The sequence below is a fragment of the Molothrus aeneus genome, chromosome 2 (genome assembly GCF_037042795.1).
Source record: "Molothrus aeneus isolate 106 chromosome 2, BPBGC_Maene_1.0, whole genome shotgun sequence".
Taxonomy (NCBI): Eukaryota; Metazoa; Chordata; class Aves; order Passeriformes; family Icteridae; genus Molothrus; species Molothrus aeneus.
This window is the reverse complement of record NC_089647.1, coordinates 112,813,552-112,923,255: the sequence shown is the minus strand read 5'-3', so window position 1 is coordinate 112,923,255 and position 109,704 is coordinate 112,813,552. Positions and strand designations below refer to the sequence as shown.

The 109,704-nt window shown below is 43.6% G+C and overlaps 3 protein-coding genes across 7 annotated transcripts; 2 read left to right on the top strand and 1 right to left on the bottom strand.

Annotated features, from left to right (window-relative positions):
* Window positions 1–4,467: 4,467 nt before the first annotated feature.
* Window positions 4,468–15,856, top strand: FAM3B (FAM3 metabolism regulating signaling molecule B). Of its 3 annotated transcripts, none has more exons than XM_066571691.1 (8): window positions 4,468–4,539; window positions 9,023–9,160; window positions 9,907–10,030; window positions 10,733–10,791; window positions 12,246–12,296; window positions 12,989–13,076; window positions 13,805–13,937; window positions 15,636–15,856. In XM_066571691.1, exons 1-8 carry the CDS (start codon window positions 4,521–4,523, stop codon window positions 15,723–15,725), a joined length of 702 nt encoding a protein of 233 aa, XP_066427788.1. In that variant the 5' UTR covers window positions 4,468–4,520; the 3' UTR covers window positions 15,726–15,856. The 3 variants fall into 3 exon arrangements, with proteins under 3 accessions (XP_066427788.1, XP_066427787.1, XP_066427786.1); XM_066571690.1 differs by lacking the exon at window positions 4,468–4,539 and adding an exon at window positions 4,596–5,269; XM_066571689.1 differs by lacking the exon at window positions 4,468–4,539 and adding an exon at window positions 4,596–5,278.
* Window positions 15,857–32,884: 17,028 nt separating this feature from the next.
* LOC136553776 (interferon-induced GTP-binding protein Mx-like) lies at window positions 32,885–53,940 on the top strand. 3 transcript variants are annotated; one of them, XM_066545550.1, is made up of 14 exons: window positions 32,885–32,900; window positions 38,058–38,374; window positions 39,875–40,067; window positions 40,928–41,065; window positions 42,917–43,071; window positions 44,230–44,368; window positions 44,857–45,055; window positions 45,784–45,862; window positions 46,818–46,940; window positions 47,676–47,817; window positions 49,323–49,481; window positions 49,998–50,074; window positions 51,354–51,590; window positions 53,425–53,940. In XM_066545550.1, the coding sequence occupies exons 2-14, from the start codon at window positions 38,153–38,155 to the stop codon at window positions 53,656–53,658; spliced, it is 2,097 nt and encodes a 698-aa protein (XP_066401647.1). In that variant the 5' UTR covers window positions 32,885–32,900; window positions 38,058–38,152; the 3' UTR covers window positions 53,659–53,940. The 3 variants fall into 3 exon arrangements, with proteins under 3 accessions (XP_066401647.1, XP_066401645.1, XP_066401644.1); XM_066545548.1 differs by lacking the exon at window positions 32,885–32,900 and adding an exon at window positions 35,284–35,378; XM_066545547.1 differs by lacking the exon at window positions 32,885–32,900 and adding an exon at window positions 35,343–35,378 and having other exon boundaries at window positions 38,024–38,374.
* A 2,808-nt stretch (window positions 53,941–56,748) lies between these two features.
* Window positions 56,749–79,189, bottom strand: TMPRSS2 (transmembrane serine protease 2). The gene is made up of 15 exons (XM_066571688.1): window positions 79,153–79,189; window positions 72,576–72,732; window positions 71,335–71,405; window positions 70,316–70,514; window positions 69,330–69,413; window positions 67,647–67,766; window positions 66,216–66,345; window positions 65,637–65,744; window positions 64,786–64,829; window positions 63,537–63,711; window positions 61,100–61,275; window positions 60,046–60,141; window positions 59,308–59,450; window positions 58,344–58,496; window positions 56,749–58,163 (listed from the first exon to the last, which is right to left on the bottom strand). The coding sequence occupies exons 3-15, from the start codon at window positions 71,347–71,349 to the stop codon at window positions 58,152–58,154; spliced, it is 1,455 nt and encodes a 484-aa protein (XP_066427785.1). The 5' UTR covers window positions 71,350–71,405; window positions 72,576–72,732; window positions 79,153–79,189; the 3' UTR covers window positions 56,749–58,151.
* Window positions 79,190–109,704: the final 30,515 nt, after the last annotated feature.

Below are 109,704 nucleotides of genomic sequence, written 5' to 3'. Positions count from 1 at the left end.
CAAAGTTCTCATCTCTTCCCTCGTCCTGGGACCCCTGTGAACACCACCACACCCTTGCTCATCTTTGCCCATGAAAACTGGCCTGGTTAGACAAAACAGCCTTTAAGTTTGTGTGTGAAACACAAAAGCACGAATTTGTTGCAAGGATACAGCTTTCTTTTGATAATGACATTGGAGTGTACACAAATACATGGAGGTTGGCAATGTAAGTGCTCTGTGTAATTTCCAGTACAATGTGTAATTCTGATGGCCACCTAAACAGTAAACATTTACTATTCTCCCCTTTCTCTACCAAAACAAACTCTTTAAAAATAAATGGCTTGTGGTTTCTTTGGTTTTATTTTGCCTTGTAGAGGCTGACAAGTACCACTTTCCTACACCTTGACTCATCATCTGTTTGGATGGGGAATTCAATAGCTCTCCCCAAGAAATACAGGTTATTGTAAAGAATACAGGGATCTGTGCTACCACTGCCTACACAAATATTAGAGTATTGATTTTTACAGCTGTTTGCTAGATGAGACTGCTTTCTATGAATAAACAAGGTATTATGTTTCTTCAAATGCTTTTCATGAACCCAGAATTGTTCTGAAGTACTATGAGTAAGAATACTATTTACTTTTCCCTCAAGTGCTTTTTAATTGTAAATTTAACCTTACTTTCAGCTTTCTGTATTCTTATTGAATGAGATTATTTTTATTGTTGGACAACTTGAACATTCTCTAGGCCTGTGGTTTATACTGACTTTTAACTGCTGATTTATTTTTGACTGCTGGTGTATCCATCTTCTATCTGGATCAAGTGCAATTAAATATATTCTCCATATGTTTCTCTGGATTAACAAAGCAGAAGAAAAACACACAAATTAGCACCACCTTTGTTGTTCAGCAGGCCAGAAATACTCCAGACTCACAAACTTCACAGGTTTTCCAGCTTATCAGCTGAAAGTAATCAATGCTTGCTTTTTGCCCTTTGTTAAATGAGCCAAGATCCATTTTTGCATATCTTGAGGAAGGTGACTTTAATCCTCTATATCCACAAAAGAAGTATCTAAAAGTTCTCATCTTGTTTTAAGTATATGGTCCTGGGTTTCATAAAGACAGTGAAGGTATTAAAAAAAAAAAAAAAAAAAAAAAAAAGGAGACTAAAAAAACTAAAAAACTCAAAGAAACAAACAAAAACCAGAAAAAAACCAAAAATCAACAGTAATTTTATTACAATAGACATTTACACCTCTATTTCTCTATGTTCTCCTTCATGTCACCACCACACAGAATGCTGAGTTATGGCACAGGCACATGGTGAATTATGGGTGAGTTAAATTATGGCACAGGCACATGGTGAATTATGGATGAGTTAAATAACTGCTTTTCCACACTGCTTCCCCTGTTGTCTTTGTGCATGTTCTTGTCTGCCCTGAGTCTTTGGTAAAATTAGACACTAGTTGCACATTTTTTGTAGGAGGTCTATTTTCTTAGTTATTCTGAGCTCTACAAGCAAAGATTTAGTCCAGTGTTCTCTCCCTGCCTTGCTAACTCTGCTTTCCTTTTAAATCATTAAATTCTTTGAACTTGTCCTGGCAGGATTGAAAATCCACTGCTGGCCATTTGTGGGCAAGCAGAAAACACAAATGAAATTCTTACAAGGGCTGGAATGACACTTCTGCTCATTTGCTAGTCAAGTGAGGTGGATGCAGAAAATCTCTCTGTTGGTGCCATGGTTCAAAGGGCAAGCAGGAACTTGCTGGTGTAGTTTTAACTGGGTTAGACCATAAACTTTCACTGCTGACTGGGTTTTGTGGTGATAAGACAAGAGTAAGACCTTGTAGATGCAATCAAATGCTCCATTCAGTGTAATTTGTTTCCTGAGTAGATTTCCCATCCTGCTTATCACCAAAGGGCCTTACAGCCTCACACGAATTGAGAGTGCAGATTAATATTTTGTAAGTTTTTCTCTAAACTTTCAAATTACAAAATGAATGTCTGCAGGATGAAATCAGAAATGATTCTTCAGAAGGATTTTGCACCCCACATCTTTGATTAATCACTAAAGAAAGAAGTGTAGCTTGGTTTTTTGCGGATACAAAAGAGATACCTGAAGTTAAATATTTTAGAGTTTCCTCTTCCTTAGGCACCTAAAATCCCCTCAGTCACTGGATCCCTGGGATTTGGCAGGCCAGCAAACCAGGATTTTGAGAAAATGCCTGGGTGTAGTTCCATGTAGTTTAGGCAGCAATGAAGAGGAACCCTTTTTTGTGGGTAAAAGCAGGCAAAATTTCATTTTTTCCTATAGACACTGATGGCCAGTGAAGTGGGTTTTTCACTGTATTGAGGTGGTGACAAAGTTCCTAAGGGCTTAAATTTTTTCCCCATGGAATCTGTGACCCACCACTACTCATAAAATAAATTTATTTCAAAATTAAATTATTCCAACTCCTAGTTAATATTCCTCGGTTTAATAAAAATATATTAATTTTTAATTTGGTTACCATACAGTGTTTTGGGGTTAGAGCTGGATTATTGTTACTTTGAGGGCTAGAAGTGCAGTCTTCAACAGTTTCAATCATTTATTAACGAGGCATCATTTTCTGAGTTGCCAGCTTGCAGGTTAACACTTCCTGGAGAAGTAACTGCATATTTTAAAAAGTATGTCAGCCTAATATTGTCCTTAACTTCCTCTTGCCATCTCATAACTCTTTTTACTTTCTGTCCAATGCTTCTCATTGCTTAAGTTTATATGTCCCATGTTTCCTCTAATTATTCACACACCCAGGTTTTGTGGGATGTTGCTTTTTCATTTGCAAGCTCCAGTACATTTGAAAATAACCTGCAGCAATTACTCCCTTAGGTTTTACCTGCAATTTCCAGGGTATTATAATATACCACTCGCAGACAAGGACAAGAAACACCTCTCCTCCAGGGACTGCCAACATTTACAGCTTTCAGCAGTGCCCTGGGAGAAATGCAAAAGCCTCACTCTGGCTGCAGTTCTTCCATGAGCCCTCCTGCAGGATTTTATTCATTTGTTTGCTGAGCTAAACATAATTCCTGTGCATCATTAGAGGCAGAGGGAACAAAAGAGCTTAGTGGAAATTAAATCTGAGAGATTTTAAGGGCAACTGCAGAATCACAGAGTAGTTTGAGTGGTTTTCTGTGGAAACCCAGTGCTCAGGGGAGCACTGACTTTGACCCTCATATTCATGGAGAAAGTTTCCCAGACTTCAAGATAAACCAGAATCCACAAAAGTGTGAAATAGATTATAGAGAGCAGTGTAGGTGCATCACTTGGTGAGAAATTGAGGTTTTGGGATTTTTAGTGTGTCGTGGATGGAAGCAAGATGGAGGGCACAGGGTGTGGTCCTGGGTTTCTTCCTTCTTCTCCATGGGTTTGGGTGGCATTTTGTAATTGGGCAGAAAAGTCCCCATTGCAGCTCTTTGGGATCAGTTATTGGGTTAAAAGGGAAAATAATCCAGGTGTCAGCTCTTCATTGGAGAGTTTAGTCTTAAAAGTCCTTGTACCAAGAGATTGTTGCCATTTTGTGCCTTCTGATGAAAAGCTGCAGAACTCACAGCAGTGAGACTCTTTTACTGATAAGAAATAATGAACACCTCAGTGTGAACATGAAACACCATCTCAAGTGCCTTCAATCCAGACCCAGAGAAACCCACAACTGGTACCCCCACAGTTCTCTAAATGAAAATTAGTGACCCAGCTACCCCAGCAGGAAGGAAACCCCCAGGTGATGGTGCACAACACCTGGCACAGAAGAAAAGATGAGCCAAGGGTGGGCTGGAGCTTGTGTCATCCCAGAGCTGTGACAAGGGGGGGAAAAAGGAGGAGGGGTCTCCAATGCAAAAGCCCTGGGTTGGGTTCAACAGACTCAAAAAAAATTACTGGTTCACCTAGAGAATGGATCCAAACTCAAAGAGAGTAGGTTTAGGTTGGATATTAGGAAGAAATTCTTCCCTGTGAGGGTGGTGGGGCGCTGCCCCATCCCTGGAAGTGTCCAAAGCCTGAGTAACCTGATACAGGGGGATGTTCCCTGGCCATGGAAGTGGGGTTGGGAGCAGATGATCTGCAAGGACCCACAGCACAGAAGGGGAAGGAGGAGAGGAGAGGAGAGGAGAGGAGAGGAGAGGAGAGGAGAGGAGAGGAGAGGAGAGGAGAGGAGAGGAGAGGAGAGGAGAGGAGAGGAGAGGAGAGGAGAGGAGAGGAGAGGAGAGGAGAGGAGAGGAGAGGAGAGGAGAAAAGAAAAGAAAAGAAAAGAAAAGAAAAGAAAAGAAAAGAAAAGAAAAGAAGGAAATGAGTGGCATAGGTGCTCTCCTGTCCCGCGGGCCAGCTGGGTGTTCTCTCTCTGCGGAGAATAATTTAAAGTTGTTTAACGGGGCGGTGCGGCGCTTACAGGCAGCCGCTCCCCTTCCCGCTGTCTTCCCGGTGCTGGCAGGGGGAGGCTGCGAGAGGGACGACGAGGAGGAGGAGGAGGAGGAGGAAGAGGAAGAGGAAGAGGAAGAGGAGGAATAATGAAGCTGACCCGGCACTGTGAGTATGATGCACCCCGACGCCGCTCCGGGCGGGATGAAAGCCCCATAGCCAAGGGGAGGGGGCAAGAGCGCTGATGCCAGCTCAAAACCCAGCTCTTAGTCTGGAAAAAGTCATGCTCGAGTCTTAAATATATCCTCTTTTTTTTTTCGTTTTTTTTTCCTCTGTTCGAGCCCAGCTGCGTGCAGATGGGTGTGTATTAGCGAGGTGTGGCTGCGTGGGGGTTTGGAATCAGCTAAATACAGAATAACCCAGAATACTGGGCTTACATTTAGTGATTTAGTCGTTGCCAAGAGGCACCTGAGGGTCAAGGGAAATTGAGAGTTGCTGAAAGGTGGAAATGCTGACAGAGGACCTGCGGGAAGGGCGGGAAGCTCTCTCCAGGGAGAGGATATATTGGGATAGGGAGATATTAGGAGAGGAGATATTAGGATTTTTTGGGGAAGGGTTTTTCACCCAGAGGGTGGTTGGGCACTGAACAGCTCCCCATGGAAGAGAGGAGCACTGAAGGGTTTGAACAAGGCTGTCAGGCACAGGGTGGGATAGTTGGGATGTCCTGTACTGAGCCAGGAGTTGGACTGGATGATCCTTGTGGGTTTCTTTAAGCTCGGGATATTCTGTGATTCTGTCATCTTTTCCTTATGCTCTGCTGTTTTACATGTCCTGCCACACCTCCATCCTGACTGTCCTTCCTCCTGGCTTCTCTCTGCCACCTCCTCTGCCTGGCACCGTGAGTATTGTGAGTGTCCCTGCCTCATGACAGTGACAAGATGCAACTCTCAGGGAGCTCCTCCATGGCAGAAATGGAGTGAGGAAGGCACAGCAACACCTCTGCAGCTCAGTGTCCCCATGTTGCTCCTCGGTGCTCAGCAACCACTGCCTCCAATATCAACAAAAGTACAATCTGACTGTCCTGCATGTAGGCTGCACTTTGTGTTTTATTGTGCTTTAGGGTGCTCTTGATTATCTTAACTTTGTCTGAGCTTATGGCTTTGCTGTTAACTCTGTAGAAGTTTGCACAGTGGAGAAACCCAAAAATGAATGTATGTGTGCAGGATAAATAACCTCAGTAAACCTAAGAGAGCCAGCTGGACCCAGCAGTTTGGGTCAGTGAGGTCTCTTGGTGCCTTCTGAGTCCCAGAAAGCAAAACCAAAAGTTGGTTGGCAGTGAAAATATTCTGTGAGTTTTGAGAACCAGGTACAAACTATGCAGGAGAGTTGGGAAATGTAATCCTCGAGCCTTAAAAAGCATATTTCAAAAAATGCTTAAGAAGCTTGTGTTCTAAATAAAATACAGAATATATTCTAGGTTCACAGAACTATTCAGGTTGGGAAAAACCTCCAAGATCATCAAGTCCAGCCTTTGATCACCACTCTGTGAAATAGAGAGTAACACTGAGTGCCACATCCAGTTGTTTCTTTCACTCCTCCAGGGCTGGGCACTGCAAAGCTCCCTGGGCAGCCCCTGCCAAGGCCTGAGCTCCCTTTCCATGGGCAAATTGCTGCTGCTGTCCAAGCTGAGCCTGCCCTGGCCCAGCCTGAGGCCGTTCCCTCTGCTCCTGTCCCTGTTCCCTGGGAGCAGAGCCCGACCCCCCCGGCTGTGCCCTCCTGGCAGGGACTTGTGCAGAGCCACAAGGGCCCCTGAGCCTCCTTTGCTCCAGCCCCAGCCCCTGCCCAGCTCCCTCAGCCCCTCCTGGGGCTCCAGCCCCTTCCCCAGTTCCATTCTGGCACACTCCAGCCCCTCAATGCCTTTATTGTAGTGAGGAGCCCACAACTGGACACAGGACTCGAGGTGTGGCCTCACCAGTGCCCAATACAGGCAGGTCCTGCTCCTGTGGCCACCCTATTCCTGATCCAAGCCTCAGCCCATCGATCCAGCCTGTCCAGATCCCTCTGCAGAGCCTTCCTGCCCTCCAGCAGATCCACACTCCCACCCAACCTCGTGTTGTCTGCAAACTGAGTGTGCAGTTGATCCCTCGATCCCCTCACCCAGATCATCAATGAAGACATTGAACCTGAGCAGCCCCAGAATTGATCCTGGGGGACTCCACTCATGACTGGGTGTGGCACCATCCCCCAACACCCCCTGAGCAGACAATTCTTAACCCAGGCAAGATGCACCTGTCCAGGCCTGGGCTGCAGCTTTTCCAGGAGATGTGTGGGAGATGGGGTCAAAGGCTTTGCTGAAGTCCAGGCACACAACATCCACAGCCTTCCCCACATCCCCCAGGGGGATCAGAAAAGGAGATCAGGTTGGTCAGGCAGGACCTGCCTTCCCTAAACCCTTGCTGGTCCCTTGGTTATCATGTTTGTACCATGTGATCACACTCAGGATAATCTGCTCCATGATTTTCCCAGCCACCAGGGAACAACATCAGGCATGACAGCAGTCAGACTTTGTACTTCCTCTTCTATTTAGATAAAATGCTGCACTGTTGAGACTGTTTTGCAACAGAGTTGCTCCATAATAATGATGAAAAATAGTGCAAATACATTGTAAAGGTAAACATGCCAAGCTAACTGTGGAATGAGCAAAATAAAACCTGACTGGTGCTCTCACACATCTTTGCAATGCACCACGCCCCAACCTGTCCTCAAAAATAGTCACTGAAATCTCTCAATAAAATTGTCATTTTCACTTCATTCTTCCAGGGTTTTGTCTTTGAAACTTGTGACTTGGCCGCCTTTATGAATTAAATATATTTTGTGTATAAATCTGGTAAATATTTTTAATATTGAAAAAGAACTAAGGTTGGTGTCATTCTACTTGGTTCCAGCAGCTTCCTGGTTTGTGTGTGTGGACTTTGTCAGTGTTTATGTTCACATCACTGCACAAATGAAGTGTCAGAGTAATTTCAGTATTATTTTAGTGTGGGTTTGCACCACTGCTGGTGGTGGAGTGAGAGATTTCTCATGAGTAATACGTAGGGAAATTTATAATAGCTGAAGATCCATTACATTACTTTCTCAAACTTAATCCTTTGATGAAAACACAGCAAGTTTTCACAATATTTTCCCTGCAGTCACACAAATGTTTCTGCAATGTTTCATTGGGCTTTTTATTTTTAAAGCTGGGAGAATGCAGGAATAACCACGTGGAAAAATACAAAGAGTAGCTAGAGAGGAAAAAATCAGTCTTTATGGTGGATTATCAACAGAACCTATGTGAATAAATTCTGCTCTTATGGAAAATAAAAATCAAAGTTCCTTCTGGCATGAATAACCAGAGTAACAGAATTTTTTAGAATTTGGATGCAGACCAATTGGGCAGAATTCACAGGAGTGGCAGAACTTGCAAAACAGGACTTGAGGAGGACAAGTGAAAAATCTGGCCTTATTCTAGAGAAAGGGTAGGGCAGAAATCTTAATGTTTATAAAAGGCAGTTCAAAGAAGGAAAGGAGAGAATGATCTTATGAGTGTAAACAGTTATAAGGAAGGTTCAGACTGGATAATACAAGATATTTTCTAGAGAGCTGGAAAAGTAAACATACTGCATAGTTTTGGAAATTGGTCCTGTTGAACTCAGTTTTCAGGACTACAAAATGAATAATTTTCGCTTTTTCCACTTTAACAAACCCTTGTTTTCAAGGATGGTTCTTTGCAGATCCGGAAGTGACTCATACCTCTAAAACAACCTATTCCACTACTGCAGTGTGACATTTCCTAATTCAGCATCATAAATTAGTGGTGTGTTTCATCAGGAAAGCCATCAGCACTTCTGGTGTTGAGGAAAAGCAGATATTCAATAGGAGGATGAAGCCTTTCACAACAAGGGTGCTAAAACACTGGCACAGGTTATCCAGGGTGGTTGTGGCTGCCTCATCCCTGGAAATACCCAAGGGCAGGCTGGACAGGGCTCTGAGCAGCCTGATGCAGCTGAAGATTTCCCTGCTCATTGAAAGAAGGGCAAATTAGATTAATCAATTAGATTGAGGGTCCCTTCCAACGCAGATTATTCTGTGATTCTGTGAATGCAGTGAGAGCTCATTGTGTGAAAGGGATTGTTTGGGCTATGCTGTTTTTACCCAGCCTGTTAAAAACGTGGGTGCAGGGAATTCCCTGCTTGGTCAGTATTTAAAACCATTCCTGGAGTGTTTGCATGTCTCAAAAAATCAATAGTAACTGCAAAACACCTCTGTAGTAGTAGCACTTACTTTTCAGAGTCGAAATCCTACTAGGATTGAGTTAAACTTTACTTCTTTGAGGTATTATGGATGTGGATTGAAGAGAGTGATTGGGGGAATTTTCTGCTTGAAGATCAAGTTTTAGAAACAAAAGGGGTTGTCCTTGGAGACAGGAATGCACCAAATAATCTATTGCCACATCTCTGAAGGCTCTGGTTAGCACAGTGAATCAAACAAAAACCAGCCAGTTTGGGTAGCAGTGCCAGAAAAAAATAACAAGATTTTTTGTGTTGCTATGAAAACATTTTTATGGTTTTTGTTGGGTGGGTTTTTATCCTTTTTATTTTCCCCTTCACAGTTGTTCTGAGATTATTTGGATTCCTGTTGACATCCTCGGCCGCTTGGTATTTGGGATACTTTGTTGCTGCTCATGTACCCCAAAATACAGTATCTATTGCTGCACTTCAAGAGATTGGAAAGAAACCAGTGTTGAGGGGTATGTAGTATTTATTTCCTTTTTTTTTCTTTCTTATACTGTATCTGATATTGTATATTTATGTGCTAAATAACAAATGGCTTGTTAGCTAAGAAATCATTTGGTATGTGCTATTATAAGAATGAAGTTGACTGTAAAGTTAATTAAAGCAAAGCTAAACCTTTTCTTAGATGCTGTTTCTGAAGAAACATAATGTCAGCCTATTCTTGCAAATGTACAAAGGTAATTAGTTGAACCCTGATGTAAGAACAACTAATTTATTTGTGGCCAAAAGAGTGTAAAGCTCCAGCTTTATTTCTACTGCATGTAATTTATATTTATGATAAACAGCTGAACCACTAACTAAACTGTGTGAGTAAATTCTCATTATTTTTTAGCTCTACTCTGACCAGGTGGTTTACTGTGTATATTTTTGTCATTCTATGACTAAGTTATTATGTGAAAAAAGGGCTTAAAATAAGAATGATAACTATTCACTTCAAACTGTTGGTAGGAAACCTTCCTCCTGGTAGCCCTTGTTTCCTGTTATGTGGAATAGCAGATAATAATTACCTTATTTTCAATTATACCTATTTGGAAATCAGTGATAACCTCCAGCCCAAATCAACCTGTGATGAAGTTGCCACGATCCCAGGATTCTGTGTTCAGATGTTTGAGTTCAGCACGTTGACTTTAGAGGGTTCTTCCCATGTAGAAATTGTTCATGCAGCATCCAATAAAACATTTTTTCATCTTTGCTGTTGCAGCCCCAGCCCCCAGAAGGCAGAAGTGTGACCTCTGGGCCCCCTGCCCTCCTGGGAACTTCGCCTATCGCATCCTCAGTGGTGGTGGCAAACAGAGGAGGCCTAAAATTTGTTTTGAGGATGAGGAGTGAGTACCATTCTAACTTTACACCTAAGCCAGTGCTTTGTACTGTGAGCAAAGGTGTTTGGGTTTGGCTCAGTAGCAGCAACTGAGCTCCTACCAGGGGCTCCATTCTGGTGGAAAACTTCAGAATTTATCTGACAGTATTTAACTCTTCTTCTTCTGTCTTTTTTTTTTTTTAACCTAATCTCCAGTGATTTTCTTTGCTCTTCTACATAAGCTGCAGACAATTGTTAGTTTTCAGCAGAATTTTTAATTTTCATGGTGCAGGATAGAAGATTTACAGAATGCTGACTGCTCAGCACCTTCTGAAAGTCAGATTCTTTCACAGCTCTTCAAACTGGACAGGTGAAATAACTTCATAACCTTCAAAACCAGTGACCTTTGCTGCAGACATAATCCACAGAGACTACAGTCACAAAAACGCCTCATCTTGTTTGTTTTGGGTTTTTTTCCTCCTTTATCTTCCTGGCTGCAAATGTATGAGATATTTTCTTGATCTGGCACATTTTGAAAGAGTCATTGTTTAAGGAAACTGACTGATACACTGTGCAAGGTTTTCAAGCTCTTGTTTACAATAGAGTTTTGAATTTAATAACTGAAGAAAGCATAAGTATCAGAAAATTACTTAGCACTGGTAAACATAACTTTGCAGCAGAGTTGCTGGACAGGTGTCTTTTACTGATATTGTATTTATTTCAATTCCAGGTTTATAAATGAAGAGAATTACAAAGCTGGAAGTGGCATAATCATTGCCACTGTGAATTGTAAGTAAGAGAAAAAAATGTTAGAGAGACACATACTTTTGTACTGCAATAAATTACCAGTGTTCTTGGGGGGGATTGGATGTTTTGTTTTGTGGGGTTTTTTACCAGCTAGTATGGAAGGGAAAGGAAAATATTGCAAACCTGATTGACATTAATGTAAGAAAAACAAATCTGTGTGATAAAAACAGTCTTCTGGGTAAACAAAAGAGACATGTTCATAATCAATAGAGGAAAATAGAATAGAAAATGTGCACATAGATGTGGTGTATTTTATTAGACAAAAGATTTGTAGCACAGCAAGAATATCTGTGATCTCCAGCAGCAGGACTCAGCTTTCAGCTTCAGTCCTTGATAAATTATATCTGCTGCTCACTGATAAGGAGGAGGCAGGAACTGAGAGCTGCAGTTCTGCCTCAAGGTGTAGCCATGGTTCAAATTCCTTTTCCAGACTTGTTCAGGATACAGAAAGACAAACTTTAATTAATATTAAACTGCATTTGCTTACAGTAAAAGCCAATGGGAGCAGCAGGTGTGCTTTATTCTAAGTTTGGAGGCACCTAGATCCTAAATTTTGATTTAGTTGAATGGGAAGGGTGATGAAGTGCAACGTATTCAATAATGGGTCCAGGAAAAAATGAATGCCTAAATCTTGTGGAAGAGGGGATAAAAAGGGAGTCCACAGGCACAGTCAAGCTGGCTTTGATCACAAAACACTTATATTTGAATTTTTTTGTCTCACTATTGCTAAGCAAGGTCTTGACTTTGTCTAAACTTGTATGATTTTGCTGAGGATTAAATTAACCACTGACAAGAATCTGTTCCAAATTTTTCCCCAGTTACTGCCTTTTTTTCCAACAATCATAAAATCTTTCCTGGGTATAAAATACAAAAATGAGTTTAAAATGAAAGTAAGAGGAGAAATACTCATCTTGAATGCACAAGCAAGATGGTAGCAAATAGAAGCAGGTAAATCTGTTCATTATCCTGCACCAGTCTGTAGCAAAGCATATTTTTTTAAATGTCCACTATTTAGATCAGGCAAGATAATGACTGTTCTTAATAAGTGCATTATGGATGAAAGTTAAACATGTCAAACACTGCACAGAATAGAATTAAGTTCATTCAAATAGTCTTAACCTATTTTCCTATCTATGGCTGTGACTTACTGTAGAATATTTAGATATAAAAACATGGAAGCACACACCAGAAAATTATTTTTTTTAAATAAGAAATAAAATTTTTAGTCACATTTGATGATTCGGAGACTACATGAAACAAAATATTCTCCCCAAATCTTAAACTTGTTATTTCATATTTCTTCCAATTAAAGAACTGAAAAAAAGAAGCCAAATAACACTCAAAATTAGGGATGCCTAGATTTAGCTGAAAATTCTAGGTTTGCCTATTGAATAAAATAATATTTGCTCATATTGAGATTTTTTTTTTAATTACAGATAAAACAGGAAAACTCATGCTGATAAATTTTTTTGAAATGTGGGCAAGAGGTAAGGAAAAGAGTCTAACAAAGCTTTTGTTAGTGTTTCTGCCTTAAGAAAAGACAGATTCATGTAATTATCCTCCTCTTTCCTGTTTGACTTTGTATTCTCAACAGGGATCAGCTAGAAACAAACAGCTGCTGTGTTCATAAAATATGTTCTGGCCAGATATGATGACAAATTTTGCCTGAAAAGCTGAATTTCTTCTGTTGGTTGAGATAGTTAATGATCTTTTTTGTTAAATTATCTTGTTCTTTTCCCTTTTGTTTTTTTGTTTTGTCTCTTTCTTTGGTCTCCATTATTTCAGTCTGGTAGGAATAGCACTTAACCAGATATGATATCCAGATACTTCACTCAGCAAAATTCTTTTTCCTGCCATATCTTGTTCTATTTTAGTTATAAAATCATCATAGGAAATTTGCTTATCTGTCTCTTAACATCCTTCCACATAGCTGGAAAGATTATCTACTTTAAGAATAGCTTTTAACACATTTTCTATACTTCAAATGGCAAATTTCCTTACCTATTAGTGAGGAGAACCAGAATGCTCTGAGGCACTGGAAGGTGATTCCCTGACTCCTTAAAAATGCTGCTGACCATGGGTGCATGAGTAGGAATGTGATGTGTGTGCCAGGAATAACCAGCTGTGTTATTCTGGTTATTCTGTTATTCTAATCATGTGTGTTATTATGACTCCACAGACCACTCAAGGGAGATGATGGATTTCATCAGGAAAGCACCAGAAGGGACCCTCCTTCTGATGGCCACTCAGGATGATGGCAGCACAAGGTAGGAGGTTATGGAGCCTGAGGGGCAGAGAGGTGAAAAGCTGGAAAATTCATGTTGGGAATTGGTGTAAAGGAATGGTAAATTCCACTCTACACTCGGAGTTGTTCTCTCACTTCTTGTCTAAAAGTTTTAATTCCATGTCTTTTCCATGACTGCACACATCTGTGTGCTGGTGCTCCCTAGGATGGGTAGATATTATGTTGTTTAAAAGCACCCCAAAGAGCACTGCTGTTGCCTCTGGGTCACAACCTTCTTTACTCTGAAATGTCATTTATCCACACCTGCAATTATGATGTCTCTAGTTTTCATTCCTTCTGCTATCATAATCTGACTTTTCAGGTGCTTTTGAATCTTTGGGAGATTTTAGCTGAGTTCATGATATGGTAATTATCCAGGAAAATATTTAATCCATGTTTGATACCCTTGTCCGTATTTAGGAAGGACTGAAGCACCAGACAGTATTTGATATACATTTTCCTTTCTGCTATGCTGTTACAAACAGGTTGTATTAACATCAGTCACTTACTGAGAAGGAAAAAAAATTATAAATTCAATTCTCTCGATGAATTCAATGTCATGCTGCTACCACAGCTCTCAGGACTATTTAAATCTCATTTTTGCTTCTGCAGGCTTAATGCTGGATGTAAAGCCTGAATCAGCCATGATCTTCTTCATCATTTTTCACATCCTGAATTTTTAACACTCATTTTTTCACTACGTTTTCCTAGGTTGAAAGATGACGCCAAAAAATTAGTAGAAGAACTGGGAAGTAAAGAAATAAAGAATATTAAGTTCAGATCAAGCTGGGTTTTTATAGCAGCCAAAGGCTTCACGCTGCCAGATAATATCCAAAAAGAAAAGGTCAGATTTGTTTCATTTTCACTTTATATTTGTCTGTATATCCAAACCAAAACTTTGGGAATAACAGGTTGCAGGAGGACTAAAGATACTGTTTTTCACAGAGATTTCTGTTTGCATCTGTGCCCTTGCTGTGTTGAGTTTCTGTAAGCCCAGTGGTGCTCATCATGTGACTGAGGCAGACAGAAATGAGAAAATCCAACACAGAGTTCAGGTCCTTTGATGATACTGTGTCACTGTCATATTTCCTGACAAATCCCTTCGCCAAGATTTCTTCTCCCGGGAAGCTGAGAAGCCCCCAAGAAAAATGAAAATAATATTATCTCATTTGCTTCTCCTGTGTTTTGCTGCTTTGGAATGTGGTTGGAGATTGTTTATCCAACATGTGAATTGTTGTTACTTAATGACCAATCACTGTCCAGCTGTGTCAGGACTCTGGAGAGAGTCACAGGTTTTTCATTAGTACCTTGTTAAGCCTTCTGTCTGTATCCTTTCTCTATTCTTTAGTATGGTTTTAGTATAGCATTCTTTAATATAATATAAGTACCTAAAATAATAAATTAGCCTTCTAAGAACAGGAAGTCAACTTCTCAATTCCTCCTTCATCCTGGGGACCCTGAAAATACCACAATGCTGATTCCCTCCACAGCCATGTCAAAGTTCTACAGTGGGGCTCTTTTCCCAGAATATCACTGGATCACAGAATGGTCAGGCTGGAAGGGACCACAGGGGACAGCTGGTGCCACCTCCCTGCTCCAGCAGGGCCATCCCACAGCACAGGGCACAGGGCTGGGTCCAGATGGCTCTGGAATGTCCCCAGGAGGAGCCCCCAGAGCCCCTCTGGGCTCTGCTCAGGGCTGGGCACTGCCCAGGGCAGAAGTTGTGCCTCCTGTGCAGGGGAATTGCTGGGCTCAGGCCCTGCCCGTGGCTCTGGGGCCATTGCTGGGCCTGGAGCAGAGCCTGGGCCTGCTCTGACCTCTGCACACAGGGACAGACACAGGGACAGACACAGGGACAGCCAGGGACAGACACAGGGACAGACACAGGGCCAGACCCAGGGCCAGGCAGGGCCAGGCAGGGCTGAGGCCCCTCTCTCTCCCTGGGGCTCCTCTCCAGGCTGAGCAGCCCCAGCTCCCTCAGCCTTTCCTGGGCACGGAGCTGCTCCAGGCCCTTGCTCAGCTCCAGGAGCTCCTGGCCCTGCTGTGCTGAGGAGCCAGAGCTGGACACAGCAGCCAGAGGTGCCCCCAGGGCTGGGCACAGGGGCAGCATCAGCCCTGACCTGCTGGCAATGCCCATCCCAATGCACCCCAGGACACCATTGGCTTCTTTGGTCTCTGCTGGGCAGGGACAGCTCATTGTCCCCAGGTCCTTCTCCACAGAGCTTTTTCCCAGCAGGTTAGGGTCATCCCTAACTTGTGCTGGTGCAGAACATTTTTGCAATATTCTTCACATTTCAGAGCTTCTGCTGGACAAAGATAATCAGTTTACTGTATATCATGATAGCCATCTGTGAAATAAATAAAGCACTCTGTGTAAGAGAGAAACTGGCAGAAACTTCACCCATTATGTTAAGCAAGATGTGCAACATTCTCCTCAGCTTCCCAATCCTCCGTCATTATCCCCTCCTCTTGTATAAGGTTTGACAAACTGGTATATAAATAGAAAAAACTAGATACTGATTTTTTTTTTTAATTGTTACAGATAAACCACTCTGACCAGACAAAGAACAGATACAAAGGCTGGCCAGCTGAAATCCAAATAGAGGGCTGTATCCCAAGAAACCTGATCTGAAGAAATGCATACCTCATTAATAAAGACAATTCTATATTTTTATACCTATTACTGTAATGAATTGCCTCCAGAACTCAATAAGCATATGAACATCAATTGTACAACAAGTCAAATGCACAGTTTTTAAACTATCTTTGCTCTCTGTGGTTTTATTCTAATCTGAAAACAAACAGGGGTTTTGATAAGAAGTGAAAATAAAATAGTCTGGTTTGGAAATGCAATGTTCAGGAACTCAGTCATAAAATGCCAGGATTTTTGAAAGTGAGTATAGATTGTCATTAATATTTCTAGGGCTTTGGTTTTACTTGTTTCTTTTTCTTATATCTTTTCCTTTGGTTCCCTTTAAATACTAATACACAAACAGGACTTAGTCTAAATTGTAATCTAAAACCATTTGCAATAACAGCAAAGTACTTTGATGTCAGTTTATTAATAACATTTCTTCTGTTCAGAGAAAGTAAGGCAAGAGCAGGCACATTTGTTGAGCTGCTTTTAATGATGTTAGCAACACAGAACAGCAATGCTAACATGTAAAGATCCAGTTACTCGAATTATTTTGCCAAATTCAAGCCGCAAATCTACATAGTTTGATTTAATTTTTTTTCTTCCTTTAAGTTCAACTTACATTAAAAAATGTAGGAACTTCATGCGAACCTAAGGGTTGTTCATGTAAAATATAGAATCAAGCACATGATTGAAAGGAAGCTGTAGAAATGTTTATTCAATTTCCCTTTTTTTAAAGCGTAGCATGTGTCTGGACTGGTCTTAAGTGGTGTTTGTCCCCCTGTGGTTCAGACATCTCCCATATGGCTGATTCCATAATTTAAGTTGCTTCCTGCAGCATTCCACTGTTATTCTAATTATTCCCCAACCATATGGAATTAACCCAAAAGGGCCAAGCCAATTACATGGAGAATAACTCATCACTATTCTTTTTATATCATTCCATGATGTGTCTGATGATTGTCCTCATCTACTCCCTCCTGCCTAAACTGAACCCACCTGTTTTAATATTTCCTTACTTTTTTTTTTTTTATATTAAAACATTAGTTCTGTGGTTCCTGCTTGAAGCCCCTTTTGAAACTTCAAATGAAGCTTGAAAGCTTCAAATCTCCAACCGTGGCTGCTACTTGTAGCCACTGCTGTGCTCTCAGCAGCTTTCTGGTGGTGTGTCTCTCATCAATCCCTAAAGTTTCCTGCTACTGGTTTGCAAACTGCTCCATAGCCCAGGGACACTGCCAAAAAAACCATTTAAATTAGTCTGACTCAATTTGACTCTGGCAGACTCAGTGGTTGCTCCTTAGCACCTTGCTGCTGATGAGGTGGGTGCAAACTGAGCACTTCAATAGCTGTTTCAATGTTTTTCCACATTAAGTCATTCTTCTTAATTATAAGAATAATTTTTCGGGTGGTGCTTGTGTTTCTGGCAGGACATTTATTCCTTTGCATCATAATCACCCTTTGCTACATGCCTGAATTATAAAAATAACATAATTACAGTGCTAATGGCTGGCAGTCCTCAAGAGTGCCGAGCTCTGAGACAGCCCTCGAGCTCTGTGCAATCTGACAGCCACTGCCTCCTGCTCCAGGCCACAATTAATCTCACATCAATTACAATTAAATTTTACTTTCATTTCTGTTTAGCAGTTGCCATGAGGTACAACATTCTCAGCTTTACATTTGCTCTGCTCTTCACAATCTGTACAAGTGTTCCATTCTTTGCAATAGTAAAAGCTGCACCTCTTTCATTTGAATCAAAGATCAAATCACTCTGAGAACCTTTCACAGCATGAATTCCTGCAAAATGGTCTTTAACCCGTGGTGTTTCCACTTTTACAGAGATGAAGCTGAGTCACCCGGGCTCAACTGAAGTGTGTTGATAATCTGCAGTGCTCAATAGCCATATCAGCTTTGTTTTCATTTGTTCATGACATGGTATTTAAATATGGCAAGAGGACTTCCAAGTACTTTGACAACCCTCTGACCTGAAGAAATCATACAAAAGTGATCACTTGCCACTTTTTCGATCACTATTCAGATTAGCAGCAATCTTGCAGAGTTGGTTTGAAAGTGGGATTTTGACTTTGCACCCACAATTGAACCCTTTTAAAGGAACTGCCTGCTAGGAGAAAGTGAAAAGTTTTTTCATGGAATCCTAATTCTGAAAAATTAATCTGGGGGGAAAACAACAACTGCGGTGGTGGAGGTCGATGTTCTCCACGCCAGGTGGTGTTGCCAACCAGAAGGAGCAGGTAAGAAGTGATTTCCTGCATTCTCCTGAGCTGGGAAATTCTGGGAAATACTCCTGGGTGCTTATTACACACATGGGGTCACCACCATGCAGTAAGGTAAAAGCCTGCACAGCAATCCATCTTTTTCTAACCCCAGTAGGCAAATCCCATGGGAAGCCATGAGCTTTAGGCTGTGGCATTGCTCAGGGCGTGGGTTTGTGGATTTAGAAGTGGGATGGCACAGCAGGTGGTAGCAGTGGTTTCCCACATCCTCTGCATCTCTAGAAACACCCAACCTTCTGGTGTTTACCTGTTCTGGGCAGACGCTGGAAGCCACAGGCATGGCTGGATGTCACCTTGGGTGGACACCAGCAGCTTTGCCCCTATTGTGCCAGACCTTCCTTTCCTACACTTTGCCAGGGGCAGGCTCCCCTTTCAAATATCCCCAGAAGAGCACTCCACACACAGAGGTCCCTCGTACGAGGGAAAGGTTCAGAGCTCCCCTGCCCGGCTGCGGGCTGGGCGGGGCAGGGGAAGCCACGCGGCCAGTTGAGGTGAGCCGGGGCCCTGGACAGAAGGGAGGGGAAGGCCCCTGCAGGATGGAAGGGTGGAGGAGCACTGAGAGGCATTGGGCAGCCCCCCCCACCCAGGAGAGACAGAGAGAGAGCCTGTGCTTGTGCTTGGCCAGCCGAGAAGGAGAAGGGGGGGCGGCGAGAAGGTGCCTGGCTGGACAGACAGAGCCTCAGATTTTTAACCCTTTTCTTGGATGATGGAAACCTTACAAATGCTAATCCTCCTGGAGCTGAATGAGAAGAGAGATCTAGATAAGAGGAAATGGGCCACGAGAGAAATAGAGAAGAACTCAGGTGGAAGAGATGATGGAGTAGCTTATGCTGGACTCTTTGTGTGTAGCCATGGACAGAGCCATGTTTCCTTGTGATACAGGGACTACATTCTAGGGGGAGGCAATGCCTCAGGACCAAGAGGGTTCAGTGTGGGTACCCCTCAGCCCCAGGGGGTGAAAAATATGGGGGGGACAGGTGTCCCAAAGTTGAGACTGTGCTTTTTTGGAGTGAGACGAAGCATCCTTAAAAGTCGACCCTAGAAGCAGCTCTGGTCCGTGTTCAGTGGTGAGAGCGCTGGACATGAAAGGAAGAGGTCCCCATTGGCACAAGAAGGACTCCTTCTCCTCTTGATGAACTGAGGATTGAGTATTCTGAAGGGTGGTGCCAGACTGAGAGTCGATGATTTGAGGGATGTATTGTATTGCGAATTTGGTGAGGAGGAGGAGGAGATGTATTTCTGAAGTTTTCATTTTCCTTGTGTGTTCCTTTTCTTTTTTTCTTCCCTTTTCCTTGTAGTTTAGTTAATAATTTTTTTTTTTTTTTCCTAAGTGGGAGCCTGCTTTGCTTATTCCTGGTCACATCTCACAGCAGAAACCAGGGAGAGGGTATTCTCATGGGGGCACTGGCATTGTGCCAGTGTCAAACCATGACAGTAATCTACAATGCTTTAGATCATATATTACATAATAGATTATCTTTAAATATTAAAAATATTTCTTATTTCTAGATATTATTTATGGACATTATAAAGATTAAATAATATACTATATTTACATTTGTATTTTAAAATAATATTCTGGTTTTCTATGTATTAAATAATAATTTAATATTTTTCTTATTATTAACTAATATCAATTCGCAATAACTTACTGATACCTTAATATTAACATATTAATATTTTTCTATTGGCTAGAAGATTGCCCCACTTTTTATGCTAACTAGTCTTCCCCTGTGCTCAGTCTGTCTCTTCTTTTTTCTCACTGGGTTTCTGGGGTCACTGGGCCAGGAGTTGGTGGTTGCCATGCTCCCGTGCCAGAAGTATCTTTTCCCCAGCTGGAGCTGATTTCAGCACAGTTGCTGAGTTGGGTTTATGAGTTTTGTCCTTATCTGGGAGGTTGTGCCAAATGTCCTTGTGGCTGTCACTCTGCATCCTTGGTGTCCCCTCTGAGCAGGAGCTCCTTCTCCCCGGGCTTTGTGCACCTGCCCTTGGCTCTGACATGGCTGGTGCCTCTCAAGCCCTAAGCCTCAGCCAGGCCATTCTCCCGACAAGGAGCTGATGTCCCTGAGCCCTGGACATCACAGGCAGCCCGTGTGACACCGGGCAGGCTCTGGGCCTGCGGGGCCGGGCCTGGCGCTGGCAGCGGGCACTGATTGTCCGGCTGTGCCCTCAGGCAGGGCCAGCGGAGCAGCGCCCGCAGCGCCCGCCTGAAGCGGGACGGGCGTTTCTTGGGGGGAGCCGGCTGCTCCCTGAGGGCCTGGGCTCCCGCCTGGGAAAAGCACAAAAAAGCAGCTGAGCTGGGCAGGCACTGGGCTCTCTGTCCCTGCCTCCTGCTCCTCAGGAGAAGCTGCTGTGCTCTGAGGAGGCCCTGGGCTGCCAGGTGGGGAGGCGAGGCCCAGAGCAGCACTTGGGGCACGGCTCGGCTGCCCCACGCTCAACCCAGGCCTCGAGGGACAGGCACTGGGAGCCCGTCTGCTGCAAAAACTCCCAGCCTTTGCTCCCTGTCTTCTTCTTCACTCAGCTCAAAGAAGTTCAGTTTGTGCCATGTCCTTCTCCTGCAGCAAGGGCTTGACCCCATTGCTCCATTGCTGTGGATGCTCACATATTCCCAACTGTCCTGAGCAAGCTCTTTGTCACCATCATTGTCCCAGCTGGACTGAACAGAGGGTCTGCTGCCTCCCAGTCGGACGGTTCTGAGGAGCTGCCGACTGCTCCTTGGGACAGCCCCTGCTCCTTGCATTCTTCCCGATAGAAAATTCTTGGTAGCTAAGGGCTTCTCCCTGCTCTGCTCCTGCTCTCCTCATCCCAGCTGGAGAGTTCTCCATAGAACATCTCCTTGGGAGAGCTCTCACTCAAGAGACTCTTCCCAGTCAGAAGTCTTTTGGCAGCTCCTAACATCTCCCCATTGGGAAAGCTCATGATCCATGTCAGATTCCCGCTCTTCCTCCACGCTGACAAAGGCTCCCTCCCTTCAGTCAGGGGCAGGACTGAGCCACCCACTGCCCTCACCAAGTGCCCGCAGAGGGCCTGGTGTTCGGCCAGCTGGGCTGGGAGTGTGGCTGGGAGATGGGGTTCACTTTGTCCTCTTCCATCTCTGCTGTGCTTTAGTGCACAGGGGTCCTGGGAGCTGCTTCCTCCTGAGGGCGGCTCTCCTGGGACCGGGCACCCCAGGGCACACCAAGCACCTGTGTCACCAATGGCCACCCAGCACCCCTTCAACAGCCACTGGAACTGGCTTGGAGCAGCCCTGGCCTTGGGCACTTGTCACCCATGATGTGCCCAGGCCCCTGTGAGGCTTTGGACACAGTCCCACACGACAGCCCCAGCCCCACCCTGCAGAGCCCTGGCTCTGGAGGCTCCTCAGGGCACAGCCACTGGCCAGATGGACACAGCCAGGGAGCTGTGGGCAGTGGCTCCATGTCCAGCTGCAGGGCTGGGATGAGGGGCGTCCCTCAGGGCTCTGCCTTGGCCCTAGGGCTCTTGCATGGCTTCCCCAATGACACAGACATCAGATCCAGCTGACCCTCAGCACGTTTCAAGGGATGGGAAGCTGAACAGGGCAGGGGCACCACGGAAGGAGGGGACGAGGGACAAGCTTGACAACTGGGACGACGAGAACCTCACGAAGTTCAACAAGGCCTGTGGCAGCGGGGGCGAGCCCCGCGCGGGATGGAGAAGGAGGCTCAGGTTTCAGGGCAATGGCGCCAAGGCCACTCCCGCTCTGCCCCGTCTCTGCGGTGCCCCGGGGACAGACCCGGGGCCAGGCTCGGTCCCAGCTGCCACAAGGGCGCTGCCAAGGGCCCCTTGCCCCGGCCCCCCCATCGGGGGCAGCCACCATACACTCCGGCCCCTTGTCCCGGCCCCCATCTCGAGCAGGGCCACCCAGAGTTGGTTGTGCAGGACCACGTCCACGCTGATGGCTTTTGAACATCTCCTTGGGCTCTACAACCTCTTTGAGCAACCCATTCCAGTGGCTGCTGACCCTCCAAATGAAAAGTTGCTTTTCCTCCTGCTCAGAAGGAACCTCTTGTGTTTCAGTTTGTCGTTGGGTCTTGTTCTGTCTCTGTAGCACCAGTGCCAAGAGCCTGGCTCTGTCCTGTTGGCACCTTCCCTTCAGACATTTCTATACCCTCATCAAATTCCCCTGCAGACTTCTGTAGCCTCTTCCCCCCAGTTCCCTCAGCCTTTCTTCCTCTCAGAGATGCTCCAGCCTGTGAATCCTTTTCATGGCCTTTCAGTGGCCCCTCTCCAGTGGAGACACAACACTTCAGGAGTGGCCTCACCATTGCTGAGGAGAGGAGAGGGCAAGGATTCCTTCCCTCAGCCTGCCAGTAGCACTCCCTCTAATACAGTCCAGGCTGCCCTTAGCCTTCTCTACTGGAAAATGTTGTCGCCTCATATGAAATTTCCTGTCAGCCAAGACCCCTAAGTCTTTCCACAAAGCTCCTTTGCAGCCAGCTTCTCCCAGCATGTGCCAGTGCCTGCAATTGTTCCTGCCTGGGTGCAGGACTTGGCACTTTGTCACACAGAACTTTGCCATGTTTCTGTCAGCCCATTTCTGCAGCCCTGTCCACATCCTTCAGAATGGCAACACAGCCCTCTGGGGTGTCAGCCACACCTCCCAGTTTTGTGTCACCAGCAAACTCAATACAGGCATGCTCTGCCCCACCATCCAGAACCGGCAGAATGGGACAAGAAGATTGCTGCCAAGGATGGGCAAAAAGGGGGACTTTCCTTAGGGAGAGTGGGGCAGGGAAGGCATTTTGGGGTGACAGAGACACATTTGGGTGACAAGGTCCCAAAGCCACATGGGCTCCCAGAGCAGACAGCAAAGGCTTCTTGGCTGGACATTCTCAAGCACATTCCCAGCTCAAAGCAGAGGCAAGAAGAAAAGGGAAGCGAGGAGCTGACAGAATCCCAGCAGCTGGAAGGGACCCTGGGCAGGTGTTACAAACCCATGAGGGAGAGAAGGCTCTGCCCAAATGCAAGTGCAAAGGAGACCATATGAGGACAACATACGGATTTTATTTAACATGGATTTTATTTACCAAGAAAGGGGAGGTAGAGAGATAGAAAGAAACAGGAAAGTGGTCTCAGAAACAGAGCATCAGTTGGAACTAGATGATCTTTAAGGCCCTTCCACTGACAACCATTAAATCTTGATCTAGACAGAGAAGGCCAAATACTCACTGTATCAACAGTACTGTTTATTGAGATGAGCTACAAAAATAAATCAGAACAGTAAATCAGTCCTCCCTCCCTGTGCTGCAGGAGCTTATGTGTTAAAAGCAAAATCCCCTTTCACAGATGAATGAAAAACAAATGTTCACCTCCCCTTCACAGGTCATTGCTGTGTGCCTCATCACGAGTCTGCCTTTTATCCTCTTAAGACACACCCCATGGTTGCAGTTGTCCAATATTAAATATCAGGGAATCTGACATTTATTGTGGTACTTGCATTCTCCTGACATGGAGGATTTCCTGATCAAGCTTTTCATTTCCTTCACTTACAACTCATCATATATGTGCATGTGCAAATACATTATGGTCAGACCTGGTTTAGGAACTGGTTGCTCAGTCTGACAGACAGGATTAGGGGACACAGCTACAGCTCCTGCACAAATAAACAATTGGTGATTATTAATGATATGTAAAATGTCTGGAGCACAGTGTCTGCCAGAACTCCCTGCATCCCTGTGCACTTCAACTACAGCACTGGCCTGACTGAGAGCAGCTCTGCCAATAATCAGTAACTGATTCAGAGCAATCTGTCCTTTACTGAGTCCCACTTCTCATAGGATGAACTGAGAGGGCTTTTTTGTGTCATTTCAGGGAATGGGCCAGGATCACAGAAAGTTCATGGTTCCCTATCACAAACTCCATGTCTATGTAGAACTCCAGCTGATGGCAGCTGAGAACCCTCTGCAGAGGAAGGGCTGAGGGATGGTCAGACTCCAATGCTTTGATAACCTTGTTCTGGGAGAGGACTTCCCTAAATACCCAGGGGAACTTCAAGAAAGTGAATTTCCCAGCTCTCCCCTTCTGGATTATGTGACATTCCCATCAGACAGGACCCCAGTCCAGTGGTGCACTCCTCTGATCCCTTGCCTAACAATCCCACAGTCCCACAGACCAAAAAAAGGAGATTTTATTTTGCTGTTGTTATCTTAAAGCTTTCATAGCACTATACTAAAACTGAGGGCTCAAGAGTTACCTAAGATATAGTTTCCCACAGTTTTTATTGCAGGGCACCTCAACAGGAATGCAACACATCCCTTATCTATCTGGGCTAGCTCTAAATCCATTAAGGATGCAATAAAACTAAGGAAAGGAAGGCTTCCTCTCCCTGCTCATAAGTACTCCTTTTTTATGGATATATATATATCACTACAACCATAATTTTCTAATGATGCTGATACTGATGTCTAATACCCCAGGGATTTCCCACAGAGGAATTTGCATTTAGAGTTTTACAAGGTTTGTTTTACATAAATGTAATTTAGCCAGAAAACATCAGTGAAACATGCATGTGATCAGTCAGGGATCACTGTTTTCCTTGGAAAAAGACTGTTTCTGAAGTTCTTGAACATTTATAAGGCATAACTGGTGCAATTGAGATGTGGCCCTGCAAATTTCATGATGCTGTTATCCAATATTTATTCCCAAGATGACATGGCTTGCTTGTGGACTTGGCAGCTCAACCCCAGGTTTCCCATAGCAGTCTCAGGCATTTGGATCCTTAAAGCAGTTTATTTCCCTGGCTGGTGCCACAAGTGCCTGTGACTTTTGAGGGGCAAAGAGTCAGTGTAGGGTCTTGCCTGGGGCTCCCAGCCCCCAGAGTCAACCTGCAGCTCCTGCAGCTGCACCTGAGCCACCTGCACTGATTGTATTCCTCAACTCCGTGCTGTGGGGAAAGCATTTTCCTTCTCTCACAGTCCACTGCTTGGTGTCTGCACCTCTCTTTGTGTTTTGCTGCAGTGAAGTGAATGTGTCAGTGAGATACTGATGTATTTCACAGCAAAGAGTGAGCATTAATTAAGTCCACAGCCTGTTTTCTAGTATGGCATAGGAGGGAGAATTCAAATTGTAAGTGCTTAGCAATGGTAATTCCAGACCAAGGAATGATTGGGTGTGGAAGATATGAGGACAGGAAAGGGTTACCCTGGCTGGAGGTGGGGATGCCAGAGCCAGGGCTGCTGCCTGTGAGGGAGTGAGGTTCCACTGGCTGATGAGATAAGAAATGCTGCAGCATTTTAGTGGCGGTGGTGCAATGGGAGCACTCAGGGCCCACCTTTGGGTAGCAGAGCTGGTGCTGGGGGCTGGACCATGGGGATGAGGGGCCCTATGCCAATGCTCACACAATGGATACCAGGGCAAATGTAAAGAATCAGCCCATACCACATCTTTGCACTGTCCTTGTAAAACCACTTATGGCAGCAGGACTCTGCTCTGGACATTGTTCATTAAATCTCTTTGCTTTTAAGCACAAACATGTGCTTAATTCACCTTGAGGGATACAAAAATCCCCCACCACTGTTCTGCCAGATCTTTTGCTACCATTTAATTTCCTGTTGACAGTAGTAATTTACATGAATTGAAGAACTCATCTCTGTAATTTTTAATGTAACAAGACTAAAGAGACAGACAGGAAGGTCATGCAAAGCCAGTTGCACCTGAGCAGTTCATGAACAAACACACTACATGCTGTGCTTTAGGTTTCAGACTCTCCCTGTCCCACCCAAATTGTAATATTTTAATGCTAAGCAGCTGTGAGGAACTGCCTTTATTTGCCTTATCTGTAACAGATAACACTCTTCTATTTCATTATCAGAAACTAAGGAAGTAGAAAAATGGTTAGAGAAAAATATCACTAATTGTAAATGTCCCGATGGCAACTGTTTAAATACCATAATCATAATGATCATTAACAGATTTCAGTACCCCTTGAACAAATAGATTTAATATTCTAGATAACAAGGTTTTAATTCTTGTTATGAAGATTGAAGAAATGGTCCTTGTCTGTGAGGGGGGATATTTTTCTTCATTTTTTCCTCTTCCCCTTTTTTGATAGCTTCTGCTCATTGGGGTTATTTAATTTTGGGAATCTTGTTGTGTGGAGTTTGCTTTGGAGAAGTGTCTAATCCATTGCACAGTTAAAGCTCTTTTTTCTTTTTTGATACATCAGTTTTTGCTTCTGATTACCTTGGAATTCAGAGACAGAAAAATACTTCACCTTATCAGCTGTTGGTGGGTTAGACTCCTTGCTGCTTCTCAGCAAATCTTCACTCATTTATTCAGTGAAGTTTGTACTGTCCCTCTACAATAGGAAATGTCATCATTTTCTAAAGAGATAAAAAAATGCAACATGTAATTGAAAACAAACTCAGGAGCATGGACAACAACAAAGAGGGAGTTCAGATGTCATTTCCTAGACTGACTTCAGACTGCCTTGCTCTAGACACTCTTTTTAAGCTACTTCTGGGTGAGGAGTGGAGATTTTCATCCTGTAAAAGATAAAAACCCTAGGTCAAGATTCAGTGTCCAGACAGGCAAAATGGCTTTGGCAAACACACCAGCACAGACAGTTTCTGAACAGAGCCAACAGTTACAGCATTTTCAGATGAACATCATTGCTCTGGTTGATGAATCCAGCTCTGGCCAAAAGTAACCAGCCTGGGAATTCATATGAGATTGGGACTAGCTACAGGACTCTCCATAAATATTTATGAGAAATAAGGAAATATTTTGTATAAAGTAGAAAGCAAATTTGGATCTCTATGTTTAAAAGTTGAAGCCAAGTTTCTACCTCATTAGCTTTGTATATTTACTAAAACCTCTGAAAAAGCATCAGCTGGAACCACAGTCTCTTCCATGACTCTCAAGCAGAACATCTGAATTTCACTTTGCTTTACCCACTAGCACAATCACTTCTGATGACCACAAAATTTGCAGTAAAGGAGCCCAAGAAAATCCACGTGTTCCCCAAACTATCCTGTTTCTATGAATTAAACCACTGCTCAACACTCAAATGCAGGAAACACTTCTGTCCACCAGAGAAGCCACTGCAGTCCTCACACACCAACCCTGGGGGTGACAGCTGGGCCTGCTCCCTTTCCTTCCTGCAGATTCCCCCTGGTGATCAGGGGTCAGGGTCTCCAGGATGATGAGCTCCATGTGCCTGGCTCCAGGGTGGGGTGGACACTTCCAAGTGGGGGGAACTGTGCAAGGATCACGGGGGGAAGAGAGAAGGCGGGGCAGAAAGGAGGGCAGACAGATGGAAGGAAGGAAGGATCCCTGTAGCAAAAACAGGAGAGATACTGTCACAGTCTGAACCACCTCCTCTGCCCAGAAAGCTTGAAGTCTAACAAATCACAGAATCACAGAATCAATTAGGTTGGAAAAGACCTCCAAGACTGAGTACAGCCTTTGACCACACACCACAGTATCAACTGAACCATGGCACTGAGTGCCACATGCAGTTATTTCTTGAACACCACCATCACCCCCTTTCAATGCTTAACAACCCTTTCAGTGAAGAAATTCTTCGTGGTGTTCCACCTGAACCTCCCTGTCTGCCCTGTGCAGTCTGAGCCACCCCTCTGCCCAGAAAGCTCGGTGCATAACAAATGTGCAGGAAAGCTGGAAGGAGGGAAAGCCCCCAGGCAGTGAGTAGACAACAGGAACTACAGGTCTCTGCACACAGCTGAAAAGGACACAACTCTCTAGGCAAGGGTAGGAAGGACCTGAGACTGCAGAAAACCCATAGAAAACCCATTATTTGGATATATATGGGTTGGGTTACCCTGGTATTAGTGATGTCAGCAGCTCCCACTGCTTCAAGTAATTTGGATCTCTCAAATTTCAGGTATTTTTGTCCTGGAAAAAGATCCCCCTTAAAACAATATCCAATATAAGGCAATCAGGCCTCATCAGACCCCACACAGACAAATTGCACTCTTGGCTCCCTCTCTGTGACTGACACAAAGCCACACAGTGATGGCCACTCACATGAACAAACACTGGTTTCATCCCACTCTTCACATTCTTCAGGATTGCCCCTCTCTTTGTAAGGATGAAACCTGGATGCCAAACACTGTGACCCCAACTTCAGCCAAGTCCAAGAGCAGACAAATACACCTGAGACATTTGCAGGAAGAGATGAAAGTGTTCATACACAGCAAATCACACAATTCCCTATAGCTCATCCCTTACTAGAGAAGAACAAGGCTCAGGAACTAAAGAGAATGGCTCTGGTTTAAGTGTCTGTCTCTCTGCTCTGTACCATGGAGAGCATTCCACCCACTGCTGTTGTATTTTTCAGACCCTTTCATGCACACACACTCCCCCCTCAAGAATGCACCCTCCCCCAGTTATTTTTTTATATTTTCTCTCTGACCTTTCCATTCCTCTGTTTATTTTAAAGCCTTTCAAATCACCTCCCACTCCTTCCCACCTCATGGGCTGCTTTTTTGTCTCCACCATCTTGTGCTGAAGCAGCTTTGCACTGGAACTGTAAAGCTCCTCCAGGTAGTAACTCACTCATCTATCACCCCCACAGTGGGATGGGGAGGAGAATCACTAAAAAACCCTCTGGGCTGGGATCAGAACAGTTGAGTAATTGGAACAAGTAAAATATTATCAAAATAATTTGTAATTGATTTTTTTTTAAATAAAGCCGAAGTGATGCACAGTACAGTTGCTCACCACCCATTGATTGATGCCCAGCCTGTCCCTGCTCAGCAATAGGACCCCTCTGGCTAACTGTACCCATTTAAACCCTGAGCATGGCATTCCCTGGTGTGGATTATCCTTTTGGCCATTCCAGCTCATCTCCCTCCTGGATTTTTGAGCTTCTCCTCACTAGCAGAGCACAGGAAACTGAAATGTCCTTGACTGAGGGTAAACAGTAGTTAGCAACAACAAAACATCTGTGTAGTATCAACATTATTGTCCAAAACACAGCCCTGCACCAGCTACCAGGAGGAAAATCAACTCTGTCCCAGGCACAGCCAGGACACTGGGGAGGGGATGGGGCTGGAGCAGCCCCCCAGCACCTCTGGCTGAGGGAGTGGCACTGGGCTCTGTGCAGAGATGAACGGGGGGGAATAAGAGACATTAGGAAGGAACTGAAACATGGGGGGGACATCCAACCAGATATGAAGAAGGAAAAAAAAAAAAGTCATTAGTCAATCATTTGAATGAATTTCATTCTGTGAAATTTCCATACCTGAGGGTTTACAAGACTCACTGGGATAATGCCCAAGACAGCACAGTCTGAATCACTTTGATTTATAAGGTTTGACTATACAACATCCAGTATAATATCTGAATAATTTTATGATTAAGGATTTTTCCTAGTGGTATAAGTCACAGAATGATCCTGGCAACTTTTCCTGGTGGTTTATGTCGCAGAATGATCCTGCCAACTAGTGCATTTACACTGTACTTTGATTTCTTTTTAAATTATAATGTGAAATGGCTTTGACAAATGCTTGGTCATTCATCTTTTGCATCATGCCCTATTCTTCTCTTCATTAAAATTATTTCAGAACATACTCTGTGCTCTCAAATTTGAATGAAATTCTGCTTAGTCTATTTTAAACTTCTCTGTTGTGTTGTGTTAATCTGTAGAACTGTATGCCAGTGAAAGAAGCTGTTATAAATCATTACATAAATATGAAAACTCTTTTCAATGCCTTACACTAAAACATTTCCCACTAAGGGGTCAAGTTTTTATTTTGCAGCTTCAGGAGAAAATAGGAGAACCAAACTCTTGACATGTGGAGAAAGGAGAACCCTGATTTCACTGTTCACAGCAAGTGATGCTGCTCAGAGTTCTCCTTTTTTGCTACATAGTCCTGTGATTAAACAAAACCAAACTGATCACAGAACAAAGGCACTGCTGAAAATTCATAAGCTAATCACTAGTATTGATGTACATCTCCCAGATAGATCAGTTATGGTTTAACGTCTTAAAATGTAATTGCAGCAGCTCAGCTCTAGAAAACAAAGAACAGAAGACAGAAATTTAAAATAATACATCAACTGAAACCAGGCATTTCTGGTGGATAGCAGAGCCAGACATTCAGTAATAACTCACTGCAAGGGTCTGCTAAATAAAGTTACAATTCTGATCGTTGGGGTAATGGGAAAATGAGTTTCACAGCCATTCTTACAACCTGCAGAATGCACAGCTAAGAGACACTAAATTAACTCATGAGTTTCTGTATGCCAGGATGTCTTGGGTTGGAAAAGCAAGATGTGCCTGGGGGTGGCTATCACCATCTGTCAGAGCTGGGGCAGTTCTCTGCTGTTCATGGGGCAGTTTTTTCTTTCTCTCTCCCACAGCCAATCCTCCCTCCAGGAGATCTCTGCTGTCCATGGCCACTGAGTGTCCCTGCAGGGATGATCCAATCCCATCATCCCATGGGGAGATGCTGCGCCCAGGGGAGGAGCCAAGCATTCCTACCTGGATCCAATCTGAGGTGCTGGGACAGCACAGCAGCCTTTGCCCAGTGCATTGCCAGAGGAGCAGCTTCTGCTGCCCTGCATTGCCAGAGGGAGCCCAGGCCCATCTCCAGCAGCCCTGGAGCTGCAGAGGAAAACTCCCCCCTTGTGCAGGATCCCTGCTCCAGCAGAGCCACAGCTGGCACTGCAGGAGGGCTGAGCCCCCATGGGATGGGGCTGTGCCACCCCCTGACACACAGGCTGTCAGTTCCTATTCTGACTCTGGCAGTATTGTTTTGTATTACTGCATTTTTATTTTATTTTTATTTTACCCTAATAAAGAACTGTTATTCCTACTCGCATATCTTTGCCTGAGAGCCCCGTAATTTCAAAATTATAGTAATTCAGAGGGAGGGCATTTACATTTTCCATTTCAGGGGAGGCTCCTGCCTTCCTTAGCAGACACCAAAGCAGAATTGTGCCCAATGTCAAAGCAGACACTTGGTCATTTCAAACCAAGACACAGGATGTGTACTCTGAAAGTTAAATGCTTGAAATCCTTTTTCAGAAACCTCTATGTATCCCACAATAAAAGGCATGGAAGGCTTGAATCTGTTTAATAATGAACCTGAGAATGACATCCTGAATGCTGCTTGGAGACGGTCACTCTGAATCAGACACCAGCAAAGAAGCCTCGTTCTCAGCAGTTTAGACTGGTACAGGATTTAAGAGCAATAGAACAAATGATCATGAACAAATAATGATTTGACTGCTTTGGATTTAAAGATGCTTTCTTTTGCATTCTGGAGGATGAGCAGAGCCAGACCATCTTAGCATTCAGGTGGGGAAATCAAACAACAGGAAGAAAGGTGCTGCTATTCCTGCATAACTTTGAGGGTGGGACACTCTTTTCAGGTGGTCACAACAGCTCACAGGGATTTTCACTAAGTTACTTCACCCTGTTGTCATTTTCTTAATGCTAACCCTATTATGCTTTCTCTTAATTGCAGCACTGAATATTTGCATTTTAAAAATCGTGAAGCAATTGACTTGCCAGTCATCCCTGTGATTAATTTCGGGAAAATGTGTCATGTTCATAAAAAGTGAGGCTTTTGAGTGCTGTTGTGGCTTCATAGCCTCAACTGGAGGAAATGATGAACAACTCCCTAAAAGATAAATTATGTTTAATGTGTCTCAGTAATTGCAGGAGCTGTAGAAAAAAAAAAGGAATAGAAGAAACTTGAGATAATGTATCAACTGCAGCCAGGCATAAATTACTGCTGAACCAACAAACCAAGGACACTTGGTGAATAAACTAAGACAATGCCAGATAGCAAGGAGCAAAGCAAGGCAAGCTCATCAAATCAGGAACGGGTAATTTTGGCAAAGGGAGATCACAACCACTGACTCACTGCCCAGCAACCCAAAAACTCACTGACTCAAAAGAAGAGAAAGACTGAGCATGAGGACTAATTAGCAAAATAAGTGAGGGAACCATTTAATCAATAGAAGATAGAATGCTATTTAATAAGAGGACTCTGTGACTTGTAGCCTGTGAACATGAATGCCTTTGTTGGTGTATAAATTGTGACAAGTTTTGATAGTCACTGGGCTGGCTTTGTGGATTTGCCACCCAGCACCTCTTTCTGTGCAAGACTGTAAATAAACCAAATACCTCTGTGTGAGGATCAGCCTCTTGCACACAGAGTGAAAAAAGCCATTTTGGGACAAGAGTATGATTTAGAATCTCCTTCAGATTGATCTCCTGTATGATTAAGTGCAAGGATCAGGATGGTGAAAGAGGCCAGGAGAGCTTAGAGCTGCAGTGTCCTGTTGCAGCCTGTGCCCAGCATTCTGCCACCCACAGCCAGAGCTTGGAAATGAGTCCTGTGAGTCACTGCCAGGTGAGGAGTGAGGAGAAAGGGCTGGGTCCAGACAAGTGTGAGTGCTATGCAGTCAGACCCATGGAACTCAGTCAGGCAGTTGGAAACCCACCAGAACAGCCAGGAATTGAGAACAGCTGATCAGTTGAGGCAATGGGCAAAACCAGAGGGAGTGAGAAGCAAGGGGGGTTCCTGCATCCAGCTTGCAAAGCCCCTGACTGAACAAAAGTATACTGATGTTGCTTAACAGTTTAGAGCCTATTAACAACAGAAAAAAAACCCTAAAACACAAAAAAATGAGGGCAGGGGAGCAAAGACAGCAGAAGAGGAAGCATCCTGACCTAGTGATGTTGAGAAAACACCACAAGGTCATGAGAAACAACTTGGACTGTTCTGAAGCAGTGCATAAAAGAGAAAATCACACTGTGTGTCACTTTGCTGTCTTGTCAACCATATCCAACACCCTCAGCCTCCAGCAGCCACCGCACAGCCAAATATTTCTCCAGTGAGAATTTAGTTTCATTTCTGCTCCTTCTTGTCATAATGGGAAGGTAAGTAAGTAAGTAAAAAAGCATCTGAAGAAGTTTCAGAAAGACACTGCTTCTCCTTTCTACAGGACACTTAGAAGGGTAAGTTTCTCCCTTCCTTCTTCTAAAAAGAATAATGCAATTTTTACTGTTATCTTCATTCCTTTTAATATGAATTGTGGTGTGGTTTGCCAGCCTGGCTGGTATGGGAAGTCTCACTGGGAGATGGAAAAAACACTCCTCCTGTGGAGGGGGCCCTCACCCACTTGCTTTTTGCATGGAGGTTTGAGGAGGCTGAAAGGGTCCCCTGGATGGCACAGGACCAGCATCCCCAGCAGGTAACACTTGTGGGAGTGGGGCACAGCAGCTTGAACCAGCAGGTTCTGCCCCAGGTGTGGGTGGACTGACCCACTGAGATGCCTTTTTGTGGGGGAGATGTCTCGGTCTCTCTGTGAGCCCCTCAGGAACCCTGGGCCAGTCCCAAGTTGGCAGACACCAGGGAGCAGCCCTGACACGGCCGACAGCAGGGAGACACTCTCTGTGTGTGCCCCGAGGGTACTGAGGGCACCTGGGCTGGCAGGGAGACACTCTCTGTGCCCCGAGGGTACTGAGGGCACCTGGGCTGGCAGGGAGACACTCTCTGTGTGTGCCCCGAGGGTACTGAGGGCACCTGGGCTGGGGGGAGACACTCTCTGTGCCCCGAGGGTGCTGAGGGCACCTGGGCTGGGGGGAGACACTCTCTGTGTGTGCCCCGAGGGTGCTGAGGGAACCTGGGCTGGGGGGAGACACTCTCTGTGTGTGCCCCGAGGGTGCTGAGGGCACCTGGGCTGACAGCAGGGAGACACTCTCTGTGTGTGTGCCCCGAGGGTGCTGAGGGCACCTGGGCTGGCCGCCTTTGCAGCACAAGAGACACCAGAGACATCGGTAGAAGAGAAAGGGCTGACTCTTAGCAGGGGTTAATCCAAGGTTTTATTCTAGGAGTCCCAAAGGAGCTCCTGCACCTCAGGGGCCTCCTGCCCAGAGCCGCGGGAGATGTGCCAAGGTCACATTTAAAGGGAGATGGAAACCGAAAGCAGATAACATTTTACCAACCAATAAGTGACCCTAAGGGATGGGTACTGGGGGATGGACATATAGGACAGCGTATGGGGCAAGGCTTGGGGGGCTGTCCCCTGGCCTCTGGCTAATCACTCGACGACTTGGACCAAAACTTCTGCATGGAGGGGATGGGATGCTGAGTGATTGACAGAGAGCCAGGGTGGGGGTTTGGGGATGATCTCATCCCGGGAAAGAGATAACACAGGTAAAGGGAGGGGGGTACAGTCTGGGATAAACCATTTGGGAAAAATATGGGAATACAAAACAAAACTACTTTAGAGTATTACGAAATATAAAAGCGCACTACAGGGAGGAAAGGCACATTGTTGCTCAAGTATTTTCCAGTACCTCTGCTATTTGTCCATGACATTCTATTAAACAGCCAAGGAAGGAGGAGTTCAGCTGTATTGTAAGGAGTTTCATTTCTGCTGTTCACTAAACATACAAGGAAATGAAAGTGAAAAGCCCAACACATTGCATTATTATTTCCAGGGCTATCACAAAGCTGTCTCAACAGTAGGGATTTCACATTTGCCTGACAGAGCCCCTCCAAGGCCTTTCATGGAGACAGTTTTGTCAAGAATTGTATTTTGAGGTGACAGCTGTAACAGATTCAGAATTGCCTTTGATAAATGCATGTGCTGCATTAGTGCTAAATATCCTAAGACTACTCAGTGAGTAATTAATAATTCACAATTCAGTAAAAGTTCAGCAATGATTAAGCTGAGCTTCACCTGGATATCATCTGCTGAATGCTGAACTGCTGTACAGGGGTGTGGCTGCTCTTCTGAGAGGCTTCTGTGAGAAGAAGGCTGGGAGATTTTTACAAGGGCAGGTAGTAATAGGACAAGGGGGAATGGCTTTAAATTGAAAGAAAGTAGCTTTAGATTGGATATTAGGAAGAAATTGTGCCCTGTGAGGGTGGCCAGGCCCTGGCACAGTTTGCCCAGCTCTGTGGCTGCCATGAATCCCTGGAAGTGTCCAAGGCCAGGTTGAACAGGGCTTGGAGCAGCCTGGGACAGTGGAAGGTGTCCCTGCCATGGCAGAGTAGTGGAACAAGATCATCTTTATGTTCTTCCAACCCAAACCATTCTAGGATTCTCTGGCTCTCTGAACTTCTGGCTGTGAGGTGCCCCCTTCTCTGTGAATACAACTCATGTGTTAGAATATCTGTCTCCTTAACTGAGCCAGGTGCAAAGTAAGCAAGTGGTGCCCACTCATGGCAGCTCTGTCTTTTGAAGCAGCCTGGTCATGTCCACAAAAGCCAAATATTTCTCCAGTGAGAATTTAGTTTCATTTCTGCTCCTTCGTGTCATAATGGGAAGGTGGAGCCTGTAAGTAAAAAAGCATCTGAAGAAGTTTCAGAAAGACACTGCTTCTCCTTTCTACAGGACACTTAGAAGGGTAAGTTTCTCCCTTCCTTCTTCTAAAAAGAATAATGCAATTTTTACTGTTATCTTCATTCCTTTTAATATGACAAGGCTGCATAAAGCATCTAAAGTAAGTGTGATTAAACAGGGTTTCCAGGAGCAGGATTTTTTGCTTTCTGGGGTGGAAAAAAACATATATTTGTATTATTTCCTCTTTAAAAGGAGGCAACTGAGAGATGGCATTTAATTTTTTTTTAAAGCCATTATTCAGCAAGATGATCTAGCCAGCACTATTTATGAGTAGGATCATAAGCTTTCCATTGCTTCATTTTCTTTATGAGAAGACAGCTGGAGTTAATAACCATACAACATGGAAACTGTGAGGTTTACCCAAATATCCTGAAGTCACAGGGTGCATCAGCCAGAAATCCATGTGCTCCTCTGGCTGGACAGAGAATGAATAAATCCAGGAGCTGTGTGGGTTCAGCACTGCAGCTCTGCACCCTGGTTTTGAGAGATTTTTCAGAATCTTTGGAACTTTTCATCTTCTACAGATGCAAAGCCAAAGGGTCGTTACAGAAAAACAAAAGAACTTCTTTTCAGAACCATGGGCAGGTTGATGTTTGTTTGTGCAGATGTCTGTTGTGCTGGGAGAGGTTCCCCTCACACAGGCAGGCAAATTCTAAAGTAAAGCTCGATGAAATCAGGGTTGTCCTGACAAAGGAGGCAGGGGCAGCTTTGGGGAGAGGAAATTTTTGGCAGACTCTCAGTGTCATGGCGTCATCCAGCTGCAATGTTTCACAAGTGGCTCCTGGCCCATTGTAGAAGGGCTCTTTACAATTGCAGCTTTTTTGTTTCCCTCTTCTCCTTTCTTCCATCCGATGTTGTCACGGCTCAGTACACAAAGAAATCACTATGCCCGTGTGGCACAGGGAAGGGTTACAGAACCCACCCACCCTTTCCTAATCCAGGGGTGTAGCCCTAGGAATCCACATGGGTGTTTATCCTGCTGCTCACTGCAGGTGTCTTTGTGCAGGGGTGTTGAGTGTGTGTGTGTGTGTGCACCCTGTGGTCTGCACCCCACCTTGATGTTTGTAAAGGTTAATTAAAGATATTTGGATTTCCCCATGCATCCTCAGCCCTCCCCACATCCCTTCCACCTCTGTGATGGCCATGGGATTTGTCCTAAATACCCACACCAGGTGGGTATTGCGGGATATCTGGATGTTTGCATAATTAATTAATTCCAGAGACCAGGAACTGAGATGTTTGTGATTGACTTTGGTGTACATTGGCCACAAAAAGAACATAAAATGCTGCTGGAGACTGGGCCAACAGGGCAAACTGGTGTCACGAAGCTGCAGGAACTTTCTGGGCTGGTTTTCCCCCTTCTCCATCCCCTTCTCTCCCCACCTCCACCAGGGATGCCTACAAGGTAAGTCCAGCTCCTGTGCTTTTGGACAGGTGTTAAAATAGCCAAGGTCCACCTAAATACAGACATAAAATCCTAAAGTAGCTCCAGAGGTGCTTTGTTGCTTTGTAATGATGAATTCTGCAAGACCAAAGACTGGAAATCTGTACATTTCCACCGGAACTGTTCATGTTGTAACCCTTTACACAGGGACTGCTGACCAAATCTGGGATTAAAGTGGAGCAGGTTGCAACTAGACTGCTCTGAGAAGTTTTGGAAGCAAAGGGGTCTCACTTGTGACTCAGCAGAAGGACCATGACCTGATTATAATCCATTGTAATTGATGATAGAGTTGTTATTTTGATATTGCACTGGCAATATTTCCTTGCTGTATTAGCAATCAATCTAATTAAAGATGCCCACACAGTCACTGTATCCAGTTTCTCATGCTTGGCCCACAGCCTTATCTCAACTGCTCTGCTACAATGTGTGAGTTTTTTCCTAAACTTGTTTTCCACATTGAAATTATAACCCGCATTGTGTCTGATCATCCTATTTTGGCATCTGTTTGAATTAGAAAGCCTGTAAACTTAATTCAACCAAAAAAAAGATTAACAGAACAGGAAGTTATTTCAAGCAAAGATGTGGTTCTCCTAATTTGTTTTCTGAAATGTTTGAGTTAAACAGATCTTGGATTTGGCAGAGGGAGGCTAAAAAATCTAGCTTTGAAAAAGGACTCTTGGGTTTTTTTCCTTAAATCACTTTCTCTGGAAATCCCTTTCCCTGCATAATGTTACACCAAAAGCCACTAGTTTCCTCAGTCACCCATAGAAAACAAAACTTTTCCATAAGGAAACGCTGAACAAGGAAATAAAAAGTCTCCTAGTCCTCCCTTCTCTAACATCATGTGAAAAAAAGTCTGGTTTTGGCAGAGGGTTTTAAGCTATAGAGGAGGGGACCAAGGTACAGAGCTTCAAAAACAGGTGTCAGACTTGCCCCTGACAAGTATTTCTTCCACAAAAGAGGTGAGAGGGCACTCAGCAGACTATGGATTGGAGCCAGCCCACAGCCCTACACTCCTGACCCCAGGAAGTTAAGAATTCACATTCCCTCCAATCATGCCCTGATACTGACTGAGCTTCTCCAAACACCTTTCAGCAAATTTTTTCATCGAGGGGAATTTGCTTTTTGCAAAAACTGGTGTACCTTTTTTTTTCCCCAAAAAAAAAAATATTGTTTTTTCTGTTTTGTCTGATCATTGTTGCCAGGTGGAGTCACTCACTTCCCCGTGTTTGGTTTCAGAAGCTGCACCTCGGAGTGGTTGGACCAGGCACTGATCAATATTTAGTGAAGCACTTACAGACAATCCACGTTCAAGCCCAGTAAATCAGCAGGCCATGGATAATAAGAAAGCAGCATTCAAACAACCTGAAAGAACCAAAAATACCCCCAAAAAAGAGGAGCTTGTATTTTATTTTGGAAAACCATTTCCAGAAGCTGCTAAAGTGCCTCTCCCACCAGAACCAGAAGATGAATCTGGGCTGTCAGAGAAACCGTTTGAGAGCAAACCTAACTATGACCAGGACTTGGAGAAGAAGTTTTTCACAGAAGAGGATGAGGTATGGCAAGGAGAGGGCACAGATCCTCCCCACCCCTACTCTGTTGCTTCACTTTGTGCCCCAAAATGAATCCCTTTGTCTCTTGGGCAATCTGCACTTGTTAGGTCTAAGAAGAACTTTTGGGATGAGTCCTAGCAATTATTCATGTAAGTGGCAATAGAGGTACCTGCAATTAATCTGCAGGCATTAATAATGCAGGTCTAAAAAAAGAGATGGCTGCAGCCTAGAAGCCAATTTAATGTGTGACATATGTCTGTTTCAATCCTAGCAACAAATGCTGAACAGAAGTGATAAAAGTTGAGGGTTTTTTTTCTTGAGGCTCTTCAACCCTTAACAATACAGAGAAATACAGAGAATGGTTAATAATAACCTGCTTGGGTATTTAACACTGAACACAGGTTGGTTTTAAGTCTGTGACACAGTTATTGAAGTTTTTTGAGAATTTACTAGCTATTAAACATTGTAGTGAAGAGAGTGGGCAGGGGTTACTAAAAAGGGTTTAGAATGCCTGCCTCCAATAATGTGTGCTCCCTTCCTCATCTTGAACCAAAAATCTGCTTTGTTTGAGTGCATCTGATCCATAGACATACTTCTAGAAGTATTTTTCTTGATTAAAAGTGATGGAGAGAAACTTCAGTTTTTCTTTTCAAAAAAATCAGGTTTGAATGTGCCTGGCCCAATATGTCTGAAACATATTGGTGTTCCCAAAATTGCATCTCTAACTGCAGCAGTCACTGGAACATGGAGAGAGGAACGGGGAGAAGAGACCAAGCTGATCTTTGTATACTTTAGCTGAGCATATTTAACAGCAGATGGACCAGTTTTGCCAAAGACTGGAAATTGTTTTGTTTTCACATAAATGAAGAGTCTGTGTTAATATCTGGACCTGTGTCAAACCCAGAAAATGACAATAATCAGTCATTTAAAACAACCCACTCATATTCAAGCCTTATGTGAGCCTAAAATGAGGCAAAGAAGGAAGAGCCATGGTGATCTAGAAGATTTCAGCCACCTGTTAAGAATGTTACAGATCTCTTTTGGTGCCTGTGCGCAAACTAAATCTTCAAATTCCGAAACAAAGATCTAATAAGCTATTTTTTACCAAATTCAGTGATTTCTGGGATCAGTTTTCATTTGCATACACATGCTGCAGTACATCTGTGGATGAGTGGAAGAAAATGGCAGGTTTTTTTTTTAGAAAAAGCTGTTATTAAGAAAAATTAACAGAGCACACTTAATAATGTGTTCTTTATCTTCTCAGGATGGCTTCTAAAATTTGTTATTTTTACTAAGGATGGTCTGTGAGCCACCCTCAACTGTTTCTTTCATATTTACAGACATATGTTTATTACATGGAGATGCAAGGATGCACAGTGATACGAAGTAGAACTTGATGCCAGTAAATAACTTTTATTAAAGAACGATGAGCAGAAAATGCATCTTTTTTTTTTTCTTTTTTTTTTAATTATGGAAAATTCACTGTAAGTTTAACTCCAACAGCCTGCAGAACACACCTTGTATAACCAATATGAGAAGAAGATCCGACCCTGCATTGATCTTGTTGACAGCCTGAGAGCTCTTGGGATAGAGAAGGACCTGTCCTTGCCCGCGATTGCGGTGATTGGAGACCAGAGCTCTGGGAAAAGTTCTGTCCTCGAAGCCCTCTCTGGTGTTGCTCTCCCCAGGGGCAATGGTAAGAATTCACTTTCTCCCATTTTCTCTTAGAAGGGATTTTTTTTTTTTTTTGGTCTAGAATTGGATAATTCCATGACTGAGAAATGGAGGTGTGAGTGAGGCACCACAAGGTAAATCCAAGGCACATGTTCCAGGTGGTCAAGAGACCAGGAGTAAGAAGTGTAGTGTGATTGCTCCAGCTGAATCTGTGCATTTCCCAGAAAGCAGCAGTGCAGCAGAGTATTAATTTCACATGGAAAACAAGTTTTTAAATTTGCTTTTGAGGTTGGTTTGGGTTTTTTAAACTACATTTTCTTACAGATAACTTGTATTATTATTATTATTATTATTATTATTATTATTATTATTATTATTATTATTATTATTATTATTATTATGTGTAAAAAGTGTACAAAGATCTTTACTTAAAGAATTATTTAAGTCAGAGATGATGAAAGACTTTACAGCTCAAGAAGATCCACTTTCCAGCTCTGTGTGTGTATTTTTGCACACATAAATTCTGCAAGTTCCATGTGAGTTTACAATATAATCTAGTCTTTCAGGCTGGAGTTGTGGAAAGGTTTTTCATAGGATTTAGTTGCAGCACTGAAAAGATCATCCAGAGAGGAGCAAAACTCTGTCTGTGGAGGTTTGCAGGGCCAGACATGTCTGGGAAGAGCCATGGTTGACCTCATCTAGCACTGGTGGCAATCCTGCTCTGAGCAGGAAGTTGGACAAGTCCCCTCTGGCGGCGTCTCTTGGAACATTTCCACGTTTTTTTGTGAAATATTTTTGTGTGAAACAGGCAACCTTGTGTACATGACACACCTCAAGGCTGTTGTTTCATGCACAATCTCTCTGCCTTTGGAACTGCTGCAGGTATTGTCACTCGGTGTCCCTTGGAGCTTAAACTGAAGAGGTTGCCTGAAGGGCAGGCATGGCAAGGGAAGATCTCCTACAGAAATGTGACCGTGGAGCTCCAGAAAGCCTCTGAGGTGGACAAAGCAATAAGGAAAGGTGAGTGGGTTTAGCTGGCTCCATCTCCTCTGCATCCTCCTCTCAGAATGAGCAGCATCCATGGTGATTGTGGAGTTACACCAAGAGCTGCACTCAGAGCAGATGAAGCTGGGTCAGCAAAACTCATTTCTCTCAAGGGAGTTGTACCAGTGCTCCAGTGGTGAAGATGATTTATGATGATGATCCCAGAATGGCCTGGATTAGAAGGGACCTTAAAGATCTTCTAGTTCCAACACCTTGGGCAGGGATGCTACCCACTATATCCATGATCCTTTTATCCTGATCCATGATCCTTTTATCCTAATCCATGATAAAGGCTCAGGCTGTGTCCTTACCTGGGTGGTGGCTTGGTGGCTTCCTGGCTTCCTGGTTTGGGGAAGTTGTCTCTCAAATTGTAAACATGTGACCTAAATGGCTCCTGTCATCAGTTCTGAAGCCCAGAGAGTGCTTGAGGTGCCTCTGGCTGGAAATCTTATTATTTTGAGGAAATTGCAAGAAGGCAGAGTGGAGGACAGAGAGCTTCTGCTGGGTACTGTGATCACGGGCTCAGTCACTGCCCTTCACATGTCTCAGCTTTACTGTTACAACACTTCATGCTGGGTAAGAAATCAGTGTTCTTACCCAAAGGGCAGTAAGCACTTGCCCTAAGTGGGAAAGTTGGATTGTCCTTACTTCCTTGACTAGCATGATTCCTAGAGAGGCTACCTGGAACAGAGGCTGGACAGTGTGAAAGGAATAAAGTAGGGATTTATTGAAAAGGCCTTCAAAGGATACAGTACCCAAAGGCTTTTGGGCAGTACAAGAGCCTGGCTACACCCGAGATGGCCACGAGTTTTCACACTTTTGTAAGTTTTGGTCCATTTCCATATTGGGGTCAATTGTCCAATTACAGCTTCAGGTTATACAGTCCCATCCTCCCAGATTGCTCTCCTCAGTTCCCTGTTGTTTGCACTTTTTGGGCCTGAAGCTGCAATGGTGTCCTTGGTTCAGGGGCTGGAAAAGGATTGTTTTTTCTGACTAAACTGTGAGGCGAACTTGCTAATACTTTATATGAAGTTCAAAGTCACACACTAAGGCAGTACAGAATCTAAAAAATATGAAAGCTAAAACTTAAGGCATCAAGCACAGCTCTGCAAATTGTTATTCTTTCTATTTTTTTAATTAGCTTTTCAATACATTATTTGGATATTCTCAAAACTGGCCAAGCAATTGGTATGAATTAAGGTAATTAAAGAGCTGAAAATCTCTGATGAGAATGACTGTGGTTTCCTTGCTTCTCTGTGCTCACAGCTCAAGCATTATTGCCTTGTGGGATCTGGGACAATTTACTCTCAATCTCCCTATCAAAATGTGAAGAATATAGAACAACACCTATATTTATTTCACAGCATCCAAGGATTAATTAATGCTTACAAAGTCTCTTCTTGTTGAGGAAGAATTTCTACAACTGACCAGTGTTTTACCTGATCCCTTTCATTGTGGTTTATTTACGTGTATTTTGTCTGCATACATGAGAGTCCATAAATGTATGCTCTGTAAAATATTACAGCTCATATTCCAACAGGACTTCACATCAACTTGTTCTGCATGATAATTTCCTTAGATTTTTGCATAAATTGTTATTCTTTCTATTTTTTAAATTGGCTTTTCAACACATTATTTGGATATTCTCGAAACTGGCCAGGCAATTGGTGTGAATTAAGGTAACTAAAGTGTGTGGCTGGATCTGAAAGAAAACGCCAAGCCTGAAAGAACCTTAGGTGGTAGTTGGTACATTTCAAAGTCGTTGTGTTCAGCTTCGGTTTGATGCATCATTTGAAGCTTGTATTGATTGCCTTGCTCTTTTCACAGCCCAGGATATTGTGGCCGGTCCTAGAGGTGCCATTAGCGGGCAGCTAATTTCCCTGGAAGTTCGCTCCCCTGACGTGCCCGATCTGACACTAATTGATCTCCCTGGAATTGCCAGGGTGGCCGTGGGGGACCAGCCAAAAGACATCGGGGACCAGGTAAAACTCAACCTCGTGTGCCCATCTGTGCCCAGGGTCTCATCCCTTGAGGGCTCCCAGCAGACCTTTAGTGAAGTAAACAGAATAAATGGAGGGGATCTCTGCTCTTCCTCTGGCTGCCTTGAGAAGAAATGCTGGGAAATGCAAATAAAACTCTGGTAGGATAAGGCCTGCTGTGAGGGTGATGTGCAGGAGCTGGGTGTGTTGTTTCTCCTAAAATACCTTTAAATGGGAGCTTGGAATAAGAGGAGCCCAAACTAAACTAGATATACCAAATAGAAATGAGACAAGATTGGATTGTTCTGGGCTTTGCTTTCTGGGAGGAGAGTAATTTAATTCCACAGTTAGATAGCAATCTTTCTGTTGTATTGAGAAGAAAGCAGCAGATGTGATAAAATCCAAACATTTCCCTTGTTCCCAGCTGTCTGCATGCTCCAGAGATGGAGTCTGTAACACTGCAGCCTGTCAGAAGCTGGGATGGGTGGGAAGTAGAAAAGAGAGGCATCTCTACCAAAATCCAGGTTTAAAAAAAAAGAATTTATTTACTGTGGAATAAGCACCACAGTCCTCTGTGAAGCTTCTACAAAATAACACAAATTATGAGGAACTCATTTAGTTTGGCATTGAAACATAGAAAAATGTCAGCTAGATGTCATGTGCATCTTCAGTTTTCGTGCTTTTAAAAATTTTCCTAGAATTATTCCACTGAAAAATAAGCCAAAGACATTTGTGCTGCTTTCAGAGATACAAATTTGAGATTTACCAGCACAATCAAGCTTGCTTTCTTTCCATAAATGTATACCTGCACCTCAGAACCTGATTTTCTTACATGTGTTAGATATCAAATACCTTTAATATTTCTATAATGAAAGATTATATATGCAAAAGAGGTTAAACTCCAAGTAGCTTTCAAGATGGGCTTAACAACATTAGTCTGGTCTCATTCATGCCAGATGTTTGGATTAAACCTGACATAAGAAAAGAGGCTACATTTTTCTGCTGGCCCCTTTCCATGCCATCCTCTAGCATGTAACACTATCCTCAGCATATGTGGCATTTAATGTCATCGGGCAGTGGCTCATATTGCTAGAAATTGTCACATCCTACAAGCAAGTGTCTGATTTCACTGAAGCTCCTCACTGCTGTATTGAATTGCAGATCAAAATGCTACTTAAAAGAATTATTGGCTGCAAAGAGACAGTCAATTTGGTAGTGGTGCCATGTAACGTGGATATTGCAACAACAGAAGCATTGAAAATGGCTCAAGAGGTAGACCCCACTGGAGAAAGGACAATAGGTGAGATCATTTTTTAAGCTATGAGCAGGAAAGGAGGCCAAATGTTTTTTTTTTCCTTCCCATGAGGTCTGATGTTCAGTGTTCTGTGAAATTAGCTACTAGAAGAAGAGGAAAAAAAAAAAAAAAAAACAAAACAGCAAACAGCCTAAAGAATGTATTTGCAAGTATTTCTAGTCCCAATTCTTGAGTAGCTCCAAGAATCCCTTAGTTTGGTGTCTTGCTGGCATTCCTATTATGAATAACTGAAAGCTGAAAATCTCAGTTAATGGTAGTTGATGTGAAGTTAATGGTAAAAAAGCTTTGCTTTAAAAAAAAACCTTTAAAGAAAGGTTTGCAAAGCAAAAGGCATGGTGGGAGGAACTGCAGAGTGATTTTACTGCCTGGGAGCTGAGAACATTCTAGGACAGAGAATACAAAAAAAAATGCTTTATAAAGCATGGTACAGAGTGTTCCTGCTTGGTGGTTAACTTTCCCTTTTAACTTCACAGGAATCCTCACAAAACCTGACCTGGTGGACAAGGGAACTGAAGGGGCCATTGTTAAAATACTGCAAAACAGGGTAATCCCCCTCAAAAAGGGCTACATGATTGTCAAGTGCCGTGGGCAGCAGGACATCCACAACAATCTGACCTTGGCTGCTGCAATCCAACAGGAGAGACACTTCTTTGAGAATCACAAACATTTCAGGTAATCCTCACAGAAAAGGTCTCATCAAAAACATGTTAAAGTCATCTCAAAGCTCCCTGTTGATTTGCTGAGATTTAACTACTTAGGGGTTACAAACAGGTATTAGTTATTCTCAATATTTCTCATTGCCCATGTAGGGTTGTGTTTCAGTAACCCAGAAGATTTTTACATACTGAATAAGCTTTTTAAAAAAATTTGGGGGGTTTTTTGGATGCAAAATACATTGGGGAAATGCTATGAACTTCAGAAGTTCCAAATAGTCTCAAAGAATTCAAGTTAAAGCATCTGAGCACTTAAATCAGGCACTGAAGTATTTCTGTTCACTGGAAAATGTGGAGGAACAGCATGAGAAAGAAAGGCTGTGCTGAGGACACAGGCTGCCCAGATGACTCAGCAGCAAATAAATCATAATACAGAGAATGGCAACTGACAAGGGTTGTGAACTTCACACATGAAGAAATAATAGAACAGCACACTCATCTGCTGTTAGAATTTGCTTTTTTCAGATTTTTCTGTTTCCCTTTGCTCAGTCAGTAGCTGTCAAACAACTCCTGAATAAACCCAGAGAGTCCTGGGCAGTTGCCACATCTGCACCAGCCTAGCCCAGAGCCCCTTTCTTTACTCCAATTGTGTAAAAGAATTAGTGAAAACAGAGCAGAGCATCAGTGCTGCCTCCTTGCCCTGCACAGCCTGGCTGTTCAAACCCACCTTTTCCTCTTTTTTCACAGGGCTTTTATGGAACAGGGAAAGGCTACTATCCCCCATCTGGCAGAGAAGCTCACAGATGAACTTGTGAAACACATTATTGTAAGTAACAGAAGTCCCATACTGAGAGTTACTACCTAAAAACAAGTTCAACCCTTCAGCCTTGGGCTGCAGCTGGATTTCATCTTTATGTGCTTAATGATGCTTCAACTCAGTGATCAGAGAACAAACTGAACTGAGAGGCAGAGGTAAAAAGCCCCACTCTGTCCTCAGATTTGCCTTTTAACTGCAGATCAACAATGAACAAATTATTTCATCTATTTGTGACTCATAAATCCTGCCTTTTCAATGACAGCCATGATATTTCTTTTTGTGTATGAGTGTTGATCACCTGGGTGACAAGTTACTGCTGTCAGCTTACTGAAACAGTGATTACTATTCCACTGAAAATGTCTTCAAAACATCAAGATGTTCTATTATATTAATATACTAGTGTAAGGCTATTGGGGGTTTTTATTTGGTATAACTATATCTGCATGTAATATATCTTATTGCTGATAAATATATCTGTAATTTATCTTATTCCATTAAGAGAAGATGCTAAAATATAGGGAACATCTAAATTCAGTCTCAAAGGAGAAAAAGAAATTATTTATGTAAATTTACAGAAAAGAAGCAACTAAACAGCCATGTTGCATCAGGTATTTATCAGGAATTGAGCAGTCACCGCTTTCCTGGCACAACCTGTGAGGACATTGGTTTTGGCTCACTGTGGGTGAAATTTTGCCCTAGACTGCAGCTGTTCTGCCCAGCCCTCAGTGAGGTCCAGCCTGATCCCTCAGGCAGATCCTGCCTGCTGAGTTCCCTCAATAAAGGCCATATTTGCTTTTCTGTGTTATCCCACTATACACATGGGATTGGCAGCAAGTTCTTGGATTTGTAAAAACAGCAAAGATCCCATGCAGGTGTAGATCACTCTTAGAGGGATTTTGTTTTCCTTCCAAAATCAGAGAAGTTCAACCTATCTCAATGTTCTTCTTCACTGTCTCCTCCGCAGAAAACTTTGCCAGCACTGGAGAGCCAAATTCATGACATCCTCTCTAAAACATCACAGGATCTGCAAAGGTACAAGAGAGGCACACCCGAAACAGAGTCTGAGAAGCTGTTTTTCCTCACAGATGTAAGTATCAGTATTGGTCACAGAGCAGAGCAAAGAGGTAACTGTAATAGAGAAAAAGAAACTGCCTAAAATTATCAAAACACCAGCATGGACCACTGGGAAGTTTGGGGTATCCATCATTTTAGTGAGGGTAACATAGACAAACCACACTTGCAAAAATAATGGACCACAGGAGCTCACCTTCTAACAATTTTTTCCTGTGATTATGGACATGAAAATTAAACAACTTGGTTGACTGGGTCAAAATCAAGTATCTTAGCAAAGGAAAACAAACTCCTGCATGCTCAACACTTTGAAGGGTTCCCATTGGTTACAGGACTCATAAGATCAAATGTATTCCTAATATGAAAATGTGGTTTGCAGGTCCATCTCAGTGCCTCATCTCACGGAGTTACTCTCTGAGTAAACCTTCAGTAGGCTTTAGAGGTGTTTGTGGAAGCTCATCAGACTTCATGCAAGTCTGGCCTATTAGAATTTAGTAAATGGCTCTAAAAGTCTGCAGGGGAAAAACAAAAGAATATAAAGTTTGTTCTCCTCTAGCTATTACAGTTTGGGAGGAAAAAAAAACAAAACCCAAACCAGGAGCTAAGTGCATAAAAGATGTAAGAAAGGGATGTTTTTTATGAACTGTGTCCCTGCTTTAACATCCAACTGCAGATTTACTTAACATCCACAGATTAAGCTGAAGAAATGAAACGTCACTAAATTGCCAGCTTGTTGTTCAATTCACTGCAGTTGATCAAACTCTTCAACCAAGACATCTCTCAGAGCACACGAGGAGAGGAGCAGCTCTTTGGGGATGAGGTCAGGCTGTTCACCAAGATCCGCAAGGAATTCCGCAGGTGGGGCGCAATTCTCCGGGAGTGTGCTGTGAGGGGTAAGCACAGAACAGGCTCAAGCTGGGCCAAGGGAAATGCAGGCTGGATATTAGGAAAAGGTGTTTTACAGAAAGGGTCATAAATGTCTGGAATGGTCTGCCCAGGGAGGTGGTGGAGTCACCATCCCTGGATGTGTTTAAAAACAGACTGGATGTATTGTAAATTCAGGTCCACCGACAAAGGAAGGAATGATGAGGAGGACTCCATCTTATCAGAAGGCTAATTTATTACTTTATTATACTATATTATATTAAAGAATACTAAACTATACTAAAGAATACAGAAAAGATACTTACTGAATGCTAAAAAGATAATAATGAAAACTTGTGACTCTTTCCAGAGTCCTGACACAGCTTGGCCCCAATTGGCCAATGAGGCAAAACAACTCACACCAGAATCGAATGAAACAATCACCTGTGGGTAAACAATCTCCAAACACATTCCACATGAGCACAACACAGGAGAAGCAAATGAGATAAGGATTGTTTTCCTTTTCTCTGAGGCTTCTCGCTGCCTTTCGGCTTCCCAGGAGAAAAACCCTGGGCGAAGGAGTTCAGAGAATGTGAATGGCACAGGATGTGGCACTCAGTGCCAGGGTTTAGTTGAGGTGTTGGGGCTGGCTTGGACTCCATGATCTTGAAGTTCTCTTCCAGCCCAGTGATTCTATTAATTCTGTGAGCCCATCCTGGCAGCTGACCTGAGAGCCCATCCCCTTGCTTTTAAACCCAAACACAGCATCTTCAGTAAATGTTTTCCAAGAAAATTAAGAGCAAGAAGCCAGGAGCATCCATCTGTTGTGGTGTCCTGGGGACACAGACACAGTTTGTGTTAAATGCTGTCATTACAGAGAGCTTGTCTCTCTTCTCCCACCACAGCAATAAAATCAAGACACTGGCACAGAATTTGTTGGTGATATTCTGAACCATTCTTCTAAGTAACAGCAACATAAATGCATAGTAATAAATAATAACAATCTAGATAATAATTTTTATTTTTGCTCTTAATGTTTTTATTTTATTATTGCTATTAATATTTTAGAATCTGGGTGGGGTTTTTTTCCACTTTAGCTCTGGGCTAAGGTGATACCTCACACAAAAATATTAGCAAATTTGTATAGTATCAACAAAGTTATATCTTAAATAAAAATAACTAGTCAACAGTAGATTCCCCAGAAAAAGTGTTTAGTGAGTTTGGAGGTTTGTTTTGTTTAAAACTTGGAAGTGACTGGTAATGGCCATCTACTTCTGTGAGGGTAAAAATGCCAAGAAGAACCAGAATTTTTGTGGCCCACCATAATTTCTGTCAGTCAGATGCTTGATGCAATGTGTGAGATGGCTCATTCAGAGAACAACAACATGTTAGCTCTGTTCTGTGGTAACAAAAAATAATCTCAGTAGTTTTTCCTCCCAATAACATCTCAAAGAGAAGAATAGACTTTCTTCTTAAACCTGAAATATATACATTGAGTGATTTAGTGGCAAAGCAATGTATTTTACCATTACAGCTAAAAAAAACGTTCCTGGTAAAGTGTGGAAATATGAAGACCAATACCGTGGACGGGAGTTCCCAGGCTTCAGCAACTACAGGACTTTTGAGGATATTATAAAAGAGCAGATCAGAGAACTGGAGGAGCCAGCAGTTGAGATCCTGAACAATGTGATGAGTATGGCCCAGCCCATGGGAGGCTCTTGTGTGGGGGACACTGCTGGGCCTGACAAGTTTATTTTCCAGGAGAAGCTGATGCTCTCAGGATCCTTCAGAGTGTGGAAATAAATCTGATTCAGCTTGGGGATTGCTCCTTCTCTAGAGCCTTCAATCTCTACACATGGTCTTCAGCATTTGTTAATGCTTTTCCCAGTGGCTCTTGGAAGGGAATTAGAAAATAATTATAATAAATAGAGCATAACTATAAAAAAATAGAAAATAACTGTAATAAATAACACAACAAGGAAGCAGTACAGTAGAAGTACCTGGTAATAAGTGGTCACATTCTTGGACCTGGAAATCTAAATTTCTGCTTGTTTGTATGTGTCATAAAGGCAGAGTGCACCAGTACAGCAGCTCAGTTATTTCTGAATGAATAGAGAAAATTAGTAGTCTCCCAAGTCTCATATTAACAATAGCTTAAAACCCTCACTTACCTACCTGACTTTATTTTGTCTCTCTGTTCTTCCCTTAGGACTGATTGAAGAGAAATTTATGGAGCTTGCTAAAAGGAATTTTGCTAATTATCACAATCTAAGCAGAATTGCCATGGTGAGACACTACTATAAGCTGAGATTCTCAAAAGACAGAATGGCATTTGTAAATACATCCATGCTTGTGGTACCTGTCTCACTGCATTACCCTTATGCAAGTGTGGAATTTCTTGCAGGAAAATAAGAAAGAGCCTGAAAATGATAGCATGATTATAATGGCAATAATGAAAGTGCATTTTGCACAACTTTGACAAGGTCTAATATATACATTCTTTATTCATTCTGCTCAAGTTTTTGACAGTGCAAAGAAAACCTGGTGTGGCTACCTTGAAGAGTTTGTTATGAATGTCAGATTTAAGTACTGCAATGATTTGAGTGCTGAACTGTTTTCTCCTCTCTGAAAGCAAGCCAGGGCTTTAGCCAGTGCAGGAATCTCATCTTTGCTGAAAGGGAGCAGGAACAGACAAACCAAAAATCATCCAGCCATGAAAAAACTACAAGATGGCTGTTCACAGTTTGGGCATTAGCATGTTTTGGGGTGGTGTTCAGTGGTGTGGATGTCCTTGAAGGCCTTTTCTCAGAAAGAGCTTTGAGGAAAAGATGAGAAGCATTGAGGAAAAGACCAGAAGTAATGCTGGCAGCCAAGAAACAGAGTCCACTCACAGGGTACTGCTGAAAAAGGAAACTCAGAGGCAAATGTGAGTGAAATGTGTGGTTTGCTATTTCACTTGCATGGTCAAACCTTACTGAGCCCCCAGGCCAACCAGACAGTGAACAAATAAATTATTTCATCCAAACACAGAGGTGTTCAGGCAGGGTCTTTAGGTGTAACACAGTGAGAGGAATGAAGAGGGAAGAAGTCCTGGCAAACATTGGACATGAGAAAATATAGGGGGTGTTTTCTTAGGAATACTAGGAAAGCATTTTAAGGGAATTTGAGCATGACTGAGGGAACTTTGCCACCCCCACAGACTTTTATGTGAAAATATCAAAAAGACCAGAAGGAGTCAGATGGCTGCAATAAAAGCACCAGACAGAGAGGGGTTAGACAGGGTTGGTTTACTGACTACAGATCTTTTCCTTTGGGTTTCAAGCACCAGGTTTGGAGTGATCCCACTCATGTGTAAGGAGGGGACAAAACTGCCACATTTTCCTGCTCTTTCACAAGAGAGAGACCACAATCCAAAGCATTACTCCATGTTCTGAGAACAGACAGTGCTGCACAAGGACAGTTGAACACTGTGCCCACCTTCCCATTCCCTGGGGACACTGCTAAGCACCGGCACCTTCCCAAAAGGAGCAAATGTCTCAGAACTTCTTGTTCCTTTCTTTTGTAGGTGAAAATTGAAGACATTGGAGAGAAACAAGCAGCAGATGCTGTAAGACATATCCGGGCCCAGTTTAAAATGGAGAAAATCGTGTACTGCCAGGATGACCTTTACATTGGTGATTTAAATACTCTTAAGGCACAAAACGCTTTCAACGAGTCCCCAGGAACTCTGCAGTCTCAGATTGCTGCAAAGGACCCCTCTCTTGTCACGGAGATGGTTTGTCACACCAGTGCCTATTTCTCTGTGAGTTCACAGGCAGATTTGCTGCCCCCTGAATGCCACAGCAGATCCCCCTCAGCCAGATCCTGTTGGAGTCAATGCAGCCTTGTCTGCCCTGCTAGCCCTGTGCAGGGAACAGCCAGGGGTATCTCAGTGTCTCATTCAGGTACATGCTCAGCTTCTCTGCAAACTACCTGGAGCTTCTGACCAGTCAGGGCAAAGCTGGGCTCTATCAGCAGGATGCAGGATATGGTGATTAGAAAAGCCTGAGTGTGCCAAAGTGAGAGCTGGCTCCCAAACCACTTGTTAGCTACCTCCCAGTCTGGCTCAGGTCAGCCTCAAGCCACTCTGCACATTCCTGCAGCCAGCAGAAAGTGGTGTCAGTGGCTTGAAGTCAGATCTTAAACTGCTACAGCAGGAGGAGCAATAATAAAACATTACATTAAAATATATCAGCTGTCTGTAGGGATCAGAGTGCATCTGCTGTACTGCAGAAAGCACCCTGTAAGTGAAATCTCTGAAGACAAATGGGGTGTTTTAACAAAGGATCACGTTAAAGAAAGGAAACAGAACATGCAGGATCAAGATTTGCTTTGTTGTAAAACTCCCTCAGAAAGCAACAAGTTGAATATTAATAATTCAGGAAGGTAGGTAGCAGCTCACTTTGAATTCCAAGAGCAGGTTTTGTGACAAATTCCTGCAATTAAATGGTCAGGCTGCTCAGGCTGATGAAGACAAAACCCTTGATTTTCATTGAAACAAAGACAGAAGTGGCTTTGTCCATCCCACATTACTACACATTCTGCTATATGTTTTATCTGCAGTTAAATATTTTTATAAATGACCTGACAACCATTTTCAACAATCCCCCAAATGCCAGGGCACCACAGCTCCATGGAACTGACTTATGCAAGGTCAAATAGAGTTTGAATGAGATGGAAGTTAAGTATCCATGGCTGCCTAGACCCTATAGGACCCACAAATGCCATTTTCAAGTTGTGCTACAAAAAGAAAGACAGAACCTCTCAATTGCAGCCAGGCACTTAGGTCTAAGTGCTCACCCAGCACCAGGAGGGCTGGAAGCAGGGAGAGGGAGCTCAGAGCTCAGAGCTGGGAGAGGTTGAGAACCTCATGTTGCCCTAAAGCACCAGGTGGGCCCCCAAACCCTGTGGATTTCCATGGGAAAAGGGCCCCAAAAGCTCTTCTGGATCAATCTGTTTGCATCCATAGATGAACCAGGCAGTTGGTCAGGTCAGAGAGGAGATTATCTCATGGAGATAAAAACAGATGTAATGTAGGCACAGTCTGGTCTCACTGCTGCTGAAGACATTTCCCCTCAAGGCTAAAGATTCCTCCAAAGCTGTCTTAAGTTTAAAAGGACAACCACATCAGAAATGCCATCTAAATACCACCATGTAATAGAGGAATTTACCAGCTTTGGGAAAAATCACTCCCTGATTTTCTGCATCAAAACCTATTGTAAGCATTCAGTGAAGACAGGCTGGACATCAGAAACTGGGCACAAGTTCTGTTTGTCAGGAATGTCCTCCCATAACTTGTCCCAGTGACAGCTGACAGAGCTGAGCAGAGGACAATCTGCCTTGGCTTTAGTTTGCTGAGGGAAGAAAAGCAACAGCTGACACCCCTATTACTCTTAATTTTTAGATTTCAGGCACAAAAGACATTGGTTGCAAAGATTTTTTTAGTTCATAGCAGCACTCCCTTCTTGAACAGTAACTCAGGCCAACATTTTAAGACCTTGGAACCACTTTTTTTTACCAGATTACCTATAGACCCTTAATTTTTCAGTTCTTTTTACCAATTTAGTATTTTGCCATTTTCTTCCTCCATCTCACAGGAAGCAAGCAAACGCCTTGCCAATCAGATACCTCTGATCATCCTGTCTTCTGTCCTTCATGACTTTGGAGAAAACCTGCAGACCTCAATGCTGCAACTTTTACAAGATAAAGAGAAGTTAAACTTTCTCCTTGATGAGGATTCTGAAGCTGCTAAAACCAGGAATTACCTCAGCCAAAGAGTTGATCGTCTCAACAAAGCCTGCCAGTCCCTGAGAGAATTCAGCTTGTTGTAATTTCTTTGTTTTTCATAAGGTTTTTTTTCTCCTCATCTTCTAGCATTACTGAAGAATTTAGTATAATCCCATAAAAATGTAGCATCAGCCCAGACCTTTAATACTAATTTCTAGTGTTCAGTTTTTCTTTATTTTCATATAAATCATATGCAAACAGCTGCCTTTGAATAAAGAGCTCCACTGGGGGAGTTGTGATTAAATAAACATTTTCCCATTTTTAAACAGTTTCTTTTTGAACTCTGTGCAACTACTGGAATAATCATTAAAAAGCTAACACTCTGAGGATTGTATGTTTTGTTGGGTTTTTTTTTTCTCTCTTTTTAATGATGGAAGCTGTATAATTCACAAACTGTAGAAATCAAATTATCTAGCTTTCCTCAATGAAGTTTAATGCATGACAGCGATGATCTCCCACTTCCCTTTGTGTTTTTGGCTGGCTGGGGTTGTTCTCTTTCCTGCTATCACCTAAAAGACACCTCTGCAAAGTGTCACCACTAAATCTCAGCCCAGGAGGCAGAGAGGAACTCACAGCAGGCATGAAATCCTTCCAGCCTAGAAGGAAAAGAAAGTTTATTTCCTTTATGTGACTGGTGCATCCAGAGGATGCCTTTGGCTCAGTTCAATCTCCTTTCCCAGCTCTTTGATTTGCAGAAGGCCAAGAGGCTCTTCCTCTCAGATGTCTGCAGCATCACCTGAAATTTTGGGATTGATGGGCAGGATTTGGATGTCCAAAAGGAAAGAATCCCAGGATGTTAAACAGTACAAGGGTATCTCAGCATGTGTTTTGCTGCCTTTCTCCTTTCCCTCCCCAGGGCAAGGAGAACTTTTCCAAAAGCTGTTTCAGAAAATATCACAGTGACATGAAAAATCCCTTTACAACTATTTCTTCTCCTGGGAAGCTGAGAAGCTTCAGGTTCTCCCTGTTTTGCTTTGGAATGTGATTTGGAGATTGTTTACCCAGCATGTGAATTGTTTGAATTTAATGACCAATCATGATCCAGCTGTGTCGAGGTTCTGAGCAGTCACGAGTTTTTATTCTTCATTCTTGTTAAATCTTCTGATGTATCCTTTCTCTTTCTATAGTATAGTTTTAGTATAGTATTCTTTAATATAATATAATATAATATCATAATACAATAAATCAGCCTTCTGAGAACATGGAGTCAGATTCATCTCCTCCCTCATCCTGGAAACCCTCACAAACACCACACTTTCATTTCATGAAAGCTGATACAAAATACATCACACACACTGTGTTTGTGACATTTTTCACATGGAAGATTTGGTTTGATAACCAGAAGTAATGTCTGCATCCAACTAGAAAAAATGTGCTTATACCAGTGTGTGATGTAGTAATTCCAAGTTTCCTACAAGAGAAGCCTTCTCCTCAGGCTGGGTATGACAGGAAGGGTTTGTCCCTTTGGCATGGAACTGCAGCTGGTGCCTGACTTTGGGTACAGCATTCACCCCAACATCCAGCTTCCTCAACCTTCTTCAACACTGCAGCCAATTTCCCCTTCCTCCCAGTACATTATTTTGCTATTAGTGACTTGCAGTGCTGCAAGAAGCCTCAGAAAAAGCGCCTCGTACCTGTAACAGCTTAATTTTTAATTTGTTTTGAATGTACTTCAAACTCGTTGGTTGTTTCATGGTATTCCCCCATCCCCCCAGGTGCACAGGTGCTATTGCAAACACCCATCTCGCACCTGGAGAGGAAAGGCAAGGACACATTGCTGCAGGCAGCAGGAGGGAGAATGACAGAATAGGGTGTGACTCCCTCAAGCCACTGCCCGCAGGCTAAACGTCTTTATCTAATTCAATTAAATCAGAGTGATTTCATCAGACCCAGCCACCAAAACCACTCAGCATTCCTGGACATCCTGCTCTATTTATTTCCCTGAGTTTGTTCATGGACCTGAAATATTGGAATTTAAATAATCTCTCAGCTCACCCTCTTGAGTTGTTTTTCTTTTTTTTTTTTTTTGTTTTTCTTGTGTTTGTTTGTTGTTGGTTTCGTTTTTTTTAATCAGACTCTCAAAGCACTTCATTCACTGAATCCAGCAACTGCTTTCAAAACCAAAATCCAAATAAACAGATATAAAGCACAACTAAGGAAAACTATTTGTAAAAAAAAAAAAAAGAAAAAAAAACCAATTTATTTGGTGCAGTGTTTACATGTAAGATAATTGCATTTCAGTACCAAAAGAGAAAACAAGACTAGTAGAGTCATTTCATTCAATAAAGATTTATCCTTAACAAAGTGACTTGATATGGCTTTTTGATCCTCTACCACAATTATAAATTATTTTCAAAATCCTCAGTCAGGTGGCACTCGGATACAAATTATATTTTGCTAAAAACATACAGGTGGATACATAAAGAAGAGCTCTAAGGAATCAGAAGCCAAATTTAACAAATGAGGTAGTTCATCTCGTCCTGCAGAAACGCAGCTTTGTGTTTCCTTGTACAAAACATCCCATCCCTGTGTGTGTGTGTGTGTGTGTGCAGCTCCAGGTGCAGCACAGCCTGCCTGGACTCCTTTGCCCTTCCACAGCAGGGAGAGGTCAAAAGTCACCTTCAATGTGCTCAGCCAGGGACCTCAGCACTGAGACTGCTCCTGCTGCACCTCTGGGGCATCCCTGTCCTGGGCATCCCTGTCCGGGGCATCCCTGCCTGGAGCATCCTTGTCCAGAGCATCCCTGCCTGGGACATCCCTACCTAGGACATCCCTGCCTGGAGCATCCCTGTCCTGGGCATCCCTGCCCTGGGCATTCCTGCCTGGAGCATCCCTGACCAGGGCATCCCTATCCAGGGCATCCCTGCCTGGAGCATCCCTGCCTGGGACATCCCTGTCCAGGGCATCCCTGCCTGGAGCATCCCTGCCCTGGGACATCCCTGCCCTGGGACATCCCTGCCCTGGGGCATCCCTGTCCGGGGCATCCCTGCCTGGGACATCCCTGCCTAGGACATCCCTGCCTGGAGCATCCCTGCCTGGGACATCCCTATCCAGGGCATCCCTGTCCAGGGCATCCCTGTCCAGGGCATCCCTGCCCAGCGCATCCCTGCCCAGCGCATCCCTGCCTAGGACATCCCTGCCTGGAGCATCCCTGTCGAGATCATCCCTGCCTGGGACATCCCTGCCTGGGACATCCCTGCCTGGGACATCCCTGCCTGGAGCATCCCTGCCTGGAGCATCCCTATCCAGGGCATCCCTGTCCGGGGCATCCCTTCCTGGAGCATCCCTGTCCAGGGCATCCCTGTCCAGAGCATCCCTGCCTGGGACATCCCTCTCCAAATCCCACATCCACAACTCTCCCATTTTGGGTTCAGAGCAGCTTAAGGCACATTTTTGTAAGGTCTGAGGCAGCCAGACTGCACCAGTCTGACTTTGACTGACGGCTGTGTTGAGATCCTGAGGATTTTTAACTACCTGAATAGACAGTGATTTTTTTTATTTTATTTTCTGTGCCTGTACTGTAGTGCATGAAAAATTCCCTTCATACATATGCCTCACCCTCTACTCTCCTGAGGCCCCACCTGGAATCCTGCATCCAGCTCTGGGATCCCCAGCATGGACCTGCTGGAGCAAGTCCAGAGGAGGCCACAAAGCTGTTCCAAGACCTGGAGCACCTCTGCTGTGGAGACAGGCCGAGAGAGCTGGGGTTGCTCAGCCTCTAGAAGGCTCTGGAGAGATCTCACCACCTTTTCCAGTCCCTAATGAGCCTACAAGAGAGCTGGAGAGGGACTTCGGACAAAGACATGGAGTGAGAGGACAATGGCTAGTGACATCAGACTGAAAGAGGGCACATTTACATTAGATTTTAGGAAGAAATTCTTCCCTGTGAGGGTGGTGAGGCACTGGAACAGGTTGCCCAGGGAAGCTGAGGATGGTCCAGCCCTGGAAGTGTTTAATGCCAGTTTGGATGGGGCTCTGAGCAACCTGAGATAGTGGAAAGTGTCCCTGCCCATGGCAGCGGGGTTGGAAGTGGATGATCCTTAAGGTCTCTTCCAACCCTAACCATTTTGTAATTCTATACTAAAAAAACATTAATTTCTTTTAAAATTGCCAACCAGCAGCTCGGAGATTCAACATTCACATTACTTAACATTTAATTTAAAAAACTACTAAACCAACTGTCTCAGCATCCTGCTACAAAAATCTGAAATTAAATTCTGATTGAAATTGTCATTATAAGCCTGATCATCAAGTGAAAGTTACTCAACAAAAGAGAGACATTTCAGCAAGCAGTTGACAGAATGACTCTGCCAAGCACCCCAAGGAATAGAAAGGTGCTCATTGTGATAATCCTTCACTGATTAAGATCTGTCACTGTAGCCAGCACAGAACCAAGTGTGCGATCCTTCATGTTACTTTTAAAAAGAAAAATCAAAGAGGAAAAATAAAATCAACCACAAAGTGAATAAATATCCCAGGCCCCCATGGCTTCATTCATTCTTGTCCTCAGGAACATCGAGTAGCAATGAGAGTGTTGTCATCTGTTTGCCTGTTTAAAAGACAAAACAAAACAGAAAACAAAGGTTCAGGTTCTGTCTTAACAATCACTTGGATGCTTCCCAACAAAACAGCTTAGTTACCATGTAAATCACTTTTTTTTTTTTTAAGTAGAACCACGTTTCAGGATGTGGGGCTTTAAAATTTATGAAAAAAACTCTGAATATTTTACCTGCATATTTTTATAAATCCAGTCTGTAAACACAGTCATATTCCCATACACTCCAGGTTTGTTGGGAGTGGCACAGCCAGTGCCCCAGCTGGTGTCCCCAACCAGCCACCACACAGAGTGGTGGTGAGTCACCAGAGGACCTCCACTGTCACCCTGCAGGGGACACAAACACCTTGTTAGTGACACAGCCACCAGGAAAAACATGACCCATTTCACTCCAGGAACACAGCTTTAGTTTCAATATAAACCTACCTGCCATTTAGGGACTCACTAAAACAAATATGGTGGCAATTTTGGTGTTAAATGATGTCTGCTTCCAATAGGGATGAAAATAATTTGCCCAGAGCCCTCTAAGTAAGATTGGCATTACTGGCTTTATTGTTCACAGCCACAACACTGTGATTAATAATAGAATAATGATAATAATGCTGTAGTTATGAGGAGCATTTGATCACTTTCAAGTACCAGGTAACAAACCAACCTTAAAGCATTAAAAAGGAGCCTCACCCCCCTTGGGAATTTAGTGAGAACTCAGCACTGGCAGCCATTCAGATGATAAAACAAAAGCTCTCCTCTTTAAAGGGATGCACCACCAAAAGAACCAGAAGCCCAAGTGGATGTAATGCAAATTTTTAATTTTGGGGGAGAATGGGATTTATTTGTAATAGAGAAATAGAAAGATAGAAAGACAGATAGAAAGGATAAATAGATAGAAAGGATAGATAGAAAGGATAGATAGATAGATAGATAGATAGATAGATAGATAGATAGATAGATAGATAGATAGAAAGGATAGATAGAAAGGATAGATAGATAGATAGATAGATAGATAGATAGATAGATAGATAGATAGATAGATAGATAGATAGATAGATAGATAAAAAAACCTACTAGCAAGGCCACAAAAATTATCAGATCATTACATCTTTTATACAATTATTAGCTATTAATTAGGAATAGTTACCTGACAGGAATCAATTCCCCCTGCTAGGTCTCCAGCACAGATCATTGTAGGCAGAATCATGCCATTGTAGATATAAACAGAATTACACCTGGAACGTTCTATGAGGGGCACCGCAACGTAATTCAAGTTATTTGATGTTTTACCTGGAGTTGGAATAGGCACAAACATACAAAGACAAAACCAGAATCAGCATCACATTACTTTGCTGTTACAAAAAACCCCAGCAGCCAAGATGAAATAAACTTCCTAGAAGCAGTAAGATGGAAGTTTAAGAAGTCTACAAGAGGTCAAGAGGTCCTCCCCCAGCACCTTTCTTATACCAAAAAAAACCGCTTTCCTCCCTTTCCTTCTTCCAGTCTTGCAAATTTATTTGCATTATTCTCTTTCAGCCTGAGGTGGTGGAAAGAAGCAGCTCCTGCCCTTTCCCACATCCACAGGACATGCATGCTTGGCACACAGCAACCCTTCCTGCAGGAGAGGTGGCCCTGCCAGCAGAGGCACAGAATTATCTCCTGGATGGGTATTTATGGCCCAAAGCACTGATCTGAGGGTCCCTTTGCAGTCTGCTGAATGCAAAACTTGCTTTGAGACAGAATATTGGGGGCTGTAAAATGGGTGAAAAAATAGTGTATGAACAGATGTAAGTCAAACTGCCCCATCAGCCCATGCAACAATATTCTTAGGATGAAGAAGACTAGTTTATGTGAAAGATCAAAATATTCCAAAGGCACTTTTTACCTCCTTGGTATTCTGCTCCCCACCCTGATATCCAGCACTGCTGGTTAGGCTGGAACATCATTCCTGGATTGGGCAGACAAACTGGCCTCACAGTTTCTGCAAAACAAACAGAAAACAGATGCTCAGACAGAACTCAAAATAAATTTAAATGGCCACCACTTACACACCATGCATTCCCTCTGTACTTTGCATTCCTCGCAGGCAGACAATGCAGGAAGCAGAAGAAAGTTTACCAGCTGCCCTTTCCCTGAGGGATACCTGATCTCCACCTCAAATCTACCCCATCTCCACCTCAAAGTGAGGGACAAGCAGTTACTGGTTCTACCTTAATTCGTCAGGTTAAATAGAACAATTAACACCAGCTCTTCTGAGCAGTAGAAGACGAAGAAGAAATTCTGAAAACCTCTACAGGTTCTGCATTCTCTTTGCAAAAATCTGCTGAAAATAATCACAAGACAAGCAGGATTCAGTACTGATATATACAAGAAGTGTGCAGCACAAAAACCTGGAGACCAGGCAATGTCCCTGCTCTCAGCAGCAGAAAATCCCTTTCAGATTATTCCTGGTAGCTTTAAATGATGCACTGAAACACAAAGGGCCTGTACACAAAAAGCACTTCAAGTTTAAATAATGGCTTGTTCTCTATTTTGTACTGATTGCTTACAAACAACCTACATCTGCTTTTATGAAAGGACCTTCTTGTAATGTTGAATTCTGAAGGGTTTTTTGACCATCATTTGACCTGACTTGAGTTGGGATTTAATCAGCACTGCACCTGTAGCTGTCTGCACATAAAGCAGTGGCTAAACTGAAGCACCATAGAGCATTCAGAGGTAAAAATATATTATTTGAGATGAGCCCAAAGCCCCTATCCATGTCATAGATTTAAATAAATCCTGCTGAGGAAATCAGAGGCTGTGCCCTCTGCCTCTAGGATCATTTTGTGTACTTCCAATAAGTGTCTACAAGGATTGCTTGATGAAATTCAGAAGTTGTAAAAGGTGTGCTCACTGCCACTGGATTTTTCCCTTATTAAGAGGAGCAGAATACCCACCAGTAAAACTCAGTGGTGTTTCCAGCTTCATGAGGGCAACATCATTGTCTTTAGAGTCTGTGTCATAATCTGGGTGGGAAATTATCAGTTGCACTTTGTATCCACTTCTGAAGAGCATCTCATCCTGATTGAGAATCCCAGCATAAACCCTCCAGCTGTGTGGGTCAGACAGTCGCCTACAGAACAAAGAAAAGGTCCCAAGGTTTTATTCTGTGGTGACAAGACAGAGATCAGGACCTTCAGAAAAATTGTCTTCATGTAGTCAAATGTTTGTATGACCAAAAATGCGCATGCATTTGACTACCATTTCTGAAGAATAAGACAAAACAAATTGCCAGACATGTAACTTGAGGAAAGCTTGGCTCTAGTTTCAAAAATATATTAAATAAAATCTTTGCAGTGGGTCCAGTATCACTGTCCATCCCCTTAATCACTCAGCACAACAAATTAAGTCTGAGACTGCAACACTGAAGCCTTTTGATTTCCACGACTGAGGGATCAGGCAGGTATTTCTGAAGTCTCACATGTCACCGGTATCAGCAGAAGCCAGAATTAGTAAAAACATGATCTAGTGAAAGAATTTCACTATCTTGAAAACACCACCAGAGGTTTTTTTTAGGCTGGTTTTGGGTTTTGGTGGGGTTTTTTTTAATGTTAAGTATGCTATTTAAGCAGCTTCTTGTGCTCCAGCACAGTTTACAAAAGCTTAATAGAAAACTTGCCACAAGTGTTAAAACTCCCTCCATGAGAAGTGCCAAGGCAGTTGTGCCTGAAAGTCACCCCACCTCCAAAAAAAGACCCAGACCAGGCTGAAAACCAGGTTTGTGCCAGCTGCAGCTTGGTTGCCATTCCCAAAGCTTTTGCACACTGCAGAGCTCCAATCCAGACAGCAAAGGAGGGATAAGATCTCCAGGTAGAAATCCACACTTGCATTCCTTTCTCAAGGTTAAGGACAAATATTCTTCCTTGCCTTAGCCTCAAATGTGATCCAGCCAACCAACCATTAAAAATGTTTTTGTTTTGTGGGTTTTCCCTCCAACAGAAGCAGCCACCTTTTAAACAAATTTTTCCCCTTTCTGAGGGTACCACAGAACCCTCAACTCTATTTTATAGGTTAAAAATGTACAAAGCACCAGCTATTTTTCTTGTTGATGGCTACATAAAGTGCTCCTTGGATAGATATAAATCTGTATTTAATACTGACTTGGACTTTACTACCCTGTGGCAAAAAGATACGAAGAAATAAATGGCACAGGCACCTTTAAATTGATCATATCTACAGCAGCGTGATATTTGAGAATTTGGAGGGGGGGAGTTCCCTTTGGGTTTTCTCACAGTGTAATTCAACATCTTCATGGAAACATTGTACTAGCTGGCATTAAATTTTGTGCCTTGAGTTTACATCTCGAATTGGGTGGGTATTTGTGCTCAACATCACCCATTTCATTTTGCAAATAAGACAAAATATAAAATAAGGCTTCCTGTAGAAAGCAGACAGATGAGCTGCAGCCAGCCTCCTCCAGAACCAATCTTCCCTTAATACTTCAAATTTACAACACAGACAAAACACTGCACCGAGCACCTGCATGCCAGGTGGGGGGAGAAATTCAGTTTTAAGGGAGAAAGTGGGGAGAATTGAATAAATTCATGCATTTCAGCTTGAAGAAAGGCAAACAGGGTGAAGTTTAATAAATCCAAGTGCTGAGTCCTGCATTTTGGCCACAGTAACCACCTGCAACGCTGTGGACTGGGGAGAGTGTGGCTGGAGAAAGGCACCTGGGGCTGCTGGACAGATGGATGACCATGAGCCAGCCGTGTGTCCTGGTGGCCAAGAAGGCCAATGGCTCCTGGCCTGGATCAGGAATGGAGTGGCCAGCAGGAGCAGGGAGGTCATTCTGTCCCTGCACTGCTGAGGGCACACCTGGAGTGCTGTGCCCAGCTCTGGCCCCTCAGTTTGGGAAGGACCTGGGGACACTGAGCACATCCAGAGGGGCCAAGGAGGCTGGAGAGGGGCTGGGAACACAAACCCTGTGAAGAAGCCCTGAGGGAGCTGGGGGTGCTCAGCCTGGAGCAAAGGAGACTCAGGGCTGCCCTCCTCACTCTGCACAGCTCCTGAAAGGGGCCTGTGCTCAGCTGGCCCTGGGCTCTTTCTCCAGCAGCACTGACACACCCAGAGCACACAGCCTCGAGCTGCACCAAGGGAAATCCAGGCTGGAGAGCAGGGAAAAGGTTTTTCCAGCAAGGGTGAGAAAGTTCTGGAATGGCTGCCCAGGGAAGTGGTGGAGTCCCCATGCCTGGGTGTGTTTAACAAAGCCTGGATGTGGCACTGGGTGCCAGGGTTCAGTTGAGGGGTTGGGGCTGGGCTGGACTCGATGGTCTTGAAGGTCTCTTCCAACCCAGTGATTCTGGGAATTCTGTGAAACAGAGAGGGACTCACCCTTCCACACAGTGTGCTGCTGTCACAAGCCAGTGTGGGGTGATGATGGAGCCCCCGCAGACGTGGGTGCCCTGCACGTGCAGGCTGACCTGCCACGGCCACTGCCCCAGCACGGCCCCGCTGCCCCCCACGATCCTGTTCATGATGCTGACGCTCTTGCTGGACAGGCCACACTCTGAAAGGTCAGGCACACACAGAGGTTCATCAAAGAGGGGGCTGGGAGGGGCATTCTGCACCCCAGGCTCCCCTGGCAGAGGGGTGCACACACCATGTTGGGCACACCACAGCTCAAACCCCTGCCCTGACACCAAATCCCAGGTCTGCCATTGCCCAGACCCCCATTAAATTGCAAACCCCACCTGGCAGCTGCTGCCCTTGGCTCACCATAAACTCTTCCCACCTTTCAGGAGTCTCTGGCCATTCTGACACTGGGGTTTGTTTTTGGGGTTTTTTTGTTTGTTTGGTTGATTTGGTTTTTTGTTTTTTTTTTTTTTTTGTTTTGGGGGTGGTTTTTTTTGTTTTTTGGGGTTGGGTTTTTTTGGGTTTTTTTTGGTTTTTTTTTGTTTTGGTTTTGGGGTTTTTTGGGTTTTTTTTTTGTTTGTTTGGTTGGTTTTTTTTTGTTTTGGGGGGGGTTTTGTTGTTTTTTGGGGTTTTTTTTTGTTTTTTTGGTTTGGTTTGGTTTTGGGTTTTTTTTGTGTTTTTTTTTGGTTTTGGGGGTTTTTTGTTGTTGTTGTTTTTTGGGGGTTTTTTTTTGGTTTTGGGGTTTTTGTTGTTGTTGTGGGTTTTTTGTTTTCTGGGGTTTCTTTTGATTTTTTGGGGTTTTTTTGTTGTTGTTGTTGTTGATTTTTGGGGGTTTTTTTGTTTGTTGCTGTGCAACAAAGCAGCCAACAGCCAGGAGACTCCTCAGGACAGGAATCACCATCAAAAATGCATTGCCCACCCAGTTGCTGAATCTTGGAGAGCAAATGTGCCACAGACATCCCAACACAGTGCTGGGGGACAGATATGGAGCTCCACCACAAGTCATTTAAAGGAACCAGTGGCAGCAAAGACAAAAGCAACTGGGGATGCACTGCATTCCTTGGCTCCTCTCTCCCACCCTGCTCCTAAAACTGCATGATTTGGGGACCAGAGGTAAATCATTTGCCCATGCAAAAGCAGCAATAAATGCCTCAGTTCCAAAAGGACTTGCCAGCCAGAGCATTTCAAAGCATGAGGAAGCAGAAGTTTGCAAAAGCTGGGGAGTTACCTATGCAGCGCAGAGAAACCACATTTCCTGAGGCACAGGAACCACTGCAGGAGAAATAAAAACACCAAACAGCATCTTAGGCACTCAGTGAAGGAAATGGTGAGCCAAGTCCACCCTCCAGCTGCTTTCTGCCCTTTCCAGCTACATGCCCTGCCTTCAGCCTCATCTTCCTGCAGAGGGTTCCCTCCTCTCTTCACCATCTGGCCTCCACCATGCCTTGCATTCACCAAAACTGTCCTGTGGGACACTGCAGGCATGAGCACAAAAGGTTTTAAAGCCTATTGAAAAGCAAGATGAAGAGAGAAAGTGGAGCTGATTTAGGAAGTCATGGCAGAACAACTAAACAAGGGAGCTGCAGGGAGTTTGCAGGCACAGCAGCCTACAGGTTTTGACACTGGACACTTCAGAGTGGTTTAATGATAATAAAAATGATGCTTTCCACAGGGAGGATCCATTTCTGCATGCTGTGTGTTCATGTGACTGAAAAAAAGGCTGTGCCAGCTGCTGTGAATGTGTGGCAGCTTGTAGCTCTTGTCACCATGCACAAACTCCTGCTGCTGGTCAGAGAGCCTTAGAAAAACACCTTTGACCTGGCAGCCTTCTAGACAGCACAGAGGATGGGACATTTTTTTCTTTTAGAAGAGGACAGGGAGGATGGAAAAATGACAGCTGTGTTTTTAAAAAGAGGGAAAAACTGTTGCTGCAATCAGATTAAAGGCAAAGTCTCTTTCCCTCCAGCAATCCCCACTGGAAGATGTGCTTGCATTGTGCTGCAGGCAGAAGCTGCACCTCTTCCAGCATCTGGAGAGAGCCTGGATGAAAGGAGAGAGGCTTTTATTAACCAAAGATACCTGCTGTACAGCTTTTTGTACAAGTCTATATTCCCAGCACTTGTGTTCAGCTTCATGTAGCTCTTAAAGCTGACGTCAGGTACCCCACGACTGTAGAAATATGTATCCCTAAAAAACAGAAAGTCCACCATGAAACCCAGCAGTGCTTTCAGTTTTCAAACAGGTGATAACAATGAGCTGTGCCAAGCCAGAGCTTCTGACACGACAGCAGAAATCTTTATTTTTGGTTATTATATTTATTTTTGTGAACGTGGAACCCTGGTGGTGCAGCCCAGCCACAGTCACTGGGTTAAAATATTTCTATCATTTATTTATATCATTTATATAAAATTATATAAATATAATATATATATTTAAACTAAATATATATTATAAATATTATATATTTTATATATAGTATTAATATAATTTATATAATATTTTTACCTGATATGTATACACCTCATGTAACCGGGCAAGATGAAGAGATGCCTTTGCCAGTACATTTTTCACAGCAAAGTCTCAGCCACATTAAAAATGGCAAGAGGGACATTTTAACCTTTCTTTTTCTGAGCAGAGTCTGACAGAGGTTGCACTTACACGCTGTAGCCCATGTCTTTGCATGCAATCTTCCCATAATCATCATTCCAGTCATCATGGCAAACAGGATACCAGGATTTGCTGACAGGTGAATAAACTTCCAGGATAAAATTTGGTCCAAAAAGTCTAACTGCCAGAAAAGGAAGAAAGGGAAAAAGAAAAAAAAAAAGGAAACTAAGAACACCACATGCTATTATTACTGCTCTCTCTGCTTAGAAGTAGTTACCCATAATATCCACTTCATATATGAATTGGTGTTAATTTAATCCTCCCTTCTACTCAAATTCTGAGTAAACAGCCAGTAGACAGAAATATGGAAATGACTTACTTCTTTTCATGTAAGGCAATTTATAAGAACTACCAGTTTTAAAAAGCAAAGGTACAAGATAGGATTCATCCGTTCATTTCAGCTTTTATGCTAAAATTTCTCTGTTATATTCTACCACTGAGAAAGATTGCCATAATGAAATTTTTTGATCTTTTCTCTATGCAGCCATATATTTCTTAATATATTACATACTGTGCATAAATAAAATATAGTCTATTGAAAAATATATTATCTTATTAATATCTGTATTATTAAGAGATTTTATTATCTCTTAATACACCAAATTTCTTCAGAGAAGTGCATTGTAAAGCAAGGATGTAACCAGGAGCAATTAGCTCTGACATTCCACGTCCCATTATGTATTTGCTTGCACAAGAATTTAATAAAGAATAGTTCAAGCAAAAGAACAGATTGAAACAGGCTTCTCCAAGAGGCCATTATTCAACCAAATGGAGTGGAACAGCTGCCAGCAAACGCCAACCCTGCAGGAGAATGCGCTGAATAAAAGTTTGCAGAGGGAATTTAAAGCACAGCTGGCGTTTCCAGCGTGGCACTGGCACGACGCAAGATGCCAGACCTCTGGAATGGACAAATCAAGGTTCCCACCTTCTACCTTCAGCTCTAAAGCTTCCCTTGGCATCTTTTCAGTTCAAAGCATTGATTAGTCCAGGCTTTCTTACACAAATGAGTTAGTTGAAGAGCTAAGAAAAGAACAAGGAATACAAAATACATGGAAAAAGCTAAGCCTGACTGAAGGTTTGTTATCACCTGAAGTTTACTGAGAAGTCACCACTGACTGTTCCATCCAGAGACAATGCTAGATCCAGTTTTGCACAAACCCCGCTCAAATTAAAAACTGAGATTTAAAAAACTGACTCAAAGTCAAGGCAGCTCAAACCCCTGAGCATTTTATTCAGTTTTTCAATCGGGCTGGGAACAAACTGAATATCTATACATAACACACATCCCAAACCACTTTAAAGGCAGACCTTGGGCTAAAACAGCCTTGTTGCAGCTTAGGCAAGCTCTGTACAGGGCAATGCTCCCCCAGGCTCCTGCAGTTGATGCAGAGTTTCCCCCAGCCCTTGGCTGCTGTCACTCACCACAGCGGGTCTCGTCCTCCCCGTTGGGGCAGTCGCTCACTCCATCACACCACTGGGAGGGGGACATGCACACCCCTGAGGAGCCACACTCAATCAGGGAGCTGAGACAGTGGTTCTCTACTGCAGGGAGACAGAAACACAGCCACGAGGCTGCACATGGTCACCATGCTATTTTATGAACAATCCCTTCGCCAGGATTTTTCTCCTGAGAAGCCTCCGAAAAATGTAAACAATAATTATCTGATTGCTTGGAATGTGGCTTGGAGGTTGCTCACCAACAGGTGCATCTTTGATTGGTTGCATGTGAATTGTTTTTAATTAATGACCAATCCCAGTCCAGCTGTGTTGAGACTCTTGTCTGTCACGGGTTTTTATTATTCATTCCTTTCTAGCTTTCTGATGTCTCCTTTCTCTTTCCTTAGTATAGTTTTAGTATATGATACAATATAATAATGTAGTAAATCAGCCTTCTAAGAACTTGGAGTCGATTGTCATCTCTCATCTCGTCCTGGGACCCACAACACCACAACAACTGGTGACCACCCACATCAGCCCAGCTCTCAGAGTTTCCCTCTTTGATGGAGCAAAACGTTGGAAGCAGCTCCTAAACCCAGAGGTGGGAGGGACCCAGCCTGCCCCAGCAGAGATGGATTGCTCTGTCCTTGGCACAGATCAAATCTCTGATGCAGCTGGTTGGGTTTTGGCCACTGGACTCCCCTGAATAATCAGGCACCGTTAAGTTGTCAGCAAGGAGTCAGCTTTGCACTGGCAAAGTGTTAACACGTAGAAAAGGAGGAGGAGAGTGTCTCAATTATGTACTTTTGATCTCATTTAAAACACGATTACATTCACCCTGCTTAAATCAAAATGAGTCAAAAAACCGCCTCCAAGAACACAAAGTGTCATCCTACTAATTCTAAATGAACTCCCTTAAAGTCATAGAATAGTTTGGAAGGGGTCTTTAAACAACATTTTAGTCCAACCCAATGCAGTGAGCAGGGACACCTTCCACTGGATCTCTCCTTCTCTTCTCCTGAGCAGAATGGAAAGGAGAGGTTCCTAAAACTACCAGATTTCTAGTTTCCTGCTTTTTTAGCAAAGCAGCTTTCATTGAAAGGGAAATTAAGACAGCAAAAGGCAAACTTCACCTGAGCTGAACAGAATTGGTCCAGCCCTGCTTCAGAGCTCAGCCACCCCAGCTGGGGATGATTTCCAAAGCAAACATCCATGGTACAACTTAGAGTGCTGAGACAGGCTGGGCTCATGCAATGTTTACATAAAAGCCCCACAGAGACAAATAAATGGATATAAACGACTTCTGCTCCAAGAGAGATCCCATTTTAGCAAAGCAAAACACATCTTGACCATTTCCACTCCTGCAGTCAAGGTTTGCACACTTATTGCAATCCCCTCCCTTCATCTGAAATTAAGTGAAGTTCAAATTTGGAAAGTAACAGCAGCATTAAAAAGAATGAAGTAAAAAAAAAAAACTACTCAACCCACAGACAAAACTGAGCCATTAAGAAGCAACATTAGTTCATGTCTTAGGAGAAAAGGAACAAAGACTCTTCTGTCCTTAATTCAGAATAAAGCATAAAATGAGAATGGATGCATCTAACTTGAAAAGTTTAAGACCTCTTTTCTTTAAAAGAAATTAAAAAGAAGGAAAACAAAATAACTTACCAAAATACCAGATGAAGAAAGCAGCAATTGCACAACAAATGACTATTAATATAGATAATATAATTATTATGGTTTTCCTTAGACCTGAAGTGAAAGCAGGGAGGAGAGAAATTAGGTTCACAAATAAAGTTATTTCCACCCATCAGTAATTTCCACCCACCAGCACTATTTATTTGACATTAAAATCAGTCATTTTTAGCCAGACTTTTCCCCATTCCACCATTCTTCCTTCCAAAGACCCAGCTTCACCAGCACCCCAGCCAGCTGTCACTTCTTCATGACAGGAAGAAAGGCATGAAGGACGTGGGTCCTTCAATGCACAGCTTGGAAGGGAAAGTCCCTTTCCTTTGTTATCTTACTTCAACAGATCTCAGGTCCAAAACTGTGGGGGTGCCAGTTGTGGGTTTCTCTGGGTCTGGATTGAAGGCACTTGAGATGGTGTTTCATGTTCACACTCAGGTGTTTATTATTTCTTATCAGTAAAACAGTCTCACTGCTGTGAGTTCTGCAGCTTTTCATTAGAAGGCACAAAATGGCCAACAATCTCTTGGTACAAGGGCTTTTAAGACTAAACTATCCAATGAAGAACTGACACCTGGATTATTTTCCCTTTTACCCCAATAACTGATCCTAAAGTGCTGCAATGAGGACTTTTCTGCCCAATTACAAAATGCCACCCAAACCCATGGAGAAGAAGGAAGAAGAAGCATGAAGAAGAAACCCAGGATGACACCCTGTGCCCTCCATCTTGCTTCCATCCACAACATACTAAAAACCCCAAAACCTCAATTTCTCTACACTACTCTGTAAAATCTATTTCACACTTTTGTGGATTCCAGTCTGTCTTGAAGTCTGGGAAACTTTCTCCATGGATGAGGGTCAAAGTCAGTGCTCCCCTGGGGGTCAGGGCACCCCAGAGCAGACAGAGAAATATTCCCTGTGGGTTTTCACACAAAACCAGGAGAAACCCCCCCCCCAAAACTTACTGGCTGCACAGGTTCTCCTGGGTGGGGGTGCTGCTGGCCTGCTGGACTGGTGGGTGGCAACCCTTGGGATGTAGCTTGGCACGGAGGGCGGGTTTGTGGAGAAGAGCTGTGGGTAGGGGTGAGCACCTGCTGCCGGCCTGGCAGCGTAGGGGGGCTCTGGCTGGAAGCCCCTGTTCTCGTAGTATGGCGGTGGTGGACCCTGAGGGGTGGCGTGGGGAGGGAGGGAGGGAACAGCAGAGAGTGAGAAACGAGGACAAAAACCTCCCAGTCCCACTCTGTAAAATACACCCCCCGCACGCAGAGCACTTACTGGGGACTCCAGTGAACACAGACAGAGAGATTCACAGAACATGCCCAAAACCTCACGGTTTGAATAGTAAAAATAACACAGAGTGAGGCTGGGAATCCTCTGGCAAGATCAGTTTCCTGATCTTGCTTTCCATAGCAGCCCAGCCTAAGAAGGACTCTTGAGCCCAGCCCTCCCAAGCTGTTTGCACTAATGCTTGCCCTGGGATGTCTGGCAGGGTAGAAATAAACAGCAGGGACAGCTGTGGGCTGCACCACCACAGAAAGAAATGCTGACAAGTAACAGCCTTTGTCCAGGTCCAGGATAAATGCTTACTGCCCCATTTCATGCTGTGACAGCACCAGGTACACCTAAGCTATTTCTGACACACTCTGCCCTCCCACAGGAATATTTATCCTGCAAGAGCTTTAAGAACTAGTTAGAAGCCTATCCCACCAAAACAAGCTTAAATAAATCAAATACACATGCTCAAAAGCATAAATCTCCCCTAAAAGTATCTGAGCACTTGAAATGTTAGTTAATTCAAAGCTGTTACACCTGCCTCACAGCATCTTTTGCCCTTTTTGCCAAAAAGGAAACACAACAAATAGTCCATGCTTTAAAAGACTTGTTAATCAGGACATCACTCAATGGGCTGTCACGTGTAAAGAAATAAAACCAAATTAAAAGAAAAGAATCAGAGAGGAATATTGTGAATATTTTGTTCACTTACTAGAGTAGAGGTCATTTTTCCTTTGTCAACAGTACAGAAACAATTCAAGTGTTGGGGAGTAAAGTGTGAACCTATACAAACAAACAAAAAAGAAAACAATCACAACTGGAGGCTTTGTCCAGCTTTCTTGTCAGTTTTCCCTTTGGAAAAAGGCCAGATTTGCAGAGAGGGAGAAATAAAACAAATAAAAAACCACCAAAACTCCCAACCAAGCGGAAGTATTTGAAGAGAGGGTACAAACCAAGGTGCAGCATGAAATCAGATCTCAGCAGCCTCTCAATACAAGCCTGAGGATTATACAGTGGCAACCATTCATTAGCACGAGGGCAGCACAAACTGAGAAGGTCAAGTCAGTGCTCACCCTGGCTGGCAGAGCCAGAGTCAGAGAATCTCCTGGCAGGGACCCACACGGTGTCAGTGCCATGGCCAGGCCCTCTCTCAACACTTACTCAAGTGTCTCTCTGAGGTTTATGACACAGAAACCAGCACAGCATAAGCAAATACAAATTCAACCAGTTCGTGGTACTTGCAGCCCCCACAAGGCCACGGTTTTCTCACTCTTACGTGGTCTAAAGAGTTGTTTTCTTGGCTGTGTGTTGTAGCCACTGAACCAAAAACAGGCAGAGAAGCACTGCAGGGGAACTGTGCCACAGCAATACTGAAAGTTTTGCAAACAGGGTAAAAGAGAGGTTCTGCACTGAATGTTTCAAGCATCCAGCAGTTTATTTTAAAGTTAAACGTTAACGTTGAGCAAAACCACTGATTGCCACAGACACAAGAAATACAGAAATGTTTGCTGGTGCAGATCTAAAATAGGCAGTTATACACCTCCACAAGAAATCATTCTAATAAATGCTGCTGTCTACTGAGTCCTCTCATGTTGCTCTACAAGAAAAAAAACCCTAGAAAGTGCCTCAGTCCTGCACTGAGAAATACATTTCTCTACCTTGCAGAGCAAAACCCTGCACACATTGCAGCTGTGTAAAAACACAAAATAACTCAGCCCAAAGTAATAGGTTATTTTTTAGAACCTCTGCCAAGGCATCATCTCACCCAAAACTGAACTGCAAATGTCACTGAAGCAGGTTTCAGCAGCTGCTCAGCCCCTCAAGCATGCCAATTCTTTGTGACACTTCAGGAAGGCTGATGCTGGTATTTGCTTATCATTGCTAGCAAACATGTAAATAATGCACCACTGCACTTATTTGTGTGGCAGACAGGTGAGCCTTACTCATACTTACTGAAAGTCCATCAGACTGGTGACTAAGGCTCCAGGACTTCTGCTTTGCTTTATGTCCCATCCATCCTTGCCCAGCTCTTCACAGCAGTGGGGAAGTGCAGCTCTGCCCAGAATTGGAGACAAATAAATCACAGGAGGGTAATTCTGTTCCTTGTTCTCTGAAAAGGAGAAGGAATAAAAGGGTTAGGAAGTTTAGTGATACCAGAGAGAAGTGGTGATCCTGAGGGAAGCCAACAGCTACTAAAAAAAATCCCCAATACTTTTTTTATATTACCATTTGAAAGGCTTTGCAAATTTACAGGGAAGAGTGTTCCCCACTCTTTTTTGGGAGTTTCTGGGAGTGGTTTTGGTTTGGTTTTATTTGTTTTCAAATGAACTCAGGAAAAAATCTCTCTCTTGCTTAGCTGGTTTTCCACCATCACTCCCAATTCAGTTCTTGTTAATCTATTTCCTATCCAGTTTCTGATTAATAACACTTTACCTGTTATAAAATACAGGAACTCATAGGTTCCTGTATTTTATGGTATTATATATATATTTATATTATATTATATTAATATATATTATATTAATATATATTGTATTGTATTATATTATATTGTATTATATTGTATTGTATTGCATTATATTTACATATTTGCCAGTGTTTTAAAACTACAGGAAACCAAAATCACTGAACTGCTGTTACCTTTGCAAATGTTTCAGGCAAAAATCAATCTGTGGCATCCAATAATGACATAATCTGGTTTTCCTAAGCACACATCACTCCCACACTTCAAAATGTTTTACAAACACATCAAGGGAACTGCAACAGCTTCTCTGATAAGGAAGATGGGTCATGGAGAAGCAAAATGACCATCAAACACTCCCCAACAACTAGAGAGCTACAAGGGAGTGGTCTGCCTTATCTCAGTCCAATACTTTGGCCCCTAACTCACCTCACACACCAGACAAATTTAAATAGACCATTTAAAAGTGTCCTAAACCCACTCTGATGGTGCAGAAGAGTTCAGTGGGAACGTACAGCTCTCCTTCCCTCTCACTGCCCTCATTCCTCCTGAGGTCTGCTGAGCTGTTATAGCACTTTACTGGGTGCAATTGAAAAAATAAACTTCAGGAGTCCTTTAAAGAGAGTTGGAGATCCCAGGCAAGGGAACTGGGATGGAGTTCCCCCACCAGAGCAGGCTTCAAGGTGTCACAGGGTACCAGAGCTTTGAGGGTTGGCTTGCTAACACCTTCTAGCTCTGGAAAAAGTGCACCCAAATAATGAAAGGGACCCATCAGTCCTGCCCCTAAATTTCAAAAACTCCAGTATGGATGGAGCAGAACCAGCATTTACACCTCCAGCAACACAGAAGGTCCCAAACTAAGTGGGTTTTTCTTTCATAACTCAAAGTACAGGAAAAAAGCCACTGTTTCTGATGACAGAAGTGACAAAGAGTAAAAAGCCACCACTGACACAGTTCACTGATGAATAAAGCAAAATGTGTTGCCTCAGCTGGCAGCTGCTATTTGAAGTAGCCAAGATTTTTATATATGCCTTAGGAGTGTTAATTTCATGTTATCTTAATCGTGGGTCATTAAGATTAAAGGAAGGCATCACTATTCCAGTAAATTTGTTAAAAATGAAACCAAAAAAGGAACACAGCCAAACAACAATACAAAAAAATAAAAATATTAGATTATTCAAAACAAATTCAATCCAATCGCTTTTTGCATTTTTTATGTTTTTCTACAGATTTCTGCAAATCAGGTCTTTAAGCAAAAGTTGCAGCACAGTTGGTCTGTACTTCATTTGACAAGACCCTATTTAATCAAAAATGGACTTTCCAGACTCTCTCAGCCCTCCAGAGGCTTGTCCTCCTCCCGGCCACAGTGACAGTCCCTCTGTGCCATGGAGAGTTGTGCTGCTCAGCTGCACATGGTCCTCACCACCACGTGCTCCTAAACCCCTCACCGAATTTTGGTGAATTTTGGGCAAAAATGAGACCCTGATTTTGCCTCATTACAGCAGCATCAGCTCATGGCCCCCTCACACCTCCTGTGTCCTTTGCTAGCCAGGAGCCAACATCCCAAAAAGGCAAGAGACAGAATCAAAGGCAAAGAAACCCCAAAGGTCTAAGCAGGATTTTGTAATGACACCAGACCTGCTGCCTTTTACCCCGGCTCTCCATGCAAGGAATAACTTCCTCAGCACACACCAAGCCATAATTGTTTATTGGTTTCCAAAGCTTTTACACAGAGATCCCCATAGGCTGTTTCCATGCCCAAGTCAATAGGATGGAATAAGTACCTCCAGATATCCTAATTCAGCACTGTGAATTCAACTGGCCAAAGAAGGCAGAGTTATACTGGCAACAGCTTGCTTCCTGCATTTACAGATTTACATATTGCTCCAATAGGTGTTTCAGGTTATTTCCTGAAGCAGAAACAGCATCAGCTGTTTGCTGAGCCCTGTGATGGTTATCAACGACTGAAAAAGAAACCCCCGAACAAAAAAAAACCAAACTAGCTCCTCACAGTTAGACCTACATAAAAGCAGCCACATGTAAACAGAGATGTAAGAGGACAGAACAGTCAAAACCCAAATGAAAGGAGTCAAATTCATCATCTAAAAGGGGGAAGCATAAAAGCATCCAAACTTTCTACATGAACCTAACACACTGCAGCCTATCAAAAAAATTCCCTGTACCAAGCAAACCAACAGAAATCACTGAGATAGCAAAGGAGTAATTTCAGTGCAAAGCTCAAGCTTAAAGAGGGGCAAGCCAACACATTATGGCATTGATGATGCTAGAAAGGAAATATTATTTATCTTTTTTTTTTTAATTTCCAACCAGTTTATGACCACCTAGAAGTTTCAGCAACATAACCGTGAACACAACATAACCATGGTGTGGAGGAAAGGTTAGTGGGGCAGTAAAAAAAAAAAAAAAAAAAAAATTAAAAAGAGGGAAAACAAGCAAAGAGGTGATTCCAGATTCATTTTCATGAACTTTTCACAGAGCAATTTCACAGGACAGTTCCTGCCTTGTCACCTGGACAAGAGGAAAGAAACATGATGAAGATTGCTGTTTAACAGTCAGTACTAAAAATTACAATGAGTTGCACATGAAGTATAGAAAGGTTTAAAAAAATCCAGTTATGAATGAAGAAGTAAAGGAGATAAGATTTTTTTATCCCATTTCATTAACAAGATTTCCTAGACATTTCTTCGGGAAATGGCACTGAGTATTTTTATTGTGATGATTTTTAAAAAGTGATTTTAATTTACTCCATTTATCCTTTGGCAGGGATCAAAGACAAATTGACTAAACATCTCAAAGTCATCAAAATCAGGGTCCTACAGTGTCCTGGCCTTTCAACAAACCTTCTCAACAGAGGTGAGCTCTATTCAGCATGCCTGTGCAGTAACATCACAAGTATTTCAGAGAACTCTGTGAGACTATGCAAATATTTACCTGAAAGGTTGCCACCAATAAAACCTCCTCCTTCTCACAGTTCCTAAGAAATAGTTTTGAAGCTATTCTAGATTAGCTCCTCAAAAGCCATTCTATTGTAGAACTACTTATCAAGAGGTGTTAAAAACAGTGCCTCTTGATAAGCACTATCAGCAGCGGCTCACTGAAGTCCACAGCAATGTTCCCCCAGCCAGGAAACCAAAACTAACTCTACCTCCACGTGCAAAAGAAAAGGAGGCATTAAAAATCTCTGAGGGTAGCAGTCACATTTTGAAAAGTTATAGGATGGCATACTCACACTACAAATAATTTTCTTGTTATTATTATTACTATTATTGTCATCTGTCTGCAAACAGACATTGATTTCAAACTCAGTGTGCCACAAGTACATCATGTGCTTTGTAAGCAGTGGGGTGAGGAGGGAGGCTGAAAGGCTCTTTTCTTTTTTCTCATTTCACTGAGTGGATGGTGAGTGGCACAAAACCAGCCATTTCTGAACCAGAAAGGACCAAGAGCCCAGAAAAACCAGAGGGTCTGGCATGGTAGGAGATGGACCCATTGCTCAGGCAGCAATTGCAAACCACAGCACACAAAACCAGATCACAGGAGGAGCTGGAGGATGCAGCAACAGCCAGCTTGGCCTTGGATTCTTACTTCCCCTACATGACATCCCAGGTTCTGCCCTTGCCCTCCTTCCAAGGCATAAGCAAATAACTTTCTGGCAGAAGCATGTTTGCTAATCATTTTCGTATTTGACTATTACCCTCTGGCTAAATTCAAGTGTCTGTCTACGTCACTGAAAGTCACTGGCAAGGAAATAAACGTCTCAGGAGCACTTCTTCACTATATTTGAGCTGCAAATAATGTGATGTGAATAAGGCAGCACTAGGTACCCACACTGCAGGAAAATAAAACCCAGCAATGTTAACAAACCAGATTTATTTAGATCCCTGTCCAGCTCAGCGATTTTTAACCCGTGACCTACAGGTCCTGAGGACCTGCAAACCACTTCTAAGAGGTCTACGGCAGACAAGAGTGAAAAGCAAATCTTGCTGGCAGGGGGTTTGAATTCACTCCACGGGGAGGCTCCTGTGGCCAGAAAGGGTTTCAGGATGCACACATCAAAGCCTGGGGGAAGGAGTGCTGCACAGGCACCGGAGCCACCACCGTGGCACTGGAGCTGCTCAGTGAGGACCAGCCCTGGACTGGCACAGGAGGAAAAGACCATATCTCCAGGACTGGCAACTCCAAGGCAAATATTTTGACCAGCATCCCACAATAATGTGTTGCTTTGTTTTTCCATCAACATCCAGGAACGTAGTTCCAACTTATTTCCAATTTCACGCTGGGCTACTGTGATAGATTTGCTCTAGGCTAACTGTCCCATGAGCCAGAATAAATTTTAACAGTTTAAGAATGAAAGGAAGAAAGACAAAAAGGCACATGAGGTCCTACTTTGACATCAACATTTATCTTTGCCCACCTGTCTTTTGGCTTTACATCTACACCTGTAGGTAAAAGCCACATTTTCCCAGTTCACTGCTCTATGCCACACACAACATCCACCTCTTTCCCCACCTAATATTTACCTAGATGATGCAAATAATCCAAGCTGCTTCCTTGGGCTCTTTCTATAGCACTGGAGACATTAGTGTCACTTAACTCAGGACAAACAGGGCCACTTAGGACAAGGGGACAATGCTCCCTTAAATTCACAGACACCCACCCACCCAGGAAGCTGAGGTTGAGTTTCAAGGTCCAGGTAAGCAATGAACACAAAGCCACCTGCGAGGAGGTGTGGACTAAATTCACCTCAGCATGCAAAGCTTTGGCACAGAAGTTGCAACGGTACAGCTCTTCTAAAAGTTACTTTCCCAAAATCACTTGATTTTGTGCCAACTTTGACCCCAAATTAGCGCTTTTGCTGAAACCCAATGCATCAATACGCACTGAAGAGGCCCCAGAGCTAAATACTGCTCTGGTTTACTCTCTCTGCAACCTTGAAGAGGTTGCCCAATCTTTTACCCTTCATCGCCAGGGCAAGAGATGGACAAGCTGCACCTGGAGCGGTGCGGGGTGCGCCGGCTCTGGCTGAGCCCCTCCGCGCCTTCCCCGCTGCGGCTCCTCGGACCGCGCTCCCAGCGACCCCACTGCGCCCACCCAGCTCCTGCCTTCCTCCCTTCCTTCCTCCGTGTTCCTGCGGCTCCCGGCTTCCCCATCCACCTCCTCTGTGTTCCTTTGGCTCCCGGCTCTCCCGGCTTCTCCATCCCACTCCTCCCTGCTCCTTTGGCTCCCGGTTATCCCAGCTATCCCCATCCATCCACCTCCTCCGTGCGTCTTTAGTTCCAGGCTATCCCGGCTTCTCCATCCCCTTCCAGCTCCTTTGGCTCCCGGCTATCCCGCCTTCCCCATCCAGCTCCTCCCTGCTCCTTTGGCTCCCGGCTATCCCGGTTTCCCATCCACCACCTCCGTGTGTCTTTGGCTCCTGGATTATCCCGGCTATCCTGCCTTCCCCATCCCCTTCCTCCCTGCTCCTTTGGCTCCCGGCTTCCCCATCCACCTCCTCCGTGTGTCTTTGGCTCCCAGTTTTTCCGGCTATCCTGGCTTCCCCTTCCACCTCCTCCCTGCTCCTTTGGCTCCCTGCTATCCCAGCTATCCCCATCCACCTCCTCCCCGCTCCTTTGGCTCCTGGTTATCCGGGCTATCCTGGCTTCCCCATCCACCTCCTCCCTGCTTCTTTGCTCCCGGCTATCCCAGCTATCCCCATCCACACCTCCTCCCTGCTCCTTTGCTCCCGGCTTCCCTTACACGCCGGCCCGCGGGAGAGCGCGACTTTATCGCTCTGCATCTCGCCCTGGAGACACCGGCTGGGGACAGGGGACACCGGGGACAGCAGGGGGGCACGGGGAGAGCCGCCTCTCGCTTTTCACTCCTCCGGCGCCTCCTACCCCGCAGGACGGCGGTTCCCAGACACCGCCGCGCTCCCTCCTCATCTCCCCCCTAAGAGCACAGCGAAGTTTCTCAGCTAAAAACCAAACCCAGCACGGCGCAGCTCGCAGCGGCCGGGACGGCGATTCCCTCCCAGGCGCTTCCCGAGGCGGGGAGAGCGGCGCTTACCTGGGGGAAGCTGCGGGAGCGGCCGGGCTCGGCAGGGGCTGGGAGGCGGCGGAGGGAGCCGGGAGCGGGCGGTGCAGCCGGGGAGGAGTCTCACGGTGCGGGGCAGGGGCAGGGCAGGTGCCCGCAGGTGGATGCGCCGCCCGCCCGGCCCCTTCCTCCCGCGGCGGGCGGGACCCGGCGCTGCCCGCGCCCGCCCCGGGGCCACCGCAGCCCGGCGGGCCCGCAGGGACACTGGCTGCCCTTCCCTTCCCTTCCCTTCCCTTCCCTTCCCTTCCCTTCCCTTCCCTTCCCTTCCCCATACCCCCAGCGCTCATCCTCCTCCTCCTCCTCCCGAAGGGGGAAGCGGTGTCTGAGCCCCCTCCCCGTGTAAGACCCCCGGGTTTGGCTTTCGCTGCTCCAGCCCAGCGTGCTGGGGCTGTGCCCTGTTTGTTGAACTCGTCCCTGTTGGCCTCCGTTTCAGGGTGTTGCAGGAAAATACGGAGTCACAGCACTTCCCTGAACAGGGCAGGTCAGTACCTGATAAAGATTGCTCGTAAAACACCGGCCGGGGTAAATGACTTCCGTTTTCTTTGGACTTTTTTAGGGTCATTTAATAACGGGGCACTCTGGGGAATTACTGCCATCTCAATGGTCGCGGTGCTCACAACTTGTGGTGCCACCTGTAAGGCAGACCTACGGTGAGGGAGGGTTTTTCTCTGCCAAAGCTGAGCTCCACATCCGAAAAAAACAAATTAAAAAATGAAATCCACTCATATCCCAAAACTTCAGAGTAGTACTGGAAAAGTAAGTTCTCAAGAGAAGAAATTCCACTCAGTGTTAATAACAGCTGTGATTTAGCTGCAATATTGCTGCATGCTATGTTTAACATCTCTGTAGGGGGACTGCAGATAAGGCAAAGTACACAAGTTTGGCATACAAATGTCTGGGCTTTGTTTATATTTCCAAATGCATATCAAGGAATTCTATCAATCGTATCTTCAGTATTTTTCCAGCTCCATGTGTTTGTTCAGAGAGAACTATGAATCTGCAGACCCCTAGGTACAAAAGCAGCAGGAATATTGTCTAAAACATCTTTAAACTTTAGCTTAGGTTTTTAAGTTGAACCATTTTGGGTGCAAAATGCTCCTGAGCTCCCAAAAGGAATCAGCGAGATTCAGTCATTTTCCAGTATGGATTCAGTTGCAGCAATTTGATCTCAAATTTCACCTGAAGCAAAAGGTAAAATCATCCCGGATACAACCAAAACACTGCAGTGTCACCTTCTGTGGTTTTCTAACATGCCCACCTGTGTGGCACGTCCTTGTCTTTAATTTATAGCAAGGTCTTCAGACCTTAGATATGTTTTAGGTTTGAAGCAGGGTGCCTGGTCCTAAGATTTCCCTGTTAAGTTTCCTTACCTAAATGGAGGGAAATGGCCCCACAAATTGTTACTTGGCATCATGAAAAAATTCCCTCAAGATCTGTTCAGTTCTACTAGAGAAGCTGCACACTTATTTTCTTTGGAAATTCATGTGTTTTTTTTCTTTGAAAGTCGTTTGGAGCTTATGTACTCCTGTACTGATGGTGTCTCGTTTCTCTCTCAAGACATAACCTAATAACTTAGAATTCCAAACTGTATTTCCTTTGAGTTTAGAACATCCTGGATCTCAGTTTGTATTTGCCCAAGTGTCTTGCACTATGGCTACGCATAAGGAGAGAGATTTAAAATATATATATTCTGGTCCCTGCCAGTCTGAATGAAGCCACTTTGTAGGTATGACATCAATTCAGGTGACACAAGAGGAACTGGGCAGAGGGACACGGCAGGAGGTAAAAACCACTCTGTGCTGCTCTGCCAGGGGAGTTTAAAGCCTTTAGGAGGCTAGGAAACAACACCAGAGCAGTTTCAAATGAATGGAACTCTGCTTGGTTCCAGCCTTGAAGGCCTGGGCGCTCGCCAGCAGCTCGCTGATTATCCCTGTTAACACCTTTTCTCCTCGGAGAGAGCTGAGCTGCTCAGGGCACAGACATTCCCACCCTCTTTCCCCCAGTTATCCCCTCCCTCCTGGCGGCTGTCTGGCTCACTAAAAGGCCTTGCAGGGCTCTAGAGTAGTAAAAGCTTTTTTTCTTTTTCTTTTTTTTTTCTCTCCTTTTTTTTTTTTTTTTTAATTTTCCCCCCCAGCCTGGGTTAATATTCCCCGAGGTTAACTCAGCCCGCTGACAAAGGTCAGAGGAACAGGAGAGCACCGGGGAGGGGGTCACTGCCTCCCCTTGGCAGCAGAAGCTGCCTGGTCTGTTCAGCTTCTCCTCCCCGGTGGGGCTCGTGTCCCTCTCATCCCAAATTGCTCCGTGACAGCGCAATCGTGTTTTAAATCGTGCCGAGCATTCGTTTTATTAACGGGTTTTAGACGAGCTCTAAAGGACAGACCAAGGCAGGGTTTGGTTTTGCCGAGTGGCTGCGTGTTTTGGGAGGAGCAGGCAGGGTCTGCTGGGCAGGGATGAGCTCTTGCTGGGCAGCCCAGGGGTTTCTGCTGAGGATTCAGGGTGTGGAGACCTTCAGCATGACCCAGCAATTGCCCCAAACGCCTTTATCGCACTTAAATATGAATAAGCTCAATGGTATTGATCATAAAAGTTATTTATAAGTTAAATGTTTAGCAAATCACTTCCTCCTCTGTATTTCTGGACGTTGGGATGTGTTCTTTTGGTTCTTCACAGGAATGCAAGGTAACCTTTCCATGGACTGGTGCTAAGCATCTGAATAAATACATAAACTGATGAATAAACTGATGAATAAACTGATGAATAAACTGCTGTTTGCTGGTGTCTGGCATCACTTACATTGTACATCCTGGTCACCTTTGGCTTCCTATGGCACCTCCTCGAGGTTCCACAAGGTAGCTCTGCCCACCCATTTATGGGATCATGGAGTTCTCTGGGTTGGAAGAGACCCATCAGGATCATCGAGTCCAGCCCCTGTCCCTGCCCAGACCCTCCAAAATCCCACCCTGGGCATCCCTGGCAGCGCTGCCCAAGGAGCTCTGGCAGCCTCGGGGCTGTGCCCATTCCCTGGGCAGCCTGGGCAGTGCCAGCGCCCTCTGGGGGAAGAACCTTTCCCTAAAATCCACCCCAAACCTCCAGACTCAGCCCCATGATGTTTCACTGGTCACGAGAGTGGAGATTGGGTACCTGTCCCGTGTTTGCCAAGACCACAATGAGGTAATTTGTCACAGCTCCCTTTGTTTCTGCAGGCACTTTGTCAAAGTTCATTTCCCACTCAGTTAATGCCCAACTTGCCATATGCTCCCTTGTATTCTGATTTCTGCCTGTGTTTCAGGTGTCTAATCAAAACCCCCAGGGCAGTGGGAGATAAAGTCTCCCTAAATCCAAACATCCAGTACTTACTCCAAGCACTCAGGGTGAGCTTGCCCTTGACACTTGGGGATTACAGCACAAAACTTCCTTTTACCATTCCAATAGAACTGCAATTAGAGCCATCTCCGGGGAATTCCGGTGCTAAAACCCACAGCTGGAAGAAAACCTCACCAATATTCAATATCTGGTGTCCTCCCTGAAGCTTTTCTTCCATTGTTTTTTTTTCTTCCCTTGGTACCATGAAAGATCTCTGTGGTTGACAGAAACTACAGGTACCCACTCACCCATAAAACTACACCAAACCTGGGAACATAATTAGTCATTCAATAACTAAGCTTAAACTGAATGTATGTTGACTTTGGAAGTACATTTGCATCTGGCTGGTATTACCAGGAATGCACACACATAAATTTACCTACTGCAGGTATAGCTGAAAATCAAGATAAATGGGCAAACATCTTCAAATATAATCTTTATTTTTATTATTCCAGCTGTTGAATGAAGCAGAAGGCGGCTCTTTGTTAGGGTATTAACTAAATATGCTGAAAAAACACAACTTTTTAAATCAATTACTCTGTTATCCGGGAAGCAGGAGAGGGTCTCATGGGCCTGCAGATTAGAAAGGTGCGTCCTTGTGAACATGCTCATTTCTCTCCCTGCCTTTCAGAAAATATTATAAGAGTTTGAAGCCCCACACAGATGGAAACCCATAAAATTGCCCAGACTCTTTTTAGTTCTCAATTAATTTTTTTTTTCCTTTCCCCCCCCAGTTCAGTTTTCTGGTATAGAGGCAAAGTTTAAGAGTTACAAAATGAAATTCTTTGCTGTCTCACAGAGGGAAGGCAGGAATAATCAGTGACCTTCACTTTAGTTCAGGTGCATGTTGTTTCAATGGGTTTCTCCCCTGTTACTGTATAACAAGAGAGAATAAAAATTCAAATCCTTGCTCTTTGTTGGATTTTTCTGGGTGTATCATGTAAATACAGCTGCATTTTCCCATATCAGAAGAGAATTTGACCTACAAATTTGACCTCCTATCCACATTAAAACAATCCTACTCTGGTGACACAGAAATCGAATGCCAATTTTCATTGATTGTATGATTTTTTTCCTGAAACTTGGGACTTTTTTTTTTTTTTCACTGATCTGATAGTTTAGTTTTGTCTTGCACTTGTAGCACAAAGCAGCAATAAATCCAAACTGCTCAGCTAATTAAGCCAGGTTTTGGTTACTCATATGCCAGCCTGGTCGGAAACAGCTACAATGCATCAGTAAATTTGAGTTTCAATGCAGAATGATCTCACTGTTCTCATAAAAAGAAATGGCAAAAGTACATTTTAAATTAACATTTTAATTTTTTTAATTTGCAAAAGAAAACCTACTCAGGTCTTATGTGATTGGCTTCAAACAACCAGAGAAATAACTGTGTTTCAGTACAAATTAGAATCAAATACATTCAGTCTTCCTGATACATACAGAAAAAATACAAATTACTAAAATAAAAAGAAACAAAGCACAATAAATTTTAAATTAAGATTTTTTTTTCTGAATCAGAAACCAAAAATTATGTTTTGGATGTAATCTTGGACAAAATTAAGGTTGATTTAATGAAGCCAGATTTTCTCAACTGATAGTTTAATCATAATATGTTTTTTAAATGTTGACTGCTAACCATGACATCTCATATTAAAAAACAACCCCTTATTTTCTATGGCTCCCGAAAGATCAGTGGTTTTTCATCTATTTGGCAATAATTCTATCCTAGATAAATTTTAAAAAAATGAACAAGACCTTTTGAACAGCTGAATTTTCTGAATACCTGCATGAGATAACCGGAGATAAATCCCATCCGAAAAGAATTGCCTTTTGTTTGTCTGAATAATAAAGACAGGGGATTTTTTTTCCACTTTCCATACTAGTTCAGCTCTAGATTTGCTGCAGTTTCTATCTGCCTGCATTTCCTGCTCTGCAAAAGGGAATTGATGGTATCCAATGTCAGGAGGAGAACAGCTATATTCACATTTAACCAAATATTTGTAAAATGCTTGGAGACTTGTTGATTGACCTGTTATAAAAGGGTAACAATAAAGTGTCCTCTTTATATTTACCTGCAGCTAGACAAGCTTTTATGGCCTGTTCCTGCCCCAGGTATAAAAGTACTTGATTATTATCAACAATTGGACATTGTTTTAATTCCGTGATAAATAGAGCAGATGAAGTCAGAACACTGTAAATCACTGATTGGTCACCAACAATGCACTGATCCACTTCATTGGATCAGGCAGGTTATAAAGGAGGAAAAATGCAGCCCAGTTTCATCTGTTTATATTCTTCAGCAAGCCAGTAATTCACTTAGGGCCAAATATATTAAATTGTGATTATGAGAAAGGGCTGTTTGCTTATGCAGTTTTCAGGGAGCTGTGCTTTCCATGGAAGCAGCCAAATGTGTTGTCCACAACTTTTGACAACTTAGTTTGTGACTAAGGCAAGGTTTTTCACCTTGATTCCAATATTTTCAATTATTTTATTTTACCATTTTTTTTATTTTAACTGAAGTGGCTCAGTGAAACACTATTTGCACCATGAATATAATTTCATGTGGAGGGAAAATGATGATTTCTGGAATTATTTCTGAGTCACAGTTGCCACTCTTCCATGTCTTGGTATAAAAATGATTAACTTGTAGTAGGATGTCACACTCTTGTCACCCTTGCTGCATTTTCCTCGTTAATGACTAAAATATGTCTTACTTCATCAGTCTTGATTTAGGTCTAACTCTCTCTTTATTCTGGTTCAGTGGCTCCTTGAATTGCCTAAGAAATGTTGTTTGCTTGCCTGCTGCCTGTGGAAAGAAGCCTTGTGTTTGAAGGCACAAATAAAGCCAAAATACTTCTTATATTCAGAGAAGGTGGCACAAGGGAAGAGATCCTTTCTGGTCAACAAGAGCTGTGGCATTAGAGTTTTCCTCTAAGAAGTGACAGACTGATGCTTTAATTCAACCTTTACCTCATTTCCAACACTTTGTAATTAAGCAAGTAAATTTTCCAAGAGGAAATTCCCATGCTAGGCTAACCAAATTGATTTCTAGATTTTAAGTTCATAGATCCCTTTTTTTATCAAAACCCAACTACACTGAAAGATATCAAAGCTCCATAGGAAGCTAAAGGCAGTTAGCTGGAAGTGTTTGTTTTCTCTGGGGTTGGTTGGACATTGATCATCAGCCTCCTGTACAAGCAGCAGGTGAGTAATTTTCAGAAGGTAATTTGAACCCATCCTGGGAAAGGAGCACAAGCTGGCTGAGACGAGTTTCTGTTGGTGATGGACCTGTTTTCTTAAATATTTCTGTGTGCACAACAGCAACAGTCTCATAAATACCAGCCAGGGCTGGCATCTGCACTGCTGCTGTACATAAAAGTGCTCAAAGTGCAGGTGCAATAAAAACCACTCAACAACGTTGCATGGGCACTGTGGAAAATGGCCCTAAGAAACGAGAATTGTCACAAATATCCAAAGCTGACAAAGCCTCTGCTTTAGATCTTAGCATTTTATCCCTATCACTAATGGGTCAGGTCAGTCATTGCAAAATACTGATTATCTTGCTGTCTGTGTGGGCAGGTTTTGAAGGAAAAAATAAAGAATGGATGGCATAAATGGAAGCCAGGTAAGTGAAGCTGACCCACTGATAGTTAACTTTATGAACATGTGTTTATAGTCAGGGATTTTATTTTATTTTCCCACTTTTTTTTTTTGCTGCTACATGCTGCCTAATACACAAAGAGGTGTATTTGTTGTGGGGCAGTTCCCTGCGTTATTTTTTAAAGTCTGTTTCAAGATCATCCTCCCCTATCTGATTTTGAGGAAGGCACATCACAATTTATTTTTTAAATTTTCCTTTCTTTTGTCCTTCTATTTATGGCTCTGGTTTTGTAATTTCTGCTCATGCCTATGTACATGTGGCAGCTGTTAATATTAACTACACAGTCATGAAATCTTTACCGCGTTTTATCTTTCTCTGCCCTTCTTGTATCTTCAAAACAAAACAATCCTCTGCCCCTGCTCCCTGTGAATTTCGTTCTACTGAACTATTCCAGCCGGATAAAGAGGATTTCCACACCTTTGACCACAGCTGCAAGGTGCCTGTTGTACAAAAACAAGGAGTTCACCTCTTCTTGAACCGGCAGAGAGAGTTTGCAACTCCAGATTCCTGCTCAGGAGTGACGCAAGAGCTCTGGTGCTCGTGTCCCCTGCCCCTTCCCAAGGGAGCCTGGCTTATCAGGAGCACCAGTGCCAAAGCTGGGAGGCTCAGCTGGTAAACACATGAAGTGCAGACCTTGGAAAATAACAATTCCCAGGCTGTGGGATGGGTAATCCCTCAAAGACCAGCAGGGGAGCCAAGGTGGGCACCTCTGCAGAGTGCATGTAGTGGGTGTTGGCAGCATTTGAGTGGGTTTTAATGTTTTGGGTTTTTTTTCGACAGCTTTTAAATACAAAATAGCCCTCTTATTTAAAGTTATCCTATAAGTGTTATCCTATAAGTCATCCTATTAGTGTTAACTTAAGGATAACTTAAGTTATCCTAATTTCATGCATTTTGATACCAGTCAGATTTGTTGGAAAAGCCTAGTCAATACACAGTCTTTTAATAGTGGTCTACACTTTAAATAAGAACTATGGAATTCCAAACAAAAAATACAATTTTCAGGGTTTCCTTACAGAGAACAGAGGATCCTTACAGAGACTCAAAGAGGAAGTCACCCTTTGAGTGCTGGGAACCATGAGAAGACCTTAAGGCTAAGAATTCACAAAATAGCCAGACTTTAGCATCCCATTGCACGTGGCAGAAAGGCAGACTTAGAGCTAACAATTCAGGAGAGTGTCTGTACTTCAGCACTTGTTTGATCCCTGTCTGAGAAGACTTGGAATTTCTTAGATAGGCTAAAGGTGACAAATCAGCCCAGATGCCCGTGAGTCATTTCATCAGCACAAACTGCTTGACCTTCAAGCACTCAGAGTCAGTCACTTATAAAAGCATTTCCAGGAGGCCACTGGGTCTCCTGCATCCTGTGCACCCAGAGAAGATAAATTTGATGTAATCTGAATTGAAAACGTGTCACGGGGCTGCAGAAGCTGCAGCTTTGACTCTTACCTAGGTGGGACTTTAGCTGCTCAGAGTGATCCTGAGATATGTCAGAAAGTCTCTTTTCCCAGCCCAGCGCTTGAAGAAAGAGTCAGAACTCTTCAGTTCTCAGTCTCAAGCTTGTTTATTGTGTCTTATCTATAAAATATTTTCTCCTGTCTGGCCAAGGTCCTCTCAGCAAGGCAGTCCAGGCACTCTGCCTGCCCCCGGGGCGGTGTTATGTCTTTATACTAAAAACTACATGTACAATGTTTACAATTACTTTCCAATCCCTATCACCTATGTTAGACAGTGAGCTTCTACTCTACACCAATCTAAAAGTGCCAACATCACAGCAGAAGATGGAAGCCAAGAAGAAGAAGGAGAAGGAGAAAGGCTGGACACACCCAGATTCCTCCATCTTGCCCCCTGAACCCCCATTCTAAAAACCCAAAAAAATCTATTTTTCACCCTGTGATAAATTCACTATCATTTTCCTTAAACTGTCATGGCTTGTAGTTCTTCGTATAAGGTTGGTAATTGTTTTTTCCAAGAGCTGAATCAAAGGCACGGGGGTCTTGGGCTCTGTGCCAAGGTCTCTGAGCCCCCTGGGCAGGGGCTCGAGCCCTCCAGGGCAGCCAGAGGAATTTCCTGGGTTCCCACAGGACAGGAACAGCAGGTTTTGGCTGTGGTGAGATTTCACCTATTTGCATGTGAACGGGGAATCCTAATGCCAGTGTTTCTGCATGGATTCATCGCATGGATTCATCCTCAAAGAGCTCTGGGGGAGCAGCAGCAATAATCCCTTAACAGCTGCTTCAGGTGCTCCCTTCTGCAGGAGGAAAGCACGCGAACAGAAATGATTTCAGCTGAGTTTAGCCAGCTTGTCTTGTGAGAGAGGGACAATCCTCTTGCCCTGGGGACACCCCTTGTGCCAGTGCAGAAGGTGAGCAGTCCTGTAAAGCACCCCTGAAGTTGTTTGTCCATTCTAGTTGATGCTGTTGTGCACAAAATGCACCCAGAGCTAACACTGTGTCCTAGGGTGACGTTATGACGCTTGTATCCCCATTCATGGGTTCTGTTTATGCTGGATCATCTTATGGATGGGAATGCTTTTTGCTCCTGCTCATTAGTTAGTTTAGCCAAGCAGTCCAAATTTTTCCCTGGACTGTTTTTCCTTTCCCTTTTTTGGAACCACTCAAACCTGCTCTGGACTGGGACCAGGGAAACACCAAGAGTTTGCACCTTATGGCTGCAGCAGCCATGCCAGCACCGGAGGGACTGATAACAGAGCGAGCACCCCCAAGAGAGACTTTCTGAATTTGTCATCTTTTCAGAGCAGTGAAAGAGTGGTGTCATCCTGTATTGTTCATTTGGTGTGCTGGGGATTGTTTTGCCTGTTACATAAACAGGTTCTTTCCACTTCTCTCCGAGGAATCCTTCCCAAACCAGTTGGGGGTGAGGGGCCATGTGGGTTTACCCCCTTTTGGAGGTTTTCTCCCAAATTTGCCCTAAACCAGGACAAACTGAAAAGCAAAAGCATTAAAAATAGGTTAGAAACTGTTGTAAAATAATTGTTAGATCATTAAGCATGTACTGTTAGTTTGGTTATTATATTGTAAAAGGGATTAAAAGGGCAGTTATAAGAAATGTGGTACTCAATGTACCATAGCACACCTCAGTGAAGTGCACCACGAGCCAGCCTGGACAGACCTGTAATGGGCAATCAAGCGCCTTAAACCTTCATGCAAATGAAGGATCCAAAGAGAAACCAATCCAAAGGAACAAAAAACAGGATAAAAAGGGGCTCCTGACCCACTGAACGTGTGCAGCTCCGTCTGGGCCATCGGGGCCATCGCTGCTGAGCAGCCCCAGCGCCAGGAACGCTCCTGCTCGGCCCGCGGGCCCTCACACTTCAGGCCTTTCTTTTTATTATAGTAAGAGCTGAAATCACTTTAGTACCAGGAGCCTGCTCTCGTTTTTAACAGAAACCCATAACACTGCTGTCCTGCTCAGAGAGATGTCCCAATTGCTCTCCCATCGCCTGAATAAAAGGAAAGTGAACATGATAAAAGGCTAAAAAGGAAACCTCCACCCCTCTCAGAGGTGCCTGAAAGTTTGAGTCTCCCTTAAGGGCAGGAGCTTAGACACTTGCTTGGACACAGATTGGTTTAAAACCTGCAAGAAGGCAATTTTTTGGTGTGGCTTTCAGAAAAAGGGTTGCTGTGATACATAAAGAAGGGGCTGGCTCGGCTTCAGAGAAAAGTGGTTACAGAGCATGAAATTGCAGAGCAGAGGAGCAGCTGTGTAAGGCATGGGTCTTTGGGGACAAAATAAAAATACATTGAGGCACCCTGATTTCACTCTGATGCTTTTGAGGTTCTCCCTTGTGTTTTTCTCTCTGGTCAAGTGTCCACAAGAACATTGATGCTTTTTTTAGGCTTTCTGGAGTTACCTCCTGAATGTGGGCATCCCTTGAAGTCCCTGGAAGGAACAATGTGGAAATGCACTTTTACTTATGCATAACATAACACTGCAGTCCTCACACAGCACATGCTGTTCCCAGGCCACTATTTCTGTCCCCTGGGAGCAGAGCAGTTGCAAATTACCTTCCATTGAGACTATTGTCTAGTGGGGTTATGGATCAGAAGCTTGATTTTCCCTCCTGGGTTCTGCATTGAGCACACAAAAGCCTCCTGGCTGAGCCACCCAGGGTGATTGGCTGCCACCCACAAGTTCTGGGTCAGCAGTGTGTTTTCACTGAACTATAAAATATTTGCTGAAAGGAGTTGGAGGGGCACAGTGTACAGCTGCAAATGATGCTAGGAAATGGCACAGGCTTCCATGGGATTCCCCCCAAGAAGTGTTTGTCATTAACAAAAACAGACCTGTGAGAAACAATTGCTCACTTTGAAAATTTAAAAAAGATTTATTAAAGCTTAACAAAATTACAACAAAGGACTATATAAGGAAAAAGCTGCAGTGCTGGGAACTGCCCCTCATGCACACCACATGGCCAGTTCATCTTCAGGATGGATGCTCAGTCTTTTATACCCCTGGGGGTTGCATCAGCCAGCCCTGGCCCTCCCAAGGTCTGTCAGTCAGCTCTTCTGTGCCATTTATCAGTGCAAACTGCTTTCTTGTCACTGGATTGGAGCTCAGGTGTTGCCATGCCCACCCCCTGAGCACCCCCAAGCTTTTCCATTCCCAGCTGCCCCATGCAAGGGACACCTGTGCAGCTTCTTTGTACCTGTCCTGGACAGCCCAGGCTGCCTGATGGCAACAATACAGGGGGGAAAGGGAACTGTGGGGAGAACAGAGGACATCTAAACCACAATAACATAACCATACATCACTAAAGCTTTTCTTAATATTCACACAATAGTTATCCCTTAATTGCCAGAGCCAATCATCTCATTATCCATCTATAACAGACCTGTGGTAGAAGTTTGCACCAAAGGGGATTCAGGTATGTTCAGAAGCTGGTAGATGTGTAAAAAGCCTTGTTTAGCCAATGGAAGTGCTGTGGAAGAGCTCAGAGTCAGGTGGATGTTAAACCTGAAATCCAGAGCTTTCCCAATGCCTGGCACGGTGCAGGCAGGCTTCTGTCAGCTCAGGGCTGTGTGTGTGTGAGTCAGCACAGGCAGGCAGCCAGAACAACCACAAACAGCCACCAATTTATGATAAAACACAAGTCATAAACTGATCTCCATTACCTCTGTCACCAGGGGATCCCCAAAGCAGAGGCACACATGAGGAGCCACAGAAATTGTTAAACTGGTGCCCATGCCAGGGGATCTCTGGTCCTGCTGTTTGCACAGGCTTATCAAGGGTTATTCCAGCTGCAAGGTCACCTGGGCTGATTTACAACCCTCCTCCAGTCTTCTGCTCTTTAACCCATTCCTCCCAAGACTGAGCGTGAAAGAACTCGGCCAAATATCTGATGTGTCCCATTGAAACCTTGCCTGGAAAAAGAAAACAGAGCAGCTATTCAGGAGTAAAACCCAAATCAAGAAGGAGCTGGTTCTCCTTCCTGGTGCACACAGAGCACTCTCTGTACTTGTGTGAAACCTTTGCCAATGCTTTTATGAGTGCACCCAGGAAAGCACAGACTGTAAAGCCCCTGGAGCTTTTTAAGAAGTATGTATGTCCAGAAATTAAGAGCTGTGTTCAGTGTGAGAACAAGCTTGGAGCTGGCAGCCTCCTCCATCCTTGGCCTTGCTTTTCCATGTCCTTCAGGAATGTCAATGCCTTGTGCCAGCTTGATATTCACTCAGGCCTGACTTCAGAAGTCACTGAAATGCCTGGGAAGGCTCAGGTACATCATGATCCTTGTTTTAATTAAGAGATTGTCTGATCTTCTCCTCCTCACAGGTGCTGTTCAGTGTGTAGAGACCCACAGGTAAATCTGAGATCTCCTGAAGGGAACACTCAAGCACAAACTGTGTTTTTTCAAGGAGTTGTCTGGTTTAAAGCCCAGCTCCTCAGGATAAAGAGGGAGCTTTCCTCAGGATAAAGAGGGAGCTAAATTCCTCTTTTTTCCCCTGGACATTCATGGATGGTCCATCTCATGTGGTGCTGCCTTTCACAGCTGCAGTGACAGACTCCATGGAGGACACCACTGCAAAAATAAAATACAGCTTTCAGGATCTTGGAGGGAAAAATTAAATATTTTTTTTTCAGGAAAGAGCCCTGCTGACTCTGACACTTCCTGCATCAAATGTACCCTCCGTTTAGTTTTATCTCAGAACATCTGACCTCAAAACAATACACAAGAGTGAAATTAGGACCTCAAAACAATACACAAGAGTGAAATTAGGGAACAGGCTCCTGCAGGATGGTTTGAGAGATGGAAGACTTAAAGAGTTGACTACAAAAAAATCTTCCAAAAATTTTCCAGAGACTGGTGGGCAGCCACTCCTGGGGAGGCAGCCTGGCTCTATCAGCATCAAAGGGGCAGGCAGTTGCAACAGGCTTTGCAGCAACTATGAAAAAAACAAGATGAAAAACATTTAATGGGGTATTGCATAAAACAGGCAGCCTCAAGACAACTTGAAAAACTTGTTTCAGTAAAGCTACATGAGAAACAAACTGAAAAGCAGTTATTTTGTGTCCTGTGATGGATTTTTTTTTAGTTTTGGCTGGACCTTTTTGCTTGGTTTTTGGTTTTGGGCTTTTTTATCTGGGTTAGTGAGTCTAATGCTAGTGTGAGCTCTTTTGTGCATTTCTTACCCATTCTGCTAATCATAAGGTTGCAGGACACCCTCTTGTAAAGGTTTTCCTCAGGCGATTTTGTCCAGGGTGTGAGATGCCAGGACAACATGGTACCACCGGTACCTGCATCCCTTTGGTTCTTTGGGGTTTTTAGTGTCATTCATCCCTTAGAAAGGAGGTTTTTTGGTCATGTTAACAGAGGTTGAGAGGTGCTGGCAGGAGTTGCCTGGATGTGACATGAGCTGCTTGCTGACCTGAGCACCTCCCTCATTTCTGTGTGACCCACATCCACCTCTTGCTTTTCCAACAAAACTACCATAGAACTGTCCAGTTTCCTCCTCTTTTGACCCACCTCTTTCTCTTCCTGACATGCTTTCCTGATCTTAAATTTACAAGACCATTGCTCCATTCTGGCCCCTCTAAAAATGTAATTCCATAAAAAAAAAACCCCAAACCAACACGAGGGAAAGGGGAAAGCTTCTCTCTGAGTGTGATGTCCATAGGAGAGGGGGTTTCAGAACCCTCTCCACTTGCATTTCGTTGTGAACTTCTGCCAAGTCCATTTTGGTCATTATATAACAACATTTTAATATTAAATCTTAGAGATTATTCATATGATCAGCTGTATAACTGCAGTGAGCACTCAGCTTCTCATAGACTGTGCTGAAATGACAGCAGTGAATGCTCTGAAAAATAAATGGCAGCAGCCGGTTCCTTTGAAATCCAGTTTATTTCTTCAAAAGGCACCCCATTTTTAAAGGAATACAGTGTATCTTCACCCTTATCAGCAAAGGCTGACCTTACATAGCTCAGTGAGGACAAGCATGCATAGTTTATAACTGACCCTTTCCTCCTGCACTTAATCTGGTGGAACATCTTGCCTAAAAGCACAAGTTTAGGATTGCAAAGGTGCATTTTTGCCCTTGATTGCAACACAGGTGAAGTACAGGTAATACCTGCAACCTGGCCAGGGCTGCTGGCTCTGAGAACTGGAATTTCTCAGGGCAGAGCCCCTGGCTGGGGCTGCACTGGGACAGCCCTTCTGGGTGGGGAATGCAGGGGACAATCCAGTGAGCCCGCAGAGCCCTCTGCTTTCCAGCCTGGGGAGCTTTTTCATGGCATAGGTAAAGAGCCAGACATTTCTCTGACTGGAGCTGGGAGGTGGGATCTTGCTGGCACGGGTTATGTGGAGCTTGGGGTGAGTGCTGTGCCCTTTAGATGCTGAAAATACCCAAAAAATCCAAGGTGCTCAGAGCAAAATCCCTGTTAAGGACACAGTGAATCACTGCTGAAATGTTCAGGAGGACGTGGCACTCTGGGACATGTTTTAGGTGTGCTTTTAGGGGGTTGATGGTGGGACTGGGGGGTCCTCGAGGACCCTGTGATTCCATGATTCCCAAATGTCCCATCCCAGGTGCAACACTTGACCTTGTTGAACCTCGTGAGGTTCTTGTGGTCCCACTTCCCAAACTTTTCCAAACTTTTCCCAAACTCTAGGCTGGCAGTGGGACTAGTAAATCTCACTGCTCTCTCCCAGCCTTGATGATTCTGTGACTAATGAACTGGAGCAGACACAGCTTAATTAAAGCCATTAAAAAAAAAACAAACAACCCCCCCCCCAAAAAAAAAACCAAAAAAAACCAAAAAAAAAACCAAAAAAAAAAAAAAAACAGGCTAATTATAAGATTTAAGTACTCTCAAAAAAGTGCTAGAAGGTGAAATATTATTTACAAAGTTAAGAACTTCAGCTTCATGTATCTTTTCCCTTCTCCCCTTTGTTTTCTGGTCAAAATTGTTAAGATTGATTCAGCTCTCACTCAACAAGAACAGGGACTTCAGAAAGTCAAATTTAATTCAAAACCCAATGAGATAATTGGGAAGTGTAAACTTTTTAATATCATTTAGTTCATTCCTAAATGTTGAAACAAACTCCATAGGATTTTCTCCATTTTTTCTCACTAAAATTTATTTCTTGTTTGTTTGACTTACCAGTACTAAGATTTACCTAAGGTGCAAAAGGTTTCAAAAACTGAAACGGGAAAGCTACTTAAAAAAAAGTTAAGTCAGTTGTTTTACTGAGTATGAAAAAGGGCTGTAGAGAGGACAAAATACTTGCATGTTTGAATCCTAGATAGATACTGAAGCTGACACATAGATCCAGATTTCTGAAAGAAAAAAAAGTGTGTGGGTTCAGTGTAAAAGTTTTTGCTATTCTAATTGCTCAATACTATTTAGTGAAAGAGCTTTTGTGCATAAATATAAATAATATATTTAATGCCAGACAGAAAATTGAAAGGATGAAAGTATGTGGGTTTGCCTCCACCTAACTCCTGATAGCAAATAAAAATTAATGATCAAAATGACAGCAAGAGGTGTCAACTTTCTCATTCATTATTCTGTTTTTCTTTTGTTGTTACATACACTATTTATGGTTCTTTGAAAATGAAACTATATGCACAAAGTACAGTGCTTATTACCACTCCTATTATTGCAGATCCTTTGTTTGGCCATAAGTCCTTAAATTATCGAACAATAGTTTTTATAAGATTAATATATTTACATCTCAAATGCATGTGCATACTGTTGCATGAGTAAACTGAATGAATCACAGTGTCAGAATAATAACTGCAGGCCACAGTGGGAGGAGAGATTTTGATTTATTTTATGGGTGTGTGTGAGAGAACAGTGAAGTGAGATTCTGGGAAGAGGAGATTGGACTTTATCCTTCTGCTTCCCCCAAAACCTGCATCCAGTAACACATTCAGAAACTCTAAAACTATAAGGCCAAAATGCAAAGGTTACACAAGTAACTATGCTGAAGAATAATAATTGTAGAGTAAGAAAACAGCTGGCAAAGACTTATCAGACTGGATAACACCACAAGCTTTTAAAAATTCATGTTTATTAATAAAAAATTATGTTTATTAATATTAATTATGTATTCAGTTAAATGTCGTAAATTCATATTGTTGGAAACCAGATGAAATTAACCCCAGGGGTAACCAATTAAAGGCAATTCAATTATACAAGGATTTATTTGCAGCAAAACATTGAGGGGAGGCTTAGAGAAAATGAAGACATGAACTAAAAATAATAAAATTAAAATTAAATTTTAATTTTAAATTAATTTAAACTAAAAATTAATTAAAAATAAAATTTACTTATTAAAATTAAATTTTAATTTTAAATAAAATTATTTTCTTTAAATAAAACTACTTATTTAAAATAAATAATAAAATTATTTATTCTAAAAATTAAAAATAAATAAAATTAACTCCCATTAAGATGGGAGCTAATCAGAAACGGAATGGGGAAAAGAAATCAGAAAATTTTACTTCTGCTGGAACTTGGGATGAAAAGGTTCTATTGACTGTGTGATTTTGCAGTGAGGTGCTTGTGTAAAATATTTTAAAGCTCGAATTTTTAGTATGGTGATCTTAATTCAAAGAGATACCAAAAAAAAACGAGTATACAGAAGGAGAAAGCAGGGAGAGGCCACCTGGTCGGTGCCCCAAGACACTGCAGAGCATGCAGGGATATGGTTTGGTTGGCAAAACCAAAGCTCAGCTGGAGTTGAATCTAGCAAAGGATGAGAGGGACAAGAGCTCTTCCTTTAAGTAGATTTTGCAGTGAAATGAAGGCTGAGGAAGATGTTGGCCTGGGGCTTGGGACCCCGTGAGGGCTGAGGTGCTTAGTGCCATTTTTGCCTGGTTCATCACTGCTCAGGTTGGTTCTCTGCCCTTCAGAGTCTGAGCCTCTCAGCAGAGCCCGTGGGCACAAAACCACAGGCAGGGAACACAGAGTTAGTGAGGGCTTGGGCTGATTAGCCACAGACGAGTCCACGGGAGGCATCTGTGGAGCTGGGGAATGGCCTCTGTCACTGCAAGGCCACTCTGCCATTCACAGTGAGGTTCCTGATGACTGGGAAAAGCCAAATAAAACACCCAGCCTGAGGAAGGACAGGGAGCAGCTGGTGGAGCTAGAGGATGGTCAGCCCCAGATCAATCCCTGAGGATGTCACTCAACAAATCCTCTTAAGAAGGCACTTCCAGACACAGGAAGGAGAAGAAGTTGATTTGGAAGAGCTGAGATGGATGTACCCAGGGATGATGGTGCCCTTCCAACACTTTCAGAGATGGCATGACAAGCTCTGTGTACAAAGGGAGAGAAGAGGACATCAAATCCTAAACTCCAGGAAGGCCTTTCACAGTGTTTCCTTCCATATCTTTATTGCCAAACTGGTGAGACATGGACAGGATAAATGGGTGATAAGGGGGGTGGAAAGCTGGCCTGACTACTGGGCTCAGAGCATTGTTTGTAACCCGTCAGTGATCCAAAGTCCAGCAGCATGCCTGGGGGGATCAATACCCAGACCAGGAGTGGTTCAAGCCTTTGTTAATGACCAGGTTTAAGCCTTTATTAATGACCAGGACAGCAGGACAGGGAGCAATAAAATTTCCCACTGTGGAAGCAGTCGATGCACTGGGCTGCTGTTCAGAAGGACCACGGCAAATGGCCCAGCTCTAGTGAGGCCATGGGTCCAGTTTGGGGCTCTCAGGTCAAGATATGGATTTTTAGGAGAAAGTCCAGCACAGGGCCACCAAAACACTCAATGGGCTGGAGCACAGGATGTACAAGAAGAGTCAGGGTGAGCTGGGACTGTTCAAGCTGCAGAAGAGAATTTAAATTCCCAGCACAAGGGAATTTATCACTGCCTGGGGCTAGCCCGCAGGAGGTTGCAAAGGATGGAGTCAAGCCCTTCTCAGATGGGCAGGGTGACAGGACAAGAGGCATGGGCACAGGTTGGAAGATTGGAATCTCTGAGTAGGTACCAGAAAAAGGAAATACCAGCATGAGCCTGGTCAGACTGGGATCCAGAGAGGTTGTGGGGTGGAGATTCTGAAAACTCAGTTGCACAAGCCCTGAGCAGCCAGGAATGACTGACCCTCCCATGGGCCATGGGCAATGCTCAGTAACCTGCCTTTCACTGAATCACAGAATATCCTGCATTGGAAGGGACCCACAAGGTTCATCGAGTCCAACCCCCGGCCCTGCGCAGAACAACCCAAGAATTAATGGATTCAAGTGAGCATAAATTTAAAGACAAGAGAAGAAAGTACCAAAGGCATGGACAGGAGCTCTTTGCAGAGCTTGGCGCAAGGACATACCTGTGGAATGTAATAGGAGGAAAATCTAATCTGAGTTTCAGTGAAAATAGCAAATTCCTTTCTCCATGTTTTCTTTATCTATTATATTTTTAGGACCTAAGCAGATCTTTCTTGTTTTAGCATACAATCTCTCCAGAGCTTTTCTTTCTGATCAGTTTTCTGCCCAAATTCATTTTTAAGAAAGCAAAGCACCCAGCAGCCCAGTTTAGGCACAAAGTTAAGCAAAAACCTCATTATAATAAAATAATTTTGCATATTATCTTACACATACAGCAATTTTGTTTGTGAGATGCTGTTAGAGAACAAAATTTCACCATCAGCCATAAGGAAGGCAACATGTTTTTCATATCTGTCTGGCAGCCTAAGGAATTACCATAACATGATAAAGGATATTAACAGTTAAACATAAAACTGAGTTGAAGGTGCCCTTTCATGCCCTTTCGTTATATGAATAAATCAAAAGTTTGAACAGTGACATTTCCGTTGGGCTGTTTTGCTACTGAAGGGCTTTAATTTTATAATCTTATAATTGGTACAACAGCTCTGTTCCTCTCAGGCACGTTGCCATCCAACTGTGCCCGTCACGTGCTGGGTTTTGGGGCTCTCAGCAGTTCAAGTTACAGGGAACAAATTTAATGCACATTTCAAACCAAGTGAAGTCGTTGCCAGGAGGTCATGTGAGAAAGTGGACTGCACAAATATCAGTGGAAAACATGGGATTGTGTGTTTGGAGACTGCTCTAGAAGTGCCATGTAGGGTGGTAAGGTATGGCCTGAGCTGCTTCTTCTCTCTGCTTGTCTTCATTTTTACAGGAAAGCAGGATGGGAGAGGGCTACAGCTGGAATCTTCTAGATTCTGCAAGAATCTAAAGGAAAGAATCATGGGATATGAGGATGAAGATTGTTGCAGACATCTTTTATGAAAAGTCCTTTCCTTAGGATTTTTTCTCCTGAGAAGCTGAGAGGCCTCAGGAACAAAATGTAACCAATGGTTATCTGCTGCTGTGGAATGCAACAGGTGCATCTGGGATTGGTCTCATGGGGTTGTTTCTAATTAATGGCCAATCACAGTCCAGCTGGCTTGTGACTCTGTCTGAGACACAAGCCTTTGTTATTCATTCCTTCTTTTTCTATTCTTAGCCAGCCTTCTGATGAAATCCTTTCTTCTACTCTTTTAGTATAGTTTTAATGTAATATATATCATAAAATAATAAATCAGCCTTCTGAAACATGGAGTCAGATCCTCATCTCTTCCCTCATCCTGAGACCCCTGTGAACACGGTCACAGAAGATGTCCTAAGGAAGGTCACTGATCAGAGAATGAGCAACTCTCTATACCTGTGGAGTACCCACCATCCTGGCACAGGGAAAATCCACACTCGGGTTATGGCCACAAGTCACACAGCAGGTGGGCTGAGTCTTTGTCCCTGTCCATGTCCCAGCCAGCATTTCCCACCTCCCTGACCTTCTGGGTCAGATGATCTGCAAAAACTCAGTCTGGCCTCTCAGAATCTCTTCTGGTCACAGTGACCCCAAGATACATTGGAAAGTCTCTTTTCCCAGCCTGGCAGTCAAAGAAGGAGTTAGAACTCTTCTATTCTTGTTCTCAAGGTTGTTTATTGTATCTTATCTATAAAATTCTCTCTCCAACCCACCAAGGTTTGTCTAGCAGGTCAGGTTGAGGCACTCTGCCCACCTCAGAGGTGGTGTTGTCTTTTTATACTAAAAACTACATTTACATTATTTACCATAACTTCCCAATACCTATCACCTGTGTTAGACAGTGATCTTCTACTCTAAACCAATCTAAAACTGCCAGCATCACCCAGAAGATGGAGACTAGGAAGAAGAAAAAAGGACAAGGCACACCCAAATTCCTCCATCTTGGGAACCTGAGACCTCATTCTAAAAATCTCAAAAATCTATTTTTCGCCCCATGACACAATAACTATTATTCTACTTAAACTTTCTTGACTTGTAATTCTTCATACAAGGTTGGTAATTGTTTTTTCCAAGGGCTAAATCAAAGGCACAGGGGTCTTGGGCTCTGTGCCAAGGTCTCTGAGCTCCCCAGGCAGGGGCTCGAGCCATCCAGGGCAGCCAGAGGGATTTCCTGGGTTCCAACACTGGCCCAGGAAGAAAGTTCTGGGATGCATGAAACTGGAAGGGCACCTCTGCCCTTCCTCATGACCAAGGGCTCCAGGTCACACAGCAAAGAGCTACAGAGGCAGGGATGGCAGCTGATGGGGGCCTTTGGTAGATGGTTGTTAATTGCTGCCCCGAGATGCACAGGATGTCTCTGCTTCGGCCCGCGCAACTGAAGAACGAGTCTGGACTCTTCAGTTTTTGGTCTTGAGGTTGTTTATTAATTCTTATCTATAGAATTTTCTTTCTGCCCAGCTGAGATCTGCTCGGCAGGGCAGCCACAGGCACTCTGATCGCCCCCAAGGCAGCGTTGTCTTTTTATACTACAAAATACATATAACATATTTACACTTAATTCCCAATACCTATCACCTATGTTAGACAGTGCACTGCTATTCTAAACCAATCCCAAAGTGCCAACATCACTGCAGAAAATGGAGAACAAGAAGAAGAAGAAAGGCTAGACATGCCCAAGTTCCTCCATCTTGTCCCCATAACCCCCCTACCAAAAATCCTAAAATCTACATTTTCACCCTGTGATAATTTTATTATTACACTATTCAAACCTGTGTGACTTTCAGGTCCTCATACAAAGCTGGCAACTTGCTCCAGGGGTCGAAATCAAATCCCCAGGGGTTCTGGGCAGCATGCCAGGGTCTCTGAGCCCCCCAGCAGGGACCTCAGCAACTCTGGACTCCTGGAGGGATGTGCTGAGTTCCAACACCTGGGGGGGCTTCAGTGGTGCTAAAAATTTGGATTTGAGTTTGGTTCCACAAGGCTTGGCCTCATTCTTATTTGGTTTCCTTGTCTCAGCTATTAAATGGGGAGCAGACGGTGGTTACCTGCCTGGCATTGTGAGGTAAAGCACAATAAACAGGATCCAGACGCAAAGGTGTGGAAGGCAGATTATCTTTTATACAAATAAGGAACTGCTAGGCCTTCTAGCAAAAAAAAAAAAAAAAAAAAAGGAAAGATAAGGACTGAAAAAAATTGGCCACAATTGGCTTGAAACGTGTGTGATACACAGCAGTGCTGTGGTGTTTGCATCTCTCCAACGTGGCCAGTGCACCAACAAGCAGTTATTGATCAGCAGGACTTATTTCAGCACCTCTCATCCAGAAATGCTGCACAGGCAGTGCTCTCTCTCCAGAAGTTGGGAAATCCATCAAGTGTTGCTTTCCCCCGTATTTTAATCTAAATTGATGCGTGGGAGAATGGGTAAGAAAAAAGCTTGGAGATATTTTGCTGTATTTTATCACAAGCATTTGGACTGTTGGCATTGGGGTTTTGGAGCTGCTCCATTTTTCTTCCTCTCCTTCAGTGTTGCTCAACCTTCTGGTCACAACTGGGAGAACAAATAGCATAGTTTATAATCTCTGAAGCATGAGCAAAACATGTAATCTTAAACTGCAGGCTAGCTATAAAAATAGCTGCAAATACTAACTATAAATATATCATAACATAGAAATATTATGGGGAAGGAAAAAAACCTAAAAAATTTTCAAAATGCCATTCATTTCCTGAGCTCTGCCCAGCTCTGTGTGGAGCCATATCCATGCCCTCTGGAGGATAACTGTGTTGGGGCCCATGTTTTCCCTCTCTTTGTGGCTCTGGAGAGCCCCCATAGCCTGGATTGTCCCCTGAGTTAATGGTTAATGGAATTTTAGCCGAGGTGATAAATCCTGCTTCCCGCTTCAACCTACCCAGCCCCTTCCCTCCCCCTCCCAAAACAGGGTTAAAGGGGGGATTTGCATTTCTGCACCTCCTCCCCTGCCTCCACACTGCTGCCCTTTGCATCCCCATTGGGGATTGCTCCAGATGTGAGCAAAGGGAAGGCTCTTCAGCCAGGAGAATGGGGGTGGTATGTGTCTAAATAAAAACACAGCAGCTCCTGGTGCTCCTGCTGCTGGTTTTGTGTTTTCCTTCTGGCTCAGCACTGGTTTAGTTTGTCTGGGATTTTTAGGGAATGGGATTGGGTTTTAGGAAAGAGAATTCTACCTTTCAACCCAACAATTATGAGATCTGCATGGCAACTCTCATGACTGGGGAACAGGTTTTTTTGGAGAGGACATTGGCAGACAGACAGAATGGCAGGGGATGAGCATGGTTCCAGATGCAGATGCCTAAGTTTAGTTTCCTGACGTGTAGGTGACTTCATGTGAGCTAAGCTGCTACATCAGGGTAAGCTGAATTGCCCTCCCAATACTGCACATTATACAGTGGAGTCTTAGCCAATAAAAGTAGCTTAGGACATCAGCATTTGGGACTAATTCCCCCTTTTAGTATTCTGTCCTAACCTGAGTCAGGCTTTTGAAGTAATTTTTGGATGCTACACTTTTCATATTTTCTTCTTTTAAGGTTAATATCCTACTTGAGGGTACAGGCAGAGATACAGCACTGCTTTATTGTGACAATTCCATATTTGCATTATTGTTAACGATTTATTTGATTACATTTCCAAAGGGAATCCACTCAAATATTTTAATCTTGCTGAATTAAATATTAAAGTTTTTAATTCAGCAAGAATTAAAAATTCTTGCTCTACTGCTGCTGAGTGGGAGTAAAAACTTGCTTGAACAGACATCCCATGAGCAGTTTGCAGTGGTTCACTGTCAAAACAGTGGCAAATTCTGTAGAAAAGACTTCTAGGTGTACGGGAGGTCAAATGTGGAGGTCAGGAGGTCATCAGTCAGCAATGCCATGGCTTTATGAAAATAAAACAAACACAGTCTGGAAGTATAAATAAGAACAGCGCCTGCAAATGGGGGAAGGAATCTTTCCTCCCTTCTCCATCACTGGAGTTTTGTATTCAGGAACTGACTGAGTACAATTCAAGAAAGGCCCAAGGAGAGTGGTGGGAAAGATCAGGAGCAAAACCTCCCTCCCAGGACTTCCAGGGAAATACTGTAGCCTTGTTTAGCTTAAAGCTGTTGAAGCCAAAGGATAGAGATTCAAATAAAAGAGTAATGTACACACAAAGAAATTCTAATTTGCAGTAGGTGCCAGATCAATTTCAAATTTCAGGCCTAAAAACAAACCCCCAAAAACTTCTGGTAATTCTTCTCATGCATAGAAGCTGGAAGGTGTAGTAATTTCTGCAGCACTTCAGGATTTTGCATCCCAACCATGTTCATTTTCACTCCTCTGATGTACCTACCCTGGACACAATCTGCAGACCAACAGAATTCAATCAATAATTCTGCTTCTGAAGGCACACAAACTGCATACATGTTTACAAACCCCAAACCATGCCACTGTGCACATGAACAGTGGTCAGGGCTGCCCTCCCTGAGCTGTGGGGCTGTTCCTTAGCAACTGCCAAGGTGGCCTTTGGAGACCACCTGGCAAATGATGGAGAAATAACCTCAAATCAATATTTCATGGAGGAGATACTGTTAATAGATTGCCTATATATAATTTACAGATACAGCTTTCTGCCTGTGAGTAAACTGTTGGGTAAAAATTCTTCTGATTAACAACCACATTGTTATTTCATTACTTATTTGTGTTAGTATTAATCCTACCATGTTACATGTTGAGTATTTGAATTCCAGCATTTGGTGGCTGCTTTCATGGAAGGAAAATCATGCTGAGATGAAGTTTGACATTAAAATGAAGTGATCAAGCAACTGTTAAAAACTCAAGCACTATTTTCTTCCCTGGCTTGGAACTGAATTTGGAATCATGGCTCTGGGTGTAGAGGAGAGAGGGAGAAAGTGATTTTGTTCAATTACTGAATTAAATTTACATCTGTGTAAACTGTGATCAGGGGATTCTGGTAAAGTCCAGCCTATAATCTCAGCCAAAACACCAGATCATCCCTGTCATCCTCATGGATGGACCCTGCTAATCCAACTTTTGGTCCATTGCAGGATTGCTAGATGAGTTTTACCATTCTCCTTGGTTTGTATTCCAGTTACCCACTGCTTCTGAGGTCACTTCTTAGTATTCTTCAGTTCCTTCCCTGTAGAATAAGCCACTTGAGGAGTAGACTGGCAGAATTAAATATCTTCATCCTGAATTAACCTGGTGAAGAATAATGTTCCCTGTGAAATTACTTGCAATTTTTATATTACCAACAATGGCAATTCCATGGCTGCTTTTCAGAGTACTGCACTGAAAATGAATTATTAGTTATAAATGAGTTTTTCCAAAAGTTAAATATCCTGAATATGCATGACTTCACTTCTCTGTTGGCAAAGATTGCTCTGTTAGATTTGACCAACTCCCTCTCTTCTCCAAGGAAGTTCACTAAATATGTTACATTTATCATGTGCTAGAAATTGGCTTCCACCACTACACCGAGGCAGGAATTGTCATCTTTGTCACTTGCCTACTCAAAGAAGGAAATTACTGCTCCAAGGACTTGTGGCAACCAATTTGGAAGGACTTAGAGGAAGGGGCTAGAGATTTAAACAAAAAAGTGATGTGCACACAAAGGAATTCTAATTTGCAGTAGGTGCAAGATCAATTTCAAATTTTAGGCCTAAAAACAAATCTTGGGCTGCAGGAAGATGTTGCCTTGTGGCAGAGAAGTTCTGCCTCAGAAATCCTCCTTGTCCTTGGCTGGTCACTCCCTGGCCACAGCACCTCTGCAGATGTGCCAGTGTGGCCTTGAAGTCAACTCTGTGGTGAGTTGGCATAAATCTGCTCTTCCTTTCCCTTTCCTTTTTTATTTTTTAGCTTATTTACTTCCATCCCAGATAATTTCAGAGCCAACAGTTGCACAGGGAGGAGGAGCAGGGAAGGGCAGCTCTGGGAGCCGACCTGTTTTGTAACACTGCCCTCGTCTGACTGAAGATGCCTTGAGCTGTGGAGTGCCCTTCACCTCAGAATTATATCAATGAAATATCAAACATTTCAGCTCCACTGGCACTGCAGAGTGACTGGGGCAGGATGAGAGCTGCATGATGAGGGGCTTGAAGCAGCAGAGGTGATGGAGGCAAACAGAGGAGCAAGTAACAGAATTTTGCCTTGAAAGACAGGAGAGCAAGGCTGTGTGGAAGGTGGCTGTGTGGAGGAGCAGCAGGTCAGTTGAAGGGAAGATGCTCTAAAGGAGGCAGAATTTGGGAAAGGATGTGGAAGCATAAAGGGTGGCTGTGAAGCAAAGCAGAGAAGGAAGAACAGAACAAGAGAGTGGCATAGGCTCCCTCTGGGGCAGACCTGGAACAGAGAATTCAAACCATTGCCTGGAGCCACAGCAGGGCTTTAACTTCTCACACAAGGGAGAGATTTGCCCTGTCAGTACTAAAAGGTTACTGAACCAAATTCTTTATCAAGCACAACCAACTCTGCTCTTCAGCAAGGCAAAGCACCCCAAACTTCTGTAAGTGATGTTTGATGGGCCATTATGATAGAAACAAGGAAACATGGAATGGTTTGGGTTGGAAGGGACCTTAAAGATCATCCAGTTCCAGTTCCAGCCCCTGCCTGCCATGGGCAGGGACACCTTCCACTATCCCAGGTTGCTCAGAGCTCCATCCAGCCTGGCCTTGGACACTTCCAGGGGTGGGGCATCCCCTTCTCAACTTGCCTGGAAGCAGCAGGGAGGCTGCCAGAGCCACCTCATATCAGTCACTTGCCACAGAAAATTCCCAGCTGCTCCTTTGCCTCTATTAATTATAATCTAATTAATTGTCTCATTAATTGTATCAAGAGAGAGCACTGAAGCAGTGGGTGTGGATGGGACACACACTGTATTGCCCTGTGCTAATTTGGACAAATCCTGAAAGATGTTTGAACTCGTTCCTCTACTGCAAAAGGCCCATCCTGTTCACCACAGGAAAAACAAAATTGCCATGCAGCAACAACCCCTGTTCAAGCTTGTGACTTGCCTTAAAACACAGCTGAAACCACTTTTGTTTTTCTGCAGTCAGACCTTTATAGATCAATCATGCGAGGAGGTTTCCTGCAGCTGTGATTTTTAAAGACTTCCCAGGTGCTCAGTGTTTCCCTTTCAGTGCTCTCAGAATCTATATAAACTGAGGAGGTTGGAGGGAGTTTCTCTTTTGCTCTCTTTGATTGTGTGTGTTGCTGTTTTCTTAGGAGGCAATATACGTTTTGGGCTAAGAGATGCAATTTCTGCAAATTCCCTGTACCAGGAGAGGCCTCACCTGGGAGGATTATTCCATGAGACAGCAGGTGAGAATGAAAGCAGCTCAGTGTTGTTCTCCTTTTTGTTTGCTTGGTTTTGCTTTCTGTCTTTTCGCTGTGAACCTGCCCGTGGGCACCTTTCAAAACAAGGTGGGGGATGAGAAGGTTGAGTTTTGCTTGAGTAAAAGGAAATTGCTGGATGTGAGGGATCAAAGTGTGGCTGGTGACTTTCCCTGGCTGTTGGGAGCTGTGGGAAGGGGGGATGCAGCCAGAGGAAGGTAGGTGGATATGGGACACTCTGCCTCCAGACTCTGGCATTGGTTAACAGGGTTTGAGAGCCACAGGTGCCCTCAGCTCACCCCACTGGGGTCCAGACTCATGAACTCAAGCTTTTGTCTTTCACTTGTTCACTCTATGTAGATTGGAGGAGATTAAAGATAAAGCTGGAACAGATATCCTGGGAATGGTGGATTTTGCATGCTTCCAGTGTTCCTTTGTCATTAAAAGTCTGTCATTTGCATATTAGTGCATAACTGCTTAACAGGCAAATGGAACATTGTAAACACTTCATCCTCAGTAAATACCACACTGAGGCTGTAATTGTGCCTTATTCAGGCATCTCCTGGATGAGAATTCCTTTGGCGGAGTCTCACTTTGAGAGCCTGATTCTGTGCCCTGAGCAGTTTTGTGTTTTCTCCTCTGGATGTTGTGCACTGAAATAGTGAATGGTAGAGCTGAAGGGGCTCAGGACTTGTGGTGGTTTGCAGATGCACCTCTTCAGTGGACCTAAATGGACCTTCATTAATTAAACACATGAATAAATAAATAAAATTCCAAGCTCCTTAGTGGCTGCTGTGTGTGAACTTGCTCTCTCCACCTGATCCTGTTTGCCCCCTCCTCACATTGGGATGTCAGTGCCTGAATTTGAGGCTGTGAGCGTTGGGTCCCCTCTGGAAGGTCCTGTCTTTGTGCTGCTGGTTTAGGTGGTAAAATGTACAATGGCGTGCCCTCACCTGAAGGTTCATGGTGCCTTTGTGGGGCTGCAGTGAATAAACTCTCTGAAGGAGTCCCTGGGGTGAGGTGATCTGAGCGATGCGTTTGTGCGAGAGACACACGCGAGGAACCGATGGCATTTCAGCATTTTCTGGTGAAGACACCAGCTGTCCTGGAGGAACAGGAAACCTATTGTGGGCCTGGACCTGCCTGCCTCCCTCTGGTGCCAGTGCTGCACAAAGCAAGGTTTTGTACCTCTAATGCTATTCAGCTTAGCAAAAGGTACAGCCTGGGACCAGCCAGAGACCATCATTAAAGAATGCTCGGCTTTCACCCCTCACATAAAGGTCATGTGTTCATATTTCAGTTATTTAAGTCAGCCTGCAGCGTTTGTAAGGTGTCTGGTGCTCTCCTGGTGCTGTGCAAACAATAGCAAAAACAAGGCAGAATTAATTTTCACTAATTCTTTGTAACAGAGATTAGAACAAAAACCTCCTCCTTATATGAGGAGGATTCAACTTTGTTATACTTATCAGATTTTATTTGTAAAAGTAACTGTAAAATTCAGTATTTGTAATCCCAGACAGTCAACACTGACTCAAGCTTCATCTTTATTCCCTTCAGGTGGGGGAAAATAATTTTATTTGGAGGGAAAAAAAAAATTGGGATATGAACAATCTCATTCCTTTTTTAAAATGTTTGGTTTTCTGTGTCTTATGCTATGTTGTTAATCTTCAGAATATTTTTTAGCATTTCTGACATCTGGAAATATTTAAATATTATTATTGCTGTTGAATGAAACCTGAGATTCCTGCATAACAACTTGCCTTTGGGAGTTTATATTTGAGTTTAAAAAAACCCAACAAGATGGGACTACTGTGATAAAAGCAAAAGAATTAGCAACTCTTGTAAGTCTTGAAGGCAGGTAGGGAAGCATTGTAAAAGAGAAGAACACAGCCTGGCAGGAAACATTTTCCTGATGATGAAACCCCACAATAATGAGTGGTCAGAGAATGCAGAGGGGAGATTACAGGGTCACTCTACGCACTACAAACACAGGAAAAAATTCTTCAACCACTAAGTCTGCCCTGTATTCATGGCCTTTGCAGGCTAATCCTCTCCTCCCCATCTTACCTGTTGATAATCTTTCTTTATCCTGACAAACGTTTGAAATGCAGGAACTGTTTGGCACAGTCTCTGCCAAGGGGATGTTTGGGGAGGAAATGCTAAAAACTGTTCTGAAAATTAACAATGTAGCATAAGACACAGAAAAACCAACATTTTAAAAAGAGAAGGAGATTGTTCATATGCCAAATTTTTTTTCTTTTCCCCTCAAGTTTCAGGGCAGAAGCAGAGGCTGTGACTGTCTGTCTGTCAGTAGGGTTTCAATGATGGTTCATGACTTGCTCAAAACAAGGAACTGGGCAAGGCTTGCTCACTTTCCCTGAAGAACCCTTATCCCCAACACCAAGGGTCTGGAAATGTCCTGGCCTTCAAAGAGGAAGATGGAACAAGTGGGTCAGTGGTGTTTTAGCACTGAACAAAGGCTTAGAGAGCACTGAAGAGGAGCTAGCCCAGCAGATCTCTGGTTTTTCATTGGGGTGTAATTACAGGGGAGCTTTCCTGTCACACAGCTGAGGGTGTCCCTGGGTGATGGGAAAAGCACCGGTGATGCCTGTAGTGGTTTTTGGTTCACCAATTTGAGATTTCCCAGCCAATACACCAATAAGTGTGGTGGGTTCAGTGCTGGCCAATCACCAGTGCACTCACTAAAATATATTTACTCACTTCCTGCTGAGAGATAGGAGTAGGAGAAAGGCAAAGCAGGCTCAAAACTTTAAAAAGGTGTAAAGAAAAATTTATTAACAGTAACTAAAAGGGTAATAAGAATCAGAACAAAACCTTCAGGACACTTCTCCCTCTACAACCTTTTCTTTCCCACTGACAATGTAAAGAAACAAAAACCTAAAATTTCAGTCAGTTTACCACCTCTAAAATAGTCTTTCTGCAGTTCACTTAGGGAGAGAAGTGCCTCTTGTTAGTGTTATGGAGACTTCTCCACAGGAAAACAGTTCTCTTGTGGCTCTGTCCACGAATAGTCTGCTGTGACTCCTCTTTCAGCACAGATCATGTCTGTCAGAACCCAGGACATTCCTCTGGCTGCCCTGGAGGACTCTAGACCCTGGCATGGAGTCAAAGACACCTTCAAAATTTTAACCCATGGAAACAATTACCAACTTTGTGTGAAGATTTACAAGCCACAAGAGTTTAGTAGAATGATAGTGAATTTATCACTGGGTGAAAAAGTAGAATTTTGGGGTTTTAGAATGGGGGTTCAGAAGGAAAGATGGAGGAATCTGGGCGTGTCCTGTCCTTCCTCCTGCTTCTTCTTAGCCTTCATCTTCTGCTGTGATGGTGGCACTTTTGGATTGGTTTAGAGTAGAGACAGACTGTCTAACATAGGTGATAG

Excerpts from the sequence above, each read along its gene's own strand:
- LOC136553776 (XM_066545550.1), top strand. The coding sequence starts at position 38,153 with ATGGATAATAAGAAAGCAGCATTCAAACAACCTGAAAGAACCAAAAAT. Across the intron at positions 45,056-45,783 it reads GAGAATCACAAACATTTCAG|GGCTTTTATGGAACAGGGAA; the intron begins GTAATCCTCACA and ends CTTTTTTCACAG. Across the intron at positions 46,941-47,675 it reads AGCTGTTTTTCCTCACAGAT|TTGATCAAACTCTTCAACCA; the intron begins GTAAGTATCAGT and ends AATTCACTGCAG.
- TMPRSS2 (XM_066571688.1), bottom strand. Across the intron at positions 60,142-61,099 it reads AACACCACTGAGTTTTACTG|AAACTGTGAGGCCAGTTTGT; the intron begins GTGGGTATTCTG and ends TTTGTTTTGCAG. Across the intron at positions 59,451-60,045 it reads GGGAGCAGAATACCAAGGAG|GTAAAACATCAAATAACTTG; the intron begins GTAAAAAGTGCC and ends TTCCAACTCCAG.
- FAM3B (XM_066571689.1), top strand. The coding sequence starts at position 5,122 with ATGATCCTTGTGGGTTTCTTTAAGCTCGGGATATTCTGTGATTCTGTC. Across the intron at positions 9,161-9,906 it reads AAAGAAACCAGTGTTGAGGG|CCCCAGCCCCCAGAAGGCAG; the intron begins GTATGTAGTATT and ends TTGCTGTTGCAG. Across the intron at positions 13,938-15,635 it reads ATAATATCCAAAAAGAAAAG|ATAAACCACTCTGACCAGAC; the intron begins GTCAGATTTGTT and ends TAATTGTTACAG.